This window comes from Cibotium barometz, chromosome 2 (assembly GCF_041138505.1).
Source record: "Cibotium barometz isolate CiBa-2024 chromosome 2, ASM4113850v1, whole genome shotgun sequence".
Classification (NCBI taxonomy): Eukaryota; Viridiplantae; Streptophyta; class Polypodiopsida; order Cyatheales; family Cibotiaceae; genus Cibotium; species Cibotium barometz.
The window spans coordinates 42,278,753-42,422,931 of record NC_141047.1 but is presented as its reverse complement, the minus strand read 5'-3'; the positions used below and the strand labels follow the sequence as shown (position 1 = coordinate 42,422,931).

The window sequence follows — 144,179 nt, the reverse complement described above, 5'->3', positions numbered from 1 at the left end:
CATTCACACCTTGAGAGGACATTGGGGGGGAAACTCCAGGGCGACTCGGATCGCATGAGAGGGCGCCGCAAGGCTTTCCTCCGCACTTGGCAGCCTGGCCCTTTCCTCACCGCGAGGGGCGAGGATGTCACTTGGCACTACAGGCCTCCAGTCTGGCTTTTCTCACCTCCCATATGTACTACTAGGTAGCCCCCCCCAGAGAGCGGCCAGCCACGGGGGTGGAGCTCAGGAGTTCACTGTGTTTTTATCCCTCCTAGCGAGGTGAGCTTTGTAGCCCTATGGCGTTTTCTCATTAACTAATAGAAGGATCTTTTTCAGGGAAAAAAAAAAAGATGCAATCTCAGAAGCTTGTCAATTATTCTTATCTCTGCATGCAAAGTGCATATGTGAATATTCTTAAAAGAGATAGGAAGAATGGGATCCCAAATGTCTTCTTTATTCTTGAACTTCCTCAGCAGATCTATAGAGTCTCTCATTGGGACTCTCCTTGCTAGTCGCAAACTGCTCCACTCTTTTGATCCCACACCTTCCATACAATAAATGCAAGGATACTTTGCATTAGTCCCGTTGCATATTCCAAGCATACATTTGATAATCTTTAAGTCAGCACCCAAATGCCATTCCACTTTGAAATTGCCAACTCCATCAACTATCAACATATCTCTAGTACTTTAGGATTGAATGATATTAGGAATACCTGTGGGGGAGAACAACCATTTGAGGGTTTGATGATTTTCAGTTGGTATCTGGGTTGGACCAACCCACTAAAGCTCCACCTTTGACTGGATTTTATGTTTTGGTTCCTCTCCTCTACCATTGTTATATTCAATTGCCCTGTTCATGATAGATATGCTCACTCTTTTCATGTTTTATCCTTTTTGGATCTCTGCCTCATCCAGCTTCACCACACAAACTTTAGCACACCACCACATTCTTCTACAGTAATTTTATACATATGCACCATTGCAATTTGTACTTTTCTAAGATCCACCCATATATTGTTGAATGCATTATAAACAAATGTACTCTTTTTCTTCTGCTTCTCATAAGGCATTATCCCTTCAATATGTATGTACTCTCCAAAAATACTCAAAATTTTTTGATTCATAACAGTCCTAGCAGTAGAAACTGAAAGGGATCTTGGCAAACCAAAAGCTCTTACTCTCTTGCATCTAAGATTTTGGAACCATAATCCAGAAAGAGCTTGATAACCTTTGCAACTAATACCCACAGTGTCACAAGTCTCTACTATTTCATCTAGTTTCACAATGGTCCTTAAGTTTCTTACCAACTCTTTGAGAGTAAGATCTCTCAAATTTGTATTCTTCTGGAGATTGAAGAATTCTGACGAGGTCTGCCTTGTTCATCATTTCCATGAGAAGCTTGATTCTCTCCTCATTTCGACAGATATTAATACCTGAAATGTGAGAGACACATTTCTTTGTAAGGTGAAGTCTCCTCTTTTTAGCCCCACTACTTTCAGACAACTCACTTATATTCTTTAAAGTTTTCTTCCTCTCTCTGAATCCTCCTAGGGTTTCTTTCAAATTTACTAGTTTCTCTTTCAAGGAGTGGTTTACAACTTCTAGCTCTCTAATCTTATCATAAAGCTCTAAAATAGTTTTCTGAGATGTTAATAAAGTTTCTTTTAGTTGATGCATTTGGACTGAGCATATAGAAGATGTAGAATATAACTTCATACAGTAACCAAGCAAACCATCTCCAACAAATCTAATCAAGTCATGAACATTTACAAATGGAGGAGGTTTACCAGTTGAAGGATCATTGGGATAAATACTTCCATCCACCCACAAATCAATGTGTTTTCTTCCCTCTAGTCGTAGTTTGTTTGCCTCATCTTTGTCCAACAATGCTCGGTGATGAATACTTCTCCAAGATGAGTAGACCTGATCTATGTTAATAGCAAGTTTGTATCTGCGTTCTCTTGCATTGAGTAAAGAGTTAGCGATAGACATTACAGTATAATCCACTATGCAAGGATATAACAAAAAAGAAGAGAAGAGAAGAAAAGACACACACACACACACACACACACAGAGAGAAAGAGAGAGAGAGAGAGAGAGAGAGAGAGAGCACTCAATTGATGATGAGAGGAAAATGGACGTGCTTTGGTGGGAATATTTGTACAATAGACGTTTCAGAAGTTCAAATAACATTGAGAATAATAACGACTGAAAAGTAGCTCTGACATAATTTAAGGAATGTTAGCATTTATTGTGCCCATATCTTAAATGCTCCAAAAGTACCTCTAAATGGCCAAATTTGGAGGTCTCATTCTACTAAAACCTCAGCTAATTAGTGTTTTAATCAAGACCTTAAAGGTCCCTTTTTTTTTGTTTTTGGCGCTAATGAAGTTACATAAGATTAGGATTAATTCGTATTCATATACTAATTTTAAACTAGATAGCTCTAATCTAAACTAATGAAGTACTAATTAAACTAAACTAATCAAATTAGATTGTAAATAATAATTGGATTTTAAACTAATTGAAGTAATTAGAGGGTGAGAGAGAGAACTGTGTGTGTGTGTGTGTGTGTGTGTGTGTGTGTGTGTGAGAGAGAGAGAGAGAGAGAGAGAGAGAGGTGTAGCCACTTAAAGGGGAGAATGGCACCATTTCCCCTCTCCATTACATTCAAGGAAGAATGGTAGTGCCATTCTCAAGGACTCCCATCACCTTGAAGGGGAGAATCGAATCACTATCATTCTCCCTTACATTCAAGGAAGAATGGCAGTGGTGCCATTCTCAAGGCCTCCCATCACCTTCATGGGGAGAATGGCAGCATTGTTGTTCTCCCCCACGGCATTATGCAGAATGGCAGTTGTGCCATTCTCCACCATTTTCAATTCTCAATTTTGAATGCAATTTTGAATTTGAATTTTAATCCCCATTATCCTCACTCTCCCTCCTTGTTTTGATATTATTATGGCACTAATGTCTATCCATTGAATTTTGAATTTCCCAAAACCCTAGTTTCAAAATTTCCCTCCCAAATTTGAATATTGCCTATCTAATATCCCAAACAATTCCCTCCCAATATTTTCATCATTTTGGGTGTGTAAAGATGAGTGTGCATGCACAATCAATGAAACTACAATCAAAGGTGTCCTTTCTTGCGGTTTTTTTTATATGTATGTATGTAAGGGTCCAATGCTTTGCCTAGTCTAGAAAATTAGGATTAATTCATATCCATATACTAATTTTTAACTTAGCTAACTCTAAACTAGACTAATTAAGCACATTTAAATTAAACTAATCAACACTAATTAGATTATAAATAATAACTAGACATAAACCATAATCTAAACACTAATTAGATTTTAAACTAATGAAAGTAATTAGAGAGAGAGAGAGAGAGAGAGAGGTATGCGTGGGTGTTTAAGACAGAGAGAGAAAATGGTATGTGTGAGAATATAGTGTGTGTGTGTGTGTGTGAGAGAGAGAGAGAGAGAGAGAGAGAGAGCAAAATGGGTGTGAGGAGGCAAGAGAGACAGAGAGAGCCTTCTTGGTGGGCTGAATTAGCATAGAAATTCAGAGGTCAAGTGGGTGCAGCAAGTAGACAAGGTTTATCCGACGGCGACCCGAAAGTTTGTATTCGTCGCAAGTTTGTATTCGTTGCTTGTAGTCACTGCTTGTATTCTCTGTTAGATATGCGCAGGCTGTTCTCGCATCAACACCGCGTGCTCCCTTGTGCTTGGTTGCCCTCACAACCAAGCACGCTGAATGCTTGTATTCTCTGTTAGATATGCAGTGGCATCTCCAGATATGTGCTGGCTTCTCTCGCATTAACACCGAGTACTCCCTTGCGCTTGGCTGACCTCTCACGACCTGTGCTTGTGGGTGCCTGTTGTGCGTGGCCTTTTCTTTGCTTTGCTTTGGCCGCTGGTCCTTCGCTTTGTTTTGCTATTGTGCTAATTGTGGCGGCCAGCAATCTTAGGGCTAGCCATTATTTCTAACCTTAGTTTACCACCTGATTAGTTTAGGGTTTAGGGTTTCACATGGAGGAGAAAAAGCAAGTTGTTTTCTTGTTTTCTTGTTTGGCATACAGTACTTTCTCTCTTGCTTAGTACTTTCTCTCTTGCTTTGCAAATAGGAAGCCTAGGAGGGGGTGGGTGACTAACTTTGAATGAGTGGCATTTAATTAATACACCTACAATAAAAGTTTTGAACATACACCTACAATAAAAAATATATTCATGTAAAATATTTAATTTATAAGGTTTTTGATTTTTTTAAAAATTAGTATCAAATTTATTATATCTTCTTTTTTTGGTCATGTAGGACATGAATTCATGCATGCATCCCTCCTCACATGCCTTAGCAAAAACAACCTTTCTTTGCTTGGTGTTGTCCGTAGAGCCCCTGCACACCCACCCCCCTTTGTCTTCTTTCCATAGAAATGCGTATATTCTTTTGATCATCGTAATTGTTAGCCCTTTATGCACATCGTTTTTTATTGTGGCAGATGGGTGGAAGCATGAATAGGTGCTACACTTTTATGGGTTGGAAGTTGTTTTTCAATATCTTTGTTAATAACTCTTTTGATAGCAAAAAATTGAAACAAAAAATAAACTAGCTCTCTCGACTAATTATTTGGTTATTATGTTAGGTGGGTGTGCCACCTCCATACACCAAAATCAAGCATTAACACCAAGTGCTCCCTTGCGCTTGGCTGACCTCTCACGACCAAGGCCTCAGCGTGCTGCCTTGTGCTTGTGGGTGCCTGTTGTGCGTGTCCTTTTCTTTGCTTTGCTTTGCTTTCTGTTGAGCTAATTGTGGCGGCCAACAATCTTAGGACTAGCCATTATTGCTAACCATAGTTTAACCACCCTCATTAGTTTAACCACCACATTACACATTAGTTGGCCTATGCCACCTTGGAAGATTGCCTCGTGAATATGGCCCCAAAATGTGTTCTTGGGAACATTAATTAATTAATAATATTTCTTTTCTTGCGGTGATCAATATATATTTGCAAGGTTTCTCCCATAGGTTCCTTTTAGTAGAAATCATTTTGATATTTATTTGCAAGGTTTCTCCCATAGGTTCCTTTTAGTAGAAATCATTTTGAATATCAGAATTAGCAACTTAACAAAAATATATTTCCTTCTAGAGCACGTCTCACATGGATGGGAAAAAGCAAGTTGTTTTCTTGTTTGATTTTCTCTCCCTCTGGCATGCGGTACTTTCTCTCTTGCCCTTAGTCTTTGCAAATGGTGTCAGAGGAAGCCTGGGAGGGGGTGGGTGGTGACTAACTTTCAAGGTCGTATTAATCAAATGCCACATTAGTGGCATTTAATTAATATACCTACAATAAAAGTTGTGAACAAACACCTACAATAAAAAAATATATTCATGTAGAATATTTAATTTATAAGGTTTTTGATTTAAAAAAATTTAGTATCAAATCTATTATATCTTCTTTTTTTGGTCATGTAGGACATGTATCCATGCATGCGTCCCTCCTCACATGCCTTAACAAAAACAACCTTTCTTTTCTTGGTGTTATCCATAGAGCCCCTACACACAACCCCCCCCCCCCTTCTCTTTAAGAGCGAAAATTGCAAAAGAGCTACTCTGTCTTCTTTCCACAAAAATTCATTTGTTCTTTTGATCATAGCAATTGTTAGCCTTTATGCACATCTTTTTTTTATTGTGGGCAGATGGGTGGAAGCATGAATAAGTGCTACACTTTCATGGGTTGGAAGTTGTTTTTCAATAGCTTTGTTAATAACTCTTTTGATAGCAAAAAATCGAAACCCAAAAAAAAACTCTTCCATAAAAAAACTAAGAATTTAAAGAAGCATTTCTTCATAATTGTTTAAAATGGTTGGGCGCATGTCTTATCGCTTATGTGTTCATTGATGTGTCATGCACTTGTTGTGTCAAGTTTTCACTGCTTTCCATCTCCACCAAAAAAACAGTGTGTATGTAGCCTTGCGTAGCAATCCTGACAAGTGGATTTGTGTGCATGCGCGGGCATCCTCTGCTATTGGAACAACTCCTCAGCTAATGGCCCTAAGGTAAGCTAACCAGGTGTCAACAATGTACCTCACCATTAAGATTCTCTCTGCTCTTGATGTCAACTTAACATGCCCCTTTGTTTCTTCATTGATTGCCTTATCATTCAAGCATGGGTTGCTGCTAATAGATTGCTCAAGATGTGGCTTGTAATTCAAGCTATTAATAGACTAGCTCTCTCAACTAATTATTTGCTTGTTATATCAGGTGGGTGCCACCTCCATACACCAAAATTAAGCATGAAAAGTGTGCATCACACGACATGACTTTCATGAATTATACGTGCTTAGTTTGATTGGAGTGGATTACCTGCACTTGTTGGATATTCTAGAGAAAGACGGGCTATCTGTCTTTATGGTGCTACGAACAAGAGGCCAAAGATGAAGCTTCGAACCATTCAATCGAAGTTTTACAACAAGTTCATGATGCTATATATGCGATGGTGTACCAGGAGCCACCTGTAAATGGTGAGGTTGTAGCATGGTTTGCAAAGGTGTTCGCTTTTAAAAATTGTTGGTCGGCACAATTGGCAACCAACAAGATTTCAAACTAGGTTGCTTGGGCAGTGGTGGGTGAGAACTCAATTAATCGTATGCAAAAACACAAGGGGATTCCAAAAAATTTTGCAAGAGTGTCATCGCATATCGCTGAGGGTGAAATAGTTAACATGCCAAAGTATGTATGTCGTTCATCCAAGGCACAACATGTTGAGTTGGCACAAGCAATGTTGGCTAATGTGCAAATCAAAATGAAGGAAGTAGGTTGTGAAATAGCGCATGTCTCCAAGGATTTGGAGAAAGCAGAGTGGATATGAAGGTTTCTTCAAAGGTCAACACCTTTTTGCAACAGCTAAAGGGATGCACGACAGGTACACTTGAAGCAAAAAGCAAGCAATGATGTGCTTGAGGAGAGGCATGTGAAGTTGCAGGCTGTCATAGATGCAAATACACACATTTTAAGTGTTCTTGGTGTTGCAAAGGATGGCACATCAAACTAGGATGGAGTTGTAGTTCTTGAGGTTAACACCAAAACTTTATCTTATACTTTACCTCAAATTCTAAACATGTTAATTGATTCTATGCTTAATTGGCAATGCAAGAAAAGCTACAACACAAATCCATGCTTCTAGAAGGCTTTTGTTAACCATGGTATGTCTTTGTTGCACAACAGGGTAAAGCCCCTTAGTTGTTGCCAACACCTTCTAGACCCAAGGGATCAAAAAAGGAAGACATAATCATGTGGGTTCTTGTACAGCATGCGGCTTAGGGTTAGAAGATAAGATGGTTATGGGTGTTTGCATGCTACCATGCAATCATCCATACCACATCTTCTGCTTTGCCATATTGTGCCAGGATTGTTGCTTGTTTTGGCAACAAACTGTAGTCAGCAAATTCCTCATGCTATAAAGATTATGTTTGCTGGATTACAAACCCATGTCCAAGAACCTGACCCACCAGGTATGTCCCAAATAATTTGCTAATAGTAGCTGGTTCTCAAGTCATTGGGCTAATAGTTGTATTATTAGATGTTTGTAGTTGGCTGGTAGCTGTCAATAGCTACTGATTACAATTAATAGATGCTGATGGCTACCTATAACGACTACTACATAGCTATTGATAGCTACTAATAGTTGTGTAATAGATGCTAATAGTTTTTAATATGCTTGTTGTGCTAATAGCTACCAACAGATGTGCTTTCATAGCTATGTAATATCTGTTAATGGTTGTTAGTAGATGTGGTAAGTCATTATGATCTCACCTTTGATGTGTATATCTTTATCACATCTACTAACAACTATTACCATAGCCATTATCATCTATCGTCATTAATGGCTATGGTAATAGTTGTTAGTAGATGTGGTAAGTCTAGATTCTACTAATAGTTGAGGTAATATCTGCTAATAGCTATGCATAGGATTTTAATATGCATGATAATGGCTATGGTAATAGTTGTTAGTAGATGTGGTAAGTCCTAATTCTACTAATAGTTGAGGTAATATCTGCTAATAGCTGTGCATAGGATTTTAATATGCATGTTGTGCTAGTAGCTACCAATAGATGTACTAATAGCTATGTAATAGATGTTATTAGTTTTTAATATGCTTGTGCTAATAGCTACCAATAGATGTGATAATAGATGTGGGTATGCATGTTGTGCTAATAGGCTTTTAATATGTATGTTGTGCTAATAGCTACCCCTAGCTGTGCAATAGTTGTGTAATAGTTGTATAATAGCTGTGTAATATATGTTAGTGGTTGTGATAGATGTTAATAGTTGTGGTAATAGTTGTTAGTAACTGTGGTAAGTCCTAATTCTACTAATAGCTTCTAATAGCTCCTACTAGCTGTGCATCGGCTTTTAATATGCATGTTACGCTCATAACAAAGTTGGAAAGATGCTCGGATGGGGTGATGCATAAATAGTTTGGGCTTGCTGAGGGTAACCATAGTTATTATGTGATTAAAACAATTGAAGATGTGCAAAGACAAAATTAATTGGTTTGGTTTCTAGAAAGAATATATGAAGACATAATATATGTCAAGAGATAATTTTGGGCTCTTACATAAAACTGAACAAGGAATAGAAATTAATTGGGAATATTGTCTATATGCTAAGATTATGATGGAAGTTGAAGGAAATTAATTGGGAATATTGTCTATATGCTAAGATTATGATGGAAGTTGAAGGAAAGGACAAAAGGAAGCTTTTTGGTAAGTCAAAATTAGCATCTATTGTAGCTACTTTGTTTTGGAAACCAAACTCGCTAGGTTGTAGATAGTGCAAAGATGTTTCCTCTAAAAGTGCTAAACTTTTATCCTCTCTTTTTCTCAATTTTGGACACTCAATGCGATAGTGCCCCTTCTCTTGACATTCATAGTATGTGACACTACTTCTATCCGTAGGTTTATCCTCAACTCGTGGAACCCTAGGTGGCCTTGCGTTGACTAAGTGTAACTTCAAATCAGCAAATTCTACCATAAGTTGTGCAATGTTATGATCCAAGGATGGAGCTTGTACCTGAGATGTTGAGGCTATCTCTATTCGTGGTGGGGTCGGCACACTCGGAGAAGATTGGAATATGGACTGAATATGAAGAGTGGTCTCCCTCTTCAAAGCAATACAAAGAGCCTCTTTAAAATTAGTGGGATCTTTGCTAAGAACTTTTCCATGCAAGCGGGAATCCAAAGCCCTGATAAACTTGCTCATCTTAAGGTCCTCCATTGCTAAAGAACTCTTTGAATCTCCCATAGAAGGTGAAGAAGAAGAATCAACAACATGTAAAGCAGCTTGTTGATATTTGATGATGAACAAGGCTTCATACCTCACTGAAATGGTCCTTCCTTTTGGAAAATTTGATCCGATTACAATAGTAAAGCATTTGGTGACTCCACTATCCCAAATCTCTCCTTCATTGCTTTGGTCAACCTTTCTCAATCATTCTTGGACTCCTCTGGCAAAGCCTCATGCCAAGTTAAGGCCACACCCTCCAAGAAATCTGGAAGTATTTCTGCCCTCTCCTTCATAGACCAACCCGTCAAGCGGCATGCTCGGTTAAACTCTCGGAGATAACTCCCCGGGTCTTCTCCTTCCTATCCTTGAAACACCGGAATGTTGAACATCTTGCACCAAAAGATGAGTAGCAACAAGGAAAATTTACTTATTTCAAAATAACTTTCCTTTAATCATGCGAGACCTTGAGGTTAAAATAGAATAATTCTAAGTAAAACCTGCCCATCGTCTCCACCAAAAGATGTGACACAAAGTTGGGGTTTTGACTTCGGTCACTTCTTAGAATCAAAACACACTTGTATGAAACCTCACAGCCTCCTTACCTCCCTTTCTCTCCCTAGGTTAAGATAAAGATATACACATCAAAGGAAGTGAGATCATAATTCATGGAAGGAAAGATGAAAGGCTCCAGAGAAGCAAGAATTTTTGCCAGTCTTGCAGCTCCAAACAAGAGAGCAATTCTCTGTTTTAGAAGAAAATCTTCCGACTCAGAATTATGTGAACGGAAACATACGGGGAATGTTGGTAAGGTTCATCCATTCGAATTGGGCGATTTGGACGCAATATATTAAAGTAAAAGAATATAGCAATCACTTACAAGAGGATAAGACACATAGGATTTGCCTTTTGATAAGAGATGTAAGAACCCCGACCCGTAGGGCAGGGGAATCCTTTTGATAGGCGGTTAAGTCTCGTGTTATTTTTCGATTGACGACACCTCGATCTCGTAGAAATACGAGGTTACGAGCAAACGGACGGGCCTAACTCTATCTCGCAGGGGAAGCGTAGTCATCCTAAGGAAATTCTAATCCACAGCACGGAATGTGCGTGGAGATGGAACAAGACCCACACTTCGTTCAAGGAAGCCAACGCCTTTTTCCCTCGTATTTCATGAGGCACGGCTGCTGGCTCGGTCCCCTAAAACAAGTCTTGTTCGTGACTCTACTATTCCCTAAGTATCGTAAGTTTCGACTAGTAGAAAGCTACCCGACTGATCGGGTCCACCCATCCTTAGAATGGTACCGTCAGGGCATCCATTCTCCCACTTTCCACACACTCGCCCGTTCAATTATTTTCTAATTAAGTCCTACCACACTGTGAAACACTTAAAAACAAATTCCTTTGTTAATTAATTACACTTGATTCCTTAAAAGAAATCTTCCTTAGCACAACATTGAAATCAACAAACATACTTACAGTGAAAAATATTTACAAAGACCCTGGAACCGGGCCGATATTCCAATCCAAACTTCTATGTCCAAACCATAACCATAACCATAACCACAATCCAATCACAACCACAACCACAACCACAACCACACCGATGATCTAGAATTCGATCTTCCAGCCTCAACCAGCTGGGTAAACCTCACGGACCGTCTCCCTCGTCGTCAACCAGCCGATGAGGGCCAAACCGTCCTGTCACCCCCTCAGGTACTGACGCTTGTACCAAACCCTCTCGCTCTTCGGAGGGGACGTCTCCTCATGAGGTGGGGGTTAAGTCACCGCACTAGCCTGGACCCACAGAACTAGGCAGCATATATACATCACCCTGGTGGTGAAATCCAATTCCCAGTGGCATAGGAGGGGATTGCCCTGGGCCGACTCCCGACCTCGCTATATCCTCCGCCCGGCTACACAGGCAAGCACGGAGTTAGCTAAGGGGGGGAGAAGCTGTACCTGCATGTTAGCAATAAACCAGTAGTGTATCCAATAAAAAGAGACATAGCCTTTATTCAATGAATTCACACATTAACAAAAACCATCGTTTCGGAAAGACAATGATTCAAAAGCAAGATTATTTTCTTATAACTTTACTTAAGAGTAACCGTAAGGTACTTTAGGCCATCTATACTAGGGGTGTAACCTTAGTCCCTTTCCTATTATTTCAAATCTTTGCATTAAGCTTCATAAGAGAGAATTTTACTTAAACTTGTTAAATGACCAACCTGGTTATCGTTTTCGTGCCTATTCGCTTCAAGAGGGGCGAAGTCGATTGTAGGGATTCTTCATTCCCTCCTTGGGCAGCGCGTGGTTCTTCAATTCGGCGGCATTTTGGCGCCATAGGAGCACTAGAGTTTTAAGAGGATAGAGAGAGAACGGGGTGAATATAAGAGGTTGGGAGCATGGAGAGAAAAGAGAGAATTCTACTGGTTCAAACGGATTCGAAAACGGAGTCCGTTTGGGGTAGGAAAAGCTTGTTGGGCTTATGGGTAGGAACGACCTCTTAACCTAAGTTTAAGTCGCCGCATATGGGGGGGAATTGAGAGGGTGTTCTTAACTTGGAGAGCTCTTGAGAAGAGTGTACGTCTAGGGAGGCCTAGGGAAGAGTAAGGCAAGGGTTGGAGGAGAAGCACACTTTAAGTCTATTCACACGGGGGGGAGAAGAGTGTAGGACATGTCCTAGAGCTTGAGAGAGGGCTTGCACGTAGGGGCTTGCTGGGGGCTTGTCTGGAGAAGGGGGCTGGGAGGGTCCTTTTATAGGTGCTGGAGGGTGGACGTCCGGGTGCGGGAAGGTGACACCTGGGTGGTGTAGGTGTCCGGGAGAGAGTGTGGGCGTGAGACACCTACACCTGGGTGGTGTAGGTGTCCGGGAGAGAGTGTGGGCGTGAGACACCTGGGGGTGGAGGTGTCTCGAGGAGAGAGAAAGTGTGACACATGGGGGTGGAGGTGTCCCCAAGAGAGAGAGAGCGCGACACCTGTGGATAGAGGGTTCTAGGAGGAGGGGGTACGTGTAGGGGTGGAGGGTGCGTCTAGGTCGTGTACACGCTTGGGTGTCCCGGGTGGATTGTCGGTTTTTTCACGGGAGGCGCCCGTGGGTGGGGCCCACGCCGGCCGCCCGCTCGCCCCGTCGTCCCGAGGGGTCAAAAAAATTTTTTTGACGAAAATGTCCGGCCTTGCCCCGTGACCATGGGGGCGTGTTCCGTTCGTTCATTAGACGCCTGAATAGTTACTATTTTAGGTCGAAAGTTCGCAGATTAAAGGCTTAAAAGCTTAATTAAACCCATTCCGGGTACCCGTTTTTAGTTCAAAAAAAACTATTTTAAGCGTAAAATTATGTGTAGATTCCAAATTTGGATTCAAAATTACAAATTTCTAAGCAAAAATGGCTTATTTTTCAAAAATAGAAGTTTTTTTATCGTAAAAATGACAAACTAAGTTATATTTTTCAACTCTGAAGCAAGTACATTGTTATTTACAATGGGTATGTTACAAGAGATTAGGAGGAATTAATCATTATTATAAGAATTGTGCAAAAGAGGATTACATAGATACGTAGAGATTGAAGAGAGCTTTGCGCCTATATAAAAACCTTCAAAAACGGGCAACCGAGCGAAATGTTATAAGCATTTTACTACAAGACTATAAAACTACCAAAATTCACCTAAAAGTTAGCAACTTTGGGAGAAATTTTGATCATCAATGAAGTAAAGGATTAAGAAATTAGTTATATGAGTGGAAAGAGAATATAAAGAGCTTCCTAGCCTTATGATCAATTTTAGAAACCAATACCCGAGTGATGAGTAATTATTGGTTGAAATTTGGGTATTGGAGCACAAAAACTGCACTTCCCTCTCTTTGAATGAAACCTCAATTTTCACATAGTCTCTTGCCTCTCATCTCCTTCATGATTCAAGCTAGAGGGTAAGGGTTAACATTGCTCGGCAGCAAATTTTAAAGATTTACCTATGGTCCCCAAAGTCTTTCCCCATGCTCATTACCGCTAAAACCATTGGTACCTCCAAAGGAGGGCGGCAATAAGGCAAGGGCTACCTTGAGAAGTCACAGGCCCGCCAAGATAATAACTCCTTATCCCACTTATCATGAATCATCAAAGAGGTCCAAAATTGGGCTCAGCATGAGGAGCTAATGCTAAATGAGACATTCATATGTAAAGAGAGTGTTTGAATAAGGGTTTGAAGATAAGAGAATGGCAATGACACAAAATGCTCAATTAAGGAGGCTCATTCCTTGATTTGAAAGGGAGAGGAGGGCTCCTTTTATAGATGGAGAGTCACCCTCTCTTCCATTGTTACAAATTACAACATAAAAATCTTCAACCCTTCAGTGTGACATAAGGGTAGATGTCACCATCAATTGTCCTCTTAGGCTAAGTCTTCTATTGATTATTAAATTGAAGACTTTTTGACTTTGAAAGTGTGATGAGATAATAGCCAAGTCTAAGTGGCATGTAGGTAGAGATCCTACTTACACATGGTGGAATTCTCCTCTTTTATGTTGGTCTAGAAGAATCTTTCCCAATTATGCACCTACACACACTCCTCCACATGCCTTCCACACTCCCCAACTTGTAGCCTTATGGTGAATACTATATTAATAATACAATTAAAATCCATGTGAGCATGAAGGTGCACTTTTATTTTTCACATCACTAGCCTATCTACCATACCAAAGTATTTATCAAGCATACTTGTGGCATTTACAATGTGTGCATCCTAAATCAAGTAAAACCATTATATTTGAAGATAGAATGCTGTTATCAGGGTAGCCGCCAAGCCGCCATATCACCACGCCGTTATTCCATTGTGGGCATCGCAATCTTCTTGGACAAGCTTCCACCTTATTACCATTGAGAAACCATCAAAATATGCATAAAATTGAAAATGAAAGAGATCAATTTTTCATGCCACACTACTCTAGGCACACCTGGGTGTACTCCTTTGACATATATTTTTACATTCTTTAGGCACTTTGTTTCTATGGCTCAAAATATGGCTACATGTAATGTCGGGACCCCTTTATATTGATCAAAGGGGGGGAGTATATGTGAAAGGAGTTTCATGTACATATGGCTAAAAGAGGCCTAAAAATACAATGCAAAGTGCCTTATACACCGGCTCAACAAAATGGTGTGGTTGAGAAGAAGAAAAGATCTCTCATGGAGATGATGTGTTGCACAGTTATAACAACCAAGATTAGCCTCATGTTTTTGGGTTGGAGGTAGTTATGTGTGCCACTTGTGTGCTAAATAGATGCCCCACCAAGGCTTGCAAATAATTACCTGTTATAATGCTTAGAATAGTAGGAAGCCCTCTAAGGCCTCTATGGCTTATTTGGGTTTTTTTTTTGGTTATCTTTCTTATGCTCTAATGCCCAAGTGTAACAATGCAATAAGATGAATGATAAGGCAAGAAATTTGTTTTTATGGGATACAACTCAAAAATAAAAGCATATAGACTCTACCATCCGGCCACACAAAGCAGATTTTGGTGAGTAGAGATGTTATCTTTGTTTTGAGAACTCAGTTTAGTTCACGATTTTATGTTAAAATGAATGCTCGCAAAATATCTTTGATGCACTAGTAAAATGTATGCTCGTAGGACATCTCACAGGACAACTTTAATGCACTTCTACCTTTTTATAAATGTAAAAAATAGTAAAATGTATACTCATGGGACATCTTTGATGCACTCGTACCTTTGTACGATGCAAAGTAGCCATATATGTAGAAAATGCATGGTAAAAAGGTGTTTCAAATCAGTCCATACTAGTAGCCCAAATTTTAGCCTATAAATCAACCTATTGATGAGGCAATTATGGATGATACAATGGATGAGGAAAAGATAGCCATACACACATCCAAAAGTATGCCAAAATGGCTAGTGCAGACATTGCAAGATAGCAAATAAGGTACTCCTTTACCCAACATGACAGGTGTAGGTTATCATCATGCATCTACTCTTCTTTGGATCATGCTCTTGTCACACTAGTCTTTAGGGTGCTATTTCCCTAATACTAAAACGTGAAAATTTGACATAATACTTCAAAAAGAACAATTTATTGACTCCCTAAACTTTCTAGGAAACGACAAAGATAACAATATTGAACGCTTATCTAATCACATAAACATAAGATAACAATATGAAATTCGTAATTAGAACTCACGAGTACATCAGAGATAAGACAAATAGTGAAGATCTGATAGATTTTGATATTCTTCATCTTCCAAAAACATAAACAACTGTTATACTCAAGACCTCTTTTAGTACCCAGTTGCCTTCCGCATGTTCCACATGTTCCACCCTTGCTTCCAAACAACTTTGGCATCCAAAAGCACCTTATGTGTGTCCACAATCTCCCTCAATCCAAACCATGCATGTAAGTTTTGAAAAATTTTGTTATGTTCTCTGTTGTATTAGTGACCAAATCTCAAATTTTCTATGTACTCAATCCACAATCAATGTTTTCTTGGCATTTGGCATATTATCAAGGCATATCCTCATTGCATCATGCATTGACTAATGGAATATTTCATGTGACCTTTTTGCCGATGAATATTGATTGTTGATGAAGAGCTTTGTTTGTATATGGACAGTTTTGCTTCCTAATCTCCAAGCCAAGCCTTCCTGCCCTCGTACCAAAGTCAATACTTGGGGACATATCTTCACTCCATGTACCTAATCCTCCGATGTACCACTTTTACAAGGCACTCATGGCGGCGGATTCAAGACATGCTCCCCTTGGCTTTTCCACCCATTGCCAAGGTACCCTCACACATTCTAGATTTAATTGGATGAAATGTGGGGTACAAGGTGATGTGATAAGTGTGATTTGAACTTTAAAATTATATTGTAAGATGACTTACAATGCTTTGTATGAACTCATGCTCAATCCATTACTTCATTAGCATGTACTCATGATATACTTTCCTTTCCCAGGCTTGATTGTCCAAACAATATCAACACCAATGCAACAATCAAGGTGAATCAAATAGCATGTGGATTGGCATGTATCTTGATATTCCCAAGCATAGAGATGGCTTAAAGGTCACGGCAATGATTGAATAAGCATCAAATGATTCCAATGGCATCCAATGGTATATGGAATTGATCAAGAACTCCCAAACTTGGGAAGCATGGATTGATCATTGCTCCATTTGAAGCATTAGCTTGCTTAATTACACCATTAGTGAACTTGATGATGGTTAGACAAGGCTAACGGCAAGTTGAATTAGGGTTTCCAAATGTCAAACCCTAAATCACTTCCCAAATCAAGACGAAGTGTGGAAGATGAATAGCTAATGTCATAGCCACTCACCATTGGTATCTCAAAATCAAGGAGAAATGTGGAAGATGAAGAACTAATGTCAATAGCCACTCACCATTAATCTCCCGAAACTTGTATGCTTGGTCAATGGTTGAAGTAGAAGCCTATTGTTGAAGACTTGTGCCCCTTGATTTTTTAGCTTGCCACTTCCTCATTATGCTCCATAATCACCAAATATGGCTTCAAAAGCTGCTTGTAGCTTGATTGTGGCACCATGGCTAATTATTATGAGTAATCAAAGCTTAAGAATGCCATGATTATGTTGGTTAATCTTGCAAAAATGGGCATAGCCCTATGTTACCCTAACAGCCAAATTTGCCTATTAATCACTCCCTTGGAAGACATATTATGTCTACTTAAGCTTTAGCTACGACTTCCCAGGATTATTAACTAGCTATAAGTGCTAAGATTTCCTAGGATTATTAACTAGCTATAAGTATTCAATTATAGGGATTTCTTAGGTGATAACCTTTCAAAAATTGCAACTCTAAGACTTGGAATAATTAACTCCAAAGGGGTGGCATCTTCTAAACCATATACCAACTTAAAAGGAGGCAGTCCTATTGCTACCTTGAAGGCTATTCTGAATGCCCACATAGATAAATCTAATTTCCTATCCTAATCCGATCTATTTTCTGACACAATCGTTTTGAGAATCTGAATCAAGATTTGGTTTGAGCTCTCCTCTTGATTGTTTACTTCACGATAATAACTATTGACTTCTTATGAATAATCATATGAGTTTTTTTCAATTCAAAAATTACCTTCTTTAAAAAATTCACTCCTTGATCTCATTGACCAATTCAATTCAAAAATTGCCTTATTTAGAAAATGCACTCCTTGATCTCACTGACCAATTCAATTGGATAGCTAACCCTTGTCATAATATTTTAATTAAAAAATTTGGCCACACTCAATGCTTTATTGTTCGAGTACTTTTGCTTCCCCCTGTTTTGTACAATAATCAATTATGTAACTAGAATATACTGGTTACCAGATATCTTTACTGCAAGTTTAATAGGACCAACAAAGTCCAATCTCCATTTCTAAAAAGGCTCTAATGGAAACACAACTAATGAGGCATCCTATCAGCTAGATTTGGTTGGCCCAATCTTTGACAAATCAAACATTCCTTAGCAAATGTATGAGCATGCTTCAAAACAATTGGCCACCATAATCTAGCTTGTAAAAGCTATCTCCCTATAATTTCTCCAAAAAAGTGTCCTCTTGAAACCCCTTCATGTGCCTTGTGAAGTCATGTTTTTTTCTTATATTTAGGGACACATCTTATGATAATGTGATCAATTCCTCTCTTGTACAAAACACCAGCAATAGTAAAAAAAAGACATACTCTTAAGAGCCAACTTCCTTCTTTGGTCCTTGGACATTTGTTTCAAAAAATAGACCATTCGTTAAGAAAAACCACATTTTATCAAAAAAACAAGTCATTTGTTAGAAAAAATAACATTTTATCATACCAACATTAGAATTAAGTGTTTGAACAAAAACTAAATCTAAATTAGGTAACTGATTCTTAACTCCAACAACAGTTCTCCTAATTCAATTCTACTCAAAAAAAAACTACAATTGCATGCTTCTTTCATGGTGTATAAACTATTGTGGCCTCAAATTCCTATAACATAAGCATCCATCTTGTCATGAGAATATATTTTAAGTCCTCTAGAAAAATATTATTTATTCCCTCTTGAGTAATTTGGGGACGCCTACATTACTCTTGCGTCATGCCGGCTAGGTTAATATCGTGGGTGACACCACTATAAATATTAATACGTGCGGTATATGACGTATGTTTAAGGCCACCTATGATTATTTCAGTTAGGTTTGTATTTCAGGGTGATTCCTGGGGTACTTACGCCTGGTAGTCATGAGTTGGTGATGATTTGTGCCTGTTTAATATTTGTGGGATTAATTTAATAATTAATTGGGCTTATATTTTCAGGTGATGAAGACTATGGGAATTGAAGAGTTTACTTTGGAAGAAATGTCTTGGTTCATCACATTTCATTTTTTGGCAAGCATAGTAGCTTGTAACCTTAGAAAATGATTTTTTCATTTTGAACTTTAGGAAAGATACATCAGCGTGGTGACAAAAGAAGCGAGAGTACTTTTTTTAGGCCATGCTGTTATAAGCAGTGTTTTGTTTGTTTACAGTGTAGAGCAACAGAGTTCTTTCACTACTAGAAATGTTGCTCAGGAGCATTAAAAGCCTCAACATTTCCCTTCCTAAAACGTTGTTGAAATGCATTAAAAAATATTACTATCCCCTAATGTGTTGTAGTGATATAGAAGAAAATACAAAGCAACAATCCTCCTTATATAGAAAATGGAGGCATCATGAGCTCATGGTACATGCCATGGAACCTTATACACACATGGGAGACAAGGTGATGTGGAAGAAGCTAATCCATACAAGTGGGGTGGAGTAAGAACAGGAGAAGGTAATCCATAGAAGTGGGGTAGAATGTGAATGGGAGAAGCTAATGCATACAAGTGGGGTAGAGTGTGAATGGGAGAAGTTAATCTATACAAGTGGTGGTGGATAGAAGTTGGGTAAAGTGTTAACAGGACAACTCTCAAGACAATAGCCACTCCCCATCTCCTTATTATAAGAAGATACTCCACAATAACCACTACCCACCTCTTCATTATAAGAAGACACTCCACAGTATTAAAATGAGATTCTTTTCAAATCCGCGAAGGGGGGGGGTCACTCATCATATGTAACCCTATTATTATGTGAGTTCAACGGATGGGTTTTTATTCCATTACTTACAAATTTATATATACAGAAGGAAGTAAATTAAGGCCCAAAGGTTAATATACAAAAGGATATTTTATATTAATTCCATTACTTACATATTTATATATACAAAAGGAAGTAAATTAAGGTCCAAAGGTTAATATACAAAAGGGTATTTTATATTAAAAAAGTTTTAGAAGCACCCAACATGTAACATGGAGCCATTTTCCTCCCCTTATCCAACTAGGGTTTATTTTTGCAAGTTGTGGCACCCTTATTAAGGGAAATGGCCCTTCAATAGAATGAAGAAAAATTTAGAGCCTTGTATTGAAGGTCAATTTTAGAAAATTACCCTTATGAAAGAAATGCATTTAAAAAATCACCTTTCTATATAAGGGTAGCATTTTTAAAAAAATATTACTTTAATCTCAATAGTGTCTATATTACCTTAAGGTATTTAGCTTTGAAGTTTGGATGCTTATATAGTATAAACATTTATGGGCCAATAGCTAATGGGGCCAATGGCCATATGGTATAATTATTAAGCTATCGCAATGAATTTTAATGTCTAGAATTTCAATTTATAATTTGAGTTTGCAATTTGCAAATTTGTAATCCTATCACCTAAACTTGCCAATTCGCAATTTGAATTTTGGATGAGGAGTAGGTAAGGAGTTAATCTACATGCCCATTGATGATTTCCACAATGCCACCTTTGCAGCCAATTGTGGCACTATGCTATCCTACTACTGAGCTAGCTATTGGAGTCTCGACTCCCTGGACCCTAGGCCCCCTACCATGGGATTTCTTTGCTAAGGGTTTGATGCTCTTCCTCTTCATTTTGAACACACTTCTGCAAACAATCATCTCCAGGCTCCATAATCCATCCCCTAGTCCTATATTGCATGCAATAGTGAGAGAAGATACTTGGCACCATTGGCGGCACAGGCAAGGAGGAGCTGCAAAGCACTCCCATATAAGCCTTGGACACTGGTAATCATAAACGGGAGAAGTTCAGTTGGTTGAATTTATTTAGTTTGAAGTTGCATCCCATATATCACTAACATACGTTAATTGTTGTCAGCTCCCATAGTTCTTGATAAAGTGACTACCAGCTTCACTAGCTAAACAATGAGGGCCTCAGGAAATTCAATGGGACCTAACTTACACTTAGTTTTAACTTTCTTTCCATGTCACACCACCAACGAGAGGATACCAAAATTCCACTTGTGAGGAGTTTAACACATTCATGCACAAAAAAGGGACAATAGAACTCCTAGGGTTTCGGAGCTCTAAGGATTGCTTTTGCCGCTCATGTGTGAAGTGATAGATCATAATAGACCATGATACAGGGAGGTCCAGGGGTTTTGGGTTCCTTACCTTTTGTAGGTCGACACTGAGATAGCCATTGGCAAGATTAAAACTACAACAAAGGATACCATACTAAGTCTTGATCTCAATGACCATCCTTTTGGCACATCTGCTTCCCGAGCTCTCCCTGGGATTAGGGTATGTGATTTCCACATCCCTTCCTCCCAAGCTCAGCACCTCCACCATCCATCGCCATGAAGGTCGTAGCTCTAGTTAGTGGCAATAAAGATAGTTGTTACGCCATGATGCGTTGTCTTGATTATGGTCACGAGGTCTCCCATTCTCTTCCCAATTTGGCACCTTATTTGTGGCAATGAAGTGGCCTGTGCAAAACTTTGCTTTTATAGAAACCCTAACAAGGTAGCTAATCCTCTGTGTTTTCGGATATCCTAAATTATAAGAAACCTAATTTGCAAAAACCTTACAGAGTAGCTAAAGCACGCCTAGTCTTACTTCGCTTCGTGTTGTTTCGTCTATGGCCTTCCTTTGTTTTTTGCAGTGATTTTGGAGGAAGATTTGGGTTTGGAGGGAGGGGACGTACTAGTGGTCATTTTGGAGGAGGTAGAAATAATGGGGGTAGATGGAGTAATGGCAGCAAAAGAGGGGGTGGCTAGGGTGACACATTTCACAAGATCCAAGAAAGATCTTGACAGTGTTATGCTACCAGAAGAGGAGTTTGATGGTCTAAAACCATTGAAGTGGCTACCATGACGTCATCAAGAGAATGTCTTGGCCTACAAAAGGCAAAGGCAAATCATGGTAGAAGGTCACGACATACCAAAACCGGTCTACTCTTTTGAGGAGGCATGCTTTCCAGGTAATGGTTTTCACATCCATATTTCTATCCATCCATTAATCAATTCATATCTGCATACTTGCATACAAGCACATCTTGCACAACTTTATCAATTCATATGTGCATACTTGCATTCAAGCACATCTTGCACAACTTTATTAGTCATAGATTTCTCATAGATTGAAGTCCAGCAAACATGTGAAGAGGTTCTTTCCCTCATTATCCAACGGGTTACATGTGGTGCAATCATGTATAATTACTAGAGGAACTGAGTAGAGAATGTTTGCTCTAGATTGAACATAGTCTCTTTGTTATATTTTTGGAAACATGACCAGACCACTCTACTATAGGAAATGGTCATTAATTGGTATCCGCTTGCCTTTGCATTCGATGGTATGCACTGTGTTTAGGGTTTTCAAAATACTCATGGAAAGAGGTTTTAGAGAAATGTTTCCTACCCATCTTATTAGAACTTATATTTTAAGCAGGATTGAAGCAGTTCTTGTAAAGGTGAGTTTGGACATTTAGCCTATCATAGTGTCCAGTGATTTTCCATATTCTTCCTATGTATCTTGTTCAGGGATCCGTTTCTTTTCCTTCTCTTGTATCCTTAATTTTAGACACTTGATAGGTTGCAAATATTGGGTTGAACCCACACAAATATCTCAGAAAAGGTTTAGCTAAAATGCAACTTTTGACTCATGTGAACAAGTAAGTCATATTCAGTTCTCTTTTTGACTTTCCTATTCATCTTGAATCTTTGGCTGGTTGACTGGCCGAATATGAAGGATTGACTAGCAAACCATGCATTTCTATTTCTATCATCATATCATTAACTTTAATTATTGGCTAGTATGTAACTCTGGCACCACTAACAAAGCTTTGAACTATTTGGTTGCAGTATGTGTGGTATTAATGTGTATGGTGAAGGTGGCGAGTATGAAACTCTAACATTAGACTGCCTCTTTTCAAGGTACGATATGTCAGAGAATGCTATTACATATTCTTATTGTCTTATGTTACTTTACTTTGGATATCTCCATTAATTAAAGGTGTGATCAAATATGGAAAAGGCACACTTAGAGAGGAATTCAACTTCCTCCTTAAGTTCTAGCCATGATGATGATTAATTTTACCTTGGACCTTTAGAGGTTTGACATAAACTTATAATAAAGACATTTTTATAAATTCATGCACGTATGTAATGTGTGCATGCACTTGTGTGTTTGATCATAGCTATATTATGATCTATATCCATGGTTAAGCATTGATGACATTTGTATGGATGGTCATGGTTAAGAATTGATGACATTTGTATGGAGTTGATCATTTGTGATTTGTTCATGAGTCATAAGTTGAGTTTTTGTCTCACTTGTGTTTGAGAATATCTATATTATGATCAATATCCATTGTTTAGGCACATCAATGATGTTCGTATATGGATGGTTATGGTAGATACTCTCTAGCATGCAAGATGTTTTGTTTCATATCAAGTTTGGGCACATTGGATATGCTTTACTGCATTGAGTACACACACTATGTATAGAGAATATTTGGTTGATTATTGTGTGTTCCTTTGTTTCTTTATTGCATTTCAATAAACACTTTGTAGAGAAAGAGAATGCATTCTTTTGTTGCTTAGTAATACCTACTTGAATGATTTTTTGGCCATTATTAATTGAATTCTTGCTTTGAACTGTATAAACATAGTTAAAATTGGAATCTAGGAATGAAAACAAGTAAATTATAATACATGTAAAGCCTAAAGTAGTCTTATTGTATAGAGAAGTATTATTGCAGTGTGATCTATTCCTCTCAAGCAGCCAACATGGAATTACATCACCGCATGGGAAGATACATACATGAAGATTTGTTCACTTTTGAGGAGTTGTAGTTGAGGCATGGACTCCAGATGTTTGTTGAAAATAACTTCTTTTATTCCTTGTGTGGTTGAATATATATGATTGAGCCTCAACTTCAAAATTTGGAGTAGCTTATGTAACTAAGCTACTTGGGGTGTGTGTGATCATACATTGATACAAAGTTCTATACCCCCACTACTGGGCATTGATGATGTCAGTGGGGATTTTGTAGTAGCTGGTCCTTACTGTGCATAATGGATTTGACAATTTATAATCTAGTGTATGACTATGATGAAGTTATGAACTACACTTTTTTATGTGATGAGTTTGGTCATTTTCCCAGTTTCATCTAGGTATAACTTATGAACTAATCTAGTGGATGACTGCCATGAAGTTAAACTACACTTTTTTATGTTACGAGTTTGGGACTTTTTCCAATTTCATCTAGGTATAGCTTACGTAACTAAGAATTTTAAGACCCTTAGCATATAATCTCTTGATTTGACTTTCATTTAAGGCCACCCACTCTTTAATCATGTAGAGGATAGTCGCTATTCCAAGGTGTCACTAGTTTTAGAGGTTGATGTTGTTTCTCTCCAAAATTGTTCTTTGATTTTTCCACACATGTAAGATGTCCTATAATTTTGCCAGCAGGAGGAAGTGATTTTACGAAGATACCACCTACCATGCACTAGGGAGTGAAACCTCAAGTTATGAGCATCATTAAATCCTAATGTCATTTAATCCTTACTAAGGAGGAAGTGATTTTTCTAAGATACCACCTACCATGCACTAGGGAGTGAAACCTCAAGTTATCATAATCATTAAATCCTAATGTCATTTAGTGTTCCAAGGACCTTATATATTTATTCCTACCTCCTATTCTTTAATATCGAATTATTCCAGAAGTCAATTTTTTTTAGACATTGAACCACTCTAGCTCATTTATTCCAATTAATTCTCCCTTGTAGTGTGCACTAGACTTTTTAGGCTATGGAAATTCATGTAGGTGGCTCTTTATTTCTCTAGTTGTGTAGGTGCCACCTTACCACAAGTTCCTTGTCACCTTACCCAAAGCTAGGATATCTAGTCTATGATGTAGCTTTCTTGTAAGTTGGATGTGTGCTCTCATAATACAATGTGTGTGTGTTGGGTAGCTTTTCTACTTGATTATTTTCAACAAAGTAGGGTAGGAAGAAGAAGCATGAGAAAAACAGCAAGAATAAGGAACATAATGTAGATGTAGAGGTTAATGATGCTTAAGACGAAAAGCAAGCATGGGGCACATAATGTAGATGTAGAGGTTAATGATGTTGAAGAAGAAAAGAAGAGTCTACTAATCAAAGTTGTGAGCACTTGTTGACTTGTACTTTTGTGGAACAATGAGATAAACCTTATGTATAAGCCTCATGCATGAGGCTTATACATTTGGTAATACATAAGCCTTATGCATGAGGTTTATGCACTACTCTTAGTAGGTATGAGGCTTATGCATATAAGGCTAATGCATAAGGCTAATGCATAAGCTTTATGCACTATCCTTATACATGAGGCTAAGGCATATGGCCACCTCTAGAGAGGAGCTATGCTATCCATGTAGGGGAGAAAAAATAACAAATCCTAAAACTTACAAACCCTATAACATGTAAAAGCATAAGAGAGGAAACATAAAAGGGACCTTATGAGGCTTGTATGTGTGGATAACGTACAAAATCAAACCAAATAAAGAAAAAAAGTAGTAACTCTAATCTTAACCTTAATAGAAAGCATATACAAAACCCTAATCTTAATAGAAATCTTAATGAAAGATTTTGCATAACAAAGAAAACTTATTGAATCTTTATTTTTTCCTTCTCATTTTATAGCTTAACCCTAACCCTAGCTTCTAAATAGAAAACATAATAGAGAGCTTTGATGGAGGGCTCTCCATCAAATCTCTTTATTAGGGTTTCTATGTAAAAGCTAGGGTTAGAGTCAGGCTTCAATAAGAAGGAAAAAGAAGAAAAGAAAAACTTAAAAGAGAAGAAAGAGAAGGGAAATACTCACAAGAAAGCTTTAATGGAAATATTGTTTGCATAGGAAATGAAGGAAAATAGTAGACATACCTTGCTTGAGCTTGAGGAGAATAGGGTAGGAGAGGTAGAAGTGATAGACAAGGCAAAAACCTATTTAAAAAAAAACTCAGAGTATAAGTTTATTATATTCACAAGATAAAACTACGCGGTGGCAAAAGAAGTGGCAAAAAAGCGGGATATTTTTATAGTATAGCAGCATTTCTTCGCTCTGCTGGAGCAACATTTCTTCGCCTACTGGGCAATGAAATAGCGCTGCTAGGTAGCGATTTTTTGCTCCTATAAATGCACTACCTAGTAGCGAAAAAGCGTTGCGGAGCAGCGATAGATCGCTACTGAGCATCTTGAAAACCCCCGATATTTTTCTTCTAAAAATGCTGCTACACTCCCAATGTGTTATAGTGTGATATTTTATAAGATTTTCCCTGAGGTGAGTTTGCTTGCATAAGGGATAGGCTTTCACTCTAGATCCTTATTCCCATTAATTTTCCCAAGTTAATTCAAAATCATAAGGTCCATTTGATTAATTCTCTATAAATTTCCTTTTTACAAAGAGTTAAATATTCCTAAAAAGATCTATCTAATAGAAAATTATTCAATATAATGACAATTTTCAAGTCAAATTACCATGTAAATTTAAATAATCAATGGATAAATATGACATTTTAAGGTCTAGGATTACCTTCAATATATTATTTGAAGAAATATTTGAAGGTTGTGGGCTCTTGAAGTAGGTGAGTTTTTCTGATGGGGATTTTTCCCCTACTTTGACTATTCTCCACCTACTTTATATATAAGATAAGGTCCAATTTGATGTTAGACCACTTGCAGGTTCCTTTCATCCACTATTCATTGCTCCACTTGGATCTTCCTTTTATCCACCGTCATTGGTCAATGCTCCACCATAAATTTGATGTACTCTTGTCCCCTCTAGTACTCTACTCAAAATGATGTGTCATGGTACTCTATGTAGTTTCTATGATACCGTAATCACTCTCATATGATAATTAATTGTTTCTTCTAATATCATTTATGTACTAGGCATGTATTAGATCCTAACTAATGATATTTTAATGATAATAACCTCCTAGGGATGCAGGCTTTTATAACCATTTAGGTCTCATAAGCATCCTTTTAATTAGCTAACTAGACTATGGCTCTCAGCTTAGGATAATTTGTGTGGTTACCCTATACACATATGCACATCCTTTTAATTAGTAAACTAGACTATGGCTCTGCTTTGATGCGGCTAGTTTTTGGGTTAATTATCTCTTTACATTACTAGTTTCTTTCACTTTTCTTTCTTCAAACATGAGTCATATTCTTATAGTTCTCATCTAAGTCACATTATTTGAGCTCGACAACTTGTGTTACTTGTGAATAATGAAAAAAAGTATACTTCCTTAGTTATATAGCATACAAATGCCTTTTTGTGCAAGAAGCATTTATTAAAAATACAACCATTTTTTATGCTTTTCATTGTATTCTTCTTTGGTCTCGTTTCAAACGATTCATAGTATTCTTTGTCGTTGGTTTTTTATTTCACCCTTGGCTTTTACCTTGGGAAGGAGGATTTATGTTTTTGTTGCCTTGCTAAAAAGTTGGCATGTGTTTTTATTGACTTTCCTATAAAATTGGCAAAAATTGGCACATGTTAAAGATTTCTTTTAAATTTTTCAAATTATTTAGTTCAAGTCGTCTTTTGTATTATAAAATGATTTGGGTTTTTGTTGACTTTGCTAAAATTTGGCATGTGTTTTTGTCAACTTTACTAAAGACTTAGCATGTGCTAAAGTTAGCTTTACATTTCTCGAATTCTCTAGGTAGATGTGTTGTTTTGTATTATAAAAGTGAGAAGGAAATTCGAAATGAACATTAGTTCTTTGGCAAATTTATTTATTTTTTACTTGGTTTTTTTTAGTGACAATATTTGTAGTGATCTCTTTCTTTTTTGTAGTGATCACTTTCTTTTTTTGTTATGCATTTCATTTTTTTATGTGAATATTTACAATTATCTCTTTCTTTTTTATTATGCATTTCAATTTTTTATGTTTTTTATTTTTAAGAAGTTGGCTTTACGTTTAAATGAGAAGAATTCCTTGCTTTGGCAAAGAAGACCATATTAGGGGGTTTGGGAAAATCTCAATATCCATATTTCAAGATCAAAAAATGGGGACATACCATCAACCTTAAACTTAGGCAACCCTGTCACAATTTCTTTAGCCTGCATAGACTTCATTCTTTGCACATTTACATGCCCAATTCTCTAATGCCAAATGTCTATATCTACAGCGACTCCCGGACCCTGTGCAAACATTGGAGATTTCACTTCATGCATATTTACATCTAGCGTAAACATTTTGCCCACTCTATTATTACAACCAACATGCACTTGTCTTTAAAGTCTTTGACATAACAACCATCAAAGTTAAAGCATACCTACAAACTCTGCATCATCTAGCGCCAACAGAAACCAGATTCTTTGTAATATTTAGAATGTGAAGTACATTTGCAAGATACTTCACCTTGCTATCTTGCATAGACAATGGCACATTTTCAACATGGGAAATTGGATGAGTAGTATCATCCCCTGTTGTAATAAAACCTAGCTTTTCATGAATTTTTATATCCTTAAACCACTCGCGCCACCATGATTGGTCATATGGTTTGAAGCACCTAAATCCACATACCATACATCATCGTTGCATGTGGATACATCATTTTTCGACACAGCATTAAGCACATGTCATATAACAAACAACCTTTCGTTGTCCTCATTACTTCGGCTAGAGGATGCATAATTATTTTACTACACTTTTCCACTTATGTCATTTTGCTTCTTATAGCAATTTGCCTGCACATGCCCAAGTTTGCCACAATAAAAATAGCTTCATGTATCACTTTTCTCCCTTTGCCAATTTCCACGACCTCTTTAACTCCCCTGCCTCTAAAACTGGCCTCTTCCACACCTGTGTGCTGTTGTTGTGACTCATGGGACTGTTGTGCTGACCATAATTTTGATTACATGTTTGGCCACCTTGGCCATAGCCTCGACCTTAACCTCATCCTCTACCTGCACTTGTGTAGAAGGCATGTTGCTTCGGGCTGCCTTTGTTTTGTGAAGACTAGTCTTCACCCAAACTCTTTTCTTCAATCATCAGCATTGACACCAAATCTGTAAAGTTGAGAATATTCTTCGAAGTCTAAAATAGACGTCTTGAATGCCTTTATTGTGGCTCAAGACCATGTAGACATACTTTGACCTTATCATCATCATCAACAGAACACCAATAGATGCAAGGGATTCAATAAGGCCCTTGATATTCAAGGCATAATCATTCACAAACATGTTTTTCTTCTCCATAGTATAAAGCTCAATCTTCAACTAAATCTTTCGTACCTTGGTGCTAGTTTCATACAACTTCACCAAGGTGTCCCATGCCTCCTCCTTGGGTGACTTGGCATCTTGTATATGACCAATAATGGTGTCCTTTATGTTGATAGAAAGGCAATACAGGACTTTCCTTTATCCTTAATTCCAATCCTTCTATTCTTTTACATCTTTTACATCTGTGGTGTCCTTTATGTTGATAGAAAGGCAATACAGGACTTTCCTTTATCCTTAATTCCAATCCTTCTATTCTTTTAATTCCAATCCTTCTATTCTTTTACATCTGTGGTAGCTGGATTAATCTCAGGTATCTCTGGTGCCTCCTCATGTTCACCTTCAATGTAGTCCCAATAGCCTTTTCCCATCAGGAAATTTGTTAATCTAAACCTCCAAGCATGGAAGTTATTCTTGTCAAGCTTCTTTGTAACAATTTGGTTAATTCCATCATTTGACATCTTGTTAATAACACAAACTCACCAAAAACAGCACTCTTGTTTAACCCGCACAAGTTGATGTATTCTTTGCAACAATGGTACTATATTACACCCAAACTACTGTCACAACCAGTCATCTCAATTTGTATACATACACCCAATAGCACCTATAAGACCTCTTGTAGTACACACAGTGCCTGCACAACCAAATGCCCTTCCTACAGTTCCAAAAACAGAATTATGCAGAGAGAATCAAAACTTACTTGCAGTGCACGTGAACACTTGTGCGAACTAAAAAACGGAGGTCAAGATGTGCCCGAAATGCGTTTTTGGTCGTAAAAACTTTGTCCAAAGGACCTAATACTTACCTTGCATCTCCACTCCCATGAAGACGCTCCTCAATCAGAGTTTGTTTGTTGGTGCCTCCCAAAGAGCTCCTGACAAGGGTGTAGTAGCCACACAAAGGGGAAAGAGTAGGTGAAACTCTTACCCTCGTGCCACTTCCTATGCTTCTCTTTCTTGTCGCTCAACTTCTTAGCATGAACTAGGCTCTGATACCATGAAAAGATGCAAGGAGGAAGAGAGCTTGAGCTCTTGTAAGCACACACACTCACATAAATCCTAGAAGATAACACACAAGATGAGAGGCTGAAAATTTGCTCTTTTTCTTCAACAACAAAAGAGTTCCACCAAAAGATAAGGAAAATACAACATAAGTACTAAAGTACTATGTACATGCAGTCCATAATGTGAACATGCTAATAAGTGAGTGAGCTAGCAAGATAAGTATGCCATAACTCAGTGTGGTAGACTAGTAGCTGGTGTAGTCCAGTTGTAGAATCACTGGTGAAGATCTATCATGTCAGCATGCTACCAGACATGCCAATGATGTAAGTGGCAGAAAAAATCACCTAGGCATATCATAAGTGTTAGCTCATGTTGAGCTTGACATCTCAACATAGGGGTTATAACCACTTTTCATCTTTTTAATGGATCATCTTGGTATAAGATTTACCTCATGGGATTTCCTTTCTGGCATACACCTATCATATATGTGGGTTTGTACTACGGATTTATATCCGATCTACCGGGTGTGCCAAGTGTTGGTGGGCATTTCCTTAGAGTCTTTGTATTATCTTAGGGGCCAAATGGGGGATGCCTAGAGATGCAACATCGTGGGAGGATTGTTTTATGCATGGAATAGGGGTTATAACCACTTTTCATCCTTGTAATGGATCATCTTGGTAATCATGAATCAAATAAATGAATGAATGAAGTTTTCAATAGCAATTTGTCTCTCTCTCTCTCTCTCAGTACGTTAATGGCAGTTCTTTTTCCTATCAACATGAACCACCTCTTTCTAAGGGTCAACGATAAGGCCTAGGTGCCTATTAAAGCATTCATTCTCACAATGAGTACCATTAAAATTGTGTAATCTCTTTCTCATATTCTCTCTCTCTCTCTCTCTCTCTCTCTCTCTCTCTCTCTCTCTCTCTCTCTCTCACACACACACACACACACACACACAGTCCACTATGATGATAATATTTCATCCTCCATAGCTCCATGTGAGATCCTGTTGATTCCCACAACACAATCTCGTGGGTCAAATGGAAGTCCTAAGAACTAGCAATCCATATATACAAGTGCATGACCACATGTACTAAAGGAAGCTCCATGCAATGATCCACCAAGATAATGATCCAAAAATGATCACGTAGATTGAAGGGAACTCCATGAAGACATTATCAAATATAAATCTCATAGTGATGGAAATAACAATAGCACTAGCTCATCAAAGCTGAAGTAAAGTGACCCCACCAACAAAAGTACCAGGATCCAAGGAAACCTCGGTCACCCAGTAACCATAAGTGCAAATGAGGTTGTCTCATATCAAGAACCATGCATCCCAAATGACATGTGATACATCCAAAAGTAAATGCCTTGGTTCCATAAACCATAGAGTCATGTCGGCATCCACAAAGGCCAATGAACATGCCTCATAGGTGGAATCATACAAAATCATGAGTGAACCAACACCCTCATCATGTATATCATCCATCAAATGATCCCAGGCATGGTCTAGTATATCAATTTATCTCGAGATAAAATCTATGCATAATCATCACATTTGTAGCATCCTAAGTATATCTAGATGTGAGTTCCTCATAGACTGCATCTATGGCATCAAATAATATTCACTGTGTGAACGAGCTGTGAACAAACATAAAGCCTCATAGCTATGATATCTCGCATCTATGGGAATCAAAACTAAATGCTTCCAAATCTCAATATGCAAGGTATAAGCAAATCCAAGGTATAAGCAAATCCAAACCATCAACACAATGAGCATCTTGTAAATCACCCAAGGCATGGTCCTTATCACATAGAACCACATAGGCATAATTTATAGCACATAACTTCTCAAAATTTGCATCCAAAGTGCTATCATCATTCACATCAATGCATAAATTCCTATTTTCAAGACTATCCAAGACATCCTCCCTAGGTTCAACACATGAATGATCCACTAGTGTAGAGATATAATCGGAACTCAAGATGGAATCCAAATTTTTCTATTGATGTGTGTATGGATTGGGATCCAAAAATTACAAGTGTCTTGTCCACTTCCTTTTACTATATATTCCCTTAAAATTATATTCCTTAGAGGTTTTCTTTAACATCCAAGATCTCCTCTGGTCCTAATTCTATATGTCCCCCCCCCTTAATTAGCCTTGATGATCTAATCATCCTCTAAAATGTGCTCAAGATTTGGGTGGTACTTCTTCAATAGGCTGGCAACATGAAAAACATTATGGACATTAAGATGGGGAGGAAGAAGAAACTCATATGCCAATCTTCCTTGTGATGACATAAAACCCATAATACCTTGGTGACAACAACTTCTTATATTTTCCCAATATGCTTCCACAACAATAGCATACAATAAATACAGTGTTCGAACAATGTGTAGAAAATGTGATCAAGCAATTTATGCATCACGGATGCACTTCCAGGCGGAGTAAACGTTCATGAGTCTAGTGAGACATTCTCTATTCTCCATCAAGAACCTCCAAACAACATTTCTCCAAATGCACATATCTGTCAAGGTCTCTTCAATGCCTTCATCAAATATCACTTGGGATTTATTCCGATTTCTTGTCCCTGTAATGATCATGATAATTCTTCTAAAATCTTGAAAATTTCTAGAGTTTTTTCTTTAGAGAATTTTTTCTTTAGAGAATTTTTTCTTTAAGTCTATTACACATAGTACTTTTCTAAAGGAACCTCTTATCCTTTAGTTACTTTAATCTCATATAGAGTTCTTCTATTTCATTCATAATGTTTGGGTTGCATTTCTTTAGACATTCATCGACTTAGTTTAAGACTCTTTCTAGAATAATATCATTCTAAATTTTCAATTTAGCAATCCTTTAAGGTTTCTAGAATAATATCATTTTCAATTTAGCCATCCTTTAAGGTTTCTATCTTGCTAAAGTTTATATAAGGGTTTACTTTCACAATGTACAATTTCATCTACATCCTCTTTCTCCTTCTCTAGTAGGAATTTTTCAGAATAGATTTAGTTCATTTAATCACCTATTGACTTGCTGAGATTCAAAGGGTTTTTTGCTACGATTTCTCCCTAATTCAAGATTTAATTCATCAATTTAGTTCATAAAAAGGTATCTATTTCAAATCTAGCTTGTTTACACTATGCTATTGCACATTTGTGCACATAGTTGCACACACCATCATCTTTCGTCAAGATACTAATCTAGGCTTGGATCTCCTTTCAAATTTTCATATCAACTTCTATCCCCTAAATACCTTAACTTCTTAACCTATATTTATTTACTCATAAGTCAGTTATGTTTGTACTCTAGGGCCTTGCAAATTTTCCATCCCACCACTCACTAGATTTTTAGGCCTAGAATTTTCAAAGGTTATATCTTTAAAATTACCTTAAGTTTAAGGCATAACTATTCCACATATTCCTTCAAGTACCTACCCTAATTTGGATGGTTACCCTATACACATATGCACATCCTTTTAATTAGTTAATTAGACTATGGCTCTCAGCTTAGGATAATTTGGGTGGTGTTGCATGACGAGTGGTGATCAATGCAAGGATGCAACACAAAGATGGAAGCAGGAAAACAAGAGACTTGACATCCTTATTTAGGGCTCTTCTTGTAGAGAGTTCCAAGTTGTAGGTGAGTGTGGAAGTGGGCTTGAGAATAATCCCACATGGGAAGTTTTGGGAGTTTTAGGAGTTTTAGTATAAATAGTGGCTCATTTGAGAGCTCACACACACATTGGGCTAAACCTATGCTTGAGCTCTCTTGAGACTAGCTCTCCCTCTTGTTCATAGGTGCAAGCTCTTCTCTCTCCCCATCTACACTATTGTATGAGCAATGCTCTTCTATTCAATGCAATGAGATGATGTTTTTCTCTCTTCTCATCTCTATTCTCTAGTGTGCATGCTCCTTTGTTGATGCTTGTGGATTGTCTATTAGGCTTTGTGTGGTGGTAGTGGATTCAAGCTTAAGCTTCTCCATAGCTTGTAGCTTATCCATAGGCAAGGCATTGCTTGAGTAGTGAATGAGAATGCATGTTTATTTCAAGTTCCATTAAGCTTCGAGGTTTATGTACATGCTAGGGAAGTAAGTGCTTGAGAATGAAGTATGCTTTGAGCTTGTGTATGCATTAGCTTAGCTTTCTTCTTGTATTTGATGCATGAATGAGTGGGATGATGAGTGAATGAGTTATGGCAAGATTGAGCTTGTGTGTGTAAAGTCTATGTCAAGGTAGTGGTGTTCATAGCATTCTCTCCCATTCGTGGATAAGCTTCCGTGCACCGGTGTACGGGTTGAATCCCTAGCTCCGAAAGGGATGCGAATCCCATTGGATTGAGCTACACACGGATCATGCTACTCTTGCTACAAGTGTAGAGAGTCTTTCGTCTCTCCATTGGCGCCGCTGCCGAGGAGAAGACTCAAAACCGGTTGAGAAGCTTGCATTACTACCACTAATTCTTTTTGTTTTTAGGCTTAAGGTTAGCACGAGTGTGGAATCTCTCTTCCTATCCTATGAAATCCAAAACTAGAAAACTTTAATTGGGAAGGGACACTCATTACCACAAAGTTTCTTGATCCTCTTCCTATGGGAGGGCTTTTTGAGAGAGAATAGATGATCTCATTAAGACATTTCCATGTGTGTAAATAGGTGCTTAGTAAGCACACTCTCATCTATAGTAAATGGTTTGATACAACTTCAAAAGAGGCACCTAGTTGTGGTGCTGAGAGAGTGTGATTTGTAGAAAATTAATGAGAGATTAAGAGAAGATTAAAGCATGTACTTGCATCATTAAGCTAAATGAAGTTGTGCTTAAGATAATTTCAAGCTCTCAAGTTGTGGCCGACGAAGGTGAGTCGACCTCGCCTGTGGTAAACTAGGCACACGGGCGAAGGAGGCAGAGGTTGTGGCGGCAAAGGAGACTGCAGCTGAGGAGGCGAGCGCAGCAGAGAGAGCCGGCACCTCTCTGCCTCACCCGCAGAGCAGATGGGGTGGCTGTGGTGTTAGCAGATCCGCAGAGCAGAGAAGGGCCGCTTGGCCACTGAAGGCTGCAAAGGTCGGCGGTGGTGAGGTGGCCGAAAAAGAAGGCGAAGTGGCCAGCAAAGGAGAGCAGCAGAGGAAGAGGAAGCGACGCAAGAAGGTGAAGGCGGAAGCTGCAGCTGAGGAGGCGAAGGCATCGGAAGCGAAGAAGAGGAAGCGAAGCTACAGCAGAGGAGTTTACCGCAGCAGAGGAGGTGAGGATAAGGTGGCCGGCGAAGGCGAAGGGGCCACACGATTCGCAGGCGAGGATATATTAGTATTTTTTTTATTTTATTTTTTTTTATTTTTTTGTTAATTTTTAATTTTTCAAAATTTTATACCAATTTTCATGTTTTTTGCATTTTTTTTAATAATAATAATAATAATAATAATAAGTAAAAATAAATAAAAAAACAATAAAAATAATTAAAAATAATTAAAAAATTTATAAATTATGTGTTTTCTTAGGAGTCCACATTTTTTGCATATTTTGTATTTTTTTAAATTTTTGTAATTTTTTGCATAATTAGTGTAATCTGCATAATTAGTATTTTTGTGTAATTAGTAAAAATTAAAACATAAAAAAATTAAAAAAATTAAAAAATATATAGATAGTTACACATATATTCATGTTAGTTGCATTTAGTGGTTAGGTAGGGTTTATATATATATAATTTCAAAAACTGGACACGACAACGCGCTAAAAATAGCGTATGCATCTACACTCGGGAACAATACTAGGGGGACGTAACACTAGTGCACCATCTAGGGTAACCACTCAAGGGAGCGGCACTCAATCGGTTGTTGGAAACTTAGAGAGCATTCTCGAGACATCTTCGGAGTCTCAAACAGAGAGCCTCTCAAGAACCGAGAGTGATATTTCAATGGACATAAACGAGTCATTTGGCATGAATAGACCATCCACACCCATTGGTATGGCAGATTCTGCTAATCCATTTGAAATCCCAGATGGGGAGTTGATTGACAACATGAGACTCCATTTCTTGTATACAAATGCGCATGGTGGTGAGATCTACAAAGATCCAATGAGCCGGTTTGTTGTTAAAATTGCAGACATTCATTCTGCGTTTGAACCAACACCATGGGTAAACTATCAAGACGATATGTACATGGGTAGAAATGGCGTACGCTACGAGGTCACCAAAAATCTGGACAAGTGGATGCTTTGGGTGTACTTCAACCTAGCGCTCAAGCAAAGCAGAAGAAGGAGCTTCCATCGGACCCAAATGTGCCAGGAACATCGCGCAGACCTGGTACACCCATTTCTTTACTTGAAGAATTGTTTTCTGACAGGAATTGGGAGGATAGAGAAAGAACGGGAAAAGAAAAAGAGACCAAGAAAAACCCATGGGACATAGTAAAAGAAATTCCAAGAGTTAAAATCTATCAAGACGACCCAATTAAAGAGGTGTATAGGGATGTGGTAGAAACCTACTATGCAACCACTAAGCACCCAAGCTTAGAGCTTCTAGTCACGCATACAATAACTGTAGAGCATCTAGAAGGTTTCACTAAGCGTGTTCATGATAGATGGGGGAATGACTTTAGAACCCTTGAATGGCCAGAGGTTAGGGCAATGACATGGAAAGGAAGACCCCTTTTCACTGAGGTGTCTACCTTAGGCACGGCACGTCCAGATGAATCTACCTTTCGAGGAGAAACACTAGCACCACCATGGGCTAGAACCCCAAGTGTGGCTCGACCAGCACCTTCCATGCGAACAACTGCTGCTAAAGGACCAGTCTTTCCAACGATTGATCCTACGAGGAGACTCGGGGCTATTAGAAAATCTAGGGGAGCAAAAGGACCACGAGCAAGTAGATATGTACCTCCAAGAGAACCCCATAGACCAAGAGAACTGACATTTGAAGAGCCTAGAGTTAGAGGCCGAGACTTATATAGGAGACATGATGATGAATATTCTAGAAAAGTGAGACCATCTGCACTGCAAAAGCTTGTCAAGAAGTATGATAGATCCAGAGACCCATATGACCATATAGCAGCTTTTAAGCAAGCTATACATGCGGAGCAAGTCACGGATACGCATACATAAATCGAAGGATTTGGCTTGACGCTAGAGAGTAAGTCTTTATCATGGTTTCAGACTTTAGAGCCTGAGGCAAAGCGATCTTTCGATGGGCTAGAAAAGAGCTTTATAGCTGCGTTTTCAAAAATGGGAATTAAGCACAATGCGGTAGCTCAAATTTACGCTTTTAAGCAAAAAGATCAAGAATCTATGCGAGATTGTGTAAATAGGCTAAACCAATACATCAATCGATGCCCTGACGATGAGAAGCCAAGCCAAGGAAGATTAATTTCTATCTTCCTAGAAGGCTTACGAAACAAGACGCTTCACGCTCACTTGTACGCAAAGAAGCATGTCATCTTCAATGTGAGTGTTGCATGGATGCCATGGATTACGATGACAACTTTGACATGACTGGCATAGGAAACCAAGATAGTCATCCGGATGATAAATGTAGCTCTGGGAAGGGCTCTGACTCTAGTGTGCCATTAGTTAATCCAAATCAGATTGCTGAGATAGTATTGAAAAAGATGGGGCAATACTACAGACCTTCCTATCGACCCCAACCATCATACATGCATACTATACCTACAGGCCCTTATGTCTGTGGAGGATGTGGAGGTAGCCATAAAATCGAGCAGTGCCCAACCTTCTCACCATTGGTTGGCAGTCAACCAACAAAGAAGTGGTGCAAGCTTTGTAAATGGAACTACACACATGTGACTTCGGACTACAATCACATTGCAAGGATACAAAGGGAACAAGCAGCCAACTCTGCACCTAGACAGCAAGTTGTGAACCATGAGAGAACCTTAGTTGCTCAAGAGCAAGCACGGCCGGTGCTAGGAGCTCAACCTCCTCCACCTGGCGGTAGAGCTTCCTTTAGATATGTGGAATATGAGAATCCTGAATTAGGAATGGAGATGGTTAGCTCTCAACCATACTACATCGAAATGGAGCATCTTCTTGTCGAACCCTACTTTGAGAACCCAACCGGACCAAGCCTAGTTCATGACTTTAATGGAGACCCAAGATCTTTGATGCTTATAGGATCTCAGCCAACCAAGACTCAAGGTTATCCATGACCATATCCTACAAAGAGACTATACCCTACGCAACAAACAGGACCATGCTACGAATGTGGTGGACCACATTGGGTGAGAGAATGTCCAAACAAGAAAGGACCCCTCTTAGCTAACATAGGCACAACATCTACGTTTCCACCTATAGAGAGGCTTTGCCAAGGGTGTAGCATTGACCATCTACCAAAGGATTGCTTGTTGAAGCCTGCGGATCCGGCAGCACAAAAAGCTAAAGCGCCCCTCAACTATGTTGAAGTGATTCCATCACCCACGACATCTGAGGAGGAGAACGAACTAGTGTCGCTAAGAGTAGTGACTAGAGCCCAAGTGCAAAAGAATGTCAAAGAGGTTGTTGAGAAACCCTCTGAGATTAAGGTTCTATCCAAAGATGGAAAAGAGAGAAAGAAATCAACTCGACGTAAACCACGCAGCAAGGGGAGTAAGAAGTCGAAGGAGCAGACGAGCTCTGATGGAGGAAACTCTATCCCAAAAGAGCTAGAAGGAATGTTGAAAACAAAACAAATAGGAGAGAAAACTCAAAATGAGCAAAAGTGAAAAGCATCCGAGTCTGAGGAAAGCTCAGGAGGATCAGTCCTTGTGGACAAGGTGTACGAGCCTTTAGATGCAGCACTTCAAGCCTATAATAGTAGGATCACAGCTCTGACCGAGCTACCTAAGAAGCTGTAAGAATATCCCAACCCTCGTGAAGAGACAATCAACTTGGCTATCCATAAGCAGTTGATTAGGAATACTCAGACTCTAATAGATGGCCTACCACCTATGTACGCAAGAGGACCTACTTCTCTGAAGCCTAACTTAGAGATGATACCAAAAGCCACGCCAAGCATGGAAAAGGGAAGTGAAGTTGTATCTCTACATTTCCCAGAAATGCCTGAAGGAGATGATTTACCTCATACCAATGCAGACGAGTCAAAACCATTGACTACCGCGGATTTTGGAGATGAAATTTTTGAAATAGAGAGTAGCAAGGGAGATGTGGGAAGCGGTGCAAAAACAAGTTGAGGATCTAGCATCTTCTGACAAGTCACACCGTTTTCTATAGTAGAATTCTCGAATCAAAGGGTTCAAGAATTTGATGCTTTATCTCTACCAGATGATGCTCAGACTGTTGTCTCAGCTCGAAGCAACAAGATCACTTGCAAGACACTGCCCTCATATTTAGGACTGTACGAAGCACATAGCTAAATCATGCGAGTACCATCAATGACACGACAACCTCATCAGGAACGAGACATAGGGAGTTTGCAAGCTTTAATGTCGGCACCAGTTACGTGCACCATTCCACTCATAGAGTTCTTAAAGCTTAGGCCAAGATTGTGGGGAGAAGTGGCTACACAATTAACTGAGCAAGGATTGTGGAACCAGAACATCCAAGTTAAGGAGTTGTTAAAGGCAAAGGCTTCTGAGATAATGCTTAAGCAAACAATTCCGATTCCTGTGAACAAAGTTGGCAAGCATTGTGAGGACGATGAAGGAAATACTACGCTTCCTGTGGAGATCAACAAGATTGAATCTATAGCTATTCTAGATAGCGGAGAAGGGGTGAGTATAGCAACAAAAACTATATGGGAAATGTGGGGAAATCCTGCAATTAGAAGTACAAGGATGAGTTTGCAATTGGCAGACGGAAATCTAGAGAGTCCCATAGGATTGCTTGAGAACGTTATAGTCAAGCCATGTGGCATTGAGTACGGACATACCTTTGCTATCGTAGACTTTGGCAAGAACACAAATTACGAAGTGATCCTAGGAAGGCCATTCATGCGCCAATTCAAAATGATTCAAGACTGGGGTTACAATTACTTGTACCTTAGACATGAGAATATAACTACCACGAGGGTGAATCTGAAAAACCATGCTTATCGAGATGTGACGCACTGTCCTGTGGATGAGTTTGATTCCGCTTCTTCAGAAGCATCGGGAGAAACTATGTCTAAAGGAAGAGCTGATCTATGGATCTGTGGAGCATCTTGTCAAGACTTGCAACCTAGAAATGTTACCATAGACAGAAGTGTGACGGATGAGGCGTATATCCCTATACCTTTTCCTGAGAACTTGATAGATCCCTTAGAATGGAACCATGTTTTAGCTACCATAGACACTTGTGCATTGCCAAGGCAAACACAGTTCTGTGATCCAGACGGGTATGACATTATTTCTGTAAGAATGCGAAGACCGATCTATGCAGAGGAACCTCAAGAAGCCCCTAGGTATGAAGCAAACAAATCATTATTTCTAGGAGATATGGTATCTATAGAGGAAGTATCCCCTCTTGAGTACAGCTCAGCTGATGAAGGAGATGAGGATAGATGCTTAGAATCCTTTGATGGGAAGGATTCTGATGACGATGCCATAGTCCCTGAATCAGAGTTAGAGAAGATAAGATTGTTGTTAAAGGGCAGAGAGGTCTTGCTGAGTATTCCTAGTGACAAACCGAAAGGTAAGTTTTGCAAGAGTCACCGGAAGTTTCGCAAATAGAAAGTCAAGGAAAAGAGACAACAACAACAAAAAGAAAGAGAAGATGTGGATAAAGAAGACTTTATTCCACCTCCAACCTTTGTAGGTAAGAACGAGTACTTGTACTACTTGGGAGCTGATGATTGCATCAAAGACGAGATGAAATGGAGATACGGCTTTCAATTAGTGCAAAAGCTAAACGAGAAGGAGAGTGACAACCCAAAGAAGAAGAGGAAAAGGAAACCGAAGCTAAAATCTAAGGCTTCAGTGCATTCAGTCAAGGCTTCAGTGCATTCAGTCAAGACTGAACAAAGCACCATGACGAGAGTGGAGCGTAAAGCTCTAGTGCGAGAAAGGAAGAGAATGCTAAACATGGTCTTCCATGAGTGATGACTCAAAGGAAGAAGAGGATACCACAAATATCCTCTCAAACTTCAAGAAATTCACCATACAAGATCGGAAAATAGTCTTACAACAACCTATTCGACAGAAACCTGAGGAACCAAGAGTTTCCTATGATGGCCCTGAGGATGCCAAGAAAATAGACTTGGCAGAACCAAGCGAAGAGCCATGTAACGTGTGGATTGCCATAGACTTAACCCAAGCGGAGGAAGAATTGCTAATCTCTACTCTGAGAGAGTATCGAGATATATTTGCTTGGAGTTACAAAGACCTTAAGGAGGTAGATCCAAAGATCTGCCAACATACAATTCCCATGCGAGAGGATGCCAAGCCGTCCAAGCAGCGTCCTTACACATATAACGATAATTTTGCCAAAAAGATCAAAGAAGAGATTGACAAGTTGTTAGCGGCTGAATTTATTTATGAGATTGAACATACAGAATGGGTTTCACCGATTGTGGTAGTACCTAAGAAGAATGGAAAACTACGAGTATGTGTCAATCTAAAGAAAGTAAATGCTGCTCTACTGACTATCCACTTCCACTCACTGATCATGTATTGGAGAGGGTAGCTGGTAAGAAGGCATACAGTTTTCTTGATGGATTTTTGAGCTACAACCAGGTATCTATTGATCCCAAGGATCAACACAAAACCGCATTTGCTACTACAGAATGGGGTTTGCATATAGAGTCATGCCTTTTGGTTTGACTAACGCTCCAGCCACCTTTCAGAGGTTGATGAGCCATGCGTTCAAAGAATACCTACGATTATTTCTTGAAATATTCATGGATGACTTGTGTGTGCATTCCATAAACAGAGAAGAACACATAGAGCATCTCAAAAAAATCTTTGAGAAATGCAGAGTGTATCGCATATGCCTTAACCTTGATAAATGCAAGTTTATGGTTAGGCAAGGGAAGATTCTAGGCCACATCGTGTCTAGGAATGGTATATCCACGGATGCGAAAAAGATAGCTGTTATTGTTGAGCTACCTAGACATTACAATGCAAAAGGGATACAAGTTTTCATGGGTCATTGCGGCTACTATCGTAGATTTATCTACATGTACGCTGAAATAGCACAGCCATTGTACGCACTCCTTGCTGTATTTGAATGGACAGAGGATTGTGAAGAAGCCTTTGAAAAGCTGAAGAAAGCAGTAGTGATGGCACCTATTCTCAGGTCGCCGGATGGGTATAATTTATTCCACGTACATATAGATGCTTCGGCTTTTGCAATTGGTTGTATTTTAGCTCAACCAGGCAAGAACAAAATGGACTTTCCAGTCTCATATGCTAGCCGCCAGTTGAATAGTGCTGAAAAGAATTACACCACCACGAAAAGAGAAGGCTTAGCTATGATCTATGCTGTGAAGAAGTTTCGGCATTACCTTTTGGCCAACAAATTTACATTCTTCGTAGATCATCAAGCTTTACTTTACCTTGTGAACAAGCCATGTGCAACCGGAAGGATTGTATGCTGGTTTGTTATTCTACTTGAATTTGAATTTGAAGTAGCAGTAAAGAAGGAAAAAATGCATCAGCGGGCTGATCATCTTTCCAGGATAACTTCGAGAGAAGCACCCCTTGGTATAGATGATGATATTCCTAACGCTACTCTATTCTTGGTTGAGATAACACCAAGATGGGCAGAACCCATCATTCAAGTTTTAACGACAGGATTTGTTAATCCCATTAGTCCCACCAATGAAAAGATAATGACATTAGAGCATTGTGCTCCTTATATGCTTCTTTCTGGACGATTGTATAAATTAGGAAAAGATGGAATACTTCATCTATGCCCTGACCCTGATCAATATGATGAGATTATCTCATATGTCCACGTGAGCTTAGGAGGCAGACACGTCTCTGGAGGAAAGGATACGGTTAAAAGAGTTATGTGGGAAGGATATTGGTGGCCAACACTTCATGCTGATACAGAAGAGTACGTACGGAATTGTAAAATTTGTCAACAAAGGAAACCCATTCCTCATGTGACTCTATTTCATATTTCAACAACACCCAATTGGAGTTCGTACATTGTGAAGTATTTGACGCAGGGTCATACGGATGATAAGATGCCTAGGCATAGAAAGAGAGCCATAGAGGTAGAAGCAGCGAGTTTTCAGATTATTGAAGGCCAGCTGTACAAAAGGGGCAAAGATGGAAACCTACGAACTTGTGTTTGTGAGAGTGACTAACTTAGTGTATTGACTCATGCACATTCAAAAGTTGGGGGTGGACATTTCTATGGAGAAACAACTGCCAAACTTATACTATGGTCAGGACTATGGTGGCCTATGCTTTTTCATGATGCAACAGAGTATGTCAAACAATGTGATCAATGTCAAAGAGCCAAACCTCCTACCAAGTATGAGGACATGCCATTGAGACCAATTATGGGGGTTAGAGCTTTTTGCCAAATGGGGAATTGATTTTGTGGGACCGATTAAACCACCAGCACGCCATACACATGCTGAGTATATCATTGTAGCCACAAATTATCTTACGAAGTGGGTAGAAGCAAAAGCCACAGTAAAAAACGATGCTAGGACCACTGCAAAGTTTTTATACGAACATGTGTTTACACGCTATAGTTTACCTATTGAGATTGTGAGTGACCAAGGTGTGCATTTTATCAATGAAGTGATTACCTTTCTTTTGGAAGACTTTATGGTCATCCATAAGAGGTCAGCGCCTTATCACCCGCAAGCAAATGGTCAAACTGAGAGCACAAACAAGACTCTTTGCACTGCGCTTAGAAAGATTGTTGAGGGACATAGAACAGATTGGGAACAGAAACTTCACTCAGTTCTATGGGCTTACCGAATTGCTTACAAAACGTCCCACAGGCACGACACCTTTCAATCTAGTTTTTGGATTGGACGCTATCCTTCCGATAGAATTTATTGTATCTACACTTCGAGTTGCAAAACAACTTGAGTGGACGGATTATGAATTCTCTACACGGATCGATGAATTGGAGAGGCTAGATGAAGACAGACTATTGGCAGTCATTGGCATGTATGCTGAAAAACGACGCCAAAAGTGTTGGCATGATACGCATGTGAAGAAAGGTCGCTTCAGGAGAGGTGATCTAGTGTTGCTTTACACATTGAAGAAACAAAAACGCAAGCTGAAAATGCGAGGACTTGTTCCATTTGTGATCAACGAGCTTAGTGCGAAGAGTGGTGCAGTAAGGTTGGAAACCTTAGATGGAGAGCCAATGACTAACTTCATCAATGGTAGCTGCTTGAAGTGCTATGAAGAACCTCTAACAGATGATATGCTGATACGCATACATGCTAGTCAGACATGTAAAAAAGCTCAAGCTTTGTTACAAAGTCAAGCAAAAGAAGAAGCTAAGGCTAGAGTAGCACTAGCACGAGAGCGCCGCAAGGCAGCTATCATGGCCATCGACTTGAATGATGATGAAGACTTTGTAGATCCCTTTCATATTGAAGTAAGGATCCCTACTCAAAGAGCAATCTTTGCAGCGTCTGCGCTTATAGATTCGGGAGCCGACTGCTGCAATGTTTTGTCTTATGAAGCGTGGACATCATTAGGCCAACCTTTGCTCACCAATGCATCATTGAACTTCCAGAGTTTCTCTAGTGATGAAACCCCAGCCCTAGGCAAGTGCTATATTAATATGTCCATTCAGGATCAATCTATGCACGTGACTTTTTATGTTGCTAACAAGAGCCAAGCAGTGGTGGATGTTGTTCTAGGCAGATCATGGATTAGAACCACACCAGATGCGATATAGACTGGAACTCACGACAATACACCTTGTTGGTAAATTCTACTCACCTTACAGGATCAAGTGCTTCGGCACTCCCATCTTTTCAAAAGGTGAAAACCATCCCTACTGTGATAGAGACATCCTCAAAAGATCTAATGATTTGGGTGAATAATGACAATGACAATACTCAAGGATGGCATGTGCCAACATCTCTCTTATATGCACAAGGCTACGGAAGGGGGAAGCACTTAGAATTCAAATCTGGTTACCTAAAACAGCTCGCAAGCCAAGACCCAATGCCGCCAAGGAACATCCAAGGAATATAAAGCTAAAGAGGAGGTTCACCAAAGCCAACAGTTCCATCCCCAACAAGACCACTCAACAACGGTGGATCCCAAAGAAGGTTCTGCAAGCACAAGGCTGTGGCTACCAAAGAAGAATGCAGGGACTACTGCAACAAAACATAATTATGTTCCTGAATCTACTCAAGAACAAAAGCAGTCAATACCACCTCACTTACAGAAACCAAATCAATACTGGAAACCACGCCTTACCAAGCCTGAAAGAGTCCAGGTGGAAACACAAGCTGACGCGTCAATCTGACATCATCAGAAGGTCTCGAACAGGGAGGGATACTCCAAACTGACATGGGAAGAAAAAGGCAAGTGGGTACCTTTACTCATTTCTATCTCAGAGGCAACACATCAAAAGGAGGATATTGCAACTGAATCAAGTTCAGAGTCTATTCCTCAAAACACAAGCAATGTCAAAGTTTGTCTTACAAAGCCGACAACTTTCAATCAGGCTCCTACACAAGTAGACTCCCTGACTATCAAAGAAAGAGCGGTCTTCCTACAACTCCAACTATTTGGAATGTCATCGGTATTCTACTCTTTCCCTAATCAAACTACATTACCAGCCACCATAAGACTACAGGCATATGTGTTAGAGTTGGGCACTCTGAAGACCCAAGAAAATTTTGAAAGCCCAATGGGATGGCAAGAACACAGCTGCCATATGGTTGCCAAAGCTTAGAAGTATTCAAACATCTACATTCACACCTCCTCCTATTTGTCCCAATGCATTTCCTATGCCTATCGCTCAAATCTCACCTCCGACTAAACTTCAATCTCTTGCACGTACTCTAAAAGGGGTACCAAAAAGAGTCCAACAAAAAGGAACCTGTGCCATACGTCAACACCCCACAAACAATTTGCATAATGTTACATCCAAAAACAAACTCATTCTTGAAAGAGCTATCATGCTACAAAAGCTACTTTTTGGCAATTCATCTATCGAATCTATTAGCTCTATTTCCGTCATGCTTCGTTCAACTTGCATTAAATAAAAAAATCTGAACACTCCCTTATGTGTTGTGTAGAATAACCAAATGGAGACTTGGCTGGACACATGCAGTCCATCTTTGGACCTAGATAGCACTCACCCTGACCATCAAGGGGGCTACAGCATTACACCTTTTCAGATGCACTCTCGATATTTTTATGCCCCAGTGGGTGAGGATTGCTGTGGAAGACAATTTGTGGAGTTATACTACCAGCAACATCATCCGTTTCCACACTGCCGCGACTGTGCTCGTATGGTATTGGGGAATGCTTTCCATATATGTTGGCAGTGTCGCACATACTTCCGTCGCTATGGCACTGGTATGATGCAGCAGATCATGGAGGTCACACCTCAACGACATAATCTCTGGGCAATTATGAGGCCGCAACGTGGACCCAACCAACAAAGACTCCCAGAAGAGGAAAGAGCTCAAACATGGCAGGAAGACACCCTTCGTTTGCTAACCCCTCCCATTTTGCAGGTTCTTCTTCCCCATGAATCTACATGTCAGTTTTGGCTCAATGTGAGTGAGTCTTTAGAACGGTTTCAAAACCATAGGTGCCTCTTTAGCCTTCCTACTATGCCCATACCATATGTTAGTGAAGATGCACTTCTTCTCTTGCCATCTTCTCCATGGGTAGGATTACGTTCTGGGTTATCTTTACATCCTGAAGCTATTGATGTCCACCCACATGAGAATGCAGACATACATCCACCCCCAGTACAAGACTAGCACTTGTACTCTCTTAATAAGAACTAGAAGCCAGGGCACTTTTTCCCCTTGGGTTTTTCCCTCGGCCAAATCCGGTGTTTAGCACCAATGTTTTTTATTTTTTATCTTTTTAATTTTCTTTCTGTTTAGTTTGTTTTGTCGGAATAAAATAGATACAAGCACCAAACTACATCTTCCGCTTCAGTACCGCAACTGACAGTCATACAATTAAGTGCAAACAATTCTTCACCAACCAGCGCTTTAAAAGAAACAGGTGAACTCATGCCAATCTCTAGTGTTTTTTGTATTTTTCTTGTTGCTTGATTGTTTATAAATTTCACTTTACTAAGCATGGCAATATGCATCTCCTTTGGTCTAGAGTAGGGATAGCATTCTAGTGGCTTTAGACTTGATAGTGTAAGTTTGACCGTAATTGTTTTTCCTGTTTAGCAATACAAAGTAATTAGTGTTTGTGTGCTAAAGGTAGAGTTCCAGACCTAGGACAAAGAGACTAAATTAATCATAGGACCGTCAGTGGATATCTTGCCCTTACTAGGACATTGCTTAGGGACAATCTAATAAACCTTCCATAACAAAAATTGGCATGACAAAAATAAAAGAAAAGTGTATATGTTTGTGGCCTATTGCCTTGTTATTCATGGTAGGCGAGGGGCGTCTATACCTTTCCCAGACCAATGCCTTGCGTAGCAAGGAATAGCCATACCGCGGGTGCGCAAACATACTCTTGAAGAGAGCCCTCTTCCCAAAAAAAAAAAAGGGACAGAAATGCACCAAGAGAAATGCTTGTCTAATCCAAGATGGTCACCGTTGTGCTTAAAATATTAAACCTTAACACTAAGCAATATCAAGAGTCTGCCACTACATAATTATGTTAGATTTATTAGTGTTGAACCGACATCTTTGACTTAGCATAGGCTAGGTATACTACTTGATAGTCCCTCGATTAACTGTTGTCTTTTGCCTTCTAGGAAAAGAACAATACATTTGGCATAAAACATTCTTTACTTTAGTTAGCTGCAGATAGTAATTATTAAGGCTTGAACAAACCTATTTAATCTCTACACTGCTTCAATGTTTCCTTCCTCTAGCTAATTGGACATTTATTTCCATGTCTTATTTAGTAAAATTGCTTGTTTCGTTATTGTCTGTCCGTACTTTTGCTTTCCAAAAAAAAGAACACAAACCACCTATCGTTTTGCTTGCAGGTACACACTGGAGATGCTACTCTTCCTTGGCATCTACGCGCTCGAGTACGTGCGCAAAATAGGAAGGGGGGATTGTTGCATGACGAGTGGTGATCAATGCAAGGATGCAACACAAAGATGGAAGCAGGAAAACAAGAGACTTGACATCCTTATTTAGGGCTCTTCTTGTAGAGAGTTCCAAGTTGTAGGTGAGTGTGGGAGTGGGCTTGAGAATAATCCCACATGGGAAGTTTTGGGAATTTTAGGAGTTTTAGTATAAATAGTGGCTCATTTGAGAGCTCACACACACATTGGGCTAAACCTATGCTTGAGCTCTCTTGAGACTAGCTCTCCCTCTTGTTCATAGAGGTGCAAGCTCTTCTCTCTCCCCATCTACACTATTGTATGAGCAATGCTCTTCTATTCAATGCAATGAGATGATGTTTTTCTCTCTTCTCATCTCTATTCTCTAGTGTGCATGCTCCTTTGATGATGCTTGTGGATTCTCTATTAGGCTTTGTGTGGTAGTGGATTCAAGCTTAAGCTTCTCCATAGCTTGTAGCTTATCCATGGGGAAGGCATTGCTGGAGTAGTGAATGAGAATGCATGTTTATTTCAAGTTCCATTAAGCTTCAAGGTTTGTGTGCATGCTAGGGAAGTAATTGCTTGAGAATGATGCATGATGAGTGGGATGATGAGTGAATGAGTTATGGCAAGATTGAGCTTGTGTGTGTAAAGTCTATGTCAAGGTAGTGGTGTTCATAGCATTCTCTCCCATTCGTGGATAAGCTTCCGTGCACCGGTAGTACAGGTTGAATCCCGAGCTCCGAAAGGGATGCAAATCCCATTGGATTGAGCTACACACGGATCATGCTACTCTTGCTACAAGTGTAGAGAGTCTTCCGTCTCTCCAGGTGGTTCACATGCATAAGGTCCATTTAATTAATTCTTTATAAATCTCCTTTTTAAAAAGAGTTGAATATTCTGGAAAATATCTATCTAATAGGAGATTATTCAATATAATGACAATTTTAAATTCAAACTATGCAAATTTAAATAATCAAATGCATAAATATAACATTTTAAGATTCTATTTGATGAAATATCTGATGCTTTGGGAGCTCTTAAAGTAGGTGAGTTTTTTTAATGGGGATTTTTTCCTCATTTTTTTCCTACTTTGACTATTGTCCACCTCCTTTATATACAAGATAAGGTTCAATTTGGTGTCAACCACTTGGAACTTCCTTTTGTCCACTAGTCATTACTCCACTTGGAGCTTCCTTTTATCCACCACCGCCGCGCTGGTCATTGCTTCACCTTGAATTTGATGTACTCTTGTCCCCTCGAGTACTCTACTAAAAATGATGTGTCCTAGTACTCGAGGTAGTCTCTATAATACCTTAATCACTCTAATAATTAATTGTTTCTTAGTACTCTAGGTAGTCTCTACAATACCCTAATCACTGTGATAATAATAATTATTTATTTCTTCCGAGATGATTTGTGTACTAAGCATGTATTAAACCCTAGTTAATGATATTTCAATGATAATAACCTCCCCTAATCAGCAATCCACAAATTGTCTCCTAGGGATGGGGGCTTGTGTTGTTAAATGAGATGGATTTGAGAAGAATATGACTGTATAACTAAGGAATATGAGAGCTATGATGGATGAAACATGGAAGAAGACATGCTTCAAGCACAATGTTGACACTAATGAAGATTAAAAAGATATGAATTAGGGCTAATCACATGCTCATGTTTTTGCATTAATAAAATAAGCTTGATACATCCATTTATAGCTCTCATCCACAAGCTCTCATCCACATGCTCCATGCACCCTTGTGACATCCATGTGTTCATAAATGCCCACATGCCTTGTGCGCGCTTGCACTTTCCATGTGCCTACTTTTTGACCATTGAATCCCTTTTACATTTATCCATTCACATGCCCAAATAACCTTAGCCTTCATCCATTCCTATTTCGTATCATTCTAGACTTCATCTACCTTGCTCCCGCATATATACGCCCCATATATGACATGATGAGCACCGTATTTCAACATGTATAACCACTTAGTCTCCTAAGCATGATCAACAAACTTGGTTTTGGCCTACCGCCATGCAATTGGACAAAATTGTGGGCTCAACTCGTTAAATTATAGGCTAAAAAGCACAGTTTGAAATTGAATGCATGAGAACTAGTTAAAATGGTGGCTACACTAGTTAAAATGTAGGAAAGCACTAGTTGATGGTGGGTGGAATGAACCTTAGTCTAATGTATGTGCCAAAATACCAATTTTAACTAATACAAGGTGCACCACACTAGATTTTCTCAAAACCTCTTAGCACTTTCCACCTCTCCAATACCATGTGTGATTTACCGTTTTTCACTTTCCCAAATCTTATTTGGTATTGTAAAAACCCATGGTTTATTGCGTTAGTCCAAATGACCTTAGAGTAAATTAATAAATGTGCACATCTTAGGGCATGACCCTTATTTAATTAATTTTTACCATGGAAACCTTGACCATTTTACTTCAAATATTTTTACCAGGATAGGCATTGTTCTAATTTATTTTTAATTTCCTAATTACTTTATTTTACTTATCTCTCAATATCTTGACCCTTGGTGAGTGTGGAAAATGTACACGTGCACATTTTGCGTGACCCCTAGCGCATATATGTACATGGGGTCATGGGAGTTTCTCTCAATTTTTTACACATGGGGAATACCATTTTAAATTGGAAAAAGGATATTATTACTTGAATAAGCTATTATTTTATTACATTTTTTCTATTTTTTAATAGATTTTATTTTATCAAAGTCTTGAGAATTTTTCTCTCTACACTATTTCGTAGTTTGACAATTTTATAATTAACCAAGTATAATACCGGTAAGGGGGATCAGAAGCTGAGGTGAATATCATCAAAAAATGAGCAAACCCGCAAGCTACCCAAAATAAAGAAAATGAAGAAGGCTCCATTCAAAATCAGGATGGAAGATCTGAGAACATTGGAACCTTTGGGGTTTGTAGAAGAAGTACCATTGAGCATCAAGGGTATGAAGCTCAACATAACCTTCATAGTGTTGGACACAGGCACTTCTTATCCAATGCTACTAGGAAGGCCATGGCTCAAATCAGCAAGGGTACTAAATGACTATGATAAAAATCAATCGATAACACAAAAGCAAGGAGGCCCAATCACAACTTCTATGAAGTTACAACAGAGAAGTCACGACACTAAGGTTCGAGTAGCAGGGAAGGGAAGGGCTAGAGGACTATATTGAAGAAAAGATGATGGTAATGGAAATTTACCCAGTGGGAGAAATTGACATATTTATGGTAGCAGCAGACTTGAGAAGGTGGTAGCAACAAGAATAACAGAAAATGTACCTAAAAAGGTCAGGAAAGAGAAATAATCAAGATAATTGAGAAGGGATCCCAAGAAAAAAATCTTGGGTAGTACCAAGCATCCAAGAAACTTGAGAACTAAACTTAGGTTCCAAGGATGAGCCTAAAAATAGTGATCGTAAAAAAACATATACCATTAGAATTTAAGAAGTGACAGATTTTCTCCACAAGTTCAAGGACATATTTACTTGGGAACACAAATACCCCATGGGTTATGACTCTCACAAAACAAGATGTCAAGTTTACCTAGGGGGGAGTGCAAGGAATTGATAGCCATTTCCTTGAGTGCTTAGAATGCCAATGCACCAATTCTTAGGGAACCTGGATGGGATGTAATTTTCCATGTTCATGTACAGATGTATCAAGATTAGCCATAGGGACAATACTAAGTTGATATGGATTTCCCAATGTATTTTGCAACAAGTAGGAAGTTCTCAGATAGTGAGAAGGCCTATACCACCACAAAGTGAGAGGTTCTAGGGATGGTTTACAATGTCCAAAAATTTAGGCGCTACTTACTGTGGGAAAACTTTTCTGGTTCTATGTTGATCATCAGGAATCATTATACATAATCAACAAAGTGGTGATACATGGAAGGCCACTGAGATGGATGCTTCTTCCACAAGAATTCAACTTCAAAATCAGCCATAAGCTCAGGAAAACATACTATGGACCTGACTGCCTCTCGAGGACATTCAGATCAGAGACCGAGGAAGGACAAGTGAAGGATCGGTTTCCATATGCGGAGCTATTCTCAGCCTTTACAATAAAACTAGAGTGGTAAGAAGTCATGGACTACTTAGCCTTTACAATAAAACTAGAGTGGTAAGAAGTCATGGACTACTTAGCCACCACCATAGGAGAAATGCCATAAGAGCTAACTCTAAATTAAAATTCTATGAAGGGAATCCCTACATTTGGGTTTCAAAGTCATAAAAACCTACATCACAAGCCTTTGCAACCATGCCAATTAACTCAAGATCAAAGATGGAGTGGAGACACCAAAAGCCATGCCTCCCAGTGCCCACCCCAATTCAACTCAAGATCAAAGATGAAGTGGAGACCAAAAGCCATGCCTCCCACGACTCCAACCCCAAAGCTTAAGCACGAATGGGTGTAGGAGTCGGTTCCATCTTGACTTATATGCCGACACCACCTTTTCAGAGAAGTTGTCGGAGTCCATGGATACCAAGAAGTAAGAGACAATACCTTGCCCATGTGCAGCGGCCTTACCCACATTTATCTCCATCAATGAAGGGCCACCCATGGTGCCAAACCCCAAAGAGTGTTGTCATGCACACACTTTTGTGGCATCACCGAGCAACCCCAAGGCTCAAAAAGATCACCAAAGCCCCACAACACCTACGTGCACCATGCTACAACACCAACTTGCCAGGTGGAATTGGAAAGATAAAGCCCAATCATGCGTGCGAGAAAAGATGAGTGTAGCACTGTGACATTAAGGCTTTCTTTGTGGATTGGCATAAGTGACTCTCTACCTTGATTTACTGAGGCCACATGTTGTGAGCTCTCCTCTTCCCTCTTCTTGCTTGCTTGTATGTCATTGAATCTTACTTGCTTGATGGATGTATGCTAGATAGGTTTAATTGTAGGTTGTCTTCTTACATTAGCTTCCCCTTCATTCCTTAGCTGTTGTGAGAGAGAACCATCTCGTTTTGCCTCCATCTAAGCATAGAGATCTCTACCTTCACCATTCCGGTGTGACAACAGAGTGAAGACACGACATACGATCTAGTGCACCCACATAGGGAAGTTGCCGTTTGCGGCTCTAAGGACAAGACCCAATGACACATACTTCAGCAAGGCTAAGGTAAGCTCTTGGCTTGAAGAGTAATTTATAAGTTTCATACTACTTTGATACTTGTAAAATATACACACTAGTATGGGTAGACACTTAGCATGGATAGACACTTGACTTGAACAGTAATGTACAAGCTTCACACTACTTTGATACTTGTAAAATATACACACGTACTTAATACAGTATGTGATGGACTCTCTGGTGTTCAAGTCTTCCAACAAGAACTATATCTATGGTGATATTTTTCTATGTTGAGAATGTCTTCAATTCTTCTTCATGTGTCTTTGTTCATGCTCCTTGGTGACACCTTCACCCCAAATATTTGCGAACGCCCCAGCTTTATAGTGATGTCCGTAGCTGTGAATTTGAATTGGCCTTCTTAGCCATGAATTTGAATTTCACCTCGTTGAATGAAGTTTTTCGTGCTTAACATCTTAGTCAACTTACACTACCCGCAAGAATTCATAAGGACAATGAATGAACTAGTAGTGGGTGAGCTAACAAATGATCATAATTCGCACTTGAATTTGAGCACGTCATATGGGCATAACATGGGAACATTATGGGAGCATGTCATGCATGCATTTTGCCAACTTGTCATACACATAGTAGTCGTAAGCAGGTCATGCGTACAAGGTGTAAGCATGTGGCCATGTGCATGCGACATATAAGCCCATACATTAAGATGAGGGTTTATGCTACTCTATGGTGTATGTGGTCATGGGAAGTTATTGATGATGGAATATAAGGGAGAGTCACAATTGTGGAGTACTTAACAATGGAGCATTTGTGATGGTTGCAATGGGGGGCACTTCAATGTTGGTGTAAAGTGGGCAAAGGTTCTATACCTCAATGCATTCATGATAATGAAATCCAACTCCCTTTTGCCTCCTTTCAACGTATGTTTTTGCTGGACAATTTACAAACAATTTGTGCACTTGGAACTCAAGCATTAAAATTCTAAGTCCCTTGAATCTAGTCCTTACATGGTGATGATCTTGCTTTGATGGCTAGTTTAGGCAAGGAGGGAGTGTTTTTTCTATGTTTGTGTTGAGATGTAGTGGAGATGGTAGAGCAAGCAACTCATGGTACTCACTTGATATGCTAGTAAATTTGGGGGAAGAACACAATTCTTGATAAGATCTTCGCATCCAGCAACAAGCTGACTACCCGCATTTGCCTGAATTTTTCTAAGTTTAGCAAGAAGCCCAATCTTCAAATGCTTTTAGCTTTCGAACAAGGTAACATATGGGAAGCTAGTGATGCCTTTTGCGGGCTATTCAATTGTCAATTGTGATTCGCCACCAAGACTCACTATATTTAGAGGGATCCGTTTCAATGTTAAGGTCAAGTGCATCGCTGATGGGGATTGTAGATGATGGTTAATGGCAAAGTTGCTTTCGCGAAATTCAGTTTTTTTTATAGATACCTCATAAGAACATTACTTCTGAAGATTGTGTCAACTACCATGTGAAGCGATAAATTATTACTCCATTGCTCTACTACAATCATGTCAAAATAATGTACTCAATGGGCTTAATGTACTCAATGGGCTGGCACCACTAAGGGGGGGAGAAACGCATGGGCATTCTAAGATTTACGGAGGTGGTGCCTACTCATATGACTTGTGCACAACAAAGTGGAGTTCAAACTCTCCTGAAAACACTTCAGACACAGCTTTTTAAGCAAAGGTCGACCCATAAATCCATCTTACCAGATTAAAAGACACCCCACTTTGGATGGATTTCTATCCCCACCCTTTCTCTAGTCTACTTAGAACTAGAAGGTTAACAGAAGAATGGTTATAAGAGTATCATGGCCTCTACACTGCCTCCTCACATTTTACAATTTCAGCCAACTTAAAGCTGCCAAGCTAAGAAGCCTGTACTATTGCTAACCAAAGAAGAATAAAGAAACCTTAAAAACACTACAGAATGTTTTACATGTCAAGTATCATGTTCCCTCAAATAGCATGCACTAATTAACCTCTCCGAAGTACAGTGAAAATAAAGGAAGTATATAGAGACACCCATTAGCAGGCATACAATTCAACTTACCTGAACACGTAAGATGGTAAGCACTTCGTTCTAAATAAATCCAGGATGCAATGAATGAAATGCAAGAATCATGTGAATCAGGATAGCATCCAGAACCTCAAAAAATTTGCATAACTTGTACATATCCGTAAATCTTGCAAACCATAAGGTCACCTTCTGCCTGCTGATCCTCCTGAACCCCTTAGAAAAGCACTGGGCAGTCTAAAACAGGATCACATTTCCCGATCATACATTTGATGTGGTGCTTTGGCAGCAACCTCTCTTCAACAAAATCCTTACAGGAGAGAAGGGTGTGACATCTCAGCTAAAGATCTCCAAATTTTCCTGCAAGACTCCACTAGGCCACCCTATCATGTAGAGCACACCTCCCTGTTGGGGTCACCTATTACACCATCATGCAAGGGGGGGCTCAAAAAACACAGGCCACAGAGCTCAAAGTACTTCTTACAAGGTTATGCCATTTTCCTAGAGCCAGGTAGGTCCTGTCAAAGGATCTGCTCAGTTAACTAGAGCCATTGATCAGATATTGCAATCCGATGACTACTCTTTCTGAATTTTGCATTGATCCACCTATCAGTCAGTGGCCTATGGTGTGTTGTTCCTCTCAAAGGACGCGAGAACAGTTTGGGCATCTTGTACAATAGGTGAACCTTTCCTGCTTTTCTCCACAATCCTCTTAATGAGCAGTTGACCTAACTGCTCATCCAGATCTGAAGAGTAACCATTGTCTTCAGGCACACCCCAGTCTCCTGGTTTGGAAGCAGGTACAAACTTACCGGGGCTGTCTAGTGTTTCTGGGTAGATAGAATGGAACGCTTCTTGATTGGGGGTGTTCACTCCAGCACAAATGAGAATGTCTTGGCTCCAATCAGAATAAGGGAGATGGTTGCTGCTGTTGGCTTCACTTTCTGCCTTAGTTTCCAGCTGATCCTCACATTGACTAAAGCCAGCAGTTCTCACATCCATGAACTTGATCGAACAAGGAGTGCTGCCAGAGGTCTCGTTAGTTGCATCATCCGATGAATCAACTCCTCTTGAGCTAGAGAAGTACTGCTCGGGTTCTGGATGACTTGAAACAGATCCCTTGTTGCAAATATTTCTCCTCCGCTGACAATGCCTCCCTTTTGATGTGATAGTACTGAGTGTTGGCATATTCTCCATGAGCTCAGGGTCACCCCCAACATAAAAATCCTCAGCCAAGGACAACAAATCAACTTGTTCCCAACCATCGGAGTTCTCCAAATGAAGCAGATCAACATTGCATTCCTTTGCAATTGTCTCCTCGATAGTCTCACCTCCACCAAAAGCATCTGTCTCTGTGTTGCTGTCCATAGCTGGATAAGCTCTGATTGGATCACTCAAGACTTTGGAAAACTCATCACAAGCTTCTTTATAGGCAGCTAATGCTTCACCTCCCAAGGTGATAAAAGCAGTACTGCTCTTCTTTTCCGCCCACCTCTTGAACAAAGTGGAACTCTTGAAAGAAGCCATGTTTGTGGCATATGGAGAGAAATTGGAAAACCCAGGAGAAGCATTTGGTGAACAAGAGATCTGTGGGTGTAAGAAATGCTCCTCGAGTTCTATGTTTGGCAAACCTTCAGTCTCAGACATTTGCTTGAGCCGCGTATCGTTTTGCGAGCTCTGGTGCGATTTCTCATCAAATCCTGAAAGGCTTTCACCTTCACCTGGACAGCAGACGTTCCACCCAAGAAAATCAATACACCACATCACATCCTTATGTTCAGCAGGCAACACAAAAATTTACCTTGAAAAAGGCCCAAAGACTTCTCCTTCAACCATTGAAGCTCCTCTTCTTTAGCTTGTAACTTGCTTCCCATAAGTTTAAGCTCAGCCTCAAGATTGGAAACATGCTCCTCCTGCCTTGCTTCCAAAACCTCATGCAAACGCTTTGCCAATTCTCTAGGAGAGACAGCATAGTTAGTAACATGAAGATCTTCACCCAAGGAGTCGCAGCCATCTTCATCCTCTGTATCTGCTTCAGTCTCATGAGGAAGGCCACTTGTTGTCAGATCGCCCTGCACAAGATTCCCCACCTCTGCATCAAGCTGCCCATAAGCCAGTCAGCTGATTTAGCATTTTAAAAAGAAGATTTTGAGTTTTAAAAAGGCCTACCTCCAAACAACATTAAACAGACATTTAAAATAGCATATGCCACTCTAAGAAGATCATACCTCACTTGAGCCAGAGCTTTTTCTTTGGACTTTAAACATGGCTTCATCGCCCAAGCTCAACTCCATCCTCTCGAGCTCAGCTTCTAGCTCTGCTTCCAGCATGGAAATGTCCTTTGAATGCATGAGCTCTATGGTTGGCACAGTCTCTAACTCATTAGTCAAGAGAGCCCTCATACTGCTGAGAGACTGTGTCGCACTCCTGACCTTCTCGAGTGTATTAGTGACAACAATTTGTCTTCGTTCCGACGGTGTATTCCCTCCTGCACTGTTGTTTTTAGACAAAACCGAATTGGGTCTCAATACATCTCTCCCTTCTAGCTCATCCTCTAGGTCTTTGATTAACGACTCTGCCTCTCTGAGAAGCAAGGTTAGCCTTCTTACTTCACGCATGTTTGACATGACAGTGAACATCATACCAACCCCCACTCCAAAATTGAATAATAGCCCCTCCAAGGAAGAACCTGCTGATCCTGTCTCATGCAAACAAAATAAGGGCAAGAAAAAATAAGATAATGTTGCACAAACACTTAAAGGCCTCCCTCTCTTGAAAAATCACCTACATAAAGTAAGCAATTATTATATTATTTAGGTCCAGTCCCCAAATGGTTTTTAGGCACAACATGCTAACCTGAAACATTAAATAACTGATGCCATTGAAGGGAAGGATGACAGCTTTGGGACTCCGTGAATAGACAATGGAATGAAGTCACCCAAGAACAGAAGTTGGAATCCCATCATCAAGTTTAGCACAGGGGGATGTCATGTGCAAGACATGTGTATGCTCATTCTTGGAGCTGATCTCTGGTAGGCAGCAGGAAAAGACATACGTCTTGGTAATGAGCCAAGAACTTTGGTGTGCAGGAGAACCCCGGAGTGGAACAAGAGCTTGTCAGCTGCAGCTACAGAGCTGGCCAACACTGTATTCAGGTCAGGTGGAATATTCTGTTGTGGCTGACAGCAGGTCGTCCAGGTCTCTTGTACCAAAAAAGCCTACTGCCTATAAAAGGCTATGCCAAGATAGTAGGGTCACAGCAATCCAGCCCATCAGTCGCCTTGTGCGCTTCCTCTCCTGCAGCCGCCTTCCACCACCGAGAGAGGGAGCCGGAAAAGCCTGTTCACTGTCCAGAGCTGCCTGCAGTTCTGCACTTCAGCAGCCCAGCCCGCCACAGCCTTCCAAAGCAAGAGAGAGAGGGAGAGACTGTGAGTGCTGCAGCTCAGCCCCTCGCAAGTGAGAGAGAAAGCGTAGTTCAACCTTGCGCTCTCTGCTGACCAGCCCGCCTCCTGCAGTCCAACCCGCCTCCTTCAGTTCTGCGCCACTTTTCACAAGAGAGAGGGAAGAAGACCAACACAGTCCAGCCCAGCGCACAAAACCAAGAGAAGCGCCACACGCCACCATGCTTCGAAATCCGCCACCCCTTTGCTTTTATAAAGATGAGATTCAATTTGCTTTCCAAAAAGCAAGATTTATAACAAAAAGTGCATGCTTCCAATAAATAATATTATTATATCATCTAAGGTTTTAAAACCTTATACGCTCAAAAATCCTCTTTTGTCCCTTTCACACTTGGGCTGGCCACACACATGGGTTTCCTTTTCATATCCAAACTGATGCCGTTCACACTGTCCATCCTGTGCCCGTGTCCACCTGCTTGTTGTCCAGAGAAAAACACAGGGTCGTAACAGAAGCAATTCTCAATTGGCCAGATTTGAGGACCGTGCTTGATGTACGCAGCTTTTTGGAATTGTGTTCCTATTACAAGCGGTACATACGGTATTTTGTTGAGATTGCTTCGCCCCTTCATGCTTTGACAAAGAAGGAAACTGCGTTTCGATGGGCTGATCGGGAAATTGTAGCCTTTAAGAAGCTTAAAGAAAAGCTTACTTCGGATCCCGTATTGGTGCTACCGGATCTCCGAAAGGCTCTTGTTGTCCAGTGTGATGCATGTGGAAACAACATTGGGGCAGTTCTCATGCAGTAAAGACATGTGATAGCCTATGAGAGTTGTATATTGCAGAATGCCGAGAAGCATTTATAGGTCTATGAGAAAGAGATGTTGGTTGTAATTCATACTCTTTCTACATGGAAACACTACTTGCTTGGGGCTGATTTCACTGTGCAGACAGATCATCAAACCTTGCGTTGTTTCCTCACGCAGTCTAAGCTTTCTGAGAAATGGACCAACTTTTTGTCTATGTTCCACTTTTAGGTTGTGCATGTGGAAGGCAAAAAGAATGTTATGGCAGATGTTTTGTCACGCAAGCCACAAGTCTCAGGACTTTCACTTGCTTATCATCATGAGCTTGATGAGATAAAAGCGCAGCACATGATGAGGATTTGGGACGGTCTATGATCAGACGTCTGAGGGTCAGCGGCATGATCATTATACTCTCAGGGATGGCTTTTTGTTGATGCATAGTAAACTGTGTGTCACCAAGCAGTTACGGCTCAAGGTTATAATTGAAAGTCATGCTCCACCGTATGCAGGTCATAGACGCATGGAGGCCACGGTAAAGACAGTTGAGTCTTTCTTTAATTGGCCGACCTTGAAAAGAGATGTTGATGCTTTTGTTAGGACATGCATCGTATGTCAAAAGGTGAAGTTTGACCGTCAGAAGACACCAGGGTTACTTCAGCCTTTACCTATTCCAAATAGACCTTGGGAGAGCATTGCCACGGATTTTATATTTGATCTTCCAAGGACACAAACAGGGAATGATGGCATTTGGACTATCGTATGCAGGTTCAGTAAGCAGACTCATTTCATTCCCGTGCGTAAGAAGATCAAAGTAGATCACATGGTGAAGTTGTTCATGGCGAACATCTTCAAGTATCATGGCATGACGAGTTTGTTTTGGAGAGGGTTGTTTGACAACATGGGTACAACTCTCAAGTTTTCATCATCGTTTAATCTACAGACAGATGGGCAATCGGAAGAGGCTAATTCCATAGTGTTATATCTTCTCAAGTACTATGTGTCAGAGCACAAGCAACAATGGAAAAAGTATCTTCCTTTGTTGAAGTTCACTTATAACAACACCGTCCATACCTCGACAGGCAAGGTACCTTTTGAGATTGTGGAAGGAGGGAAGAAGGTACCACCCATTTTGCACACAAAGGATAAGATCTTTCAAGGTGACCAATATGTGGAGAATGTCACCAATTGGCCGACCAATTGGTCCATCTCCAGATTTTGTGTCTCGTTCACTTGAGGCCAGGCCGGTGTCTCATGTGAAGAGGCCAGTATTTTGCTGACATGGACGGGAGCCAAACTGGTGCCACCCGTGTGTTAGCAGGAAGGTGTCGTATGGACGGGAGCCAGACTGGTGCCACCCGTGTATGACATGGACTGTGTTCTATCCATGGGATTGTCACGCCATGGAAGAGCCAGTATTCGTGCCGTGTCTTGCCTATGGGACTGTCACACCATAGGGAGGCTCGTGCCTGGAACTGTGTCTTACCTATGGGACTGTCACTCCATTGGAAGACCAAGATTTATGTTTTACGTCGTGCCATTTTTGTGCCAACAGATATTTTGTACTTGTTCCATGAACGGGAGATATGTCCATGATACTATGTGCACATGCACTCATGTTCTGCATGTTTGAAACTGTTTTCGCATGACTTGTATTTTTGTGTTTGCCTGTTTGACGTGTCACCTACTGAGCGGGGACGCCTGCCAGTGAGTCGTGAAGTTTGCTCTGTCTCCTGACGAGTTTTGTTGCATGTGAACACGTGGTAAGTATATTGCACATGTTAGTTTAATACTTTAATCTCTAACCTTTTGATTTATAAGGTTGTATGTTCACATACACTTAAAAGTGGGCACCCACTTAGGGGCCAAGGTGGGGAGCCACACTTGACTTGTGTGTGTGTGGGGGTGGGTGCATGGTCACCTACCCAACCCACCATGGAACTCGCCGCCCACATGCAAACATGGGTAGCCAGCCAAATCACAATAGTGCAACTCCCTCTCCAATCTCTACAAAAAGAAGCTCCATGACCACCCTTCGACACATGATTTGTGCGCCTCCATCCCCATCAATTTTGCTGCGCTCCATCTCTTGCTGACAGCTGAACCTATTCCCACGGGCGGTTGGCTGTCAGGCTGCGCATACTCCTTTTCCAACAGACGGCTGCACATCAGCTGCACTTTTATTCCTTCTCTTCGCCAGGCAACCCTGCAGGCGGCTGTGTGTTTTTATATGGACAGTACTGACTGCTATCTTCACAAGCGGCTGGTACCCTTACTAGCAGACAGCGCTGTCTCTTTTGCAGGCACCTGTGTGTTCTCCTGCGCCTGTTTTCCAGCCAGCAGCACTCTACCCTCAGGCGGCTGCACTACTGGTTGCTGCGCAGCATACTACAGCAACCAGCTGTGTGACCATCACCAGCAGACCGTGAGCGTACTTCTCCAACACACTGCACTCTGCAGCCGGGCAGTTGTTCCACCACCAGCAGACCACGCTCCAGCTACTCAGGTGGCTGTACCTTTCATGCGTAGCTGCTTCTGTTGGTAGCTGTGTTCCTATAGCGAGGCATTACCTCTCCTAAGGTGGCTGCTCCATTTCCTTTTTGCAAGAGGTTGCACTTCTTTTCCATTGGTGGCTACAAGAGGACTTTACACCTCCTAGGTGGCTACACCTTCTACAAAGATACATCCGGGTATTGGTCTTCCATCTACCATCCACAAGTAGGTGAATTTTCAGATTTAAGTAAAGTACGTTGTGGTAAATCTGATAAGGAATTCTCTTCGCGGCAACACCCGTTCGGTGCCGGGTAGTCCAGGCTATTGGAGAACCACGGTCCATAGGTGCTAAGATCGGGAGAGCCAGGGGTTAGTACGAGACCGCCGGGTTGTGCGTGGTCTTGGAACACCAGTGGGGCGCTCTCCGCGGAGTCCAGTGAAAGCACAGGACCGTAGAGACTGGACCACACAAGTGGTCACTCTGCTTCGAATATCGACTTCGAGCCTATTTGTTTGGTATTGTATTCATTTGTACATGGACATCATCTGGTTCTTGGAACCCATGGAGCATTGTATTTGTTAAATACTCCCAATAAATATATCGTATATTGAGGGGGGGTCGGCCCGTTCCGGCCCCAGTGCTGGTGTCCATCTATCTCATTTCATTTCATTTCAATTTCAAAATGTTATTAAGTTGTCCATTTCAAATTGTGATATTAAGTTGTGCTATTACGCGTGTGGGTGTCCAACGGAGTCTATTCCCACTTGACGGGATCGGTTTCATTGGTATCAGAGCACGGTTGTTTCCCTCTTCTTAGTGGGGAAACGAACCTGTGTACTGGACACCCCGCTTCTAGCACACTTAACACAATGGACAGCCAAGGCAACCCTTTGGAAGTGCCAAATTCGAGGGGTCCATCTAGTGCCTCTCGTGGGTCTGATGCTCTGCGAGGAAGGCACAAGCCTCTTGAAAGGGTAAATTATAGTGAATCAAAGGAACAACTGTCTCGAGGAAAGACAGTCATGCTTGAACAAGAGCCTGATGCAATGAGGGCTGAAATGGAACATATGAGAAAACTTTTGCAGGCACAAGAGCAAGAGTTAAAATTTTTGCATGAAGATTCCCATGTGCAAAGTGCCATTGAAGCTAGGAAAGCTGATGCAATGGTAGATGTAACTTTTGAGTCCATGGCACGAGAAGTGGGCAAGAAGCCAAGGGAGTTGGCACTTGCCTACCTCCTCCGCAAAGGTGATATCAAAGAGGGGGACGACGGAGAGCTGAAATTCAGAAATCCACCTCGCTTGAAGTATGGAGATCCCGCATCTCAAAGGCTGAGATCTTTTATGCAAAAGGAAGAGGTGACAGTCACCTCTCGTCATGCATCTTCTCCACAAGACACAAAACCTAGTGCTCATGGAGGGCATGAAGGTCACATGCATTCAAGACATGTATCCCATGGTAGGGGTGACAGGTCTGCTACTAGAGTTTTGCCTTCTGAGTTGTCTCATGGAGAGACACTGCCTTATGCCGGTAAGTCACATGCATCTGAGTTTCAAGTTCGTGGAGCACATGCCACCGTGCCTCATGAAACTTCTATGATGGCCCATGGAGCCTATGCAGATAGGGATTTCCGTTGGATAAGGGGAAAAGAAAAAGAGAAGACCATGAGCCTCATGCTAGAAAGCTCAAGGAATTTAAAGCAGGTGACAAATCTGTTAAGTTTGATGTTTTTCATGGAGAGCATGATGCTTCTAAGTATTAGCATTTGTGGCACAGTTCGACATTGCTTTTAGTGATGAGGACTTCACTGAGAAGTCTAAAGTACGCCATGCTAGCATGTTTTTGAAAGGGACCGCTGCTCATTGTGGATCACTGAAAAGATCACCAAGGATCCTATTTGCACCTGGAAGGAGTTTAAGGATAGATTCTACACTCAGTTTTTGCCACCAAATGCGGAGTAAACTCTCACCCAAAAGTGGGACAGACTTGAGCAAAGAGATAATGAAAGCGTGCAACAATATGTTAACAAGTTCTGGAAAGTGCTGCTGGAAGTAACTCCCTTTATGCAAATCACTGAGGATGAAAGAAAGAGGAAGTTTCACTCTGGACTGCAACCAGTATATCATTCGGGCATTGAATTACACCCGAAACATACTTTGCAACAGCTCACAGCTTCTGCTCTTGCTACGGAGCAATTGGTGCTCAAAATTAAGCAGGATCAAGGAGGTTCAAAGGGAAAAGACAAGGCTGTCCCAAATCTGCAAAAGGGTGGACAGCCACCTAAAAAGAACTTCCGGCAGACCCACAAGGGTGGTAAAGCTGAAAATACCACATCTAAAGATCAGGGCCCAAGGAAGAAAAAATTCGGCTTAACCCCGGAGCAAAGAGAGCAATATGCCAAGGATGGAAAATGCTTTTCTTGTGGTAGCAAAGACCACGTGTTTCGACAATGCCCTGACCGCAAACCTAAGCACGAGAACAAGCAAACCAAGGCTAATGTACATGCAGTTCCTAATGTGCAAGGAAATACAAGTCATGATGCAAAAGAGTGAATGGTATGCAAGGCTTGGGGGAGCAAATCAAGGATCAGCCCGCCTTATTCATGTTTGATGACTGTGCAACCGATAACTTCATCTCTATGTCAACGGCAGCTGCATTGGGTATTGAGGTTGAGAACATGGGACCTCAGATTGAAGCCGAAGCTGCATTTATTGGTAAAGAGGTGCAGGTTACCCCTTTGATAGGAAAGTTGCGCATTCATATCCAAGGCTACCTTGATAATGAACATTTCCTAGTTGCTCCACTCAATGGATGTGATGTATTGTTGGGCAAGCCGTGGCACCATAGGCTTGAGCACCACAAAGACTACAAGTCCAATATGATTTCTTTTATGCATAAAGGCCGCATGCATTTTATTGATGCTGGCAAAGAAGGAGATTCCATCCCACTTGTATCACACATCCAAATTAATAAAGAAATCAAAAAGAGTCTTTCTGCGTACTTGGTTTTTGTTCGTGATAGCCTTGTGCCAAATCATCAAAATGTGGATGCTGTGACTAATGATAGGCTGAATTTTCTTTATGCATTCAATGACTGTTTTGTTGATACTTTGCCGGGAGAATTACCTTCCCAAAGGCCCGAAGATCACCGCATAGATCTTGTGCCAGGTAGTTCTCTCTTGATATTGAGAGTGGATTAGCAAATCTAAGGAGGATCAAACATGGTTATAGTCATGGTTAGGTCATGATTAGAAACATGATTAAGAGTGGATTAGGAGATACTAATGAGACATGGCTTGGGCATAATCATGGAATCACACGAGTTTATTTCTTCATTAGCAAGAGCCTCTTATATAGGCAAGTAGTACATGACCTCATGACATCACCTATGATGTCTTACAAGCATAAGATGCCATCTCCCCCATGTGGGTATGCCATCTCCCCCATGTGGGTGTGCCATAAATGAGCAAGATTCCCTCTAGGCTATATTTGAAGTAGGCGCCCTTTTGAGGATGTGTCTTGAGTAAAGTAATCAAGGTTATATAGCCCCTTTCAACCTTTGAATGGATTTTGGGTGATATATCCAACAAACCCTCCTTCAACCAAATCCATGACAATGCTACCTTTATGATGGCAATTCTAGGTTCTAGTTACAACATACAAAAACTAGTTATGATGACCATGCTGGTGCCCGTAGGTCTTATTCCAGTTAGGTTTACAATGCTAGCAATGATAGATGATGCTAGAATACCATAGTAAAGCTTACAATGAGATAGTTATGTTTAGGATGGAGAGGTTTTTAAACATGGTATGGGCTATCCCTTGATTTTACTCAAAAGGCCCATTCTTCTTCGATAAAATTGGCCTCTTCGGAGGCCTCTTCTTGAAGCTCTTCTTTGTCTTGACTTGCAAGAAATGCCTTTTGTGCCTTTTGTTTGAAGAAGCAATTTTCTTCAATATGATTGTCCTTGCCGCAGAATCCACAAGTCTTCTTTTTTCCTTTTGTGTCGATGAAGTTCTTCTTCTTGAAGTGTGACTTGTTGTTGGAGAAGTATGCCCCTTCCATTATCCCTATATTCTCTTGCTTCTTCTTGTACTCCTCAAGGAGTGCAGATTCAATGGCTTCTAAAGTAGGATCCGGAAGATTCATGAGAGTTGACACTAAATGCCCATATTCATCATAAGGCATGCTTTTCAATAAAACTGCAATGGCATCTTCCTCATCTATTGGTGCTCCTATTGTTGCAAGTTGTGACATTAGGCTTTTCATATAATTAAGATGAGTAGGTAAAGACTCAGAAGCTTTCTTTTCAAGTTTAAAGAATTGGATTTTCAGCCCTATCTTGGAATGCTTCCCTTTTGCCCCAAATAATTTCTCTAAGATTTCCCATGCTTCAGCTGAGTTGTTTGCATTAGAGATATGATGTATGTAGTTGTCACTTAGACCTAATGCAATTATGGCAAAAGCTTTCTCATCCCTAGGTAACCATCCTTGTTCACCATCTCTAGTGGTAGGTTTTTTCTCCTTTCCACTAGCAACTCCCCACAGACCTTTCTTCATGAGAATAAATCTTACTCTAACTTGCCAGGTATGAAAGCCTATCCCATTAAACTTATCAACATGAAATGAGGATGTAGACATGATGATAAAGCAAGGTCTTACCACTTGAGTATCCCTCAAGGGCAGTGTCTAATGCTTTTACAAGATTAGATACCTTCACCAAATAGATGAAGGTTATTTATGAAAAATTCAGACCAGTCATGCCCTCCTAAAACATTGTTTGCTCTTGAGTTGTAGACATTGTTTCTTACCCGTCTCCTCGGCTTTTTGCTTTTCTTCTTAGGCCTCAAATGTTGAATGTTCGATGATTCAGCATCAGATGGTTCAGCCATTGTGATTCAAAAAATGATGTAAACAATATCATCATCACAATATAGTAATTTCATCAAGTATATGGTGACCAATGTGATAAATGCTTTCAAAACAACCTTCAAAAATTGGGTCACTTGGAGTACTTGAAAGAAGTAGAGGCCTAGGTCAAAGCATCTAATGCTTTAAGTACTTTAAATATCAGTGATTTGAGACTATTTTAAGCACAAAACATTGGTGATTAAGTTGAATAATCACCCATTCATTTACTGTTAAGAACTGAGGCTTCAGAAGCTCTGTCAGTCCTACAGCCACCAAACCACGCAGCCATTCATAATTCTGACTAGATCAGCGTGTTCGCAGCCTACGAGAACCCTTAAGACTCTGAGGAATTAGAGTATGGTGACGCGATGGCGATGGGGCAGCGTTTTCCCCCAAATAAAAAGGCGCTGGTTTATACTGCAATGCCGTTGGCTCCAGGCGCTTTCTGGCTAATTCCACCCGTCAGCAGCTTCGTGTTTGAGTTGAGAATGGCTGGCTGAGAGCTTGTGGTGAATCTTGAAGTGGGTAATGAGATATTGAAGCTCCATGGACTGCCTATCTTTCAGCCTAGATAATAGGAGAGGATAAGATATGATTAAGTTAATAAAATGCTAATTAATCCCTAATAAATGAGCTTTGGATGATGTAAAACCTGCTCTGATACCAAATCTTGATATTGAGAGTGGATTAGCAAATCTAAGGAGGATCAAACATGGTTATAGTCATGGTTAGGTCATGATTAGAAACATGATTAAGAGTGGATTAGGAGATACTAATGAGACATGGCTTGGGCATAATCATGGAATCACACGAGTTTATTTCTTCATTAGCAAGAGCCTCTTATATAGGCAAGTAGTACATGACCTCATGACATCACCTATGATGTCTTACAAGCATAAGATGCCATCTCCCCCATGTGGGTATGCCATCTCCCCCATGTGGGTGTGCCATAAATGAGCAAGATTCCCTCTAGGCTATATTTGAAGTAGGCGCCCTTTTGAGGATGTGTCTTGAGTAAAGTAATCAAGGTTATATAGCCCCTTTCAACCTTTGAATGGATTTTGGGTGATATATCCAACATTCTCCACCCAACAAACCCGCATACCGAGTAAGTGCTGCACAACAAGAAGAGATCATGAAGTAAGTAAACGAGCTTTTAGAGAAAGGTTTGGTTCAGCCCAGCTCCTCACCTTATTGCTCTCCTGTGCTTCTTGTTCAAAAGAAGGACGGATCATTCCGCATGTGTGTGGACTATAGAGCTTTAAACAAGCTTACCATCAAGAACAGATTCCCAATTCCACGTATTGATGATATTTTGGATAAGCTTGATGGCTCAGCTTGTTTTAGCCTACTTAATTTGAAGAGTGGTTATCACATCAAATACGAGTGGTGCCACCAGATGTCCATAAAACTGCATTCAGGACAACCTTCGGATTATATGAATTTTTGGTAATGTCTTTTGGTCTCACCAATGCTCCTGCTACGTTTAATCGTATGATGGATAGGATATTCCGACCCCATCGCAAATTCACAGGAGTATTCTTTGATGATATCTTGGTTTTCTCCAAGAATGAGCAGGAACACAGAACTCATTTGGTCACAGTGTTCGAAGAGTTGCGGAAGCATAAACTTTTCAGTAATACCAAGAAAAGTGAGGTTTTCCTTTGAGAGATTCATTATCTGGGTCATATTGTATCCAAGGATGGAGTTACAATGGATCCTGCAAAGATAGAGACCATTCGGAATTGGCCCGAATTGCAAAACGTACATCAAGTATGTAGTTTTCTGGGATTATGTTCGTATTATAGGCGTTTCATAAGGCATTTTGCCATGATAGCCACTCCTCTACATGATCTCACAAAGAAGAAAATCACTTTCAAATGGACTTCAAAAGAACAGGATGCTTTCTTGCAGCCCAAGCAGGCTATTATATGTGGTCCAGTATTGATTGTTCTTGACTTGCACAAGTCATTCGTAGTTGAATGTGATGCTTGTGGTGATTGTATAGAAGCTGTCCTACATCAAGAAGGGCATGCAGTTGCATACGAGAGCCGTCGTTTGCATGATGCTGAGCTTCATATGGATATCTACGAGAAAGAGCTCTTGGCTGTAATTCATGCTTTAAAGATATGGAAACATTATCTTCTTGGGGCTGAATTTGTAGTCAAGACAGACTATCAAAGCTTGAGATACTTTCTATCTCAAACAAAGCTTTCAGAGAAGCAGATGAGAATGGCAAACTTTCTTTCCATGTTTCATTTTCAGATTGTGCATACCCCAGGAAAGAAAAATGTGGTGGCCGATGCATTATCCAGGAGGCCTTATGTAGCTGCAGTCTCAGTGGCCTCTCATGGAGACTTATCTGCTATGCGCAATTTGTATCATTTGGATGCTGATTTTTGCCATATATGGACTGATTTGATGGCTGGTCATTCACATGCCTCTTATGTTATCAATGAGGGTTATCTTACGAAGGATAATTGCCATCCCCAAACGGATGGCCAAAGTGAAGCTGCAAATTCAGCCGTGTTGGATTTATTGAAGTGTTATGTGGCAGATCAAAAGACTGCATGGGAGAAGTATCTTCCACTTGTTGAGTTTGCCTACAACAATACAATCCATGCCTCCACGGGAAAGAGGCTCCGTTTGAGATTATCTATGGTAGAGTGGTATTGCCACCCATCCTTCGTACAAAGGATGAGATTTTTGCAGCTGATGAATATGTTCGTGACTTGGATGTAGCCTTTGGTCAGGTACGAACAGCCATTGCAAGGTCACAAGATAAGCATAAAATGGATGCTGACAAGCATAGAAGGGACATGCAAGTCAAAGAAGGTGATTGGGTTTTGCTGAAATTTGAGAAAGCTAGGCTTCAGAAGAGGCCAGGACGAGAAGGATCGTATCCTAAGCTTTCTCCTCGCTATCATGGACCCTTCAAGGTGATTCAGAAGATCAATGAAGTGTCATACAGGCTTGCTTTGCCTAGTCACTAGAAGATTCACAATGCATTTCATGTGAGTCTATTTCGGAAATATGTGGGACCAGATCCTGACGAGCCTATCACAGAAGATCCGCCAGAGATTGATGAGCTTGAGGAGATCCTCAAGCCAGAACAGATTGTTTTTCACAAGGAGAGAAAGCTACCTACAGGAAAGCTTTCCAGGAGATACCTTGTGAAGTTTAAAAATTATTTGCCTATTGATGCAAAATGGGTAAATGAGGACTATTTTGTTGACTACCCACACTTGTTGCAGGCATATCTTGAGGCTTTTCAGTTGAGAACAACTCTTTAGAAGCCCGGAGGGATGTCACCAATTGGCCGACCATTTGGTCCATCTCCAGATTTTGTGTCTCGTTCACTTGAGGCCAGGCCGGTGTCTCATGTGAAGAGGCCAGTATTTTGCTGACATGGACGGGAGCCAAACTGGTGCCACCCGTGTGTTAGCAGGAACGTGTCGTATGGACGGGAGCCAGACTGGTGCCACCCGTGTAAGACCTGGACTGTGTTCTATCCATGGGATTGTCACGCCATGGAAGAGCCAGTATTCGTGCCGTGTCTTGCCTATGGGACTGTCACACCATATGTCACCAATTGGCCGACCATTTGGTCCATCTCCAATTTTTGCGTCTCGTTCACTTGAGGCCAGGCCGGTGTCTCGTGTGAAGAGGCCAATATTTTGCTGACATGGACGGGAGCCAGACTGGTGCCACCCGTGTGTTAGCAGGATGGTGTCATATGGACGGGAGCCAGACCAGTGCCACCCGTGTATGACCTGGACTGTGTTCGACCCATGGGATTGTCACGCCATGGAAGGGCCAATATTCGTGCCGTGTTTTGCCTATGGGACTGTCACACCATAGGGAGACTCGTGCCTGGAACTGTCTTACCTATGGGACTGTCACTCCATAGGAAGACCAGGTTTTTATGTTTTTATGTCGTGCCAGTTTTGTGCCGACAAATATTTTGTACTTGTTCCATGAACGGGAGATATGTCCATGTTACTATTTGCACATGCACACATGATTTGCATGCTTGAAACTGTTTTCGCATGACTTGTATTTTTGTGTTTGCCTGCTTGACGTGTTACTTACTGAGCGGGGACGCCTGCCAGTGAGTCGTGAAGTCTGCTCTGTATTCTGACAAGTTTTGGTGCATGTGAACAGGTGGTAAGTATGTCGTACATGTTGTTTTAATGTTTCAAATTCTAACCTTTTATTTTATAAGGTTAGGTGTTCACATTTATTTAAAAGTGGGCACCCACTTAGGGGCCAAGGTGGGGAGCCCCACTTTAGGTGAGTGTGGGGGGTGGACATGGTCACCTACCCACACTAGTCCCCCCACATGCATGCGTGGAATTCACTAGAGAAGACTCCACTTTAATTTTATTAAAAAGGCTCCCTTCTTCAAAGCGTAAAAACCAATCGCTTCTATCTGGCGTTTGTTCATCACCCGGCGATCAACCTTCTTGCGTGGAGGAACCGGCTACCATCTCTTCGCTGCTGCCTCCTCCATACAGGCTGCGCATGCTGCTGTACGGCTGCTTCTCCCTCCCCTACCAGGCGGCTGATGTACTGCTGCGCCTAACCCTTCCAGGCGACTCTGAAGTGCTGCAGCTGCTCCCACAGGCGGCTGAATTCCAGCAGGCTGCGCTGTCCTCACCTCTGCGCTGAAGTTACCTGCAGGCTGCCCATCCTCTACCGGCTGCACCTCTCCAAGCTACGCATGCTCCTACAGGCGGCTGTGGCTGTGCGCTTGTGTTCCAGCCAGTAGAACACTGCCCTCAAGCGACTTTGCTTGAGCTCCTCCACACTGCAGCCAAGCATCTCCTCCCTTGCAAGTGGATGCTTCATCTCTCACAGCAGGCGGCTGTGCCTTTTGCGGTGGTACTTGTCTTGGTGGTTCACCACAAGACAACTATTTCTTCAACAAGGGTGGCTACATCTTCTCCACTGGCGTTCTACAAGGGGACTTTGCATCTCCTGGGTGGCTTCATCATACCTCGGGTATTGGTTCTCTATCAGCTAACCACAAGTAAGTGAAATTTCATATTTAAGTAAAGTATTTTGTATTTAAATCTGGTAAGGGATTCCCGACTCCCTATACGGCCAACACCCGCTCGATGCCGGGTTGTCCAAGCTCTATTGGAGAACCACGGTCCAAAGGTGCTGAGATCGGGAGAGCCAGGCGTTAGTACGAGAGCGCCTGTTTGTGCGTGGTCTCGAAACACCAGTGAGACGCTCTCCGCGGAGTCCAGTGAAAGCACAGGACCGTAGAGATTGGACCACACTAGTGGTCGTTCTGCTTCGAGCATCTACTTCGAAATACGACTTCGAGTCTATTTGTTTGGTACTGTTTTCATATGTACATGGACATCATCTGGTTCTTGGAACCCATGGAGCATTGTATTCATTAAATACTCCCAATAAATATATCATATATGATGGGGAGAAACAGAATTAGGGTTAGAGTTCATTCATGGGAGACATACACAGAGAAGCAAGGGAGAGAGAGAGAGAGAGTTGTGGGGATAAGTCAACTCATGAGGCATGAGTGTGTGACTCCCCTATCACACATGTATATTGCACTAGTACACATAGTGCACTTAGTACATTAAAAGTACTAAGTGTACTATGTACTATAACTTATGGACTTGTACACACTATAAGGGTGGGCATAACGCCTTTACCCCAACAACCTCCCACTTAAAGGCAAAGTGCCCTTAAGTAAAGGAAAAGAAAAAATCAGCATGTACATGATAATATACAAGGCCATATCAAGGCTGAAAATGGCCTCATCCAATGCCCATCAAGTGTCTGCAATGAGCAAACCGCTCCGGAGGCAAACTCTTCGTCAACAGATCAGCCGGGTTGTCATCCGTGTGAATCTTAACAAGCTGAATTTGCTTGTTCTCTATCACCTCTCTGATGAAGTGATACTTCACATCCACATGCTTCGTCTTTGCATGAAAAACAGGGTTCTTTGCCAACTGAATGGCACTCTGACTGTCACAATGCAACAATGGAATATCCCCTGTATAGCCCAAATCAACCACTAACCGAGATAGCCATAATGCCTCCTTGCAAGCCTCTGTGGCTGCAATATACTCGGCCTCTGTAGTAGATAAGGCTATGCACTTCTGCATCCTGGATATCCATGACACAGCACCTCCTGTGAATGTAAATACATAACCGGTAGTAGACTTCCGGTTATCTGGATGACCGGCATAATCCGAATCCGTGTAACCATGCACTAATGCATCCTGTTTGCCAAAGCAAATGCACAAATCCTGTGTGCCCTTCAGGTATCTCATGACACCTTTCACTGCTTCCCAATGCTTCTTGCCATGGTTGGCCATGTATCTAGAAACCACTCCCACTGCAAATGCAATGTCCGGCCTAGTAGCAACCATGGCATACATGAGACTGCCACAAGCTGAAGCATATGGAATCTTGGCCATATCAGCCCTGTCACTATCCGACTGTGGGCTGTCCATAGCACTGAGTTTCACATATGGAGGCAAAGGAGTACTAGCTTTCTTCCCCCCGTCCATATTGAACCTCTGCAAAACTTTGCCAATGTATTCCTTCTGAGACAAATACAACACATGCTGGTGACCTGTTTATAAGGTGAACGGCTGTCATAACAGCTTCAGCCCAAAAACCATGAGGTAATGCAGCATGTGACAACATAGAACGGACCTTCTCCTGTATGGTCCTGTTCATCCTCTCTGCTGTCCCGTTTTGTGGAGGATCATAAGGAGTAGAGAGCTCCCTCTTGATGCCTTTAGCATCACAAAAGTCCTGAAACTGTTTGGACGTATACTCTCCACCATTGTCGGAACACAAAGCCTTCAGTGTTTTGCCAGTTTGATTCTCAACAAGAGCAACAAACTTCTGAAACACTGAGAATGTATCACTCTTCAAGCGAAGAGGATAGACCCACACCTTGCGTGTGGCATCATCAATAAAAGACACACAATATTTTGCCCCTCCCAAAGAAAGCTGAGGCATCTCACATACATCTGTATGCACAAGCTCTAACTGAGCATCTTTCTGTCCAAGAGCTTTCTTGTGGGGGCACTGGAGTTGCTTGCCATAAATACAATGCTCACAAAACTAAAAACTTGAAAACTTTAGAGAAGGCAAGTAACCCAAACGAGACAATTGCTCCATTCCCTTGACACTCATGTGTCCCAACCGGCTATGCCACATAGAGATTTCCGGCAGCTCGGTTGCATTTACATTAGCATGGTGACAAACACCTGCATGCATAAAATAAAGAGTGTCCACCTTAGAGCCTCTGGCAACAACCAATGAGCCCTTACTAATTTTCCACTTTCCACTACCAAATGTGGTAACATAATCAGCATCATCAAGCTGTCCAGTAGAAAGCAGATTCTTCTTGATCTCAGGCACATGCCTGACATCATGGAGCATAAGCTGTGAGCCATCTGAAAATACAAGCCTCACATCACCTCTGCCAAGTATCTTGCATGCATGGTTATCACCCAAATAAACCACTCCTTCATTGCCAGCAGTATACCTGACAAACAAGTCTCTGCAACCTGTGACATGAAAGGAGGCACCTGAATCAATGATCCATGAGTGCATACCATGACCACCTGTAAGAAGTGAATGGGCATCAAGTGAAGACGTAAAGAGGACCTCATCCTCACTGCCACCTGCATGTGACACATTGATTTCTTCAATCTTGACTCCACTTTTGCCCTTTGGCTTTACATCTTTGGCTTCATCCTTGTCTTTGTCTTTGCCTTTTCCCTTTTCTTTTTGATTATTTTTCCATTTGTAGCATTGCTTTTTGATGTGTCCCTTCTTGCCACAATAATGGCATTCCAAATCCTTTTTGGAGCGAGACTTGCTCCTTCCCCTTTCTTGGCTTTTCCCCCTTTGCTGGGATCTCCCACGTGCATTCATTGCATTGGACTTTCCAACAGAGTTGTTTTTCCTGTTCATCTCTTCTTGAAGAAGAGCACCCTCAACATCTGCATATGACAGCATAGCATTCGAATTGCTAGTGGCTGTCCTGAATGTGTCCCAACTCTCTGGCAAAGTGCATAACAGAAAAGTGGCTTTGAACTCATCGTCCATTGCCAACTTTTGATTGATGACCTGGCTGACAATACCATTAAACTCATTTAGATGGGCTGTCATAGAAGCCCCTTCCTTCATCTGAAGGCCTATGAGTTTCTTCAACCAATACACTTTGCTTGAGGCACTTTGTTGGGCATACAAGTCCTGCAATCTCTGCCACATTCCCCAAGCTGTCTTCTCTTCACGAATGCTGAAAAGTAATGAGTCTGACACAGACAACATGATAGTAGATCTTGCCAGCTCATCCATATCTTCCCACTCTTCAGCAGTAAGAGAAGCGGGCATTACACCCCTTTCTTTGATAGGCTTGTGCTGCTTTTTCTGGAGCAACACATTGTAGCACTGGGTTTGCCAAATATCATAATTCTGCGAGCCTTCAAGCTTCTTGATGTGAAGCAATGAAGAGCTCTCACCTGTGGTTGCCATAGCGATATGCAACCTTTAATGCCTGACTCCCTGCAAATGTGCAAACACTGCACCCAAGATGTGCAAACACTGCACCAAAAGCACACAAAGTGCTCACAAATGTTCTCCCAAGCTTTATCTCCCACTGCGGAAGCAAGAATGCAACTTTTCTCCCACTTTTTGTGATGAAAACACCAAAATCTGGTTGCTGCAGATTTTGGACAGCACCTTAAATGTGCTCTTTTGCCCTTCCAAAGTACTGTACAGCAGTACTAAGTGCTCACCTGTAATGTACCAAACCTGTACCGGCAAGTACAGCAACTGAAATTGAACCTTTTGGTCACTCAAAACAGTGTACAGCCATGCCAAAACATGCACAAAGCTGTGCCAAATCTGTACCAGCAGGTACAGTAGCAATAAATGCTCTCCTGGCTGTCCAAATGAGTAAAAATCAGACTTTTACAGTCCCGAACACTGCATAAAACAGTCCCGAACAGAAATTGGGCAAAAGCCCCTTGACTGCAAGCTGATTTTTGAGGATTCAAGGCATAAATGTCTTGCCTGCTGCTTTGCCAAGCTCAACAAGTATACACACTTGAAAAGCCCCTTGATTTAAGATCAATTTCTGATCATACATGGTACATTGACGCACATGAAGGCATCCAGAGTGTTCACGATGCTTCCCCTTGGCCACATATACATCAAATACATGAAAGCCCCTTGATTTACAGGCACATTGAGTGCTTGTAAGGCATCAACACATTATCTACAGCATCAAATGCGATTGCCTGCAGGATCCGGAGATATGGTTCGGTGATGCCTGGTAGATGGGACACTTTCTGGTCTGCAGGGTTTGGTCCGTTGGGTGGACAGGGAGGAGTATGCATGGTTATTGCAGATGCATGGCGGCAGGCCATTGTGGACCGAGGGATCATTGTGCCTGGTAGAGCACAGTATGTCATTTTGAGGATGCATGATGAGCTATTGGGTGTGCTCAACATCTATGCGCCCAATCATGCTAGTGCCAGAGCAGAGTTCTGGACTCAAGTTACAGATGCATTGCCAGAGGCCGCACATTGGTGTGTTGGGGGAGACTTCAACATGCTTGAGGACCCGGCAGATAGGGTGGGAGGCAGTCATGTTACAGTGCACGGCACGGAGCTTGCAGCTTGGGACCGGTTTTGTATGACACTGAGGATCACTGATGCATGGCAGCATGGGGCTTTCTCCCGGTCTCAGGACAGTCTTAGTTTCTCTCGGTCGGATCGCCGGCAGGGAGGGACTAATCTATCTCGGATTGATCGCTTTTATGTGGGCGATTGGTTGGGGGAGCGAGGGGGCTCCGTCGGCATTCTTGCTGGCACCTCATTTTCAGATCATGCGCCAGTTATACTGACTTTGGAGGAGGGGACACGGGAGCCCAGCTTGCAGTTGAGGATCCCAGAGAGGGTACTTGCAGACCCCAGTCTCGCTGAGGACATTGAGAGGATCTGGCATGATAGTCAGTGCTCTGACCAGGATGCAGCGGGCCAGTGTGCCCAGGGACTCATTGATCTTAGCTCTTTTCTACACGCTGCAGCTTTGACACGACTGGGAGAGATTCGCGAGCGGGAGCAACGGCTGAGACGCAGCCTTGCTTCGCTACAGCGCCTTCAGGAGCAGCAGCCTGCATGTGAGTGGGTGGCGTCCCAGCTGAGCCAGGCACGCCAGGAGGTTAGAGAGGCAGAGGAGCAGAGACATGAGTTTTACTATCGTCGTCAAGCCTCTCAGTGGACGCAGCTTGGTGATAGAGTGACTGGGGAGTTTTTTGAGATCACTGGACCCCGTCATGCGCAAGCAGGGGTTCGCCAGCTTGCTAGACCGGATGGATCGATAGCTACTGAGCTCGGGGAGATCAGAGCCATTGCCACTGCTTTTTATCGTGACTTGCTTTCAGCGGAGCCAGCCACTGAGGATCGAGATGTATGCAGACAGACTGTGTGGGCCCATGTGCAGAGGAGGGTCACAGACCATATGCGCACAGTTCTAGGTGCGCCTCTGTCAGAGATTGAGCTTGCCGAGGCCTTGAGGGTCCTGCCGCGACATAGTTGCCCAGGGGAGGACGGACTGACGCCGGCCTTTTTTATGCGCTATTGGGACCTTTTGGGGCCAGGCCTCCGCAGGGGCTTTCAGCATGTTTTGGACACTGGGGTGATGCCGCAGAGCTTTTCAGAGGGCTTGATCTATCTTATCCCCAAGGGGGAGGGAGTATCGGATGACATTCGGCATTGGAGGCCTATTACGATCCTCAATACTGTATACAAGGTCTTGGCAAAGGCCTTGAGTTTGAGGATCCAGCCCTTCCTGGGGGAGTTGATTCATGCTACTCAGACAGGATTTGTCAAGGAGCGCAGTATCCTTGACAACATCTTTACTTTCTGGGAGGCGACGGCCCGAGCTAGGTTTCTTGGCGAGGACTTGGTCGTGATGCTTCTCGATTTTGAGAAGGCATACGATAGAGTTGATTGGGGATTCTTAGAGGGCACTATGCTACGCCTGGGCTTTGAGCCAGGATGGATCAGAGGGGTGGCAGCTTTGTATTCCACAGCTCGCAGCCAGGTGCTGATTGCAGGAGGTCGGGGGCCGAGTTTTGAGCTGACCAGATCAGTCCGTCAGGGGTGTCCTCTCGCCCCTTTCCTTTTTCTCTTCTTTGCGGAGGCTATGAGTATGTATTTGACGGCAGAGGAGGTTGGTTTGAGAGGACTTCAGCTCCCAGTCCGGGGGGAGGATTTGCTTGATGCTGAGTTTGCAGACGACACGGGCTTATTTTTGCATGGCCAAGAGGCCAATCTTATTCGGGCAGAGCAGTCGCTCCAGGTTTTTAGTGCAGCTTCGGGAGCATTGATCAATTGGCGCAAGACAGTGGCCTTTTGGATCAGTAGTGCTCCCACTCCGGCATGGAGTCCGGACCCCGGTTTTAGATGGATTCCTCCCGGCACAGCAGTGCAGTATTTGGGATGCCAGATTGGCCTCGATTTGTCACCTGAGCAGCAGATTGCCCCACTTCTTCTGAGCATTCGGAAGAAGCTATTGTATTGGAGTACAGCTCGACTATCCTTGGCTGGGAGGGTGGCGGTGGCAAATCAGGTGCTGTTAGCGACCATGTGGTACATTACGTCTTGCTGGATTTTTTCGAGCTCTTGCATCAGCCAGGTACAGAGGCTGATCAGGAACTTTCTGTGGTCTGGGCGGGACGGTCAGCCAGCTCGGGCAAAGGTTGCATGGGCAGTTATTACACTCCCGCTGGCTCAGGGTGGTTTGGGCATTATAGATCCAGTCGATCAGAGTAGAGCCTTATTGGGGAAGCTTATTGTTCGGGGGTTGCTTCCAGGCGCTGAGCCTTGGAAAGAGCTCCTCTTGCAGCGATTGCAGGCCCGGGCGCCCCCTGCAGGGGGTACTTGGGCACCAGAGATTCGCTGGATATTCATAGAGATGAGGAGGACAGGCCTCAGTAGAGGATGGGAGGACAGATTTGCTTTGAGTATCCTGAGAGCTTGGGAGCTGCTGAGACCGGGGCTCTCTCAGCGGCCTCCGTCTTGTGTTGAGGAGCGGGCCAGGCAGCCGCTCATCTGGAGCCCAGCGGTTCGTACAGAGCAGGGTCATATGCTGGGTTCTCGGCCTCGTCTAGCCTGGGGACCTTTAGCGGCAGGCCCAGCTCGTAGTTTTGGAGACTGGCAGGCTTTCTGCAGTCTACCAGAGGAGACCCAGGTGGAGAGGCTGAGTCACTTCAGAGGGGGGTTGATTATGAGGGATGATATTCAGGAGGCACTTTCAGAGGAGTGGTTCACACCTCTCGAGCCAGTGGCCCCACGGTGGATGGGTGCCTTCACACAGTTGGAGATCCTGATTGCTGTCAGAGCTAGCACTGAGGATGGCAGATGCCTCTATTATGAGATTCAGGATGAGGGCCGACTCCAGAGAGTGGAGGTGGAGTCGCCTTTGGTTGCAGAGTGCACCTTTCAGAGGATTCGGGTAGTGGCTGCCGCTTCTCGGAAGTGGCATATTGACCCCGACCCTGCTGACGTGCTCCCGGATTGGCGTATATGGGCATATGCAGCGCGCCCCTTGGCCCGGCTACAGTGGGACCCCGGAGAGTACGAGTGGCATGATCCTTATGCATCCCTTGAGGCCACAGAGATCACATTTTTCCAGTATACTGTTCGGCTGGGACGGCATATTTTGACGGCGAGGAGGACGGTTTCTCCAGCGGCAGCGGGGCATTGGCGATTGCAGGGACTATCACAGGAGTTCCTGGAGGATTTCTGGGCTCGACTCTGGGCTAGTCGACAGGCCCGCAGGATCTCGGCTTTTCAGTGGCTGGTCGCCCACAGGGGCTCAGCAGTTGGCACTTGGCTTGTTTATAGCGGTCTTCCGGCGGCCTGCGTCCGATGCGGCCACCCTATGGAGACACAGAGACATTGCCTTTGGGACTGCCCTCAGGCACAGCAGATTTGGCTGCGGATGCTGCGTATTCTAGCCCCCCTCTCTCCAGAGGGTATGTTTACGTGGGGTGCCGCTGCTTGGTCGACTTCGTCAGGGCCTGCTATGGGCTATGAGATGGAGCAGGGCAGTCAGGCCATCAGATTTATTAGGGGCCAGCCTCGCCTGGTTCCGGCACCGGATTTCTCGTCCGACAGCTGGACACAGGAGAGGGATTTACGATGGGAGCTCCTCAGCAGCCTCACCATCTGGTTCACCTGGAGGGCCCGGTGCTTCACGGCCTTTGAGGGGAGATTAGAGCCACCAGCAGAGACTGTTCGGGGGATTTGGCAGGAGTTGATCCACACCCTGCGAGGACAGTACGACCGCATCCGGGGAGACTCGGATGAGGCGATTTTACGGCGCCAGGCCTTTCATACCACTTGGCGCTGCGGCCCGTTCTACACCCTACACACGGGATCCCCCCGTTGGCACTACAGGCCACCTGTTTGGCTCTTCCCCCCCCCCATTGTATGATTTAGCCGCTCAGTCCTTTAGACTGATGCTTGTATTTTGCAGCACCTAGGGAGAGTCTCCCGGGCTGCCATGATGTATTCACTGCTCTTCTCTCTGTTAGGAGCAGGAGAGATCTCTTTTGTAGCCCTACGGGCGTTTTTTTTTACATAACTAATGAAAGGATCTTTTCTCGGAAAAAAAAAAATGCGATTGCCTGCATGCAAATCAACCAAATCGGCACAAAAGCCCCTTGATTTGCATTGCAATTTGCTGCAATTTTGCCCAAATGTGCGATTTTTCACATCATACAGCATGTATGAGTGCTTAATTGCACAATTACATCAAAAGCCCCAAATTTCGACATCCAATTTCCTGCAAATTGATCCTGATTTGACCAATTTCCTGCAAATTTATCCTGATTGTGACCAATGTCACCCAATTTTGCCAAATTTGCTCAAAAATTGAGCAATTGGGCACCTGTACCTGCTCAATTGATTTAATTGATAAGAAATTCGCAAAAATTAGAGGCAAATACCTATGATATTTTGAATTTCTCTGAGCTTTGCAGATTAATTTCTGTTGCAGAAGGGGGGCGTGGTATTTGGACTGCCTGCAATACGGATTCTGCTGCTGCTGCTGTGCTGTACGGCGGCGCCTGGCTGTTGCTGCACGTTGCTTTGCAGGCGCTGGCTGCGCCTAGTGCTGCTGCTGCTGCTGTGGGCGCTACTGCTCTGGCTGTGCTGGCTGCATGGCAGCCCAGTTGGGCAGCAGCCAGGGTAACGCTGACTGCCTGGGCAGCACTACAGGCTGGTTAGCGCTGCAGTTTGGGCAGCGATCAGCATTGAATGGGCTGCAATCGCAAAACGGGACAGGTCCGTTCTGTTCCGCCCGTCAGCCTGTCCGCCCAGCACTTCGCCTAGCACAGGTCGCTAATGGTTCAACGCCCGCCAGTGAGCGTCCGTTCTGTTTCGCTGCTCCACGCTCGACTCAAGTAGCCAGCCGAATCGCCTAGCGCCTACACGATTGACGTCGCCTTGCCTATATTCGGCTGTACGCCTTGGCTTACGTATCCGACACGCCTTTGTTGCAGTAGGCGCCTGACACGCCTTGTGGCCACCAACGCTACACGCTCACCGCACTGTCTCTGCCGGCTTGTGTCAAGTCGTCCTTCGCTTCACCCACAGCTGTACGACAGTTCTCACTGTCTTGCAGCGCATGTGCTCCTTGCTGAGCACCGAAAGCTCCAAGCAATCTCTTCAGCTCGTGCCAAGCTCAAGGCTCCATAGCCGAGCTTCTTCTTCTTCGCGATGAAGATGACTCAGCACACCCGCTCTGATACCAGTTGATGGGGAGAAACAGAATTAGGGTTAGAGTTCATTCATGGGAGACATACACAGAGAAGCAAGGGAGAGAGAGAGAGAGAGTTGTGGGGATAAGTCAACTCATGAGGCATGAGTGTGAGACTCCCCTATCACACATGTATATAGCACTAGTACACATAGTGCACTTAGTACATTAAAAGTACTAAGTGTACTATGTACTATAACTTATGGGCTTGTACACACTATAAGGGTGGGCATAACGCCTTTACCCCAACAATATATTGAGGGGGGGGTCGGCCCGTTCCGGCCCCAGTGCTGGTGTCCATCTTTCCATTTCATTTCATTTCAATTTCAAGTTGTATTAAGTTGTCCATTTCAAATTTGTGGTTTTAAAGTTGTGCTATTAAGCGTGTGGGTGTCCAACGGAGTCTTTTCCACTTGACAGGATCGGTTTCATTGGTATCAGAGCCAAGTTGTTTCCCTCTTCCTAGTGGGAAAACGAACCTGTGTACTGGACATCCCGCTTTTAGCAAACTTAAAACACAATGGACAGCCAAGGCAACCCTTTGGAAGTGCCTAATTCAAGGGGTCCATCTAGTGCCTCTCGTGGGTCTGATGCCCTGCGAGGAAGACACAAGCCCCTTGAAAGGGTTATTGATAGTGAATCAAAGGGTCAACTGTCTCCAGGAAAGACAGTTATGCTTGAACAAGAGCCTGATGCTATGAGGGCTGAAATGGAACATATGAGAAAACTTTTGCAGGCTCAAGAGCAAGAGTTAAAGTCTTTGCATGAAGATCCCCATCTGCAAAGTGCTATTGAAGCCAGGAAGGCTGATGCTATGGTAGATGTAACTTTTGAATCAATGGCTCGTGAAGTGGGCAAGAAACCAAGGGAGTTAGCACTTGCCTACCTCCTCCACAAAGGTGATATCAAAGAGGGGGATGACGGAGAGCTGAAATTCAGAAATCCACCTCGTTTGAAGCATGGAGATCCCGCATCCCAAAGGCTGAAATCTTTTATGCAAAAGAAAGAGGTGACAGTCACCTCTCGACATGCATCCTCTCCCCAAGGCACTAAGCCTGACAGATATATGTATGCCAGTGCTCATGGAGGGCATGAAAGTCACATGCATGCAAGACATGTATCTCATGGTGACAGGTCTACTTCCAGAAAAATTTTGCCTTCTGAGTTGTCTTATGGAGAGACATTGCCATATGCAAGTAAGTCACATTCATCTGAGTTTCGAATTCGTGGAGCACATGCCACCGTGCCCCATGAAGCTTCTATGACGGCCCATGAAGCCCATGCAGATAGGGCTACCCCGTTGGATAAGGGGAAAAGGAAAAGAGGAGACCATGAGCCTCATGCCAGGAAGCTCAAGGAATTCAAAGCAGGTGACAAATCTGTTAAATTTGATGCTTTTCATGGTGAACATGATGCTTCTAAGGTGTTAGCATTTGTAGCACAGTTCGACATTGCTTTTAGCGATAAGGATTTCACAGAAAAGTCAAAGGTGCGCCATGCTAGCATGTTTTTGAAAGGGACTGCTGCTGCCCATTGGTGGATCACGGAAAAGATCACCAAGGATCCCATTTCTACTTGGAAGGAATTCAAGGATAGATTTTATGCTCAGTTCTTGCCACCCAATGCAGAGCAAACTCTCACTCAAAAGTGGGACAGGTTGGAGCAAAGAGAATGAAAGTGTGCAGCAGTATGTTAACAAATTCTGGAAAGTGTTGCTGGAAGTGACTCCCTTCATGCAAATCACTGAGGATGAAAGAAAGAGGAAGTTTCGTTCTCGACTGCAACCAGCATATCGATCGGGTATTGAATTGCACCCGAAACATACGTTGCAACAACTCACAGCTTCTGCTCTTGCTACGGAGCAATTGGTGCTCAAGATTAAGCAAGATCAAGCAGGTTCAAAGGGGAAGGACAAGGCTGTCCCAAATCAGCAAAAGGGTGGACAGCCACCTAAAAAGAACTTCCCGGAGCCTTACAAGGGTGGTAAAGCTGAAAATAACCCATCTAAAGAACAGGGCCCAAAGAAGAACAAATTTGGATTAACCCCGGAGCAAAGAGAGCAATATGCCAAGGATGGAAAATGCTTTTCTTGTGGTAGCAAAGACCACATGTTTCGGCAATGCCCAGATCGCAAACCAAAGCACGAGGACAAGCACACCAAAGCAAATGTTCATGCAGTTCCTGATGTGCAAGGAAATACAGGTCATGATGCAAAAGAGCGAATGGTTTGCAAGGCTTGGGGACAAATCAAGGATCAGCCCGCACTCTTCATGTTTGATGACTGTGCAACTGACAATTTCATGTCTATGCAAATGGCAGCTGCATTGGGTATTGAGATTGAAAACATGGGACCTCAGATTGAAGCCGAAGCTGCATTTATTGGTAAAGAGGTGCAAGTTACCGCTTTGATAGGGAAGTTGTGCATCCATATTCAGGGCTACCTTAATAATGAGCATTTCCTAGTTGCTCCACTCAATGGATGTGATGTATTGTTGGGCAAGCCGTGGCACCATAGGCTTGAGCCCCGCAAAGACTACAAGTCTAATATGATTTCTTTTATGCATAAAGGCCGCATGCATTTTATTGATGCTGGCAAAGAAGGGGATTCCATCCCACTTGTATCACACATCCAAATTAATAAAGCAATGAAAAAGATTCTTTCACATAACTTGGTTTTTGTGCGTGATAGTCTTGTGCCAAATCATCAAAATGTGGATGCTATGTCTAATGATAGGCTGAATTTTCTTAATGCATTCAACGACTGTTTTGCTGACTCGTTGCCAGGTGAATTACCTCCCCAAAGGCCTGAAGATCACCGCATAGATCTTGTGCCAAGTAGTTCTCCACCTAACAAACCCGCATACCGAGTGAGTGCTGCACAACAAGAAGAAATCATGAAACAAGTAAACGAGCTTTTAGAGAAAGGTTTGGTTCAGCCCAGTTCCTCACCTTATTGCTCTCCTGTGCTTCTTGTTCAAAAGAAGGACGGATCATTCCGTATGTGTGTAGACTATAGAGCTTTGAACAAGCTTACCATCAAGAACAGATTTCCTATGTGGTCCAGTATTGATTGTTCCTAACTTGCACAAGTCATTTGTGGTTGAATGTGATGCTTGTGGTGATTGCATAGGAGCTGTCCTAAATCAAGAAGGGCATGCAGTTGCATACGAGAGCCGTCGTTTGCATGATGCTGAGCTTCATATGGATATCTATGAGAAAAAGCTCTTGGCTGTAATTCACGCCTTAAAAATTTGGAAACATTACCTTCTTGGGGCTGAATTTGTAGTCAAGACAGACTATCAAAGCTTGAGATACTTTCTATCTCAAACAAAGCTTTCAGAGAAGCAGATGAGAATGGCAAACTTTCTTTCCATGTTTCATTTTCAGATTGTGCATACTCCAGGAAAGAAAAATGTGGTGGCCGATGCACTATCTAGAAGGCCTTATGTTGCTGCAGTCTCAATAGCCTCTCATGGAGACCTATCTGCTATGAGAGATTTGTATCATTTGGATGTTGATTTTTGCCATATATGGACTGATTTGATGGCTGGTCATTCACATGCCTCTTATGTTATCAATGAGGGTTATCTTATGAAGGATAATTGCCTATGTGTGGTGAAGGATTTGCGTCCAAAAGTTATGGACGAATGTCATGCTCCACCTTATGCACCCTGCAGCTGGGCAGTTGTTCCACCACTAGCAGGCCACGCTCCAGCTACTCAGGTGGCTGTACCTTTCATGCATAGCTTCTGTTGGTAGCTGTGTTCCTACAACGAGGCATTACCTCTCCTAAGGTGGCTGCTCCATTTCCTTTTTGCAAGAGGTTGCACTTCTTTTCCATTGGTGGCTACAAGAGGACTTTACACCTCCTAGGTGGCTACACCTTCTACAAAGATACATCCGGGTATTGGTCTTCCATCTACCATCCACAAGTAAGTGAATTTTCAGATTTAAGTAAAGTACGTTGTGGTAAATCTGATAAGGAATTCTCTTCGCGGCAACACCCGTTCGGTGCCAGGTAATCCAAGCTATTGGAGAACCACGGTCCATAGGTGCTGAGATCGGGAGAGGCAGGCGTTAGTACGAGAGCGCCTGTTTGTGCATGGTCTTGGATCACCAGTGGGGCGCTCTCCACGGAGTCCAGTGAAAGCACAGGACCGTAGAGACTGGACCGCACAAGTGGTCACTCTGCTTCGAATATCGACTTCGAGCCTAGTGTATTCATTTGTACATGGACATCATCTGGTTCTTGGAACCCATGGAGCATTGTATTTGTTAAAAACTCCGAATAAATATATCATATATTGAGGGGGGGGTCGGCCCGTTCCGGCCCCAGTGCTGGTGTCCATCTATCTCATTTCATTTCATTTCAATTTCAAGTTGTTATTAAGTTGTCCATTTCAAATTGTGATATTAAGTTGTCCATTTCAAATTGTCCAACGGAGTCTATTCCCACTTGACGGGATCGGTTTCAGAGAACATGGATGAAGCTGTCAGAATGCGCAGCGGAGATGATGACCAGATCTGGGAACACCAGCAAAACGCAATGCAGAAAATAACAACACGAGAGAGAGAGAGAGAGAGAGAGAGAGGCATGTAACTCTGCTCTATATACACAAAGAAGATCCCGGAATGATACAAAATGGCAAGGGGGCTATGGAGCCATTTTATATAGCCCCAATACTAGGGTCGGCCTGCATTAGAGACAGTCGACAAGCCCTCAATATCCACGACCAACAAATACACCCAGTCGGCCAGCTGTCCTGAGTCGTGGCCTGAATAGATATGAGGTTGCAGGAGAAACAAGGAGGAGGAGCGTTGCTGGACAGAGACAGGCAACTACTATTCCCTCTCTCTCTCTCTCTCTCTCTTTCTTTTTACAGGCTTGTGGGCGGTGTCAGATGCACACAGGTTAAAGCTCTTCGTTCTCCGGCTCATGGGCCGTTTGGGAGTGCTTCTCTTGGTCCCTTGTGAGAGGAGGGATTTGCGGCCTACGAGGGCAGAAACAAGAGCATATCTAGCAAGTTCTTGGAAGAGTCTACGTGCTGATGTTTGGCTGTGTTTTGGGCTATGTGCATGGGCCAATTGGATGCGTATTCAAGGCCTCGTGGATGTACTATCTTGGCAGATTAGAGGTGAATAACAGTGTGGTGTTTTGGGCACAAGGCTGTGTGAAACCTCTATGCTAAGAGGACAAGAGGACTGTGAAACCGGCCTCTGATAGAAAACCAGAGTGCGGTAAGAGCTAACACCCGTCCACTTGTAGTCTAGATGATAAACAAAACACAGATTGGAGCTAGAGTGCCCAAATCTGAAAACACAACGACACCTGTTGGCCCCAAAGCTTGGCGCCCCTTGCGGTATTTCTTTATTCCATTAAAATAATATGTATGGCTGAGTACAACACAAAAACCAGCCAAGAGTTTACACCTGTAGTCCAATCTGACTGCCCACAAATCCTTCTCAGCACAGAGGATCTATGCACACAGATCTGTGTCCTCAAGCAACACACTGTGCCTCCCTCTGATCAGCCAAGTTCACAAAGCAGGCCAGCCATGGGCATACATCTGGCATAACTCAAGAGCCTGATACATCTTCTCAGCTCAAACATGCATATGCTGTTCAATCCCTGTCTTAATCTCTTGTCAATCTGCCATACTCCTCCTCTCACAAGGAGCCAGATAAAACATACCTGTAGCAGACATCAAGCAACAGAAAGAGAGATAGATGAACAGAGTCAAGGCTTACCAAGTTCAGCTCGTGAAACAACACTGGAGGAAGCAACAGCACTAATCTGTGCCTGCAGGCACTTGAACCCACAATCCTGCTTCACACGTGTGCTTGCACTTGCCTGTATCTTCCTCCTGATGCTCACTCCTATGCTGTCCTTGAAAGTACAGATCTGAAAATCAGCACTGTACTTGATTGTACCGCCTCGGGATGCGTGCCAGGCGTTGTACTTGCATAAACAACCTGCTGTCCACTTCTGTACCTGCCTGAATTTGAGAAAACAGGCCTGTCCAGCACCTGTCCAGCACCTGTTAACACTTCTGCAGCAACTGTACCTTCTGTACCTTGCTGCCCGTACACTGTACGGCAGCTGTACAAGGTGTACCTGCTGAAAAACACACTGCACAGCCTGTACAGGGCTTCTGCGCAGCCAACCAGCAGCAGTCCTGAGCGCCGCCAGCAACAGAGGAGAAAGAGAGAGAGAGAGTGCCCAGTTCTGGTCGTACAGTGCTGTACGGCTGGTTCCACTCAGAAAAACAGCAGCCAAACTGGTCTTCAGCAGTCGCCTCCTCCTCCTTGAGCTTTTCCACGCTAGAACATCATGCGCATGAGGGGAGTTCTCCTTTTGCTACACGATTCCCCAAAAAGGGAAGAGAGAGAGAGAAGAGAGAGAAAACCCCTTCCCAATTTAATCCCTAGGGCCCCAACTTAATAAGTTCCTAGGGCCACTAAGGCCTAGGGGCAAACTTCAATAAACATTCAAACTTAATGTTTTAATGTTCCCCCTTCACACCTAGGGATGTCCACACATCTTAAACACTGTCCGGGCACCCCCCATGTGAATCATAAAATATTCTGACCCTGCAACCACCATGCCCACACTTGTCCTGCTCCATTTTCACAGGGCCATGACATACCCCCCTCTTGAAAGATGGCAAGCGTCCTCGATTGCATTTTGGTGATGCACCAAAATATCCAAAGTGAAATATACAATATGGCAAGATCAGCGTCCCAATCTCTCTGAGCCATACACATGTATCAACATTCACTGCAAACCAATGGCATAGTAATAGTGCAAGTTGTATACCACTGTGAACCATACATATCCACAAAAATCTCCATGTGACTAGTACACATATATCATAGAAGTCCCATAAACAGATGTACTGTCAGCCTCAGTACCTTCGGATGAGATAAAATCTGCACCAAGCGACCTCTAGATGTCATCTGAGCTTGTCTGTATCAAGGGAGTGGAGGTGCTACCCCCCTCTTGAGCATCAGGTAATGCTCCAGACCCATGCTCTGCTGAACCTGAATGAGCCACAATAAGAGTCGGCTCTAACTCAAAGGCATCGAGATAAAGCTGCAAAACCTGAGGTGAATCTGTTAAGTCACCTTCCTCCATCCACTTCGCATCCATCGGTGAATAGTTCTTGAACTTCACAAGATAGCGACGGGAAACTTTGCCTCGTACCTTCCTTTCTTTATGTGCCAGTATCTGCTCTGGAATCAGAACCTCATCAAGTTCCTCAACTTCCGGCTGAGTCTCATCTGATACATCCTCAGGCACATCCCCACGGAAAGGTCTAAGAAGACTCACGTGAAAAGCATTGTGAATCCTCCAGTGATCTGGTAACTTCAAACGATAGGTTACCTCACCAATCTTTTCCAAAACCTGAAAAGGCCCATAATATCTCATGCTCAACTTAGGGAATAAGCGCTCTTTACCCTTCATCTTCTTGAGTCTAGCCTTTTCAAAGCGCAAAAGAACCCAATCACCCAATGCAAACTGTAAATCACGTCTGTGACGGTCTGCGACTTTCTTTTGCTTCTGCTGAGTTTTCTGGAGGGCCAACTTAACTCTCCGATAAGCTTCATCCAAGCTCTCCACATACTGATCAGCCTCAAAGATCTTATCCTTTGTATGCAAAATGGGCGGTACCTTCTTCCCTCCTTCTACAATCTCAAAAGGCGCCTTGCCTGTCGAGCTATGTACAGTGTTGTTATATGCAAACTCCACCAAAGGAAGATACTTTTCCCATTGTTGCTTGTGCTCTGACACATAACACTTGAGAAGATCCAACACTGTAGAGTTAGCCTCTTCTGACTGACCATCTGTCTGTGGATGAAATGACGATGAAAACTTGAGAGTTGTACCCATGTTGTCAAACAACCCTCTCCAAAACAAACTCGTCATCCGGGGATCACGGTCACTAATGATAGACGTAGGCAAGCCATGATACTTGAAGATGTTCGCCATGAACAACTTCACCATATGATCCACTTTAATTGTCTTCCTCACGGGAATGAAATGAGCCTGCTTACTGAACCTGCATATGATAGTCCAGATGCCATCATTTCCCGTTTGTGTCCGTGGAAGATCAAATACAAAATCCATGGCAATGCTCTCCCAAGGTCTATCCGGAATAGGTAAAGGCTGTAATAACCCTGGTGTCTTCTGACGGTCAAACTTTACCTTCTGACATACGATGCATTGCCGCACAAAGGCATCAACATCTCTTCTCAAGGTTGGCCAATAAAAGAAAGTCTCCACTGCTTTGACCGTGGCGTCAATACCTCTATGACCTGCATACGGTGGAGCATGACTTTCAATCATAACCTTGAGTCGCAATGGCCTGGTAACACACAGTCTGCCATGCATCAATAAAAACCCATCTCTGAGAGTGTAATGCTCATGCCGCTGACCCTCAGACATCTGATCATATAACTTTTCAAAATCCTCATCATGGGCATACTGCTCTTTCATTTCATCAAGCTCATGATGATAAGCAAGTGAAACTGCAGAGACCTGTGGCTTGCGTGACAAAGCATCTGCCACTACATTCTTTTTGCCTTCCACATGCACAATCTGGAAGTGAAACATTGACAAAAAGTTTGCCCAACGCATATGCTTCTCTGAAAGCTTAGTCTGCGTGAGGAAATATCGCAAGGTCTGATGATCTGTCTGCACAGTGAAATCAGCCCCAAGCAAGTAGTGTTTCCATGTAGAAAGAGCGTGAATTACAGCCAACATCTCTTTCTCATACACCTGCAAATGCTTCTCGGCATCTTGCAAAACTCTACTCTCATAGGCTATCACATGTCCCTCTTGCATGAGAACTGCACCAATGCTACTTCCACATGCATCACACTGGACAACAAAAGCCTTTCGGAGGTCCGGTAACACCAATACTGGGTCCGAAGTAAGCTTTTCTTTGAGCTTTTTGAATGCTGTAATTTCCCGATCAGCCCATCTAAACGGAGTTGCTTTCTTCGTCAAAGCATGAAGAGGTGAAGCAATTTCAGCAAAGTGCCTTATGTAACGCCTGTAATAGGAACACAATCCTAGAAAGCTGCGTACATCATGCACGGTCCTCAAAGCTGGCCAATTAAGTATTGCTTCCACCTTTGCTGGATCCATACGGACTCCATGTCCAGACACAATATGCCCCAAGAAATGTATCTCCTGCAAGAAAAACTCACTCTTCTTGCCATTAACCACCAATCTATGGTTTCTGAGTTCTGCAAACACAATGGCCAAATGCCTTCTATGCTCTTCCTCAGTTCGTGAATGCACAATCATATCATCAAAGAATGTGCCCACAAACTCTCTATGAGGCCTGAAAATCCTGTCCATCATTCTGTTAAATGTGGCAGGCGCATTCGTTAAACCAAAGGGCATAACCAAGAACTCATACAACCCAAACGTGGTTCGGAATGCTGTCTTATGCACATCCTCGAGTCTAATGCGTATCTGATGATACCCGCTTTTCAAGTCAATACGACTAAAAACTGTGGAGCCCTGTAAGCGGTCCAAGATGTCATCGATCCTCGGTATGGGGAATCGATTCTTGATGGTATTCTTATTCAGCGCCCTGTAATCTATACACATGCGCCAAGAACCATCCTTCTTCTGCACTAAGAGCACAGGTGAGCAAAAGGGTGATGAGCTAGGCTGAATCAACCCCTTATTTAGAAGCTCCTGCACCTGACTCATAATCTCTTCCTGTTGGGCTGCACTAACACGATACGGCGGTCTATTCGGTGGAGTACTACCAGGAATCAGATCTATGGCATGATCTTCTGGCCTCTCAGGAGGTAATTCTCCTGGCAATGACTCGGAAAAACAGTCTTGAAACCCACTTAAGAAATCAGCCCTGTCCTTATCTAACATTGACAAATTAGACTTAGACTCATCATCCTGTGCATCCTTTACATAAATCAAGTACGCGGAAAGATGCTTTTTCATTACTGATGAAATCGCCGAAGCGGTTACAATAGGAACAGATTCCCCTTTGAGTTTTACATCCAATACATGCTCTTTTCCTCTATGAGTTAGAGTAATTTTCCTATTGTAAGTATCCACCACCGCATGTACCCTGTGGCACCATGGCATCCCCAACAAAACATCACAGCCATCCAAAGGCATGATGAAGAACTCCTCGCTGTCCACATAACCCTGCAAATGAAGCCGAAGCTTCCCAATGATAGGAGTAACGGGTTCTGCATACCCTGGACAAGCCATATTTGCCTCATGTAACGGCCCCATCTCCTCTGCGCGAATCCCCAATCGGCCAGCCAAATCTGGTGAAATGAAGTTGGCTCTAGCACCTGTGTCAAAGAAGATCAAAGCATTCTGATCTCTCACTTTGCCCCATGCCCTGCACAACTCTGAGGCTTCACCACTTAGCTGCTCCCCCACAAGATCAGGAACTAAGCCTGCAGAAGGCTTTGGTTTCTTTGGCTTGGGCTCTCCTTTATTGTCAGGGTCCTTCTTGGACGTTCTCTTGGGACAATTGAATGACATATGCCCCTCTTCAGTACAGTAAAAACACTTTTGAGCATCTCTCAAAGCCTGTCTCTCCTCAGAAGTCCGTTTGGGCATTGGCAACTTCTTATACTTTGTCTCTGAAGACCCTTTAGCATCACGAGAAGCATGCCCAAATTTTTCAGCTTTCTTGCCCAATTTCTTACTGCCCTTAAACCCAGATGAACCACCTGTGAGTAACGCATTAGCTGTCATAGCATTTTCAATCATCTGTGACATGTTCGTTACTCTTGTCTTTATACAGTAATCTCGTACCTCCTTGGGCAGCCCACAACAATACTTCTCTACCTGCTCAGATAATGGCACAGCACGATAAGAAGTCACTGGGAGTAGAGCTTCCCAAAACTTCTTGTTATAATCCTCCAAACTATCACACTTTGAAGCATCCAGCTTGTGCCATGCGGTCATAACATCCACCTCAAATGTAGATGTGAGCCATACGGAAGAGAAAACCTGTTTGAATTGGACCCATGTGGTGGGTGCTATGCCCTGCAAAAGAAGAGTAGACCACCACTGCAAAGCATTGCCCTTGAGAAAAGTGGCAGCTTTCCTCACCTTTGAGGACTCTGTATAATTCCCACCAGAAAAAGCAGCATCAAACTGCTGTAAAAAGGTAAGTGCCTTCAATTTATCCTTGGCCCCACTAAAAGTGTCAAACTTCACTGCAGCTCCCCCTTCCTTGTAATCCTTCGCCTTTCCCATAGGCGTTAGATTATCATATGGAAGTTGTTTCGTGAGATTGCTGCCCCCAAAATTCATACCCATCATTGGGTCAACATTTCCCATTCCAGCACCAGGCATACCATACATCCCAGCCATGTTTCCATACATTCCACTATGCATACCTGGCTGCATGCCACCAAACATATTGCCTTGCATCCCAGGTTGCATGCTTCCAAACACATTTCCTTGCATTCCGGACTGCATACCACCATACATATTCCCTTGCATGCCAGGCTGAAAATTGGCTCCAAAAGGCCCATACATACCCATGCCTCCCTGAGGATAACCCCCAGTCATGGATTGGAACACCGAGCCACCACCAAAGTACCCTGGATGCATGTTCTGCTGAGGAATAGGTGGCTGTCCATAGAAGGAACTCTGTGGGTTAGCACCAAAAGCATGCTGCATGTTCGGAAACTGTGCAGGAGATGGATCCTGTGGAGTGGTACCACTATGACCATGAGAAAGATTCTTCGAACGAACCTTCTTCTTCTTTTTCTGGGGCTCTGTGCGGGGCTCTGTGCGAGATCTCAAAAATTCAGCAAATCTCTCGCTCTGTGTGAGCTGCATAAAAGTATCCATAACACTAGCCAAGCGATCTTTGAACCGAGCATCATCATCCTCGTTACCATGCACATCTTCTGGCTGTGTTACATCCTCATAAGGCTCAACATCTGCAGCCTGTTCTCCTGCAAAAATATCCTCAGATACATCTCTTTCAGGAGAAGTCTCTTGCTCTTCTTCTTCTTGATAGAAGTACTCTTCCTCTGTATCAGACATGATTGCTGAATTTTCAGCGATGGCTTTCTCCAAAGCAACCACGAGCTCACCCCCTTCAGAAAGTTGATGATTGGTCCCGGCAACGGAACCTTGAAACCGGCCTCTGATAGAAAACCAGAGTGCGGTAAGAGCTAACACCCGTCCACTTGTAGTCTAGATGATAAACAAAACACAGATTGGAGCTAGAGTGCCCAAATCTGAAAACACAACGACACCTGTTGGCCCCAAAGCTTGGCGCCCCTTGCGGTATTTCTTTATTCCATTAAAATAATATGTATGGCTGAGTACAACACAAAAACCAGCCAAGAGTTTACACCTGTAGTCCAATCTGACTGCCCACAAATCCTTCTCAGCACAGAGGATCTATGCACACAGATCTGTGTCCTCAAGCAACACACTGTGCCTCCCTCTGATCAGCCAAGTTCACAAAGCAGGCCAGCCATGGGCATACATCTGGCATAACTCAAGAGCCTGATACATCTTCTCAGCTCAAACATGCATATGCTGTTCAATCCCTGTCTTAATCTCTTGTCAATCTGCCATACTCCTCCTCTCACAAGGAGCCAGATAAAACATACCTGTAGCAGACATCAAGCAACAGAAAGAGAGATAGATGAACAGAGTCAAGGCTTACCAAGTTCAGCTCGTGAAACAACACTGGAGGAAGCAACAGCACTAATCTGTGCCTGCAGGCACTTGAACCCACAATCCTGCTTCACACGTGTGCTTGCACTTGCCTGTATCTTCCTCCTGATGCTCACTCCTATGCTGTCCTTGAAAGTACAGATCTGAAAATCAGCACTGTACTTGATTGTACCGCCTCGGGATGCGTGCCAAGCGTTGTACTTGCATAAACAACCTGCTGTCCACTTCTGTACCTGCCTGAATTTGAGAAAACAGGCCTGTCCAGCACCTGTCCAGCACCTGTTAACACTTCTGCAGCAACTGTACCTTCTGTACCTTGCTGCCCGTACACTGTACGGCAGCTGTACAAGGTGTACCTGCTGAAAAACACACTGCACAGCCTGTACAGGGCTTCTGCGCAGCCAACCAGCAGCAGTCCTGAGCGCCGCCAGCAACAGAGGAGAAAGAGAGAGAGAGAGTGCCCAGTTCTGGTCGTACAATGCTGTACGGCTGGTTCCACTCAGAAAAACAGCAGCCAAACTGGTCTTCAGCAGTCGCCTCCTCCTCCTTGAGCTTTTCCACGCTAGAACATCATGCGCATGAGGGGAGTTCTCCTTTTGCTACACGATTCCCCAAAAAGGGAAGAGAGAGAGAGAAGAGAGAGAAAACCCCTTCCCAATTTAATCCCTAGGGCCCCAACTTAATAAGTTCCTAGGGCCACTAAGGCCTAGGGGCAAACTTCAATAAACATTCAAACTTAATGTTTTAATGTTCCCCCTTCACACCTAGGGATGTCCACACATCTTAAACACTGTCCGGGCACCCCCCATGTGAATCATAAAATATTCTGACCCTGCAACCACCATGCCCACACTTGTCCTGCTCCATTTTCACAGGGCCATGACAGACTGCCAGTTGGGACATGCATATGTATAAGCCATGTATGGCCATGATGTATTCATTTGAACTCTTCCATTGAATGTGAATAAAGAAATACCGAAAGGGGCGCCAAGCGTTGGGGCCAACAGGTGTCGCTGTTTTTGTGTAGGAGCACTCTAGCTCCCTTTTGTCTTGTCTTATTTGCTGATTTACAGTTGTGTTTGGGTGACTGCTAGTCTACCGCACTTTGGTTTCTACTAAAGTGCCGGTTTCACTATGTACTTAGTTTGTGTCAGAGCTCTGGAGATTGATGCTTATTCATAACACAACATAAGTGACTTATGGGTTATTGTGTTGATAGACTGTCTGACTTGACAGTTGGTTTGTGCCTAGACCAAAGTAGTCGTACTATTGCCTTGGACATGGTGGTTCACTAGAGGTCTTGCTGAGGGTCCGTTAGGACAAGCTCTAGTGGTATGGGCATTGGGATGCCAGGGGTGACTAGCCTAGCTTGTGGGGAGTGGAATCTTAGCCCCTCGCTGGGAGGGAGATTTCAGATGGAATCTACGATTGGGAAGTGAGTTTGCCTGCACCCTTCTATGTAGTTCTATTATTGTGTGTTTAGCTTGTGTATCATGTGATCTTATGGAGGGAGCTTAACATGTTGGTCTGGTCAAGGACTCAGATGGAGCTACGGTTGGGGTGGTGAGACGGCAAGCCCCACTTATGATGGTCTTTGCACTTCTACTGTGTTAGCACGGGTTGGCTGAGAGTAGGTGTCCAGCACAGAGGCCTCCTCAATACCAGGTGTTTGGTACAAGCTGTCGTTCAAGAGCTAAAGAGAGTTGCCTCAGAAATCTTGAATAAAAAGCCCTTACAATTATACAATGAAATGGCTCTGTCATCAGCCTGAAGATGCTGGAATGTTGACAATAATGTACAGGGTCCGAAGTTAGCATCAATAAACCATCTTATAAGGGCAGACAACACCACCAATGCCCACAGGTTTGACAAGAAAACTGAAAGAACTACTACATTGCAGGCACACATAACACGAAGTAACATGAAAGTTAATGATCCAGTACCTTTATTGTATCTGTTCTCTTCATGTGAAGCATCTAAACACTTCTCTTTACCTCTTCTAACAAAGCTCTCCCACCCTGCAGAGTTCTGAGTAGGTTTGTTTGCCATGGTATACTTCTTACCTGCAAAAGGATTACACGCATCTCTCCTAGTTCGGCTCTTTGGCACCCTTAAATTCTTTGAATAATTCATTGAGCTCGATTGTCGTGCCAAAGAAGGCAACCCAATAGCAGAATCAGCTCTTAACACACCCACCTTTCCTTCACTAGCAAAAGACTCCACATTGCTTGATGATGGATTGCCCAGGCTACTCACGACAGCATTTGCAGACTGCCCAACTACGCCTCTATTTTGTATCGTTCTCCTATTGTAATCTTCATCCAACTGTGCAGAAAGACAACTCTCCAAAGATGACATGGGCTTTCGGGGTGCAAGATTTTTTCTTCTAGAGCCTCTACCTCTTCCATACTTGTTGGGTGTTCTAATTTTCCTTGAGCTACTACTTCCCTTACTCCTACTCTCACCCTCTTGCTGCACAAGCAGACTGTCAGTATCCAGAACAAAGACACCCTCAGAGACGTCCCAGAAACCCGGCATCCATGTTCCAAATACAAGACCTTCTTCCTGGCTAGCTGTGCTATTCACTGCATCCTTCATACGCTTTCCTGCACATCCATCTTGAAGCAAAAACCCACTTTTGAAAGCTTTATTATCACTACTATCACTTGCACGCTTTCCAGAAAATGACCTGGACAATGATGGGTGGGGGTCATCTGCTAAAGTTTTTCCTTCAGCTTCCAGTAGATCTCTGTCTAACTCACTACTCACATTCTTGTCCTCGGACGTGTTCTGTTTTCTGCTTTCACAACTGTTACTCAAACACATGGTAGAAAGGTAATCACTAAGATCTTGCTCTGCACAAAGTTTTTCCTTTATAATCCCCTTGGACTGGCCTGACACCAAATGGCAGTCTCTAGATGAGGTTTCATTAAGAGTATGAACTTCCCTGCAAATCTCCTTTCCACCGTCATTATCATTCACTCTAGCCCCTGTCTTGTGCTCTGTAGCATTCCCAACATTCTTTGGGAGCTGCCGGACCCAATAGGGACTCCCCTTGCCACAGAGGGATTTTCCAACTTGCTGTCTGCCTGAGGATGAAAAATGGCGGTACCGGCCCCTATATGAAGGCATAGGATTTGATGGACCTGCATTATTGTTATCTTCATCAGCAGAGGTTCCTTTAGGCTTCTGGGCATTCTGCCAACGTCTGGCAAGGTATCCTGAGCCCGCTGCTGCCAAGAGAATCCAGACTTCCATCTTGAAGTGGTCAATGGCATCGCAAATAAACCTTGTCAATTACAGTATATGATGTGGTATGCCATGGTGGATTGACCAATCGAGCCACACGTTCATGGGTTTTCCACAGGCCAATTCAAATGCAAAGAACCATATCGGGGCGGCCTCACCTTATGTGGGGAACAATCCCATCATGTTAATGAGATCATATATGTTGTACAATCCCATCGTGTTAATGGGGCCTTAAGCCGTTGAGAATCTATGCACAGCACAATCCCGTCATGCTAGTGGGACCTGGAACCGTTGAGATTTCTGATAAAAAATATAGTGTGTGACAATGGTGGAATTAGGAAAGGATACTGGGGCATCCTTAATCAAGACAATTCAGCAAAGGCAGCATGACAGAGGCAGGCACCCTTGCATACCTTTAAATGCTGGCAAATAACTGCACGTTGTGCCGACTGCTTTTGTCAGAATGATGAAGCAGCTTGAATCCCTGCACATGACGGTAAAGTGCGAGAAAATTGTTACAAAACGGGTGAACCTAAAGGGTGGATGGCAACAGAAAAACGCTCCCAACAGTGAAAAGATAAGAACCGTTCAAAAGTCAGATCAGACGAAAAGCTTTACTGATCGCAAATACACGTATATGTCATCACAACAGACCGAGGATGGAAGAGAAAATGGGGTTTGCAGGCGGAAAAGGATAAATATTTGATATAGAAATAAAAGGAATCTCATCAAAGCATGAACCGAAAACCAGGGTTTCAAGCTCAATGTTGGGATAAATGATAAGGTTTCATCAAGAGCTAGGATCAGGTGATTCGGAGGAAAACTAAGGTTTGCACGCAGCACAGAAAAGAGAGAACTCTAGGGTTTCCAGACATCGAAATCTAGGGTTTGCAGAGGAATGAAAAACGTAGGGTTCAACAGAGAACGCAGAGGGAAACGGATGAGTAAAAAAACCTAGAATTGGGAAAAGAAAAACAGAGGGCAGGCAAAAGAGAAAGCAGTGGAAGGACTGAGCGCCAGGCGGCATGAAAAATATATATATATATATATATATTGAATTTTCAGCTGGAGCGGGGTGTTTTTACTTTGATTTAAATTTATTTAAACTAATATATGAGGAATCGAGGATTACCATCAGGGTCCATCACCCATGGAAAGGGGAAATGCCAAAATGCATGAGATAAGCCTGCTGCCCTGCAATAGCAACTGCCATCAAAGCACGCAGCGCACGCACACACACACACACACGTGACACGACGGAAGGAAACCCTTGAAAAATCTCAGCAATAGTGCTTTTCTCAGGAAAATTTGCACGCTCCTCTTTTTTTCCCCAATTTTTTAAACCCTCTGTTTTCTCTCCCCATGCTTTCCAACGGGCATTCCGACACATGATGCGCTGGCATCTTTTCCTCCATAATAATTTTAAAAATAAACTTTAAAACCATTATAAGCTTCATATTGCATTCACACTGGCCACATGTACCTAGCTAGATAGTTTGAAATTTGTTCATAATTAAAAAAGCAAAGGCAGCAAGCTTCGTGCTTTGCTTTAGATGTGGGCTTTGGTAAGAAGGCTTTAGATGTGGGCTTTGGTAAGAAATCAGCCCACGTTTGAGCAGAGTAGGAGTGTAATCAAATGTATTTGATGAAGTGATACTTGAGATCGACGTGCTTGGTATTCTCATGATGTCGAGGAGTTTCAACAAGGGTCATGCAAGATTGGTTATAGTTGTAAAGGGTAAAAGGAAGCAAATGCTAGATCCAAATCCCCTCCTTGGAGGCAAGGGAACTCCGCTACATGTTTCACCTCCCTTGATGACAAGGTAATTGTATCATGTCTCCTCTGCCAAGACACCAGCCAGTGTAAAGACGTGGCCAGTGGTGAATTTCCAAGTAGAAGGATAACCTCCCCAATCAACATTAGACCATCCATAAAGATCAGGCTGGATAAGATTAGCATCGAACCATCCTTCCGGGTAGAAGGATCACCTCCCCGATCAGCATCAGGCCATCCATAGAGATCACACTGGATAAGATTGGAACAATGAAAAACAAGGGAGAGGGACTTGGTGTGTTGCAAGTCTTCACAGTCGAAGTCTTTTGAGAAGAAACTCGATTTGGATTGTGATGCCTTGAAGGCCGAGCGGACCTGTAGCCATTTTGGCCAGAAGGGTCACTACCATAGGAAATGTCCTCAGTAGAGTACCGAGAAAGGTGCAAATTCCTTAGTTGCAGCTGTAAAGACTCCAAATTTTGTGGACTTGGAGATTATGAAGAGCTCTTCGAGTAGGGAGGTGGTTGGTCTCATCGTTGGGGATACTCGGGGGTGGATTCTGGATAGTGGTGCTTCTAGGCACACGACTCCTTCTCGAGAGTTGTTACAGGACCTTCGGAGGCAAATAGGTCATATCTTTATTGGTGACGAGTCCACTATCCCGATTCACAGTGAGGGCAGGTTTGAGATCGTTCCCAATGGCAGAGGGGGGAAGCATTAACAAGGGTCCAAATCAGTATGCTCATAGGTTAAGCAAAGAAAATCCCATGTTGCTTGGGATGTTTGCAGTGGATGTCATACCTTCAAAAGTTGCTTTGCCATCACCAACAAAGAACAATAGCTTGATTGGAAAGATCACACACAAGGTGATAGATACCTTACCTTTGCCAATCCTTTGTTTACTTAGTATATTATTTGGGCATTGCTAAATGTTTTAATTTTGTGTGTCCCACTTTTCATGGTGACACTCCCAACATGAACAAAAACATTAATTCCTTAACAAGTGTACATAACCTTAAAAAGTTCACAAGTCAGGCACCTCCTAGGCCCCTTGTGAAGCTACCCAAAATAATGAAACTCAACCACACAGCATTTCATTAATTCTATCATGCATGAAGGTCAACTACCTAGTTTGATGAATGGTGGTCTCTATGAGATGAGACATCATGTGTTCATCGTTTAGCCATCCTCGAAAACCTTCAATCCATGTTCCTACTTGCTGCTTTACCCTCCTCATGGCATGCCCTCATCACTACCTAGTCTAGTCTTTACTGGCGAATTGACATTGCAAACCTTAGTTGCCAAAACCCTTTAGGAGAGGAAATCCTCCTGGTGGTACTAGACCTATTGCTATGGTTATTCGAAGCCTTTAAATAGGCCTATTGCTATGGTTATTTGAAGCCTTTAAATAGGCTTCAAATTGGTGCCCTTAGGGCCAGACTCATCTCGACATTTGCTACTTCGCTGGTTTCCTCTCTGGATTCATGTCGGATTGGTTTCCTCTCCGCATTTTTGGGTCGGGGGGGAGCATTGAACAATTATGAACTTGGACTCTTGACGTAAGACTCTAAAAGGCAACACTTCTAAGAAGCCTTCCATATCACCTACATCACTGAAACCATAATAAAGAATGGGTCTAGCTTACATGTTTATATTATCTCCTAAATGTGTACATTCTTTAGCACCCGTGAATACACTAGATACTTATAATACAAAGGCCTGCTTTACTTGTAGATGTTGTAAATACACCTTAACAAAATACCCTTTTCGATGCAATTTTTAAGAGACACCTCCAAGAGGTCAATATAACATTTCATTAAGGGCATGCCATCAAAGTAGCATGGTCAAGCTTTCGACATCTTTGTGGGGATGGTCACCGAGCGAGCTTGATGGAGGGAGCTTTTCTTGGTTGCCCTCTCTCTACTTGAACAATCTCTCTCTAACTATTGCCACCACCGCCTAGCCCATACCACCCTCTCTCTCCTTCTCCCACCCTCTTCCCCCCCCACTCTCTTTCTTCCCTCCCTCACTCTCTCTAGGAGATCCTCCTCTCTCCTTCTCCCACCCTCCCTCTCTCTCCACTCTCTCCCTCCCTTTCACTCTCCCACCCTCCCTCTCTCTCCTTCTCCCACCCTCTTCCCTCCCTTTCCCTTTCCCTCTCCCATCCTCCCACTCCCACTCCAACTCTCTCTATCCTTGTCTCTCTTTGCTAACACTCCGTCTCTCTCTTCTATTACCACCGTCCATTTCTCTCCCTCCCTTTCACTCTCCCACCCTCCATCCCTCCCTTTCACTCTCCCACCCTCCGTCTCTATCCTCTCTTACCTCCTATCCTCCTTGCCTCTCTCGCTCCATCTCTTTGTTCACTCTCTCTATCCTTCTCTTTACTCTCTCTCTCTCTCTCTCTATTCTCCCCCTCTCTCTATCTTTCTCTTACCTCCTATCCTCCTTCCCTCTCTTGCTCTCTATATCCTCCTCTCCCTCTCTCTATCTTTCTCTTACCTCTCATGCCCCTTCCCTCTCTTGCTCTCTATATCCTCCTCTCTCTCTCTCTCTCTCTCTCTCTCTCTCTCTCTCTCTCTCTCTCTCTCCATCTCTTTGCTCACTCTCTCTATCTTTCTCTTTACTCTCTCTCTCTCTCTCTATCCATCTCTTTGCTCACTCTCTCTATCCTTCTCTTTGCTCTCTCTCTCTCTCTCTCTATCCTTCCCCTCTCTCTATCCTTTTCTTGGCTCTCTCTCTCTCTCTCTCTCTCTCTCTCTCTCTCTCTCTCTCTCTCTCTATCCTTCTGTTTGCTAACTCTCTCTATCCTTCTCTCTTATGTATGCTTGGTAGCCTTCATGACAGCAGGGTTCGAAGCTACCATACCTTGTTTCTTTAGGGATCCCACCATTTCCTCAAATAGCTTCCGAAAATACATTCTCTTAAGATCGGCGAGGTCATCAAGGAATGTATCTGGAAAAATTACCTTGTACTTTTTTAATATTTCTACAAGGACGATTACACACTGCGCTCCAATCTCATGCCATATAACTTCTCTTCAAAGCCAATCTCATGCCATATAACTTCTCTTCAAAGCCAATCTCTGAATAAACTTGCATTTTCTACATTGCCATTGAAATTATTATTCAAACAAAATAGAATCTTTGTAAATATCAAGAAGATAAGAAAAGTAATTATTACATACTTTTAGGGATTTGTGAATCCTTCAGCCTGTTACTGCAAATCGCCATCAATCAAAATATCCAAAATCTATGCTTTTAACATTAAAACCATAACATGTTGTTGCCTACAAAATAGACATAGGAAATAGTGTAGGATTTCTTACTCAAAGAAACCTTCCTCTTGTGTAGGGTTTGCAATCATTGCCGCCTTGTAGCATGCCTCCACTTTCTTCATCTTTATAAAATGCCATTCTCTTGTGCAGACAAACTATCTACTAGGGGGTCAATATCTCAAGTGGCTACTTATCCTATTATTCACGAATTGCAACATTAATGGATGATATGCAAATGTTTATCATATATTGCAAGTGTCTAAAGATTAAAGGTTTACTTGGAATATTATTTGGGAAAGTTCCGAAAGCTTGCAATTATACCAAGATGGGCAGCCCTTTTTTTCTATGTCGAGGCATGCTTGTCCATCCATGCCTTGTTCATCTCTCTAGTGTGCTTCATAAGTGTTTCTTTGTTTTCCAGCCCAAGTGCCCTAATGAGGCACACTTTGTCTACAAGGGAAGAAGAAACATAGCCCACTTCATTCATTCTACGGCAACAAAATTTAAGGTTATGATGAAAGATTGAAACATAGTACGTCGAATATTCCTAATTCAAAGAGTCCTAAAGCATATATTCTCTTGGATTCCTTTGAGGAGGACTCCAATCATCATCTTTCTCTTGCACTTTCTTTCTCTTCTTGGTACTTATCATTCACTAGTTAGCTTTGTTGCCTGCTGGGGCAGGTGTGCTCTTTATTTACGCGTTTTGCACACTTTGGATGTGGGGTTTCCTTTGATGTGTTTGTAACAATCTAAATGCATCGACGTATACAAGACAGATTGCTCTAAAAAATCACTAAAAGAGAGCATAATTGGAAGGGTGGAGAGATATAAAATAAGACTTACACAATCTCCGGCTGGCCACATAATGATGTATCATTTGGTTTTATTTAACTTGTTGATATCACCATATTCAAGGGGAAAAGGAAGAGGAACTTCTCCCACTTCAACATCTTCTATCGACACGCCGACATGACCATGCGGTAAAGCGATTCCATGGACAATATCCACAGTGGGGTCTACATGCAAAACGGTCCCAGTAGCTACCTTGGTATCACTGAACATCAAGGATACTTGTATCCCTCTTTGGAATTGAGGAGACGCCATGAGGAGTAACATGGAACGAGAATAAACAAGAAAGAAAGAGTCCTAAAAGGTATACGAAAGCAAAAGATAAAAATAGAGCAAAAAAATAATAGATATAAATAGAGGTGATATAAATAAAGGGATAGATATAAATAGAGAAAAAAAGATTAAATTAAAAAAATAAGGGTTTTGAAATTAAGGTTTTGAAAGAAGAGAAAGAAGGAACAAACAAAGAACAAGATACGAAACAATGGAAAAAAAAAAGAGGAGGGAAAAGGTAGAGAGAGAGAGAGAGAGAGAGAGAGAGAGAGAGAGAGAGAGAGAGAGAGAGAGAGGAAAAAAGAGAGTGAAGAAAGAGTTGGTGAGAGAGAGAAAGAGAGAAAGCTATCTTTTTAGGATTTAGAGAGGTAGAGAATCTCAGAGAGAGAGAGGACAAGGGCGTGTGTGAGTGTTTTAAAAGAAAGGGAAAGAGTTTTTCTTTTAATAAGGAGATGGAAAAGAAAAGGAAAAACGTTTGTTTTGGGAAAGAGAAGAAAGCTATTTTGAAAAGAGAGAGTTGGGGAGAGAGAGAGAGAGAGAGAGAGAGAGAGAGAGCGTTCTATTTTGGTGGGAGGGAGAGAACACTTTTTTTTTGGGAGGAGGGAGTGTGTTTTGAATTTGGGGGGAGGGGAGCACATGGAGGGTGTTATTTGGGAGAGAGGGAGAGCACGTTTTAAGTTGGGGGCAGGTGCCCCATTAACGGCGACCTTAGTGGGCAAGCTCAAGCCTCACTAAGGGCGATAGGCCCACTAAGTTGCCCTTAGTGGGGCAAGCCCGCCCACTAAGGGCGATGATCGCCCTTAGTGGTGGCAAGCCCATTGCCCTTAGTGGGCAAGCCCTACTAAGGGCGACGGGCCCCCTAAGGGTGACCATCGGTCGCCCTTAGTAGGCAAGCCCTACTAAAGGATGACGATCGCCCTTAGTGGGCAAGGCTTGCCCACTAAGGGCGACCGTCACCCTGTGTTAAGACCCTAAGATCTCTCTAGATAATTGTTATGTATAAACATGCATAAATCAGGTCCACCCACCCCCGAGCCCAAGGGATGCACACATGAAATATAATGAAATACATCATTCCTTTACCTTGATGTCCCATACCATCAGGAGGTATAACTCCAATCCAATAGCATGTAGCTATAGTGTGAAATGGTAGGTGACTAGTTATGATCCTCTACACAAGAGAGTATAACATAACCTAGCCTCAAGCTAACATCAAGAGACCACAGCCTAAGCCTCAAGATAACATAGCCTTGGCCTCTCAAGCCCCCAAGCCTCCCTCGACTGTGCCCCATGCCCCTATTATATAGGAGGGCCCTCAAGTGGCTCTTGACTCTCCATTTCCCATGTGTGATCCTTGGATGCCTGATCCTAACCTTAACCCTTAAGGTTAGTCCTAACCCATGCTCCACTAGAGCTTGTTCCCATGCTCCCATGCTCATAAGCCTAGTATATGCACACATAATGTGCATATAACATACTTCCCCTCTCTCAAAACATTGCACTCTTGCAACGATGAAAAGAAAGAGAACTGCGCTGAACAATCTCAACCGACTCCCAAGTCGAATCCTCTATTTCCCTATCTTTCCACCTAATTTTAACCTCAGGGATTAGTCAACTACAAAGTTTTCTTTCCCTGAATTCAAGTACCTTATTAGGTTCATGTGGAACATAGGATAATTCTTCGACTTCAACGAGTTCTTGAGGAGTAACTGTGTTATCCTCACCTCCCAGTTTCCCTTTCAATCTATTGATATGAAAGACTGTATGAACTCTATAACATGTGGAGGTAGTTTAAGTTCATACGCAACCGTGCCAATCCGATGTATAAATCAAAATGGACCACAATATCTAGGAGATAAATTCGAGCATTTTTCTTTTGACAAAGTCTGAAAATCTTTAAGAACTTTTAAATAAACCAACGCTCATGGTTCAAAAGACCAAATTGAATGTCCTCTATCAGCATAGAACCATGCCCTATCGTGAGCACTCTTGATAGAATCTCAAGCTTCGGTCAGCATTTCCTGTATATCACGTAAGAAATCCCTCGATGCATCAAGTTCGATGTCCATAGGTGCCCTGGGATAATACCCATACATAAGCATGAACGGACTAAAACCAATAGCCGTATGTTTTAAAACTGTTATAGGCAAATTCCATCATTGGAAGATATTTTTCCCAATTTGATGCTTTTCCAGAGACATATGCATGAAGCATATCCTCTACAATCTGATTCATACTTACGCTCTGTTTGCCCATCAGACTACGGATGATTAGAGAAAGTAGTTTCCTCGTAAATAAAGTAGGAAAACATAGCATTATAACAGCAGTAACCAGGGATTCATCGGCGCCTCGACGTACCCACATCTGTACATGGAATTATTGGTGTCCCGAGTTACCCATATCAACATAGAGAGTCATCAACGTCTCGATGAGTCACATATGTCCATCCATAAACCATCAGGTTGACCGTATAAGTCACCTAAAGTACGGAACTAGAGAAAGAAATGCCAACAAAGGAAAAATTCAAATTTCCTTAATTCGAACACAACAAGATAAACTCGTTGAACTTTAAAGAAAGAGATTTCAACAAGTGAAAATGCCGACGAGATTACACTCATCAATACATACAAGCTATAGATAAAAGAAGTTTATCTAGAGAATGCCCACACGATAACTTTAAATGAATTTAAAAAATGAGATTGTCTTTGAATGTTGAGGTCAACATGCTAAGTGATGTAAGCAAGGCAACAATCTTGAGCCTAAATTATCCCATAAGATAATATATGCGAGGGATCACTAGCATCCCATACCACCATGATACCACCCATACATACCTTAACAATTTGAAACTCCCTAGTATGCCGTCTAGGAAAATATGAATAAAATTCCGTATAAAAGGAATAAGATGGCCTTATCCTGTATAAAAGGAATAAGATGGCCTTATCCCCTAGACTTTCACATACTAAAATCTATCTCTATATTCTTGAGACTACATCAAGGAATAACTCTTTCTGAGTATATCATTAGAAAAGAATTTTGAATTATTGGTGCCTTTCTAATGATAACTACCCAAAACACAATAAAGTTAGGGTAGAAAAATAACTCACTTAGATAAATAAGCAACTAGGTATCCGAGTTGGAATATGTACAAGAGTACAAGCAATATACTCAAAAATTAAGTGCAAAAAATGAAGGCAAATGCTACTGTGACATGAAAAATTGATATCTTTCATTTTCAATTTTGTGTATATTTTGATGGTTTCTCAATGGTAATAAGGTGGAAGCTTGTCCAAGAAGATTGCAGCGCCCACAATGGAATAACGGCGTGGTGATGTGGCGGCTTGGCGGCGTCCACCCTGATAATAGCATTCTATCTTCAAATATAATGGTTTTACTTAATTTAGGGTGCACACATTGTAAATGCCACAAGTATGCTTGATAAATACTTTGGTATGGTAGATAGGCTAGTGATGTGGAAAATAAAAGTGGGCCTTCATGCTCATATGAATTTTAATTGTATTATTAATATAGTATTCACCATAAGGCTACAAGTTGGGGAGTGTGGAAGGCATGTGGAGGAGTGTGTGTAGGTGCATAATTGGGAAAGATTCTTCTAGAATGCCTACATGGAAGAGGAGAATTCCACCATGTGTAAGTGGGATCTCCACCTACATGCCACTTAGACTTGGCTATTATCTCATCACACTTTCAAAGTCAAAAAGTCTTCAATTTAATAATCAATAGAAGACAGCCTAAGAGGACAATTGATGGTGACATCTACCCTTATGTCACTGAAGGGTTGAAGATTTTTATGTTGTAATTTGTAACAATGGAAGAGAGGGTGATCCTCCACCTATAAAGGGAGCCCTCCTCTCCCTTTCAAATCAATGAATGAAGCCTCCTGAGCATTTTGTGTCATTGCCATTCTCTTATCTTTCAAACCCTTATTCAAACACTCTCTTTACATGTGAATATCTCATTTAGCATTAGCTCCTCATGCTTAACCCAATTTAGGACCTCTTTGATGATTCATGTGATAAGTGGGATAAGGAGTTATTATCTTGGTGGGCCTGTGACTTCTCAAGGTAGCCCTTGCCTTATTGTCGCCCTCCTTTGGAGGTACTAAACAATGGTTTTAGCGATAATGAGCATGCGGAAAGACTTTGGGGACCATAGGTAAATCTTTACGATTGTCCGCTGAGCAATGTTAACCCTTACCCTCTAGCTTGAATAATGAAGGAGATGAAAGGCAAGAGGCTATGTGAAAATTGAGGTTTCATGCAAAGAGAGGGAAGTGCAGTTTTTGTGGTCCAATACCCAAATTTCAATCATCACTCGGGTATTGGTTTCTAAAATTGATCATATGGCTAGGAAGCTCTTTATATGCTCTTTCCACTCACGTAACTAATTTCTTAATCCCTTACTTCATTGATGATCAGAATTTCTCCCAAAGTTGCTAACTTTTAGGCGAATTTAGGCAGTTTTATAGTCTTATAGTAAAATATTCATTTTTGAAAGTTTTTATATAGGCGCGAAGCTCTCTTCAAGCTCTACGCACCTATGTAATTCTCTTTTGCACAGTCTATATGGATTTAAAACTGCATTTCTCTGTGTATCTCTGTTTTTATAGACTATTGGCCATTATTTCTTCTTAATAATGATTAATTCCTCCTAATCTCTTATCAAAAGGTAAATCCCATGTATCTTATCCTCTTGTAAGTGATTGCTATATCCTTTTACTTTAAGATGTTCCGTCCAAATCACCCAATTCGAACGGATGAACCTTACCAACATTCCCCGTATGTTTCCGTTCACATAATCTGAGTCGGAAGATTTTATTCCAACAAAGAATTACCCTCTTGTTTGGAGCTGCCAGACTGGCAGAAATTCTTGCTTCTCCTGAGCCTTTCATCTTTCCTTCCACGAATTATGATCTCACCTTTGATGTGTATATCTTTATCTTAATGTAGGGAGAGAAAGGGAGGTGAGAGGAGACTGTGAGGTTTCATACAAGTGTGTTTTGCTTCTAAGAAGTGACCGAAGTCAAAACCCCAACTTTGTGTCACATTCTTTTGGTGGAGTTGACGGCAAGTTTTACTTAGAATTATTTTATTTTAACCTCAAGGTCCTGCATGATTAAAGAAAAGTTATTTTGAAATAAGTAAATTTCCCTTGTTGCTACTCATCTTTTGGTGCAAGATATTCAACATTCCAGTGTTCCAAGGATCGGAAAGAGAAGACCCGGGGAGTTATCTCCGAGAGTTTAACCGAGCATGCCGCTTGACGGGTTGGTCTATGAAGGAGAGGGTAGAAATACTTTGAGATTTCTTGGAGGGTGTGGCCTTAGCTTGGCATGAGGCTTTGCCAGAGGAGTCCAAGAATGATTGGGAAAGGTTGACCAAAGCAACGAAGGAGAGATTTGGGACAGTGGAGTCACCAACAAATGCTTTACTATTGCAATTGGATCAGATTTTCCAAAAGGAAGGACAGTCAGTTTCTGCCTTTTCAGTGAGGTATGAAGCCTTGTTCATCAAATATCAACAAGCTGCTTTACATGTTGTTGCTTCTTCTTTTTCACCTTCTATGGGAGATTCAAAGAGTTCTTTAGCAATGGAGCACCTTAAGATGAGCAAGTTTATCATGGCTTTGGATCCTCGCTTGCATGGAAAAGTTCTTAGCAAAGATCCCACTAATTTTAAAGAAGCTCTTCATATTGCTTTGAAGAAGGAGGCCACTCTTCATATTGAGTCCATATTCCAATCTTCTCCGAGTGTGCCGACCCCACCACGAGTAGAGATAGCCTCAACATCTCAGGTACAAGCTCCATCCTTGGATCATAACATTGCACAACTTATGGCAGAATTTGCTGATTTGAAGTTACACTTAGTCAACGCAAAGCCACCTAGGGTTCCACGAGTTGAGGATAAACCTAGGGATAGAAGTAGTGTCACATGCTATGAATGTCAAGAGAAGGGACACTATCACACTGAGTGTCCAAAATTGAGGAAAAGCGAGGATAAAAGTTTAGCACTTTTAGAGGAAACATGCTTAGAAGAAGAAGAGGAAACATTGATGCCATTAATGGCAAAAAGGGGTCGTAAAACCAGGAACGAAGAAGAAGAAGAACAAGAAGATAAATCTGAAGAAGAGGAGAAAAATAAGAAGAAGAAGAAGTCGTCTAGGAGAAAAATTGGACAATCTGACTTTCCTCTTGTGGTGGATAAGGATCTCTTAGTTATGACCTCTTAACAGATCTCTTAGTTATGACCTCTTAACAGATCTTAGGGAGAAAACGGCACAAATCACATTTGGGTAGCTTTTGGCACTCTCTCCAAAGCTCAGAAAGGAATGGGGTAAGCTGGCTAGCACAAGGGAATCTAAGAAAAAGAAGAAGAGGGATAATGGGACTCCTATGGCTCAAAAGGTGGATATTGATGTAGGAGATGATGTGCCTGTGAGATTGATGTCATCATTGAGGGGCAAACAATTTCTAATGCATACATTGATGGAGGTGCGTCAATCAATGTCATGAGTGAAAAAACAATGAAAGATGCCGATTTAAAGTTGTCTTCTACTAACTCTCCCTATCACATCAAACTTGCTGATAATACTAGGGTGAAAACCTTAGGAATTGTCAGGAATTTGGGAGTGGATGTATGTGGTATTTCTGTGCCTACAACTTTCCAGGTCATTCCTACAAAGCCTGATGCTAGGGCTTACCCATTGATATTGGGTAGGCCATGGCTTCGCCAAGTGAAGGCAATTCAAAAGTGGGAGACAAGTGATCTTATTCTACAAGGTGAGAATAAGAAGGTCCACTACAACATCAAGAGTCATCGTGCAAGAAAGTGGTAAGAGGTGAACCTTCAACTTCTGAAAGTTCGATGAAGAGTCATCCGATGAAGAGGAGACAAGTGGTAGCTCCGAGGATTCCATCTCAGAAGGGGAGGTGGAGGGAGTTGCATTTGGTCTTTCCCTGGGACGGGATCGAGGGGATGCTGAAGACAATGGAGCCTTGGAAGGGGAAGCTTCTTCAACCATGTTCAAGAAAGGAGATGTGGACCTCACTAGTCTTCACCAACAGAATGAACTTCTTCTTGAGATGAGTCCATAGCAGGTACTGAAAGGGAGAATTACTTAAAAATGTTGGATGGATTTCCTAACCTTTTTGCAAACAGCTACTCACAAGTACACCAAGTTACCTTAGTAGAGCACAAGATTGATCTCAAGCCCAAAGTAAGCCAGTGGTACAGCAGCTAAGGCATTTGGGAGTAGTGCAAGCGGAGGTGCTTAAGAATGAGGATGAGATTTTGGATCAAGTTGCAGGTCATGAGTTGTATTCAGTGTGTGATGGATACTCTGGATACTTTCAAATCCGGATTTGTGAAGAAGATCAAAGGAATGCCTATAGGGTGATGCCATTTGGCTTGACCAATGCACTAGCAACTTTTCAACGCTTCATGAGTCAGGTTTTTGCACCTTACTTGGGAAAGTTTATAAGGGTCTTTTTGGATGATTTTTGTATTTATTCAAGCCGCATGGATCACTTGGAAAAGTTGAGGTTGGCCTTGCAAAGTATTGATGATGCAAAAGGGTGTCTTAATCCTGGAAAATGCCGCTTGGCACGAAGGAAGGTGGTTCTCTTGGGACATGTTATCTCAAAAGAAGGCATAGAGATGGATCCTGAGAAGATGCAGGCAATTGTGGCCCTCCCACCACCTACCAATGTAAGGGAGGTAAGGAGGATTGTGGGTAAAACAAAGTATTACCAACACTTTTTTGACGTTCTCTAAGAAGATGTATCCTATAAATCTGTTGACAAAGAAGAATGTTTCTTTCCAATGGGGACCCAATCAAATTCAATCATTTTGTTTACTCAAGGAATGCATGAGTCAAAGTCCAATTGTGCAGTCTCCTAGGTTGGGGGAGGACTTTTATGTGAACCCAAGTGTCTCATCACATTCAGTGGGTCAGTGGGTGCTATACTCTTGCAAAAGGGAGAGCAAGGGCATATGCAACCAGTGTATTATGCAAGCCGACAACTCACCGATACCGAGGAGAGGTATGGTGAAATGGAGAAAGGTGGTTTGTCTCTTGTTTTTGCAGTAAAGAAGTTCAGGTCATACTTGTTACCTCGCCCTTTTTTCTTCCTCACATCTTAACCTTCTTTACTGGTCCGCAAACCCAATCCTGCAGGAGGGAAGTTTGCAAAGTGGATTTGTGAGCTTCAAGAATTCTCTTTCACTTTTATTACAGAAAACACCACTACGGCCTCTCTTGCAGATTTACTTACAAGGAAGGAAGAGGAAGAAGGAACAAGAACAAAGGAAGAAGTATATGAAGATTTGGAGACACCCCACAACTGCTTTCACTATGCATTGTGATGGAGCCTTTAGCCCTTCTAGGCAATGTGGGGCTGGGGGGATAGTTTTATTTGATCCAGGAGGAAAAGAGGTATGATGGCCGTGTGGAGAAACGGCTAGATAAGAAGCTTCTTTGATGATGGGAAGGCCCATTCAGGATAAAGCAAAAGTTCAAAAATAACACCTATCTTCTAGAGGATGCCAGTGGCCAGGAGGTTCCCGGACGTGCCAATGAGTATCGGCTAAATATATTTTACCCTCGAGCACCATGGCCAGCAGATCCCCAAGACAAGCATGGAGGATCTACTGGGGGGGAAAGATGTGACATGAAAAATTTATATCTTTCATTTTCAATTTTGTGCATATTTTGATGGTTTCTCAATGGCCTCTTGTTTGGAGCTGCCAGACTGGCAGAAATTCTTGCTTCTCCTCCTAAGCCTTTCATCTTTCCTTCCATGAATTATGATCTCACCTTTGATGTGTATATCTTTATCTTAACCTAGGGAGAGAAAGGGAGGTGAGGAGGCTGTGAGGTTTCATACAAGTGTGTTTTGATTCTAAGAAGTGACCGAAGTCAAAACCCCAACTTTGTGTCACACTACCTTCAAAGCACATGATATTATCCAAAAGATCAAAAGATCCTTATAAAACCATGGATAAAAGCATAGAAGCTCTTGGAATCCATAAAAACCATAGTTGATCATAAAAATCAATGCATGCCATCTAATGGACATTAATCATGCCAAAAGAAGCATTAAAATTAGTGGTGGGGCCAACTCATCAATCCGGAGTATATGAACGTGGTATCGTTCAAGCAAAACTCCAAAGTAAGCAAGTAAAACACATGTGTGTAACACTCATTAAAAAACCCCTAGATACAAGTGATCTAGGTAGAACCTAATGAGTCCATATAAAACTTGGAAAACATCCAATAAAATCCACCAAAACAAACTGATCAACTAACCCATGATAGAATTTGTCTTAAGCGTAGGAAATTAAGCATAGACCACACTTAAACAAGTGCAAAATAAATTATCATGGAAAAGTGTCAAAGGGGCGAGACACACTTTGAACACAAATTATAGCCATCATTGAAGAAATTAATGAACTTGTCCAAAAAGAATGGCTAAACAATGGTAAAAAATCATGAAAATATCGTTTAGAATTAATCTAAAGAGAAATAACTATTAATACGAGGTATAATCGTATTATATGCAAATAACCCACATCTATCTAATGTCAGCACGTGAACACGTACTTCAACACTAAATAACCCTCGAAAATATTAAATTCTTGAGAAAAAGAATTATCATGATTTTTTCTTAATTTTATAGGGCCTCAAAATACGATAATTTTGAATTCCACCAAATCTATCTTATGGCATTCCAAACCTAATTTTGCCAAAATACTATTGATATTTTAAAAATACCAATTTCCAGGATTTCTAAAAATAATTTCTAGGAAATCCCTAATTTTTCATGAGAATCCCATTCACCAATTGTGAGTGCGTGTGCCAAAATAAAATTTGTGTACAAAGACACACATATATGCTGGCCAACCCCCTTCTCAGACGTGCCCCCTCCAAAATGGTAGCTGGGAGTGATGGAGTCCATAATTAAAGCGTCTTAATGATCCATAATTATTAGATGCCTATTGCACTTCTGAAGCACCGGTAATAATCGCTGCAAAAGGAGGGGAGACGTCGAGAAAAGGCCACCCACACCCCCTACAGAGCGCAGCACATGGCGCCCCACATCAAGAGGACCATTGTATTTCACCACCTTGCTGGCTATATATGCAGTGGCAACAGATCCACCTCTAGCGCATGTAGTAGCAAGGCCTTGATGGCGGCTATGGTGGCAAGGGTGCTTTGGGCCTATAGCTTGCACTTGATAAGCTCTGTGGGACATGCCAGAAAGGATAGTGCAATGCCAGCCTACGTGTTAGCATGGGTGGCCGCCGTCTAAGGCCACCCCCCTTCAACTCCATGTTGGGCCCGGCCAAGACACCGGCCCCTTATTTAGCCCGCAACAACAGCTCTGCCCCCAAAAAAAACAGTCGCTAGCTTCTCGGTGCTAAATTGCAACTACTAGCGGGGCTGGGCTTTCCTGATGCCCCCTTGCACACTCACATCATTAACTCATCACCCCCATCAACTCCTTCCTCTGTTCTCTTCTTTCTTCTCTGTTAATCAAAGAGATTAATACATGATTAAGTTTTGATTAATCATAATTAAAAGTTGATTATGATTAAAAATTAATCCCTATTAAGAGGAGTTCACCCGCGGGAGAGGAAAATAGAACGAAAAATTAGAATTGAGAGGCAAAGAGGGTCCCACACACACGGGAGAGCATGCCATGCATCAATACGCTGCCCCTACTGCATTTGAGTAGAAAATCGATAGAAATTTGATCGCATACCCACGAAAAAACCCGCAAAAATGTATAAAAAACATATTTTTAACCATAAAAATGTTAAAAAAATCCTTAAAAAATTAGAAAAAAATTCCTAAAAAATTCTAGAAATTTAGGGAATCCATTCTACCAAAAATATCCATAGTACAATATGTGGTATTTTCAAAAAAAATTCCATTAATCCTTATTTTAAACCACAAAAAATAGAAAAAAATAGCATTTAAACTCACAAAATTTCCCTACAATGTCGATTCATCCATTGAATAGTAGTAACACGCATTCCAATCGCCATATCGACGATCCACGTGTAAATCATAAATATAAATTAATAAAATAATATTTTTATTTAAAAAATATTAAAATTTACTTCAAAAAATGCTAAAAATTACAATAAGAAAGAAAAAATAACAACAGTTAACTAGAGATTGTTCTGATACCACTGTTAAAACGCTAAGATCTCCCTAGATAATTGTTATGCATAAACATACATAAATCAGGCATAATCTCATCCACCCGACCACCCCCGAGCCCAAGGGGGATACACACATGAAATATAATGAAATACATCATACCTTTACCTTGATGTCCCATACCATCAAGAGGTATAACTCCAATCCAATAGCATGTAGCTATAGTGTGAAATGGTAGGTGAGTAGTTATGATCCTCTACACAAGAGAGCATAACATAACCTAGCCTCAAGCTAACATCAAGAGACCATAGCCTAAGCCACAAGAGACCATAGCCTAAGCCTCAAGATAACATAGCCTTGGCCTCTCAAGCCCCCAAGCCTCCCTTGAGTGTGCCCCACGCCCCTATTATATAGGAAGTGACTCTTGACTCTTCTCCATTTCCCATGTGTGACCCTAATGCATGACCCTAACCTTAACCCTTAAGGTTAGTCCTAACCCATGCATGATCCTAACCTTAACCCTTAAGGTTAGTCCTAACCCATGCTCCACTAGAGCTTGTTCCCATGCTCCCATGCTCACAAGCCTAATGTGGGTTAGCCTCCTAGTATATGCACACATAATGTGCATATAACATACTTCCCCTCTCTCAAAACATTGCACTCTTGCAACAATGAAAAGAAAGAGAATTGCGCTGAATAATCTCAACTGGCTCCCAAGTCAAATTCTCTATTTTCCTATCTTTCCACCTAATTTTAACCTCAAGGATTAGTCAACTACAAAGTTTCCTTTCCCTGAATTCAAGTACCTTATTAGGTTCATGTGGAACAAAGGATAATTCTTCGACTTCAACGAGTTCTTCTTGAGGAGTAACTATGTTATCCTCACCTCCCAGTTTTCCTTTCAATCTATTGATATGAAAGACTATATGAACTCTATAACATGTGGAGGTAGTTTAAGTTCATACGTAACCGTGCCAATTCAATGTATAAATCGAAATGGACCACAATATCTAGGAGATAGATTCAAGCATTTTCCTTTTGACAAAGTCTGAAAATCTTTAGGAACTTTTAAATAAACCAATGCTCCTAGTTCAAAAGACCAAATTGAGCATCCTCTATCAGCATAAAAGCGTGCCCTATCCTGAGCACTCTTGATAGAATCTCGAGCTTCGGTCAGCATTTCTTGCATATCACATAAGAAATCCCTCGATGCATCAAGCTCGATGTCTTTAAGACCGACTTTAATAGGTGCCCTGGGTTAATGCCCATACATAAGCATGAACGGAGTAAAACTAATAGCCGTATGTTTTAAAACTGCTATAGGCAAATTCCATCATTGGAAGATATTTTTCCCAATTTGATGCTTTTCCAGAGACATGCACGAAGCATATCCTCTACAATCTGATTCATACGCTCTGTTTGCCTACCATCAGACTGTGGATGATCAGAGCAATTCATACTCAAAGTAGTTTCCTCGTTGTAAACCAGGTATGTATAGCAGTTTTAAAGCCGTATGTTTTAAAACTGCTATAGGCAAATTCCATCATTGGAAGATATTTTTCCCAATTTGATGCTTTTCCAGAGACATATGCACGAAGCATATCCTCTACAATCTGATTCATACGCTCTGTTTGCCTACCATCACTGCGGATGATCAGAGCAATTCATACTCAAAGTAGTTTCCTCGTTGTAAACCATTCAAAATAAAGTAGGAAAACATGGCATTATAATAGCAGTAACTAGGGATTCATCGGCGCCCCGATGTACCCACATCTACACATGGAATTATCGGTGTCCCGAGTTACCCATATCAACATAGAGAGTCATCAACGTCTCGCAATGAGTCACATATGTCTATCCATAAACCATCAGGTTGACTGTATAAATCACCTAAAGTACGGAACTAGAGAAAGAAATGCCAACAAAGGAAAAATCCAAATTTCCTTAATCCGAACACAGCAAGATAAACTCGTTGAACTTTAAAAAAAGAGATTTCAACAAGTGAAAATGCTGACGAGGTTACACTCATCAATACATGCAGGCTATAGATAAAAGAAGTTTATCTAGAGAATGCCCACACAATAACTTTAAATGAATTCAAAAAATGAGATTATCTTTGAATATTGAGATCAACATGCTAAGTGATGTAAGCAAAGCAACAATCTTGCGCCTAAATTATCCCATAAGATAATAATATGTGTGAGGGATCACTAGCGTCCCCCATACTACCATGATACCACCCATACATACCTTAACAATTTGAAACTCCCTAGTATGCCGTCTAGGAAAATATGAATAAAATCCTCTATAAAAGGAATAAGATGGCCTTATCCCAGACTTTCACATACAAAAATCTGTCTCTATATTCTTGAGACTACATCAAGGAATAACTCTTCCGAGTACATCATTAGAAAAGAATTTTGAATTATTGGCACCTTTCTAATGATAACTACCCAAAACACAATAAAGTTAGGGTAGAAAAATAACTCACCTAGATACATAAGCAACTAGGTATCCGAGTTGGAATATGTACAAGAGTACAAGTAATATACTTCAAAATTAAGTGTAAAAAATGAAGGCAAATGCTACCTTCAAAGCACATGATATTATCCAAAAGATCAAAAAAGATCCTTATAAAACCATGGATAAAAGCATAGAAGCTCCTCGAATCCATAAAAACCATAGTTGATCATAAAAATCAATGCATGCCATCTAATGGACATTAATCATGCCAAAAGAAGCATTAAAATTGGTGGCCAACTCATCAATCCGGAGTATATGACCGTGGTGTTATTCAAACGAAACTCCAAAGTAAGCAAGTAAAACACATATGTGTAACACTCTTTAAAAAACCCCTAGATACAAGTGATCTAGGCAGAACCTATTAATGAGTCCATATAAAACTTGGAAAACATCCAATAAAATCTACCAAAACAAACAGATCAACTAACCCATGATCGAATTTGTTTTAAGCTTAGGAAATTAAGCATAGACCACACTTAAGCAAGTGCAAAATAAATTATCATGGAAAAGTGTCAAAGGCGAGACACACTTTGAACACAAATTATAGCCATTATTGAAGAAATTAATGAACTTGTCCAAAAAGAATGGCTAAACAATGGTAAAAAATCATGAAAACATCGTTTAGAATTAATCTAAACAGAAATAACTATTAATACGAGGTATAATCGTGTAAATAATATGTGAATAACCTGCATCTATCTAATGTCAGCACGTGAACACGTACTTCAACACTAAATAACCCTCAAAAATATTAAATTCTCAAGAAAAAAAATTATCATGATTTTTTTCTAATTTTTTTAATTTTATAAAGCCTCAAAATACGATAATTTTGAATTCCACCAAACCTATCTTATGGCATTCCAAACCTATATTTTTCCATAAACTTTTTAGCAAATAATTTTGCCAAAATACTATTGATATTTTAAAAATACCAATTTTCAGGATTTCTAAAAAATCCCTAATTTTTCCTGAGAATCCCATTCACCAATTGTGAGTGTGTGTGCCAAAATAAAATTTGTGTACAAAGACACACATATATGTTGGCCAACCCCCTTCTCAGACGTGCCCCCTCCAAAATGGTAGCTGGGAGTGATGGAGTTCGTAATTAAAGCGTCTTAATGATCCATAATTGTTAGATGGCTGTTGCACTTCTGAAACACCGGTAATAATCGCTGCTGCAAAAGGAGGGGAGACGTCGGGAAAAGGCCACCCACACCCCCTACTACAGAGCGCAGCACGTGGTGCCCCACATCAAGAGGATTATTGTATTTCACCACCTTGCTGGCTATAGATGTAGTGGCAGCAGATCCACCTCTAGCGCCTGTAGTAGCAGCAAGGCTTGGATTGGCCTCGGCGGCGTGGTTGTGGCATGGGTCTATAGCTTGCACTTGATAAGCTCTGTGGGACGTGCCAGAAAGGATAGTGTAATGCTGGCCTGCATGTTAGCGTGGGTGGCCGTCTAAGGCCACCCCCCTTCAACTCCATGTTGGGCCCGCCGGCCAAGACACCGACCCCTTATTCAGCTCTGCCCAAAAAAAAAACAGTGGCTAGCTTCCCAGTGCTAAATTGCAACTATTATCGGCTGGGCCTTCTGTTCTCTTCTTTCTTCTCTGTTAATCAGAGAGATTAATACATGATTAAGTTTTGATTAATCATAATTAAAAGTTAATTATATGATTAAAAATTAATCCCTTTTAAGAGGAGTTTACCTCTGCAGGAGAAGAAAATAGAACGAAAAATTAGAATTGAGAGGCAAAGAGGGTCCCACACACACAGGAGAGCATTCCATGCATCAATATGCTGCCCCCTATTGCATTTCAGTAGAAAATCGATAGAAATTTGATCGCATACCCGCGCAAAAACTCGCAAAAATGTATAAAAAACATATTTTTAACCATAAAAATGCTAAAAGAAATTCTCAAAAATTAGGAAAAAATTGCTAAAAAGTTCTAGAAATTTAGGGAATCCATTCGACTAAAAATATCCACAATACAATATGTGGTGTTTTAAAAAAAATTTCCATTAATGCTTATTTTAAACCATAAAAAATATAAAAAATAGCATTTAAACTCAGGAAATTCCCCCGCAACGTCGATTCGTCCACTATATCGATGATCCACATGTAAATCATAAACACAAATTAACAAAATAATATATATTTTTTAGTAAATATTAAAATTTACTTCAAAAATTGCTAAAAATTACAATAAGAAAGAAAAAATAACAACAATTAACTAGAGATTGCTCTGATACCACTGTTAAAACCCTAATATCTCTCTAGCTAATTGTTATGCATAAACATACATAAATTAGGCATAAACTCATCCACCCGACCACCCCCGTCGAGCCCAAGGGATGCACACATGAAATATAATGAAATACATCATACCTTTACCTTGATGTCCCATACCATCAAGAGGTATAACTCCAATCCAATAGCATGTAGCTATAGTGTGAAATGGTAGGTGAGTAGTTATGATCCTCTACACAAGAGAGCATAACATAACCTAGCCTCAAGGTAACATCAAGAGACCATAGCCTAAGCCTCAAGATAATATAACCTTGGCCTCTCAAGCCTCCCTTGAGTGTGCCCCATGCCCCTATTATATAGGAGAGCCCTCAAGTGACTCTTGACTCTCCATTTCCCATGTGTGACCCTTGGATGCCTGACCCTAACCTTAACCCTTAAGGTTAGTCCTAACCCATACTCCACTAGACCTTGTTCCCATGCTCACAAGCCTAATGTGGGTTAGCCTCCTAGTATATGCACACATAATGTGCATATAACATACTTCCCCTCTCTCAAAACATTGCACTCTTGCAACAACTAGACCTTCTTCCCATGCTCCCATGCTCACAAGCCTAATGTGGGTTAGCCTCCTAGTATATGCACACATAATGTGCATATAACATACTTCCCCTCTCTCAAAACATTGCACTCTTGCAACAATGAAAAGAAAGAGAACTGCGCTGAACAATCTCAACTGACTCCCATAACCCATTTTATGAGTATGTCGTTAGAAAAGAATTTTGAATTATTGGCGCCTTTCTAATGATAACTACCCAAAACACAATAAAGTTAGGGTAGAAAAATAACTCACCTAGATACATAAGCAACTAGGTATCCGAGTTGGAATATGTACAAGAGTACAAGCAATATACTCCAAAATTAAGTGCAAAAAACGAAGGCAAATGCTACCTTCAAAGCACATGATATTATCCAAAAGATCAAAAGATCTTTATAAAACCATGGATAAAAGCATAGAAGCTCCTCGAATCCATAAAAACCATAGTTGATCATAAAAATCAATGCATAGCATCTAATGGACATTAATCATGCCAAAAGAAGCATTAAAATTGGTGGCCAACTCATCAATCCGGAGTATATGAACGTGCTGTCGTTCAAGTAAAACACATGTGTGTAACACTCATTAAAAAACCCCTAGATACAAGTGATCTAGGCAGAACCTAATGAGTCCATATAAAACTTGGAAAACATCCACCAAAACAAACTGATCAACTAACCCATGATAAAATTTGTTTTAAGCTTAGGAAATTAAGCATAGACCACACTTAAACAAGTACAAAATAAATTATCATGGAAAAGTGTCAAAGGCGAGACAACTTTGAACACAAATTATAGCCATCATTGAAGAAATTAATGAACTTGTCCAAAAAGAATGGCTAAACAATGGTAAAAAATCATGAAAACATCGTTTAGAATTAATCTAAACAGAAATAACTATTAATAGAAGGTATAATCGTATTAATAATATGCGAATAACCCGCATCTATCTAATGTCAGCATGTCAACACGTACTTCAACACTAAATAACACTCGAAAATATTAAATTCTTGACAAAAAGAATTATCATGATTTTTTCCTAATTTTTACTAATTTTATAGGGCCTCAAAATATGATAATTTTGAATTCCACCAAACCTATCTTATGGCATTCCAAACCTATATTTTTCCATAAAATTTTCAGCAAATAATTTTTTCAAAATACTATTGATATTTTAAAAATACCAATTTCCAGGATTTCTAAAAATAATTTCTAGAAAATACCTAATTTTTCATGAGAATCCCATTCACCAAAATTATGAGTGCGTGTGCCAAAATAAAATTTGTGTACAAAGACACACATATATACTGGCCAACCCCCTTCTCAGACGTGCCCCCTCCAAAATGGTAGCTGGGAGTGATGGAGTTCGTAATTAAAGCGTCTTAATGATCCATAATTATTAGATGCTTGTTGCACTTCTGAAGCACCGGTAATAATCGTTGCAAAAGGAGGGGAGACGTCGAGAAAAGGCCACCCACACCCCCTACAAAGCACAGCACGCGGCGCCCCACATCAAGTGGACCATTGTATTTCACCACCTTGCTGGTGGCTATAGATGTAGTGGCAGCAGATTCACCTGTAGCGCCTGTAGCAGCAAGGCTTGGATAAGCTTCGGCGGCGGCCGGTGGGGCTGTGGTGGCAAGGGCGCTCTGGGCTTATAGCTTGCACTTGATAAGCTCTGTGGGACATGCCAGAAAGGATAGTGCAACGCCGGCTTGCATGTTAGTGTGGGTGGCGGTCTAAGGCCACCCCCCTTCAACTCCATGTTGGGCCCGGCCAAGACACCGGCCCCTTATTCAGCCCGCAACACCTCTGCCCAAAAAAAAACAGTCGCTAGCTTCCTAGTGCTAAATTGCAACTATTACTGCTGGGCCCTCTGTTCTCTTCTTTCTTCTCTGTTAATCAGAGGGATTAATACATGATTAAGTTTTGATTAATCATAATTAAAAGTTAATTATGATTAAAAAATTAATCCCTATCAAAGAGGAGTTCACCCGTGAGAGAGAGGAAAATAGAACGAAAAATTAGAATTGAGAGGCAAAGAGGGTCCCACGCACACGGGAGAGCATTCCATGCATCAATATGCTACCCCCTACTGCATTTCAGAATTGAGAGGCAAAGAGGGTCCCACGCACACGGGAGAGCATTCCATGCATCAATATGCTACCCCCTACTGCATTTCAGAAGAAAATTGGTAGAAATTTGATCGCATACCCGCGAAAAAAACCAGTAAAAATGTATAAAAAACATATATTTAACCATAAAAATGTATAAAAACATATATTTAACCATAAAAATGCTAAAAGAAATTCTAAAAAATTAGGAAAAAATTCCTAAAAAATTCTAGAAATTTAGAAAATCCATTCTACCAAAAATATCCATAGTACAATATGTCGTATTTTTGAAAACATTTCCATTAATGCTTATTTTAAACCGTAAAAAATAGAAAAAAGTAGCATTTAAACTCACGAAATTCCCCCGCAACGTCAATTCGTCCATTGAATAGTAGTAACACGCATTCCAATCACCATATCGACGATCCACGTGTAAATCATAAACACAAATCAACAAAATAACATTTCTATTTAGTAAATATTATTACTTCAAAAAATGCTAAAAATTACAATAAGAAAGAAAAAATAACAACAATTAACTAGAGATTGCTCTGATACCATTGTTAAAACCCTAAGATCTCTCTAGATAATTGTTATGCATAAACATACATAAATCAGGCATAAACTCATCCACCCGACCACCTCCGAGCCTAAGGGATGCACACATGAAATATAATGAAATACATCATACCTTTACCTTGATGTCCCATACCATCAAGAGGTATAACTCCAATCCAATAGCATGTAGCTATAGTGTGAAATGGTAGGTGAGTAGTTATGATCCTCTACACAAGAGAGTATAACATAACCTAGCCTCAAGCTAACATCAAGAGACCATAGCCTAAGCCTCAAGATAACATAGCCTTGGCCTCTCAAGCCCCCAAGCCTCCCTTGAGTGTTTCGCATGCCCCTATTATATAGGAGGGCCTTCAAGTGACTCTTAACTCTCCGTTTCCCATGTGTGACCCTTGGATGCCTGACCCTAACCTTAACCCTTAAGGTTAGTCCTAACCCATTCTCCACTAGAGCTTGTTCCCATGCTCCCATGCTCACAAGCCTAATGTGGGTTAGCCTCCTAGTATATGCACACATAATGTGCATATAACATACTTCCCTTCTCTCAAAACATTGCTCTCTTGCAACAATGAAAAGAAAGAGAACTGTGCTGAACAATCTCAACCGACTTCCAAGTCAAATCCTCTATTTCCTTATCTTTCCACCTAATTTTAACCTCAGGGATTAGTCGACTACAAAGTTTCCTTTCCCTGAATTCAAGTACCTTATTAGGTTCATGTGGAACACAGGATAATTCTTCAACTTCAACGAGTTCTTGAGGAGTAACTGTGTTATTCTCACCTCCCAGTTTCCCTTTGAATCTATTGATATGAAAGACTGTATGAACTCTATAACATGTGGAGGTAGTTTAAGTTCATACGCAATCGTGCCAATCCGATGTATAAATCGAAAATGGACCACAATATCTAGGAGATAAATTCAAGGATTTTCCTTTTGACAAAGGCTGAAAATCTTTAGGAACTTTTAAATAAACCAACGCTCCTAGTTCAAAAGACCAAATTGAGCATCCTCTATCAGCATAGAACTGTGCCCTATCCTGAGCACTCTTGATAGAATCTCGAGCTTCGGTCAGCATTTCCTGCATATCACGTAAGAAATCCCTCGATGCATCAAGCTCGATGTCCTTAAGACCGGTGCCCTGGGTTAATACCCATACATAAGCATGAACGGAGTAAAACCAATAGCTGTATGTTTTAAAACTGTTATAGGCAAATTCCATCATTGGAAGATATTTTTCCTAATTTAATGCTTTTCCAGAGACATATGCACGAAGCATATCCTCTACAATCTGATTCATACGCTCTGTTTGCCCATCAGACCGCAGATGATCAGAGCAATTCATACTCAAAGTAGTTTCCTTGTTGTAAACCATTCGAAATAAAGTAGGAAAACATGGCATTATAACAGCAATAACCAGGGATTCATCGCCCCGACGTACCCACATCTGCACATGGAATTATCGGTGTTCCGAGTTACCCATATCAACATAGAGAGTCATCAATGTCTTGATGAGTCACATATGTCCATTCGTAAACGATCAAGTTGACTGTATAAATCACCTAAAGTATGAAACTAGAGAAAGAAATGCCAACAAAGGAAAAATCCAAAATTTCTTAATTCGAACATAACAAGATAAACTCGTTGAACTTTAAAGAAAGAGATTTCAACAAGTGAAAATGCGGACGGAATTACACTCAAAGAAGTTTATCTAGAGAATGCCCACACAATAACTTTAAATGAATTCAAAAAATGAGATTGTCTTTATATGCTAAGGTCAACATGCTAAGTGATGTAAGCAAAGCAACAATCTTGAGCCTAAATTATCCCATAAGATAATAATATGTGTGAGGGACCACTAGCGTTCCATACCACCATGATACCACCATGATACCACCCATACATACCTTAACAATTTGAAACTCCCTAGTATGCCATCTAGGAAAATATGAATAAAATCCTGTATAAAAGGAATAAGATGGCCTTATCCCAGACTTTCACATACAAAAATCTGTCTCTATATTCTTGAGACTACATCAAGGAATAACTCTTTCCGAGTACATCATTAGAAAAGAATTTTGAATTATTGGCACCTTTCTAATGATAACTACCCAAAACACAATAAAGTTAGGTAAAAATAACTCACCTAGATACATAAGCAACTAGGTATCCGAGTTGGAATATGTACAAGAGTACAAGCAATATACTCCAAAATTAAGTGCAAAAAAGAAGGCAAATGCTACCTTCAAAGCATATGATATTATCCAAAAGATCAAAAGATCCTTATAAAACCATGGATAAAAGCATAGAAGCTCCTCAAATCCATAAAAACCATAGTTGATCATAAAAATCAGTGCATGCCATCTAATGGACATTAATTATGCCAAAAGAAGCATTAAAATTGGTGGCCAACTCATCATCATTGAAGAAATTAATGAACTTGTCCAAAAAGAATGGCTAAACAATGGTAACAAATCATGAAAACATCGTTTAGAATTAATCTAAACAGAAATAACTATTAATATAAGATATAATCGTATTAATAATATGCGAATAACCCACATCTATCTAATGTCAGCACGTGAACACGTACTTCAACACTAAATAACCCTCGAAAATATTAAATTCTCGAGAAAAAGAATTATCATGATTTTTTTCCTAATTTTTACTAATTTTATAGGGCCTCAAAATATGATAATTTTGAATTCCACCAAACCTATCTTATGGCATTCTAAACCTATATTTTTCTATAAAATTTTTAGCAAATATTTTTGACAAAATACTATTGATGATTTAAAAATACCAATTTCTAGGATTTCTAAAAATAATTTTTAGAAAATACCTATTTTTTCTTGAGAATCCCATTCACCAATTGTGAGTGCGTGTGCCAAAATAAAATTTGTGTCAAAAGACACACATATATGCTGGCCAACCCCCTTCTCAGACGTGCCCCCTCCAAAATGGTAGCTAGGAGTGATGGAGTTCGTAAGCGCAACACATGGCACCCCACATCAAGAGGATTTCACCACATTGTTGGCTATAGATGCAGTGGCAGAGCAGATTCACCTCTAGCGCATGTAGTAGCAGCAAGGCTTGGATTAGCCTCGGCGGCGGCGGCTGTGGTGGCAAGGGCGCTCTGGGCCTATATCTTACACTTGATAAGCTCTGTGGGACATGCCAAAAAGGATAGTGCAACACCGGCCCTGCGTGTTAGCGTGGGTGGCCGTCTAAGGCCACCCCCCTTCAACTCCATTATGGGCCCGGCCAAGACACCGGCCCCTTATTCATCCCGCAAACAGCTCTGCCCCCAAAAAAATAGTCGCTTAGCCTAGGTTCCCGGTGCTAAATTGCAACTACCGGCTTGGCTTTCCTGATGCCCGCCCCTTGCACACTCATAGCATTAACTCATCACCCCCATCAACTCCTTCCTCTGTTCTCTTCTTTCTTCTCTGTTAATCAAAGAGATTAATACATGATTAAGTTTTGATTAATCATAGTTAAAAGTTAATTATGATTAAAAATTAATCCCTATTAAGAGAAGTTCACCCGCGGGAGAGGAAAATAGAACGAAAAATTAGAATTGAGAGGCAAAGAGGGTCCCACGCACATGGGAGAGCATTTCGTGCATGAATATGCTGCCCCCTATTGCATTTCAGTAGAAAATCGGTAGAAATTTGATCGCATACCCGCGAAAAAATCCATAAAAATGTATAAAAAATATTATTTTAACCATAAAAATGCTAAAAAAAATTCTAAAAATTCCTTAAAAATTTTAGAAATTTGGAAAATCCATTCTACCAAAAATATCCATAGTACAATGTGTGGTATTTTTGAAAAAATTTCCATTAATGCTTATTTTAAACCATGAAAAATAGGAAAAAATAGCATTTAAACTCACGAAATTCCCTCGCAACATCAATTCCTCCATTGAATAGTAGTAACACGCATTCCAATGACCATATCGACGATCCATGTGTAAATCATAAACACAAATCAACAAAATAATATTTTTATTTAGTAAATATTAAATTTTACTTTAAAAAATGCCAAAAATTACAATAAGAAAGAAAAAATAACAACAATTAACTAGAGATTGCTCTGATACCACTGTTAAAACCCTAAGATCTCTATAGATAATTGTTATGCATAAACATACATAAATCAGGCATAACCTCATCTACCCGACCACCCCCGAGCCTAAGGGATGCACACATGAAATATAATGAAATACATCATACCTTTACCTTGATGTCCCATACCATCAAGAGGTGTAACTCCAATCCAATAGCATGTAGCTATAGTGTGAAATGGTAGGTGAGTAGTTATGATCCTCTACACAAGAGAGCATAACATAACCTGGCCTCAAGCTAACATCAAGAGACCATAGCCTAAGCCTCAAGATAACATAGCCTTGGCCTCTCAAGCCCTCAACACTCCCTTGAGTGTGCCCCATGCCCCTATTATATAGGAGGGCCCTCAAGTGACTCTTGACTCTCCATTTCCCATGTGTGACCCTTCGAGTTCAACCCTAACCCTTAAGGTTAGTCCTAACCCATGCTCCACTAGAGCTTGTTCCCATGCTCCCATGCTCACAAGCCTAATGTGGGTTAGCCTCCTAGTATATGCACACATAATGTGCATATAACACCCTGCCAACTAAGCCCTTAGTGGGCAAGCCTTTAATGGGTGGACATCACTAAGGACAACTCACTCATATGTGCTTAGTGATGTACATCATTACTTAAAAGTATAACATCACAATCCACTACATATGACACTACATATGACACACGTTACAATGCTTTTCAATGTAGTCCACCTTCCTTGTGTGTGCCAGCTTAACATGTACTTAAGGGGTAAGGTAGTACATTATTTTCTTTCATCATTCCTAATGATGAGGAGTTGCCACTTGCTATCTTTCAATGAGTTGACTTTGTAAGCATAACTTTGTAATTGTGGCTAAATTTAAAGGAGAGACCTTTATTATTATGATGATGACAATGACCATGATGATGATAGACATGCTCATATGTTGCATTTTGAATCTTTTTAAATTCTCCCATGCATTGTTGAGGAATACAAGGATGTACTCTTTATTTGAAATAAAAATGGATGGAATCATAAAAGAGATGATAAAAAGATTAAAACTTAAATTGGGATCACGGCAGAGATATAAAAGTTATGCAATCATTATATGAGATTTAGTTATGGAATAATCATTACCTAAGAATTAGTTATGGAATAATCATTATATAGAAGTTAGTTATGGAATAATCATAAAATGAGAGGTAGTTATGCATGCATTTATTGTATAGTATAATTATTGAAAATGAATTTTAGATTTTGTGTATTAATGACATTATTTATAATGATCATTTTTATAAAATGAGTATATATTTTTTATTATAAAAAATCTAATACGTATAGAATTCATGTTTAGACTTTGAATTCATTGTCATTAGTTTGTTTTATGTTTGTGAGATGGTTTTTTGAGAGCTTATGTGTTTCTGAGTTGGTTTTCTTAGAGCTTTTCTTGCCACGGAGAGCACTTCTTTTTACATTTTTATGGGAGGTTTGGAGAGTGATCCTATTGCTAGAACTATACAGGGTTGTTATTATATTACTAAAGCTGATGATTTTGATGGAATATCATGTCCTCACTCTGGATTGAAAGTTTTTGCAATCAAACCATAAGATGATGGTGTAGAACATCTTATACCTATCTAGTTAGCTAGACCCGCTAGAGAGGAACCATGCTATATCTTTGATAAAGATATAACAACAGAATACCTTGTTATTCCAGAGAGTCAAGCAACACTACAGCAAGCACCCCACCAAAAGAAGTTATTATTGATCTTACAGTAGGAGATTCTCCCACAAGTACACCACTTCAGAAGAGTGTGGTCAAATACTTATTGTCTGAGGAATCTCATGGTGGTGTTCTTGGTAGATTATTATTAACAAGCACACATATTGAGAAAGTAGAAGAGATTCCTCAAATCTATAATGGTAATGTGGTTTTTAAGTTACCAATGTACATGATCCTTCAACCTCTCCAATAATGCAAGGAATGGAGCAAGCACATGATGGCCATTGTTGGGTGAAATTTGCAGAGAGTCATGTGAAGTTTCCTGGGGTTATACAAAAGAGTTCTTGTGGAGGCTTATTTGAGTGGAAGCAGAACTATGAATGGCACACCGAATGGAAGCAGTACTTATTAGAACTTTACAATTTTTCACATAATAGGAAAGCTCACACAGAAACTTCCCTCTTTGGGCTTAACAATGGATGGATATGGATCACTAGCTTGTTTCTACTGTAAGAACAAACCTATATATAGATGTAGTGCTACACTGTACTATTGTATGCTTACTAATCCACATATGTCGAGATTGATGATACATCAAGAGGAACATTTGCATGAGGTGCAAAGGGACACATCAAGGTAGGCATTGCAAAAGATAAGAGAACTTATGCAAGAGGTAGTTTCAGAGGTTTCTACAAGTGGTCCAAGGAAGGTACAAATGGATATCACCAAACAACTCGTATTGGATGCAGTTGCCTCATAGGAAGCATACGAAGCATGAATCAAATATTAGCAACATGGAGTTGTCACTATTATTGGAACACATGCATCCCCTAATTCAATGTCAAAGATAATGTTCTTTCCATATTGATTTTAATTGTTTGGTAGTTCTTGTGAATGAACGTTTACATAGTTTGTTAATTGGTCCAATTCTCTTGTAGATTCAGGAGGATGGTGTGTGCTTCTAGGATCAACAGTTTAGTGCAAGGAACAGAGTCAAGTATCCTAGAATTGAAGAGACAGTGTGCTTGAGTTCTTCCATGATGGTAGTCGTTTTTCTAGGCAAAGCTTTGGATGAGCCAGACTGGTATTATGTGTTTAAAATGTCAACCATAGGGCCTGTATCAGGTTTAGATCTGGTGAAACGTATGCGCCAAACAAGAGACAAGGATTTGAGGAAGGCTTGGGTTTGTTTTGATCACGTCAGGCATGTGCAAGGATGGACAACAATGGCTGCACATGTATATGATCCAAGGTAGAGTTTGGTCTTGTTAAGCTCTTGAAAAAAATTGATCTCGTTTTTAGTACTTTTTCAATTGTCGTATGATGCCATGCAGCCTGCAAGAGATTATGACAATTGCAACGTGAAATGAAAGAGGAGGACACAGTGGCACAAGTGCTTTTTTATGAGATGATTAACAATGTTGTGGTCTAAAAAGGCTTCTCCAAGCCAGATGTTTTTGGCTTCATGGGATGATGAGGTTGGAGCCAACTAGAGGGTAGTTAGGACTGTCTATAATAATGGACCAGAGAATATATTGGAGGGTCATGAGCATTCGTGTCTTTTTCATTAGGAACAAAGCTTGAACATCCTACAATACAATATGTAGTTAGGAATTTTCAAGAAGAGCACAAGCGACTATGTCGTCAGCAATGGCATTGTGTATTGAGTGAGGAAGAGGAACTTTTAAAATACAAACACATTAGATTGTGGTGGATGAATGGTAAAGTCGTTGATACAAACTTACCAGCCATGGATTGTTGGCTTAGTTGGTGGCATACTAGATATCCCCATTAGAGGAAACATCTTGGAGGGGTTAAGTATTGTTTTCTTGGGTCTCGAAAAGAATAGCTTGTATTTTGAATCTAAATTGTCAACTTAACTATCTAGTTATAGAATGCAGTTGGATGATGTAGTTAACTTAATTTCCTGTTGTAGGATGTTGACGATGCTTGTGTAATGCACATGCCGACCATTAATCTAGCAGAAACGAAGCATGCAAGTTGGTTAGCAAGAGAGGGTTTTAGGGGAAACATCTCTTTATATGATGCAGCTGTTTTAGACCTCATTAATGCCCTCTTGCAATCCACAAAGAAGCATGCATTCATGCAAGGCAAATATCACGGAGCAGGCCCTACAATAACAAAGTTGATGGAGAAGGCCAAAACATCAAAAGCTCCAAGTCCATAAGGACTAGGGGGAAGCAGTGAGTGGCACACCAATGCACGTGCAACCAAAATTTTTTGGTGATAACATTACTGTTAGCCGGCGTCGAAAACCCATAGTTATAAATCTTGAGGAAGATAACTCATCACATCATCCAGAGTATGTCACACAAAACCAGCCATGCAAGAAACAAGGTAGGAGATTAAGCTTTCCTCCCACTATTCCTTTAACTATATAGGTGGTCAAAAAATGCAGTGGGAGAGATAACTAAAGCAGAGCTGTAGGAAATTATGGAGAGTGACATACACGATTCAATGTGGGCTATACGTTGAACATCTCTACACAGTAAGGTAACTTGCCAAGGATGGTTAGGTGGCCAAGATGGCAAGTGCAAAAAGAGCATCAAGAACTGCGAGCAAGGTGTTCCAGATCCTTCTTTCTATGGTATGAGAGAATGGTATGGGGGGCAAAAGCATCGGTTCATGTGGTTTTGTAATAACAGCGTGGATCATACTTGGAGAGTATATAACACCATCTGTCAACACAATCACCTCCGGTTGTTTGGCCAGTGGGATGAGGTACAAACCTGGCTATGGATGAGATTCGAGAATCAGAGGTTGGTGGGTTTGTGTTGTAAAAGGAGAAATGTTAGGAAGCAAATGATGTAGGCCAATGGTCAATAAGGTACAAAAGTGGCATATCAAATATGGTAGCCAAGCGAATAGATTCGGCAATTTCATGATGGCAATTTCAAGTAAGGCTATAATCTTTGAACATTTGGTCATTAAAGCCAAGCAGATGGAAGTTTTTGTAATTGAGACTGAGGAATCACTAGTGCACAATGAAAAATACCGGGTGACTATGGGAAAGAATTAATCATGCACATGTCTTGATTTGAAAATTAGGGTAGGTGCTGGACGACCATATTGTGCATGCAAGCATCTTTACTTTGTATATTTACGTATCTTTGGGTTAGATGCGAACCATAATATGTTTATACATCAACCCACTCTAAAAAAGGAGGACCCAATGAGAATGTTCAACAGCAGCAGGAGAACAATGTGAAAGGAGAACAATGTGAAAGGACCTAGTACTGTTAATGAGAATAATCAACAGTAGGAGAATAATGTGAAAGGACCTAGTACTGTTAATGACATTGTACTGTAGTTTTGAAAAGATCCTTCATTTTGAAATAATAAAATGTCCGACTATTTACTTTTTATTTTTTTAAATGTTTAAGCATGAGAATTAATATAGTTATATGTCAATGCCTTGAATATGTTCATTCCATTCATCTACTTTTTTTAAAAAAAAGTGGATAGACATGCATCTACTTTTCTAAATTTAGGGAAAAGGCCATGTATGTACTTTTCTAAATTTAGGGAAAAGCCAAGCATCTACTTTTCTAAATTTAGGGTAACCGTACAAAGTAGATTTTTGCTTTTTGCTTTGTGTATCTATAAATTTGACCCCTGCCTCTCTTACTCTAATCCTCACTTCCAAATCTTGTTGCCTTCCTCTCCCTCTTGTTGTCTCCCTCGCCCTCTCATTGTATTTCTCTCCCTCTCTATTGTTCTCTTCCTTATAATCCTCACGACCATCAACTACCTTTGTTCATCTCTAATGGCTTCTTCTAATGGCCCTAGCTATACTCTAAAGGAAACCTTGGAAAGGGTTTGCAAAGATTTAAGTAACAAAATGGGCGGAGATGCAACAGAACATCTCAGAATCATGGTAGAGGCCCGCAATCTTTGGACAAAGATGTTAGTAGATGAGCCTATTGATTTTGGAGATTTGTTCATGGTGGAGCATGAAGATTGGAAGCGCCATCAGTACTTGGCAAAGTTTCAGATATATTGCTGAAGAGACGGAGGAGCCTCTACGGGAGAGGAGTTAAAGAATAAAGTAGCCCAAAAAAGTGTATAGGTGTAGGATCCATAGGTAGTTATAGTATATTTTCAATTTTAAACAATTTTAGATTGCAATAGCCTATGTAATAGCCTTTTTTTTAAATAAATAAAGGTGTAGGTGTAGGATCCATAGGTAGTTATAGTATATTTTCAATTTTAAACAATTTTAGATTGCAATAGCCTATGTAATAACCTTTTTTTTATAAATAAAGTGGTTTCAACTATAGATCGCCATGTCTTTTGTATTAATTGTGGGTTTGTTGATGTTATGATTAATTATATCAGATTTTAGGTTTATTGTATGTTTTGAATAGCAGCGTCATGTTCTTCTCTCTCTCTCTCTCTCTCAAATGTTTAGGCCATGATCTCAATCATAAATTAAAAAATTATTGACCTTAATAAATTTACATTCTTCATTGCTTCTTACGCAAGGCATAGTAGGTAGCATGTATGTATAAATCTTGAAATTATTGACCTTGTTAATTATACTCATCACCTTGTTAATTGTACTCACATGCAAAGACATGCCGTCACATGCAAAGGCTTTAAATGCTATGAAATCGTGTGCAAAGGGCATGGAGTACCATGCAATCACATGCACATATAATAACATCCAGATGCAATAACATCCATATGTAATAGCATTTGGATGAAGAGATTATGTATAGGGAGGGTGGGACAAGGAGAGAGAGGGAGGGAGGGAGAGAGAGAGAGAGGGAGGGAGGGTGAGAGAAGGAGAGAAAGGGAGAGTGGGAGAGTGAAAGGGAGGGAAGAGGGTGGGAGGAGGAGAGAGAGGGTAGTGTGGGCTGGGGGTGGTGGTGGGACAAGGAGAGAGAGAGGGAAGAGGGTGGGAGAAGGAGAGAGAGGGAGGGTGGGAGAGAAAAAAGAAGGGAGAGAGGAGAGAGAGAGAGAGGGTGGGAGAGAGAAAAGAAGGGAGAGATGAGAGAGAAGGAGGGTGGGAGAGAAGGAGGGAGAGAGGGAGAGGAGAGGGAGGGACGGTAGGAGAGTGAAAGGGAGGGAAGAGGGTGGGAGAAGAAGAGAGAGGGTAGTGTCCGCTAGGCGGTGGAGGGACAAGGAGAGAGAGAGAGGGAAGAGGGTGGGAGAAGAAGAGAGAGGGTAGTGTCAGTGGAGGGACAAAGAGAGAGAGAAAGAGAGGGAAGAGGGTGGGAGAAGGAGAGAAGGGAGGGTGGGAGAGAGAGAAAGAGAGGGAAGAGGGTGGGAGAAGGAGAGAAGGGAGGGTGGGAGAGCAAAAGGGAGGATGGGAGAAGGAGAGAGAGGGATGGTGGGAGAGAGAAATGAAGGGAGAGAGGAGAGAGAGGGAGGGTGGGAGAGAGAAAGGGAGAGAGGGAGAGGACAGATTGGGAGGGTGGGAGAGGACAGAGAGGGAGGGTGGGAGAGTGAAAGGGAGGGAAGAGGGTGGGAGAAGGAGAGAGAGGGAGGGTGGGAGAGAGGGAGATGAGAGAGAGGGAGTGTAAGAGAAGGAGAGAGAGAGAGAGGGAGTGTGAGAGAAGGAGAGAGAGAGAGAGGGAAGAGGGTGAAGAAGAGAGAGAGGGAGGTTGGGCTGGGCAGTGGTGGGCTGTTAACCTATGAGGTGACGGACAATGAGACGTACTATGTTTTATGTCATGTAATTAGTTTAACTATTCTGAGTCATGGGCCGGGCTTGTCGGCACCATATGCAAAGGATAAAGGGATTGGGTGATCGCCGATGAGAGGCACACCTTGAATATCAATAGGATAAGGGTTAGGATCGGCCGGCCATGTATGGGCACCCATGTGTGAACGGCCAAGTCACCTATAAGAGTCAAATGTAACCCTAAAACCCTCATTCTCATGTGTTGAATACAAGAGTGCTCTTGCCTTATCTCCTTGGTTTCCTTCTCCTGCGTGAGAGAGAGAGAGAGAGAGAGAGAGAGAGAGAGAGTGAGAGAGCGATCGAGCACTGTGTAGCGGCACAGCGGCGGTGAGGCGGTAGAGCGACGACGGCAGCTCCTCCTTCACTGCTGCGACGCGGGAATCCTTCACGGCGATGGTTAGAGCGATGAGTGACACACCCTTGCATTCTGTTTGAGCTTGCTTTCCTGGTTGTATGCTTGCAGCCATTCGTGGCTCGCATACGGTGCTCGGTAAGTCCCCAGCTACGACCTCTGCTGCAAAAGCGCACATTTTTGGCGCCGCTGCCGGGGAGATGCCCTGCACCAAGCTCGAGTTTGCAGCTCGGGCTGCTGCGTGAAGTGAAATTCACACTGTAGGAAAGGTGTCTGTGTGTTTGTTGTTGAGGTGTTTCTGTGTTTTGTAATCTGTATCTACAATTTGTCTTCTGCATTTCTGTTTCTTTTGCTATTTTTCTGCTCCGCGTGTGGACGTACGTTTTGTTATCTGGTTTTTTGCGTGCAAGGGGGGATTTCTGAATCCCCAGACCTACGCTGTGTGCGAACTACACCGCGGTAAAGGCTGAACCCTAGAAAACTTATCCCAAACTATTTTTTTTAAAAAAAAATTAAAAAAATAAATTTTTTAAAAAGAAAAAAACCAAACGTGTGGAGAGGAAAGATTTTTTATTTGGAGAAAAAATTTTTGAAAAGAAAAATCCCCAATTGACCCCGACCCCGACCTCGATCTCTTGATATATATATATAGGAGAGTGAGCCTCCATAGCTTTCTTTCAAGTGAGAGCTTATGGGAAGTTGTGCCCTATATGTAGCCCACTCCCCGAAGTGAGCATGTGGGATAAAGCCTTCACCCTTTCCTCCACAAGCAAATAGGCCTTCACCCTTTCCCCCACAAGGAAACAGACTGTTTTAAGGACCACAGGAGCTTTGGATAGGCGAACACGGTGCTGTAAAGCACACTAGGACCCTTTAAACGATACGCTCATTTCAAGCTATCACACGCCCTAGTCCAGGTTCGACCATAAGTAAGGGGGTAAAAAACGGGTTAATAATAATATAAAAACAAGTAAAAACAAGGTGCGAAACACCTAAGAAACCACTTGTGTGGGCTTCAAGGGTAGTAACCAACGCCCGTAGGGTAACCACATCATATGCATCTACGCTCTGGTCGGGTGCTAGAGCATGAGCCACTAGAAAGCGTTTCAGTTTACGCAGGCTCACACCATCCCTCCACGTTGGCATCTTGGCCTTCAGTTGGAACCCAAGGGAGTGCAACCCAAGATCCACGAATAGTGGATAGTGACTTGTCCTCTGAATCAGAAGCCATGGAAGGGCACCCTACCAAGAACCCTGAGGAGACAAGCCAAAACATGCCAGTTTGGGCCCCACAACCCGGATCTAGCATGTTTAGTCATCTAATAGAGACATTTAGTAGAGCTACACACTCTGAACATGCGACAAGCGAAGTAAATGAAGAAGGAGGGGTAGTGGATTCGCCATTCACGTCTCATGTAGACCCGGGCCCTCCCAAAGAGTGTCCATGTGGATATTCTACCTACTTCATTTAATGAGGGCCCTACTGAGCTACCACCTTCCGACGCACCTCCTAAAGTAGAGGTCCCTAGAAGCCAATCCATAAGAAGTGACATTGCGTCCACTTCAAGAGAACCGTTTGGCACACCAAGTCTAGATGGGATATTTCTCAATGAAAATTGGGAATATGATCTACACACAGAGACTCTAACTGACCTATACATGGGCTACACATACCATGTAGGTTGGTTAGAAGTCCTACGATCTACATCTAGCGCCACTAATCTAGAGAAGCAACAACAAATGATATGTGAGGTTATTCACAGAATTATCCAAATTGCCGAGGCAAAATAGGGGAGTGAACTTAGGTTCCACTGGCCCTATGAGATTTTTGGATACAACCAAGGCCAAATAACCAACCCTATCACAATTGGAGACTCCCTCGGTGAGTCCCATAGACCCTTCATATGTTGTTTTGCCTGGAGTCTCAATGCAGGTTGAGCCCACGAGCAGTAACTTTAGCTTTCCAACCTTGGCTCAACTTTCCATTAAGGAATCCACAATGCCTACCCCAATGATGTGAGCATAACGGAAAGTGCACCTGTTACCGCTGTAGTTAGTACGACGCCGCTACCTAGTGGAACAGTACATACAATAGTGCATGCCAGTGCCTATCAACCATATGTGCCTATCGCTACTCATGCTCATGTAGCTCCTACGCCTCTTAGTATGCCAATGGCGTATGCTCCACGACCGCCTTATCATAACCCTTATCCAAGAGGAACTAGGCCTAGTCACATATCATATCCTACGTCATTTGCCAACATACCCAGACCAATGCCAACTCCTATCAGCCAGGCTATCCCAGAAGTGCCTCCACCAGCTCACCTAGGTGATCTCGCAGCGTTTGCTCAGACGATCGGATGATCTATTGCGGAAAACATGCGGGGCATGCCTGAGAGAGAACCTAGAAGCAAGGCAGTACAAGTGGCTAAGCTCACTCAAAACTTCAGTGGTAACGAGGATGTTAGGAAGCACATTGAAGTCTTCGAACACGTGTGTGATTCCTTGGAAGAGCACAATGAGCTGCATAAGTGTAAAGCCTTAGGCTTAACCTTGAGTGGGAAGGCCGGAGATTGGTATCGAACCTTAAGGGTTGAAGAGCACACTCACTACCCCACTCTCAAGAGATTGTTCTTGAAAGAATACATACGTGAGGGTGTGCTTTGGGGAGTAGCATCTCAACTCCAAAAAGCTGAACGCGAGGAAGGGGAGTCAGTGAGAGACTTTATAAGTCGATTGAAGCATCTAAATTCTCACTGCACTCCCGATAATAACCAACTGCTTGATAGATTCATCCGAGGATTACGCCACGAGGACATATACAATGGCCTAGTCATTAGAGGTCTTACAATGTGGGAAGCAGTCACTGCCAATGCAATCCAGTTAGAAGACAACTTGATGATTGCAGGTAAAAAGGTGTCTTCGGAGACAAAATCCGTTAGTTCGCAAGTATCTGGGCAGGAGCCAATGACGATAAAACCTATTGCCAAGGAGCCCAAGATATCTGAAATGTTTGTGTTGACCGACCTTACTAAGGCTCTCCAAGAATACTTTAGGGGTAATCGAGCTCCTCAAAATAGCCATATGTACCCAAGAAGAGAGCAACAATGGTGTTCGGTTTGCTTAGGACCACATAGCACGAGTGAATGTCCCACATTCAGAGTCAAATTCAATGGGAATTCAATGCATGTGGTAAGTATGGCCATCAATCTAAAGATTGCCTAGTACTTAAGCAAATGTTGGCAAATCAGGCACCACTAGCCTGGTCAAACACACCTCAAGTACCCGCGCTAATGCCTGTACAACCTGTCGAGCAATCATCACAGCACATAGTTCCAAGGAATCCGAATGTAGTCCAGCCTGTGCCATTACCACCGCCAGTGCTAGGACCACAACCTCCACATCCAAGGATTACCCCTGTAAACCAGATGGGTTGTGAGTCACATAGTGCGTGTGGGGATTATGACGAGGAGATAGACCCCACTGTTTCATATGGGATTGATACGTTTGAAATGATTCCCCAGTACTACATGGAGGATCATTTCGGGCAAGTCAAGCCTGTATATCAAGCGGCTGCTCTCGCCACAAGAGGGCAAAACCTTAATACCTTGGCGAGGAGACCACCTCTTCAATGCTACGAGTGTGGTGGACCGCATCGTGTAGCGGAGTGCCCTAATAGGCTACAGAAGATCACTACTCAGATGCAACCAAATCAAGGGAGCACATCGGGAATGCCGGTACTTACATGTAATCGTTGTGGCATAGATCATCTGATTGCTCAATGACCACATAATCCTAATGCACCCAAGATTACGCCATTGAATTTGGTTGAGGTCACCAACCAGGCACGAGGAACCACACCCGTTGTACCCACGAATGTAGTTACACGGTCAATGCTTCAAAATCAAAACTACATTCTCGAGGAGAGGGATACTGCATCAATTGCTCGAGCAAAGAAAAAGAAAACGCGGCGGAAGAGATCGCTTAATGCCACGAGCTCCAAGCCTAGTTCAAAGACTAACATAGGGACAGGAGATGACCCCGTGTATATGAATGATCCCGAAGATGATTCCGATTCAATAGAAACCATGGGGACCAAGCCACTACCTTAAGGGAGGATCCCACTCGGGAGCTCAACGAAGGAGAATCAAGCGAGTACCTAAATAAGGGGAAACAAAAGGAAACTTCCTTGGCCCCACAACCAAGTCAGTTAATGCCCTCTCGACCACCCAAACTGACTGAGACTCCCCAAGAGAAGCCACGTGGGCCAAAAACCCTCAAGAAAAAGATTGGAACTTACCCAAACCCAGTTGAGGAGATTAAACAAGTGCAACACTTAAGGGGTTTGGTGGAAGAAACACAAAGAGAACTGGAGCCAAACCCGAGAAAAATCAAAATTCCAAACACAGTGTTTCCTATGCAAGTTCAACCTCACAGGAACCATAAACCGTTTTAGCTATACCTAGTATCATTCGGGAAGAAAGTGAGGATAGGACATCAGGAATTGGGCAAACACTCTTTTTGCTGGAAAGAATGTTTAGTGAGGGAATGCCTGACCCCATCGAAGAGGAAGTGATTCCATCCTCACCAGTCCCTAGTCAAGGGGCGATGTCTCGAAAAGTACCGTTGAATGTGTCTAAGCTAATGGATTTCATGTCCTCTGAAATCAGAACCGTGATCATATCCAAATTATACGGAGATCCTGAGCTATTCTTAGCTCTTCGATGGAGAGCTAAAGGCGGGATTACCACAATTTGCAAATATGGATAGACCCGACACGCTTCAAGATGAGGAGGAACATTGGGATCTACAACCCAACCTAGATGAAAACTCGGTCATTGAAATACCTGTGAACAAGTTGGGACAGTACTTTAAAGGTGATGAATCTAATGCCACCCTCCCCATTACTACCAAGGGATTAACTCTAAAGGGAATCCTTGATGGTGGTGCTGGCGTGAGCATTGTGACTAAAAACTGTTGGGAATCTATGGGGAGACCTCACCTCGAAGTCACAAACATAGTGGTTAAGATGGCAAACGGAACCATAGCTAAACCTATTGGAATGTTAAGGGACCTTAAGATCAAGGTCCTGGGATACAAGGTAAAACATACCTTCATTGTAATGGATTTCTCCAAGCATCCTATGTCATATCAAATGATCTTAGGACGTCCTTTCATAAGGGAAGCACAAATGGTGCATGATTGGTCAAAAAACCATGTCTACCTACAATTCTAGGACTCTATCATTCGAGTTGATCTTGAGAATGGTCGTGCACATCCTTTGGGAAGCAAGGTTATCATTGATAATCGATCAGATACCACTATTCACTCCGCCCCATTAAGGTATTGCTATACATGCAAAAAAGAGACTGATGATGGGAAAGATTCTCCTTATATGGATGTCCTACTGGGTATGACTGAGTCAGATAACGTGGATTGGGTACACCTAGTGGCAACCATAGACACATGGGGAAATAGAGGCATAAGTTGGGTAACACCTGAGAGGAAAGATATGCCACCGTTAGTGCCAATAAACATGATAGGTGTCATGCACTTGACTCTTGATGGCAAGAAAGTGGCAAACTCCACTGACACTGAAAGCAGCGAAGACTCTGACCAATGCAACTCTGAGTATGAATCTCAAGAAGAAACTGACCCTGAGCCTGATGTGGGGGGGATGAATCAAATATTCACCCAAATGTGGAAGCAATGTGCTCAAGGCCTAGGATGGTGACCTCCTGCAGTTCATCCGAAAGTGAGGGGGACACAAGTGAAAATCGACCAAGTGAGTTCGAATTTGACAGAAACAAAAATCAAAAACTTGGTAAGAAGAAAACGAGACATAAGCGCCAACGCTATCGAGCTAATGTACGCACTGCAATAAACAAGGAGAGATCCACCCCGCAGAATGGCTTAGTTATGTAGTAGGAGCTAGTAGGAGCTATTGACGCTCATCGGGAGATAGCGGATAATTGGGGACAATACCTCCAAAGTGTCATGTGGTGTATTCCGCAACCTCATGACATTGCCCAATTAGAAATCGAAGAGAAACCGAAACTAAGTCATATTGCGAGAAGGCGACAAAACCAAGAGTTAGCTCAGCAAACAAAAGGAGGCAGAATTAAAAGAAAAAAACCTGGCACAACAAGAACCAGTAGACTTACACCCCGCACCCGAGCATTTCAAATCATTCACCACCACAGGGGAACGTAAAGTGGTCTACACAAAAGCCCAACGAATGCCTACCCATGGGAGTAGCGGTGTCTACGATGGCCCTGCGGTAGTTAAGGAGATAGACTTAGCAGATCCGAGTGAGGAGTCTAAACCCGTTTTTATTGCTCAAGACCTCACCTTGTCAGAGGAAGCTGCACTTAGGAAGCTTATTAAAGAATTCAAGGACATATTTGCTTGGACATATCATGATATGAATGGTGTTCCACCCTCGGTGGTGCAACACACGATTCCAATGATTAGCACTGCTAAACCAGTCCAGCAACATCCCTACCCAATGAATCCTAAGTACGCAAAGATTGTACAAGAGGAAATTGAAAAGCTTGTAAAATGTGGATTCATATACCCTATTGAGCACTCAGAATGGGTTTCTCCAATAGTCATCGTGCCAAAGAAGAATGGGAAACTCAGAGTGTGCGGTGATCTCAAAAAGGTTAATGCAGCCACCAGAAGGGATCATTACCCCTTGCCGTATTCTGAACATGTGCTTGAAAGAGTGGCAGGTAAGGAGGCATATAGCTTTTTAGATGGGTACTCAGGTTACAATCAGATCACAATTGCAGTCGAGGACCAAGCCAAAACAGCATTTATCACAGAGTTTGGAGTGTTTGCCTTTCGTGTCATGGCTTTTAGCTTGACCAATGCACCTGCAACATTCCAACGATTGATAAACACGGCCTTTAAGGAATATCTAAGGGACTTTTGTGAAGCTTTCTTAGATGATCCTTGTGTTCATTCCTCTTGGGATGAGCACTTGATGTGTTTATGAAAAATATTTGAAAGGTGTAGATTATATCGCATCTCATTGAATCCTTTCAAATGCCAATTTTGGATTAAACACGGAGTCATTCTAGGGCATATAGTGTCCAAAAATGGGATTTCCACTGACGAGAGTAAAATCAAGGTCATTCTGGAATTGCCCCCACCCACCAACTATAAGGGAGTCCAACGCTTTATGGGCCACGTTGGTTATCATCGAAGGTTTATTCTATTCTTCGCCGAGATAGCTCGACCATTGTATAAGCTTCTCATCGAGTTTATTTGGACCGAAGAATGTGACCCTGTCTATGAGCTATTAAAGAAGGCCTTGGCGAGTGCTCCAATCTTGAGAATGCCTAACTGGGATTTAATCTTCCATGTGCATATTGATGCATCAAATTTTGCTATTGGGTGTGTGTTAACTCAACCTGGAGAACACAAATTAGACTACCCCATTAGCTTTGCCAGTCGCGCCAGTTGAACGATGTTGAGATGAACTACACCACTATGGAGCGAGAAGGGTTGGCAATGATATATGCAGTAAGGAAATTTCATTATTACCTCTTTGCCACCAAGTTTGTTTTCTATGTGGATCATCAAGCATTGTTGTATCTGGTAAACAAACCATGCTCCACAGGAAGAATCACATGATGGCTATTGATTCTTCTTGAGTTTGATTTCACTGTTGTTGTGAGACCTGGCAAAAAACATGTTATGGCTGATCATTTGTCTCGCATACCTAATGGTGAGGCTCCTACAGGGGTTGATGATGACTTACCTAACACTTCCCTGTTCATGGTGGAGACAATGCCTGAATGGAGTGAGAAGATTGTTAACTTTTTGGTTAATGGCTTTCCACCCAAGGAGCTTTGTAAAGATCTAGCTCGAAAGCTCATCAAAGAATGCGAACCCTATTGCGTGATAGCCGGGACTCTTTATAAAAGAGGAAAGCATGACGTTCTTAGGCGTTGTGCCCGAGAGGATGAGTATCTATACATTTTGCAAGAGGCACATATGGGCGTAGCTGGTGGTCACTTCTCAGGAGACTTAACTGAGCGAAAGATCTTACAATCGGGGTATTGGTGGCCCACTATGTTCCAAGATGCATCACTCTTTGTGAAGGGTTGCGATGAATGCCAACGATACAAGAAACCCCAGAGGAAAGATCAGATGTCCCTACATCCAATCAAAGTAACCAACCATTTGAAAAGTGGGGTTTAGACTTTGTAGGTCCAATTAGCCCAGCGGCCCGCAACACACAATCTCGCTATATTATTGTGGCCACTGACTATATGACCAAATGGGCTGAAGCCAAAGCGACATGTAAGGCAGATGCAAGGACAACAGCCAAGTTCCTCTTTGAAAATATAATCACACGCTTCGGTTGTCCTTTTGAACTTGTGAGCAACAATGGTACGCATTTGATAAATGAAGTGATTAAGGAGCTCACAACAAATTTCATGATATCCCATCATAAATCTACTCCTTACTATCCGCAAGCAAATGGCCAAGCCGAGAGTACCAACAAGACCTTAATCTCTATTTTGACAAAGACAGTTGAAGGTCATCGCACGGATTGGGATCTAAAGCTTACAACAGCTTTATGGGCCTATCGTACTGTGTACAAAGTGGCTATTAATTGCACACCATTCAAAATGGTATATGGCCAAGAAGCGGTCATGCCGTGGAAATTTGTCATTCCTAGTCTTCGTGTTGCTACTCAAGAGGGTTGGGATGGTAATCCATTAGTAGAGCGTCTGTATATCCTTGAGCGGCTAAACGAAGAAAGATAATTGGCTGTGTACAATGCCCTTGTGGAGAAGGATAGAAGGAAAAAATGGTTTGATCGCCACCTAAAGGACAAGGACATCAAGGTTGGGGATAAAGTCCTGATGTATGGAGTGCGAAACGAAAAGAAGAAGCTCAAATATGCTGGTAAGGGACCGTATAGAGTATGTGAAATTACCCCGCAAGGTACCATCAGAGTGGAGACTCTCGATGGAGTTGAAACCATTGGATTCCTTAATGGGAGTAAATTCAAAAGATACTATGACCCCCTGAGCCAAGAGGAGTTACATGCAATCCATCAAAAGAAGGCAGCTAAAGAACAAGCTAAGCTTAAGAAGATACAAGCGAGAGTTGAAGCCAAAGAACGTCAACAGCGTGCTAGGTGCCAACGAGAAGCCAACTTGGGGATTACGCAAGTATTTTTCGAGGAGGCAGACGAGGATTCACTGGAATCTGACCCACCTCTAAGATACTCGATTGAGTTACAGAGTCCTTACGGGGAGGTGCTGTATAATGCATTATTGGATACAGGAGC

General features: G+C 41.8%; 1 protein-coding gene across 8 annotated transcripts; it reads right to left on the bottom strand.

The window, feature by feature from the left end:
- Nucleotides 1–55,299: 55,299 nt before the first annotated feature.
- LOC147641094 (uncharacterized) lies at nt 55,300–98,993 on the bottom strand. 8 transcript variants are annotated; one of them, XM_086817988.1, is made up of 6 exons: nt 98,710–98,993; nt 97,991–98,061; nt 96,272–97,877; nt 57,407–57,876; nt 56,980–57,280; nt 55,300–56,899 (listed from the first exon to the last, which is right to left on the bottom strand). In XM_086817988.1, exons 3-6 carry the CDS (start codon nt 97,584–97,586, stop codon nt 55,800–55,802), a joined length of 3,186 nt encoding a protein of 1,061 aa, XP_086674114.1. In that variant the 5' UTR covers nt 97,587–97,877; nt 97,991–98,061; nt 98,710–98,993; the 3' UTR covers nt 55,300–55,799. The 8 variants fall into 8 exon arrangements, with proteins under 8 accessions (XP_086674114.1, XP_086674151.1, XP_086674137.1 ...); XM_086818025.1 differs by having other exon boundaries at nt 56,980–57,250; nt 98,710–98,992; XM_086818011.1 differs by lacking the exon at nt 98,710–98,993 and having other exon boundaries at nt 96,272–97,586; nt 97,736–97,877; nt 97,991–98,600.
- Between the last annotated feature and the right edge of the window lie 45,186 nt (nt 98,994–144,179).

Excerpts from the sequence above, each read along its gene's own strand:
- LOC147641094 (XM_086817988.1), bottom strand. The coding sequence starts at position 97,586 with ATGGAAGTCTGGATTCTCTTGGCAGCAGCGGGCTCAGGATACCTTGCC. Across the intron at positions 57,877-96,271 it reads AGAGAACAGATACAATAAAG|GATCAGCAGGTTCTTCCTTG; the intron begins GTACTGGATCAT and ends TGCATGAGACAG. Across the intron at positions 57,281-57,406 it reads AAAGCTCTGGCTCAAGTGAG|CTTGATGCAGAGGTGGGGAA; the intron begins GTATGATCTTCT and ends GCTTATGGGCAG.